The 144179-nt window shown below is 41.0% G+C and overlaps 1 long non-coding RNA gene across 1 annotated transcript; it reads right to left on the bottom strand.

The window, feature by feature from the left end:
- Positions 1–47813: 47813 nt before the first annotated feature.
- On the bottom strand, positions 47814–141935 carry LOC120406524. The gene is made up of 4 exons (XR_005599333.1): positions 141809–141935; positions 127607–127686; positions 92674–92832; positions 47814–49039 (listed from the first exon to the last, which is right to left on the bottom strand). It is a non-coding gene; the product is annotated as an uncharacterized LOC120406524 (long non-coding RNA).
- Positions 141936–144179: the final 2244 nt, after the last annotated feature.

Raw genomic sequence — 144179 nt, 5'->3', positions numbered from 1 at the left:
AATTGTCACTTACAAATTCGTATGTCCTTCTGCATCACTAAAAGTTAAACATCATTCAGCTTCTTCAATTAACTGAAGTGACACTAAGATCTTTGCAAACAAAATGGCAGTGATAGAAATAAATACATTAGAAAGGAAATGTATACAGTGACAGACCCAGACCAGTGGGGTACAGGAGTCGGTAGAGGGCAAATATACTGGTCACTGGATGAGTAGTTTTCTGTTCCCTGAGTGACCAGAGCAGGGGCTGAATTACAGTAATCGGGAACCTGCTAGAACCAATTAAGACAGGCAGGATAATTAAGACCCCTGGAGCCAATTAAGAAACTGTTAGAATCAATTAGGACAGGCTAGCTAATCAGGGCACCCGAGTTTAAAAAGGGCCTCACTTCAGTTTGTGGTGTGCATGCGAGAAGCTGGGAGCAAGAGGCACGAGGAGCTGAGAGTGAGAAGACATAGCGCTGGAAGACTGAGGAGTGCAAGCATTATCAGGCACCAGGAGAAAGGTCCTGTGGTGAGGATAAAGAAGGTGTTGGGAGGAGGCCATGGGGAAGTAGCCCAGGGAGTTGTAGCTGTCGTGCAGCTGTTCCAGGAGACACTCTAGACAGCTGCAGTCCACCAGGCTCTGGGCTGGAATCCGGAGTAGAGGGCGGGCCCGGGTTCCCCCCAAACCTCCCAACTCCTGATCAGACACAGGAGGAGTTGACCTGGACTGTGGTTTCTACCAGAGGGGAAGGTGTCTGGGCTGTTTACCAACCCACATGATGAATCTGTGAGGCGAGCAAATCCGCCAATAAGCGCAGGACCCACCAAGGTAGAGAAGGAACTTTGTCACAACACATACTGTAACATGTGGTTTCAGATGCACTGTAATTATAGTCATATGCTACAATTTCAGCACTAACAATGCAAAACAAAAACCTCCAGCACAATAAATACACAACAGGAAAGAATGAAGATAAATTACATTCTTAAACTGCATTTATTGCAAATGTATTTTGCAGCAGGTAAGTGCTTTGGTTCATGTCAGGAGCAAAAAGTATCAAGCCCTGATTTGAGGATGCTTTTTCCTGAGCCTATAACTGGATAATCCTTACCTATTAATATAGAACCTGATCCGGCAACCCTTAGTTCCACTGATTTCAATGAGATTGCTCAGAACAATGACTACTCTGGCGAGTAAGGATTGAAAAATTGGGCCCACTTTTTTGTACAGATTTGCACGATCATGTTGGGACAACTCCTGGAATCTTGACTTGGGAGTTTTGATTGAGGCCTGGAATTAGTTGTTTGTTTTGAAACTAATATCAAGGAGAAATGATGCTATATTGTATCCATTGTTGACCAGCCAGTTTGTGTGGATCCAAATAATGAATTTCATTGTGCAGAGGGAGATGTGCAATCTTTCTTTCTCCCCTCAACTCATAGGAGGATTCCAAGTTTATTCCAAATTAGGCAACTTCTGTTGAAATCCTTGAACCATGATTACAATGTACTATATAGCTGTTACTGGACAAATAATGCACAGTCTAGTTTTGAAACTTTTAATGGGCTGATTGTGAAAAGTCATCACTTAAATTTGTTTGCCCATTTTGCATACAGGCCTTTCCAACCATAAGAATTGAGAGCCTAATCCAAAATCACTGAAGCAGTGGGAATCTTTTCAAGAAGTTCTGGGGGCTTTGGCTGAGGTCCTACATGTGGTGCTCACTCATATCCATGAACGAGACAACAGTTACATTTGTATAAAGCACACTAACCGGTGCTGAATACACAACCTATTGGCCGGGAAGGGGGAACTGCAGCCAATGGAAGCTGCGAGGGCAATGCTTGCAGAGAGGGGCAGCACAGAAAGCCAGGAGCGGCGTGGGGCCGGGGTAGGCAGGGAGCCTGCCTTAGCAGCAGCAGCCACGCTGCATCACCAACCAGGAGCCACCGGAGGTAAGTGCTGCCTGGCGGGAGTCTGCACCCCAGCCCTGAGCCCCCTCCCACAGCCAGAACCACTTCCTGCACCCCAAACCCCATCCTGCACCCCAAGCCCCAGCCCTGATCCCCCTCCCAGAGTCAGCATCCCTCACCCCCTCCTGCACCCTGAACCCCCTCCTGCACCCCAAATCCCAGCTGACCCCCTCCCAGAACCAGCACCCCATACTCCCTCCTGCACCCCAACATTCTGCCCCAGCCTGGAGCCCCCTCCTTCACCCAAACTCTCTCCCACAGCTTGCACTCCTCCCCCCCCTCCGCACCCCAATCCCCTTCCCCAGGCTCAGCCCAGAGCCCCCTCCCACACTGCAAACCCCTTGGCTCCAGTCCAGAGCGCACACACCCTGAAACCCAACCCCAACCCCAGCCCCGTGACAGTGAGTGAGGGTGGAGGAGAGTGAGTGACGGGGTGGGGGATGGAGTGTGTGGGGCGGGGTAGATCCTGGGTTGCCCTTAAATTCAAAAAGTGAGCTTGGGCATAAAAAGGTTGGAGAGCACTGCTGTAAAGGAATCCTATGACTACGTTCATGCAGCTGAAAACAGTGCAGTTACCTTTGGAGATGTAAATCAAATTTATGGGTCTGATAACTGATCGTTTCAATATTATTTTTAAAGAGGCATGGTAAAGCAGAATACACCTTGCACAACAGTTGGCCATCTTGCTGTCATTTACATATGACACTGAGTATAACCAGGATGTAAAAACATTGCCACAGGTTGCTTCTCTGACTTATCCTTTTCCAATAATTGCTTGCAGCATGATGATGATATGATTGTATTGGAAAGAGAAACCTTAGAGCTGTGTCAGCAGATCAATTATCTGTGATATATCCTGTGATAGAGAAAGTATAAGATTACCTAAGAAGAAAACAGATAAACAGGGAAACAATGATCCAGATGTTTTTCAATTTATTTCACACATGTGACTTCAATGGAGTGATACCAACTTACACCTGCAAATTATATGGCCCAGTATATTTATGACATATGGTATTTGTAGTTTAATTATACCTCCGAAGAAACCATTCAAGTCACTTCAATTTTCTTTAAAAATGTCTTAACCAAACAAAGACTTGATTTTTACTAGACACATATGAAGGATTCAAAAGTTTAGTATACTATAAAATTCTGTGTTACTTGTCAGATGCACGATAAACAAGTGGTGCCATTATAGCCAGTTCCTTACCTGATTCTGCGTAGGCATAGATTGCTGTTGATACTTTTGAAATAACACAAGTGCCGATATACTATTACTGTAATCAATTACATCAATCAGCTTCTAGAGATGCCCCCTTTATTCCGAGGTTACCTCCAGAACGGTAATCATATTCTTGTTAATAATCTTCAGTCAGGAAGGAAATCTGAGGGGAAAGTCTCCAACAATGGACTTCGATTTATAACTGTGGGATCTGAAGAAGTTTTGAAGGAGAGAACTATTAAGCACAGACATTCTTCCAATTATCTTCTCCAGGTCAATGGGGATATAGATCATTTTAATTGAGTTTTGAACAACTGTTTGCAAACTGCTGACCAAGAAGAACCCTGGAAATCATTTGCCAGAGATTTCTTCAGAGCTACTGCATAAATTGTCAAGAAAACAAAAAACAAAATAAAACAAAAACAATAATTATCACATGGGAGGAATATGAGACAAGGTTAAATGTTGATGTTTTCCAGAAGGCTACATCTGATAAAAAAAGACATAAAACAGTTCAGCAAAGCAGCATGACAAAATCAAGATAAAAATAAGTGGGTACATGGGTGGCTACCATAATGCCAAATATCCAGAACTGCAGCCTGGCTCTTTCTAAGAAGAATATGAAAACCCAGACCATTCAAGAATAACCTCAGCACAGTCAAACTGTATTAACCCTCTTTAGGTGGTGGGGAGGGGTCTACTACATGACAGGTACCAGATGAGAAAATATGGAATGTTGCACATGTTGTTCTTTCATCTTAGAAAGGGTGAAACACACCCTTGTGCAGACTCCCAATCAAAACTGCTTATGCTGGACCTGTTCTGTGGCTAGGTCTTCAGTCTTTAAGGCTGTGAATCAGGCATTGTTCACAAACATAAATTTACTTTTTGCAGAAGAGGAAAGAGGGGGATAAGAAATAACCATGTCTTCTATCTGCAGACTGAGGAGCAGACATTTAGGTACAATTTTCAAAAGTGCCTAAGGGAATTAGGCACCCAACTTTCATTGGATCTTCTGAAAAGCTTACCCTTTATAAATACATCATTATTTTGTTATAATATGAAAACTTCTTTTCTTTGATATTGCAATTAAACTAGACCTTTTACAAAGAGGATGACAGCATTACATTTTTAAAAGCCTACTTAGTTCACACAACCTTAATTTGAAGCAATTTTCCAGTTAAAGGAGCCATTGCATATCTTTCATTTAGATCAAATAAATTGTCTAATTGTCCTTCTGGGTCATATTAGGCAATGCTTAAATAACCTATTCAGCATGAATTCCTACTGAATAAGCAAACTACTGATGCAAGGATTGATTTCTGCATTCAGATCCTGATACAGCTCAGTTGTTTGAGTACTGTTTCTTAAAATGCTCATTAAGGAAGCTGGTTTAATAATGTTAAATTTAATTCTTGAATGATTTATTCAAAATTAATGAAAATATATAACAATAGAACTGCTTGAATAAAGAAAACATTCACAAATGAATTTTTCAAAGTGACAAGATTGGCTAAATTGCAATGAATAGTTCTGCAAGCTCTACTGTTCATAAGGTAGAAAGCTGCATTTTAAAAAAGCAGTTAAGAAATTAAAAGGGATGTTAATGAGTATAATGTTGATCTAAAGAATATCATTTTAGCAATGACATGAAAGCAAGAGGATGAAATGGCTGTAACTAATCTCAGTGTAGGGACAAATTATGGTTGGTCAGTTACCCAGGGTTTTCAGAACCCACAGCAGGGGCAACTTCACTACTTCACTCCAGATGGTGTCAGGAATATATCAATAGGAATACAGCAATTCTGTTTGATCAAGAATTAAATACAAGTAAGCATCCTCTTGTCTAACATTGCAGTTTGTTAGATTTAAGAAAACAAGCATAAGCAATAGGTTTGGAACACCCCAGATATTTACCTACCATCTGTATGGTATTGAGCAATTAACAGCAGGTTCGCAGTGGCCAGTGCTCACCCATTGGAGAGAAAAGGTGTCAGGAAAAATGTCTCTCAAGATGGCTTCAGAGGACTGCTCCAAAGAACATTCTATTAGCTAATCTTTTATAGCTGACTTCTACAAAATGCATAGGTCATAATGACCCCTACTGGATCATCACTTTTCATAACTTTCAATAAACGTCTAACATCAGAGGTATCCAGACTCAAGGTTTTCCAACCACTAAAGTTTTCAGTCTCACTTGTTTACTAGTCTGTCCCCTCCACCCATTCTGATTAGCAGAAACTGCCAGCTAGATTTTGACCTTGCTTCTGAAAGCCTGTCTCCAAATTAACCCTTAACTATGTGGTGTTCTATTTCATTAATTCATAGGGTCTGCGTGCACATAATATGGCTGCAATTAACTTGATCATATTCTGGGGTATACACCCCAGGGCAATGGACCCTCTGAAAATGCACTGGTGGGGTGTGAGGATCCTTACCCATGTGCCTGTGCACCAATGCAAGAAGCAGTCATAATGCAGCTACTAACACTCCCTGAGAACAAGAGGATTCTGTTAGCACAGCCAAAAGTGCTGCATATCCCAAAAGAGGGGTGTGTCTGCAGTATGGAGCATTGGCAGGGAGCTGGTGTAATACTGACAGATCCCGGTCATCGTCGGGCAGGATCAAACCTGGGACCCCTGAAGCCTCTACTGCATGAGCTAAAAGCCAATTGGCTGTTAGCTAAGGCTGTAGAGAAAACTCATTAATCTCTCTCTCTCTCTCTAAGTGGTCTCAGTGCCACTAGATGGGACAGAACATCACACCCAGAAGGTGTGTGTTACATACTTCTCCCTAGCTGAGGAAGCACATCCTAAGCTTCAGAGACTTCCCAGTTGATATCCGGGACAAGCCCCCACTTGTAACACCGACAGACCCCGGTTGTTGGCAGGTGGAATCGGACCTGGGACCTCTGAAGCTAAATGCATAAGCCTCTACTGCATGAGCTAAAAGCCAACTCTCTGTTAGTTAAGGTTGTAGGGCAGACTCATTCTCTCTCTCTAAGTGGTCTCAGTGCTACTAGATGGGACAGAACACCACACCCAGGAGGTGTTTGGCACCTTCTCCACCCACTAGCATGGGAAAAGCAATACAGAGTGGAACTGATGCTACATCTTTTTATTCAGATGTAAAAAGTGCTGCTACCAAGCACTCTCACGTCTAGAGTTCCCAGAGGCTGTATACCTTAAATAAGCATACTGCCTCACTACATCACCTTTCAAGCTCTACTCACCATCCATCCAAATCAGGGCCGGCTCTACAGTTTTTGCCGCTCCAAGCAGCGCACTGAATTGCCACCATGGCTGGCGGGGGCAGTCCGTGTGCCCTTAGGCAGGCGCGTTTCTGTGGCGGCGGCAATTCAGCGGCAGCTTCTATGTTTAGCTGAAGCCGCCCCGGACAGCTAAACATAGAAGCTGTTGTCAGAGTGGTACCGGTATGGTGCTCTGCTCTCTCCAATGTTGATATCACTCGGCTGCGTGCGTGTGTTCCCGCTGTGTGCTGTCCCAGCTCTGCGCAGATAGCTGACACAGCAGACCCGACGAGAACCCCCAATAACCACAGAGTCCAGTAAGATGCAAAGCCACGTCGGCTAGGTTTATTGCGACCTCGGACACAATTGCAGTTCCCTGTAGGTTTCTTAGCCTAACTCAGGGCATACTACGAGAAAGTGCCTCTTGGCAATGGACCCGGCTCAGTCAGTGGCGGGACTTTCCACTGCCCCCTAGGCCGGACAAAGACACCGCCCCAGGAATGCATTCTTATACACAGATACAAACAAGTTACACATCACACCTGACGTATTGAGGGGCCACTCCTCTACGCAGCAAGGTTCAACCTTTCTACGTATTTAGGTGCCGCCTTCTAACTTGTACATGTTGGTTCGATCAAAACAACTCTATCCATCATTTTACCCTTTTGCCCCTGTCATTGGGATGGGCCAGCCTGTTCTTTATTATCTGTGTGGAATGTGCAAGTATGTGAATGTTCAGTACCTTTTAGGTACGTATCAGCTCTTTCCTTGCCAGCTTCTGTGAGCAGGGCCTGCCTCTGGCTCACAGCTTAACTTTGCTTTATGTTAGCAAAGTCTTGACCATTACTTTAGTTCAGGCCTCAGGCCTCATACCGGGCCTCTGATACCAAGGTTTATATCTTAGGGCCTCCTCTTACTACTGAAGCTGCCGCCGAATTGCCCTCACTGCGGAAATGCGCCTACTGCCCTAACGGCGCACAGACTGCCCCTGCTGTCCGCGGTAGCAATTCGGCACGCTGCTTGGGGGCAAAACAACAGAGACTGCCACCCCTTGCAGAGTGCTGCCCCAAGCACCAGCTTGGAATGCTGGTGCCTGGAGCCGGCCCTGATCCAAATACCTATAACTTATCCCTTAGTAAATAACAGTAACCTAAATAATTTCAGATATAAACAATTGCAGTCATTTAGGAAACAAAGGCCTGATTCAAAGTCCATTGAAGCAAGTGGAAAGACCCAATGATTCCAGTGGACTCTGGATCAGGGTCCAACAACATATTTTTAACAGGTGTCAGAAACACATTTTGCTTGATTTTTTCTGCCTATTCACTAAGACTTAGTGCTCATCTGATATATACTTCAGTTGTATCTTTTGTTGTTCACAGACATACTGCAGCTATATTTTTATTGTAAAATGTTGCTTTCAAGGTTACAGTAACTTTAAATACTTCAGAGAAAATCAAATGGCTATATCACCCTTGGAAAGAGTTTGTCATAGGAAAAATATGACGACATCCATTTTATAGCTGCTTTGTGCACCTGGATATCCTGCCCATACCACTGTTAACAATATCCCAGGACAAGTTCACAAAGAATAAACTCCATCTGACTTTATCGGTTGAAATTGACAGCTCACTTAATATCTTATGAACATGAGGTTTTTTTGAATAGGAAAAAGTTACTATTTCACATAGCTCCTATATATTCTGATTGTGATTAGAAAGTAAGTCATTTTTCAAAATGCCAGACAGTTTCTTATCAAAATGAGAATGACACAAGATGCACTCTGTCCTGTGTGACTTTACCCCTCAAACTAAGTCATTATATTCTGTAAATTAAAAAGTAAATTCTTGCAGGTACTTTGTACCAGATTTATTCCCTTGCTAATACCTGCACTGTCAGTTGTCTCAATACTCTAGTGATATAATGAACTATTCACAGAAAACAAGCCACATACAAATTAATATTTCTCTCCTTTTTTTGCTTTAACAACAATGATTTGACATTATCAATAAAATTGTCCATATAATACTACAGGGAGAATGTTGTACAGATTTAAAATTATTTGGTCCCAGAGGGTGAGTAATTATAGAATTCAGAGCAAGTGCTGTTTGTTGTAACCGCTTTCATTTGTAATACCATCTGTAAATCTTCCTAGATTCTCCTTGTCTGATTAATAGCACCATCCCCAAACAAAATGTCTTTCTGTCCCTGGGCCATTGATCCTTGCCTGGTCTCCCTTCCTGTGAAGACTGACAATATCCTCCCACTCAGGGGCTTTGCTCCCAAGCCCATGATTCCCCAAGAAAGCTGCCCAAATGAACCTTTGAGACCACAATTCTCAGTGTCTCCATTAGGGCGTGGCTGGGTCCCTCTAGTGCCTGCAGGAGGGCACCCCTACTACCTACACCCCAATTTCTGCCGCCACTGCTTCTGGGAGCAGGGGAAAAGGGATGGGGTGTTCTGCCTGGTCCTTCAGAGCAGCTCCTTACCTGCAGGCCTTACCCTTGGCTGAAGCCCCACAAACCTTTCCCCTCCCCACCACCAAAAGCTGGGGGTGCAGCCAGAAACAAGGCGCAGTATGTGCCTGCAGGGGCAGAGTTGGGGGGCCAAGGCAATAGATCCTTCTCCCACAGGGCTGCCTGGGACACAGCCCCCACCTCCAGCTGCTGTAGTGGCAGCACATGACCCTCATACCCCTCCATTCGAGCAGGGATGCGGGGGAGTGTGGCAACAAACCCGGCTCCAGCAGGTTCATTCCCAGCCATTGTAGTGGCATCATATGGCCCCTGGGCTCCCCCTACAATCAGGTGGGGAGAGGCCACAATTTCAGGCCTGAACAGGGCTGCACTGCTTCAGATCCCGGCAAGCCCAGCAGCCTCTGTATGCGGCTCCCAGCCTGCACCCCTCAAGAAAGGAAGGGGGTGGGGAGGCAGCATGGAATCCCTCCCTACTCTGCCCCCACCAGGGCAAACCCTCTGCCGCTGGGGAAAGAAGCCCCAGAATCCTTACCAGCTTTCCTCTGAGTCTTGACGACTGCTGTTGGTGCTGCTGGAATGGAGCCAGAAAGATGCTCTGCATGGCCCCTGCACTGGGCTAAATCCTGGGAGCTTGGAAATGCTGGCCAGTCAGCACCCGTTTCCACCAGCTGGCCGACGGATGCCAGAGACTCCCAGGGGGATGAGCTACCTATTATCTTTGGGGAGTGTCTCTTTCCCTTGCTACTGACATTATCCCCCTTTCACTGCTAGCCCCATCAAGTTTCCCCACCAGTTGAGGCATTTCACTGACTTGTGTCTGTGCAAAGAAGGTGTAAACCTCTACTAGTTTGATTAGATAGCATTTTGCACCCACCTTGTACTGGTTTAAATGATTCCACAAGGTGCAAGGCAGTAAAGAATTGAGCCCAGTAGGTATTGACCTTACTTTCTTTTTATCTCCTAAACGAAGTCCCATGGAAAATCCAGCAGCAGCAAATGTGTTAAAATTAAGGAATAAATAGTGACTTTCATCTAGCTGATTGCATAAATACAAAGTATTCTATACATTATGTCCAATGCACTGCATCAAGCATTGGGCCCTGGTGATTGAGTTTCTGAGATCCTAAAGGAACTTTGCCTAAGAACTGAGTAAGGATTTTGGAAGTGGACACAATGGACTAAATTCAGCTCTGGCCCATGAGCATATACCAGCGGTGAATTTGGCCCATTTTGTTTGAGTATTGGGGTTTTAAACAAAAAATCAACCCAACAAATGAAACTAAGTAGCATTTTCTTTTGGAAAGTGACAAACTTATAAAGGCAGGTTACATATAGATCTTAAACTTAAAAATTTATTACAGCCATGTGTCTAACTTTTCCTAGACATTTTCTGCCTTCTAGCAGCCAGCATTCAACCCTCTTTCTGAAAGAAACCATGAATAAAGATAATGTTACAAAAAGAAAAAAATATTACCTTGTCCACCACACTTGTTCCTTTTCTTTCTCTTATCTTAGCTCTCCTGTCTTCTCCTTATAGCCATTTATCATTTCTTTGTTTGAAACTCATCTAGTCTTCAATTTAACTTTTTTTACATTCAATGGACCAGTTAGGTATTTTGTAACAAATGTTTTTTGCTCATTGCATAACATAGGATAGATTAAGCTCTCTATTTTCTCCTAGAATCATGTGTTTTGAATTCCAACTTATCATGACCTGGTCTTTATGAAGAATATGCCTAGATCAGTTCTGTTTTTGCACTGAATCACAATAGTACCATGCTCAAGTTTTAGAGAAAGAAGACAGCCTACTGCCATTTCTTATACAGAATTAAAAATGACAGGAAACATCTTTTCAATCAGAGTAGCAAGTACTTGAGCATTATCCATGTCTGGATTTTTCGCATACACCTATTCAGTAGACTGGACTGGCTGTTTCAGCATGATAGTTCTGGGCAAATGTCATATCCATTCTGGATAAGTTTTAATCTCAATGCATTGCTGGGGTGACTGACAAAGCTTCAGGCTACTATCCTTGATTGGTACAACCAACTTGAATTGGAATCCACAGCTATCTTTTTCAGGCAATAAGTCTGTCCCACGCTGATGTGTCATTAGAAGAGGTTTTAGAAGAAACTAATAAATTAAACACTAGTAAGTCACCAGGACCAGATGGTATTAACTCCAGAGTTCTGAAGAAACTCAAATATGAAATAGCAGAATTACTAATTGTTATATGTAGCCTATTGCTGAAACAAGCCTCTGTACCAGATGACTGAAAGGTAGCTAATTTAACACTGAGCTTTGAAAAGGGCACCGGAGGTGATCCTGTCAATTACAGGCTGGACAAGGTCCCTCAACAAAGGCTCTTAAGGAAACTAAGTAGTCATGGGATAATAGCGAAAGTCCTATCGAGTAATAACTGCTTAAAAGATAGGAAACAAAGGGTAGGAATAAATGGTCAGTTTTCACAATGGAGAAAGGTAAAGAGTGGGTTTCCCCAAGAATCTGTATTGGGAACTACGCTGTTCAACATATTCATTAATGATCTGAAAAAGAGAGTGAACAGTGAAGTGGCAAAGTTTGCAGATGATAGAAAATTATTCAAGACAGTTAAGCCCAAAGCTGACTGTGAATAGTTACAGGAGAATCTCACAAAACTGGGTGACAAAATGAGAGATGAAATTCAACACTGATAAGTGCAAAGTGATGCACATTGAAAAAAGTAATCCCAACTATACATACAAAATGATGGATTCTAAATTATCTGTTACCACTCAAGAAAGATCTTGGAGTCACTCTAGATAGTTCTCTGTAAATTTCAGCTTAATAAATAGCAGCAGTCAAAAAGGCTAACAGAATATTTGGAACTATAAGGAGAGGGAGAGAAAATAAGACATGAAACATCACAATGCCATTATATAAATCCATGGTGAATTCTGTGTCCAGTTCTGGTCACCCCATCTCAAAAGGGATATATTGGAACAGGAAAAGATTCAGAGAAGGGCAACAAAAATAATCAAGTGTATGGAACTGCTTCCATAAAAGAAAAGACTAAAAAAAATAGGTCTTGTCATCTTAGAAAAGAGACAGCTAAGGGGGCATATGATAGAAGTTGAAAAAATTATGCATGGTGTGTAAGAAAAGCATTATTTACCCTTTTCCATAATACAAAAACCAGGGGTCACCCTATTAAACTAATACGCATGAGGTTTAATACAAATACATAATTTTTTTTTCTATAACACACAATTAACATGTGGAACTCATTGCAATGGGATGTTATAATGACCAAAAGTATAACTGGGTTCAAACAAGAATTAGATAAATTAATGGAGGATAATTCCATGAATGGCTAATAGCCAAAATGGTCAAGGATGCAACCCCATGCCTGGGGTGACCCTAAACTTCAGACTGCCAGAAACCAGGAAAGGAAGATTGGGTGGATCACACCAATTGCCCTGTGCTGTACACTCCTCCTGAAGCTCTAATACTGGGCAAAGTTGGGCTCAATGAATCATTGGTCTGACCCAGCATGGCTGTTTTTATATTCTCAACTATGGTTGGTGGAAATTGTTGTTACTTGTGTACAGGATAGCAGGGTATCTGCTTCTCTCAAAGATAGACCATTGCTCACAAAACTCTCTCAATATTGATGATCTTACAAACTATTGCCCATTTGTGAGTAAGGTTTTTGAAAAGGAGATGGTGAGGCAACTGTGATGTCCTCAGATTTTCTTAATCCCTTTCAAACTGATTTTAGACCTATGATCAAAGGAAGTATCCAACTGCCCTCACAGCCTGCATGCCAGAGGCCAGACTGAGGAGAAATGGCATGGACAGATGATATGTTCTAATGATCCTTGGCTACTGTTGCAACTGGGCACAATTTAGAGTAGGGCTGAGGCCATCCTAATTAGTGGAAGGGGCTGAATTTCAGCAAGGATCAGGAAAGCGCAAAGGCAACATACATCCATTTTTGCTTATCTCATTTAATACTGCACTTGTGCCACTTGGTCAGACACAATTCAGGCCAATGGATTTACACCAATCTAAAACCAGTATGAGTGAGAACAGAATCAATCCCATGGTTCATGTCCTCAAACACTTGCAATCAAAGGCCTCAATCCTAAATAGACTACTGAAGTAAACAGGCTGTTCAGTGAGCTAAATCCAGAGTGCATAAAGTTAAGGCTTTGCAGGATCAAGACCCAAAACCACACATTTTAAAGTTTACTTTTAACATACATGAAATATTATTTATGGAGCACATTTGCTTATAATTACTCCATTTTTAGCCTGAAAAGATAAAGTATTTGCTTTCCAAAAGGATGCATGTTAAAATGCTATTATGGAGATTTTTTAGAATTAAACATTCTGCACATTTCAAGTATTTTCCTCTTTGCCTGCTATGAATAATGGTATTCTTACCACTTAATTATCCTCCAAATTGCTGAACCTAACTCAAACATTTCAAGAAATTGTTGAAGAGTAGCATATTAAATTCAATATTACTCTCATGAAACTTTGCCTATATGGAGAACTTGGTATGAATTTAGACATAGACATAATGTAGACTTCATTTGAACTCTATGGTCCCTATATACAATATCAGTGGAATCGTGGAGGATTTTCTGGGTTAGTATTATTTTGTTATAGAGAGCAGAATCATGTCAGGAAAATCCCAAATATCTCTCATAATATGTTTTAGAAATGAGACAGCAACATTTTATTGACAAACAGCATATGGGCACAATTGTTTTTTTTTAATAATTCATGGGTGATATCCTTTTTCTGAAAAGAAACAAAATGTGTACGTCAAACCTACAAAAATAAGGAAATCATAGAGTAAGGTTGACTCTCCATTTTTCATTATTCTTGTTCTGTCTAAGCATGTTGCAGCATTTGCCATTTATAATATTGCATATGTGTTGAAAACTCTGCAGTACTGAGATAAAATGTGGTAAGTTAACATTTGAAGAAAGGGGCCTATTCTAGTGGCCTGAGCACAGGTGAAAGAGAGAGTGATTCTCAAGTTCTATTTTGTTTCTAAACTTGACCTAAATGGCAGTGAGTAGAATTGGGTGAAATATTTCAAATATGTTGGGAAGAAGTGCATTCTCTACCCTGTCAAAGGCTGCTGCAGCTGTACTCTCCCTGTGCTTCAGGAGGTGTGAAGCATCTTTGCACCATCACTACCACTGATCACAATTTAGCCCATTTATACCAGCTGAGAATTTGGCCCAGAAACAGTTAAATATTATTGTCATCTTTAATTTTTTTTTCTTGCTGATTGTTACTCTTATGTAATGCTTCAAATTTTGAATGTTTTAACATCCTGTACTTTTGATTAATTTTTGTTTTTAAGAAAGTAAAATCATATACACCTCTTTGGGGCAAATTATCAAAGCTAAATGGTGGCTTAGATGCTTGGTTCAAGTTAATGTCACTGGGAGTCTTTTGCATGAATCCCATAACACTACTTTGAAAATAATCCTCTATGAGGTTCAGATATATTGTAGTATATACTAGAGCTGTTGATTAACTCACACAATTAACTCAAAAAATTAATAGTGATTAAAAATATTAATCACAATTAATCACACTGTTAAACAATAGAATACCAATTGAAACGTATTACATATTTTTCAATGTTTTTCTACATTTTCATATATATTGATTTGAATTACAACACAGAATACAAAGTGTACAGTGCTCACTTTATATTTTTATTACAAATATTCACACTGTAAAAATGATAAAGAAACAGTACTTTTCAATTCACCTCATACAAGTACTGTAGTGCAATCTCTATCATAAAAGTGCAACTTACAAATGTAGTTTTGTGTGTTATATTACTGCATTCAAAAACAAAACAATGTAAAACTTTAGATCCTACAAGTCCACTCAGTCTTATTTCTTGTTCAGCCAATCACTAAGAGAAACAAGTTTGTTTACATTTATGGAAGATTATGCTGCCCACTTCTTAATTACAATGTCACCTGAGAAGGTGAGAACAGGCATTCACATGGCACTGTTGTAACTGGCATCACAAGATATTTATATGCCAGATGCGCTAAAGATTCATATGCTTCTTCATACATTAAACAAACTTGTGACTGAACTCATTGGGGGAGAATTATGTGTCTCCTGCTCCGTTTTACCCACATTTTGCCATAGATTTCAGATGATGACCCAGCATATGTTGTTCATTTTAAGAACACTTTCACTGCAAATTTGACAAAATGCAAAGACGATACTAATGTGCAATTTCTAAAGATAGCTATAATACTTGACCCAAGATTTAAGAATCTGTAGTGCCTTCAAAAATCTGAGAGGGACGAGGTGTGGAGCTTGCTTTCAGAAGTCTTAAAAGAGCAACACTCTGGTGTGGAAACTACAGAATGCAAACCACCAAAAAAGAAAATCAACCTTCTGCAGGTGGCATCTGACTCAGATGATGAAATGAACATGTGTTGGTCCACACTGCTGTTGGTTGTTATCGAGCATAACCCATCATCAGCCTGGATGCATGTCCTCTGGAATGGTGGTTGAAGCATGAAGGGACATATGACTCTTTAGCACATCTGGCATGTAAATATGTTGTGACACCAGCTACAACATTGCCATGCAAACACCTGTTCTAATTTTCAGGTGACATTGTAAACAAGAAGCAGGCAGCATTATCTTCTGCAAATGTAAACAAACTTGTTTGTCTGAGCGATTGGCTAAACAAGAAGTAGGACTGACTGGTTTTTATTGTTTTATTTTTGAATGTAGGGTTTTTTGTACATAATTGTACATTTGTAAGTTCAACTTCCATGATAAAAAGATTGCAGTACAGTACTTGTATTAGTGATTTGAAAAATACTATTTCTTTTGTTTTTTACAGTGCAAATATTTGTAATAAAAAATAAATATGAAATGAGCACTGTACACTTTGTATTGTGTTATAATTGAAATCAATATATTTGAAAATGTAGAAAACATCCAAAAAATTGAAATAAATGGTATTCTATTATTCTTTAATAGTGTGATTAATCGTGCTTAATTTTTAATCGCTTGATAGCCCTAGAATATACTAAACAAGGCCTCAATCCTACAAATACTTACATGAGTAATGTTAGGCATATGAGTAATGCCATTGAATTTAATGGGATTACTTGCGCGAATAAATGTTACTCATATGCCTACCTGGGACTAAATATCTCTATGCTTTTAAATACATAGCTGTAGATTTTCTTTTAAAATTCAAATTAATTTAAATGTTCCTTTGGAGCCATTACAGTTTACATTTCTGTGACTGGTAGTAACCAAAACCCACATTTCAAGCAGGCTGCAGTTCTGTCTTCAAAAGTACCGAACAACGAGACTGGATTTTTTGCAGTTTTTTCCAGAAGCCTGTACACCTGGCATTTGGGAGCATACAAGAGCTTTCAACACTCATTTGGATGATGAATGATATATTTAAGGTAGTGTATGGAATTTAGAGCCATGTTAATCTTTTATAAAGCTTATCTTTCTGCAATAAAGGCTGTCTTTTTAAAACTAAAATAATTTGTGTTCTGAGTGGTAACAAGCCCACACTGAGCACTGATTGAAAGCAGGCAAGTCGTGAATTATTTCTTTACCTCCAATGTATTCCGTTTTTAAATACCTCTTAAATTATCATCTTGGTTTCCTTACAAGAATACCTTGGGATGAGAGGTTGGCTTAATATTAAATGAAATAAAACAAAAGCTAGCAGGACTTCATAAATGAACTCAAGGAAGCACTTGAGGGGATAGATATTCCCTTTGTGAGCAGCCAGTCTCCCCTGGTTTCACAGCATTGGAGACTAGGAGAGCAAGTATTCTTTTAACAACCAGAAAGCTGATGGCAAGTAGTGCCCATCAGAGAGGAACCATTTCCCCCCCTCATAACAATCAAGATAGAAGCCTACTAGTCAGAGATGGAAAAGATTTAGGGTATGTCTACACTACGGGATTATTCTGATTTTACATAAACCGGTTTTGTAAAACAGATTGTATAAAGTCGAGTGCACACGGCCACACTAAGCACATTAATTCGGCGGTGTGCGTCCATGTACCGAGGCTAGTGTCGATTTCCAGAGCGTTGCACTGTGGGTAGCTATCCCATAGCTATCCCATAGTTCCCACAGTCTCCCCTGCCCATTGGAATTTTGGGTTGAGATCCCAATGCAAAAACAGTGTCGTGGGTGATTCTGGGTAAATGTTGTCACTCATACCTTCCTCCAGGAAAGCAACGGCAGACAATCATTTCACGCCCTTGTTCCCTGGATTGCCCTGGCAGACGCTAGCATGGCAATCATGGAGCCCGTTTTGCCTTTTGTCACTGTCACCATATGTGTACTGGATGCTGCTGACAGACGCGGTACTGCACTGCTACACAGCAGCATTCATTTGCCTTTGCAAGATAGCAGAGACGGTTACCAGTCATACTGCACCGTCTGCCATGCCATTGTAAATTGGCGATGAGATGACGGTTATCAGTCGTTCTGTACCGTCTGCTGCTATCATGGGTGCTCCTGGCTGGCCTCGCTGAGTTCGGCCGGGGGCGCATAGGCAAAAATGGGAATGACTCTCTGGGTCATTCCCTTCCTATGTTTTGTCTAAAAATAGAGTCAGTCCAGCCTAGAATATGGGGCAAGTGTACTAGAGAACCAGAGAGCACAGCCGCTCCGTGTCAGAGCCCCAGAGATCCCGCAGAAATGATGAGCTGCATGCCATTCTAGGGGGTGCCCCTGCAACAACCCCACCCGTTGCTTCCCTCCTCCCCCAACATTCCTGGGCTACCGTGGCAGTGTCCCCCCATTTGAGTGATGAAGTAATAAAGAATGCAGGAATAAGAAACACAGACTTTTTAGTGAGATAAAATGAGGGGGAGGAAGCCTCCAGCTGCTATGATAGTCCAGGCAGGACATTAAAGGGTAGTGGGGGAGAGGAGACCAGCCTTCCGCTGCTATGATAGTACAGGCAGTACAGAATCTTTTCTTTAGACATGACGGGGAGGAGGGGGGCTGATGGAGCTCAGCCCCCAGTTGCTATGATGAGGACGGTTACCAGCCGTTCTGTACCATCTGCTGGGAATGACCAGGAGTCATTCCTATTTTTACCCAGGCACCCCCAGCCGACCTCACCGAGGCCAGCCAGGAGCACTCACGGGCTGATGACGAGAACAGATACCAGTCCTTCTGTACTGTACCGTCTGCTACCAGGGAGGGGAGGGGAGAGGATGCTGCTGTTTAGCGCTCCAGCACCCCGTCTACCAGCAGCATGCAGTAGACATAGGGCGACATTAAAAATAGGTGAAAAACGATTTTTCCCTTTTCTTTTTGGGGGGGAAGGGTGTAAATTGACATCATACACCCTGAAACACCCGGGAAAATGTTTTTGACCCTTCAGGCACTTGGAGCCCAGCCAAGAATGCAAATGCTTTTCGGAGACTGTGGGGACTGTGGGATAGCTGGAGTCCTCAGTACCCCCTCCCTCCCTCCATGAGGGTCCATTTGATTCTTTGGCTTTCCGTTACACTTCTCATGCAGCACTGTGCTGAGTCCCTGCTGTGGCCTCTGTCTATCATAGCCTGGAGATTTTTTCAAATGTTTTGTCATTTCGTCTTCTGCAACAGAGCTCTGATAGAACAGATTTGTTTCCCCATACAGCGATCAGATCCAGTATCTCCCGTACGGTCCATGCTGGAGCTCTTTTTGGATTTGGGACTGCATCGCCACCCGTGCTGATCAGAGCTCCACGCTGGACAAACAGGAAATGAAATTCAAAAGTTCGCGGGGCTTTTCCTGTCTACCTGGCCAGTGCATCCGAGTTCATATGGCTTTCCAGAGCGGTCACAATGGTGCACTGTGGGATAGCTCCCGGAGGCCAATACAATCGATTTGCGACCACACTAACCCTAATCCAATATGGTAATACCAATTTCAGCGCTACTCCTCTCGTCGGGGAGGAGTACAGAAACTGGTTTAAAGAGCCCTTTATATCGATATAAAGGGTCTCATTGTGTGGACGGGTGCAGGGTTAAATTGGTTTAACGCTGCTAAATTCGGTTTAAACGCGTAGTGTAGACCAGGCCTTATTAGATCTATTGAGTGCATCCCTGTGCAAATCCCAATAGAGGACGTAACAGATATAAATAGATATTAAACTTAATAATAGCTAAAAGACCAAGAATCCCAATTTTTATATAACAGGAAAAAATTAAGATGATGGCTTTTAGATGAAGTTTATATCACAGTGGGATCTGAAGGTAAAGTCTTGTATTTGTCAGATGCACTAAATTGTTCATTCCCATTGAGATAGCAAAGGAAATTCAGTGCTATGGCTTCTCTCTTGCCCCTGCAATATAACACAGCAGCCACATCTACAGGTCTGAAATTTCTAAGACAATAGAATTTTTTTCCAGATATACATTATTTTGTTTTATGAAAAATTTTCTCCATGATTTCAATAATTAACAACAGTATTGTGCATTTTAGCGTCATTCAACTGTTTAGTATATAGATCTTTATAACTATTTCTTAAATCACAAACTGACCTAAAATGCTTCAATATTATTCAATACCTTGGCATATTCTATTTGGGTCAAAAGCATAAATGTGAAGGTAATTCCCTCATGTAATATCCTCTCCATTTAATTCACAGACACTAAAGTAACTGAAAAATTCTCCTATTTTTATTAAATATAGATTGTCAGACACTCAGCTGATGTAAATCAGCATAACTTGATTGACTGATTGATTTCAATACAGCTATGCTCATTTACACCAACTGCATACACCAAATGCTGTCATTACAATATAACTAACTGTAGGCCTGGCTTGACATCAGTAACTTGCCTCATTTCTTAGTGGGAAAGTGAATGGAAGTTTAAATTGTAAATAGGGACATGACAAACAGTATGCTGGAGTCAGGATGTCTGTGCTAACTAAAATAAGCAGCAACACCCTGATGTTAGGGACTATGGACAAGACAAACCTGGAAGGTAAAGATCAGGTTCCGTGTGAACAGCACATGGACAGAGCACGCTGTACAGGGACTGGCGGCTGCAAAATAACCACACCAATCCAAACATGTGTGATTTAATGTATAGCAAATGCTATGTAATGTATATAAGTATATAAAGGAAAAGGGTGGCTCTAACTTTGGATGTGATATACACCCTATATCCTCCACCTATGCTTGAGTTAGATCAATTCAGCTTAGCTTTGCTGTATGCCAAATAAAGGAACCCGAGTGACAAAATCCAGAGTCAACCTGCATTTTCTGGATCCCAGAGAACTGGATGAAGTGTTCTCCCAGAACTGGAAAAGGTGTTCTGGATAAGCCGAGTGGAAAAGGTCTCAGAAGGAATCCTAATCTTCTAGCCCCCCAATTGCGCAAACAAGCAAAAAGTGCAGCTTATATAAGTAAATCTATACACATACACATTTGCAGGACTAGGCCTAGGTGGGAAGACTACAGTGTGGATTTAAGACTAGAATTTTTAACTTGATGGGGCAAATTATTCAAGCATTCTCACAGGTGCAACCCCTTTACTGTACTGTGGTTATGTACCTGTAACTGAAAGCACAATTTGGCTCCAAGTCTTTAAATCTTTGTTTGATATTCTGTTGACAGACTTTGCTGTGCTCCTCTTTATCATTTCTGAGTTGGCAAACAGTCCTGGGCCTTTTTTCCTCAGATTTCTCAGGTACTGCTTCACTTCTTCATTCTGTTTTATTCACCTCAACAGGCATACCAGCTACCCCTTAAATAAAGCACAGATATGTATAGTTGAACTACGTCAAAACTTTCAAACTCCTCATCAGAAATAAGGGCCTCCAACTAGCCTGCTTACCTGCTAGCCTAATCCCCATCCTACCCACAGGCAGTCTAATGAGTGCAAGTGGGCTCCAGTTGAGTCTCCTGATTGGCCCAATCACCCCATTGCCTGAGGATCAGCAGACCTGCTCTTAAGACCAGCAGCAGCATGCTGGCTGTTCAAAGCATTTGTTTGTGACTGCGCTAGTTCCTGCCTTGTTCCAGCCCTGCTCTTGCCTTCCCTGACTCCTGCTCTGACCACTACACCTGATGGACCATGTCGTGGTCCCTAATACTTGCATACCTAAAACTAGATGCCTAAATATATATTTGGGCACCAAATAACAAGTGTCCTGAAATTCAAAATTGCTAAGATATGGATATGAAGTTAGGTCAGCCAAACAACCCTAGGTCTGCTCAACAGTGACACCATGAGGGAAAAAAAACTGTACCTTTACAAATCAGTTATCTTGTGGTACAGAACCACAAAACACTAAAATGCCTTAACCATAATCATATGATTATTGCTTAGTGTCACTATGAGCTGAGTTAAGGTTGTTTGGGCTCATTAACACATTTGACTCCTTTTTAGTTTATCCTTAACTCTGAATTACCTGCATTGATATTGTTTGTTTTGGGGATACTTACATCTCTGTAATACATTTTACCCTAAATTACTGATACACCCACCATTAACATATTTTTGTCTGGAAATATATGTAATGTGTGTGTGTGTGTGTGTGTGTGTGCCTGTACAAACAAACAATCTTTCCCCACATTTGGATAATGTGCACATTTTTAATGCAAATATCATATCTAGGCATTTATCTACTGTAACAATATATACATATATTAGATGCTATCATGACTGTGTATATTTCAAGTTAGTAATTTGAAAGCATGAGCATAACAGGAAGAAATTCTCACTTGAGCAACTCAGAAAAACTGATTTTTAATATTTATTTTCAATCCTCCTTTTAATTATACAGGTATTAAGTAAAGTACGTTTTAAGTTTTCAAATTCTATCTAGGTGCTTATGTTGGTGCCCATCACCTGTAGATAAAAGAAAATACTAGATTAGAGTTAATCCTTCTGTTTATTTGTTTTTAACTAAGCAAAAGCTAGGTCAAGGAGATAAATTTTTCAGTTAGCATGGAATGTGCTGAGATAAGTAACTTATCTTATCTCGTGTACCACAGAATTCCATCTCCTGTCACCATTTTCTTCTGCATTCATAAGCCTTCCTTTGTTGGTCATTGCACCAGTGGACTGCAGTTGTTACTGGAAGTCACAGATGAAGAGGCTATGTTTCAGGTAGCTAGGGCCACTTACCTGCAGGGCTTTGATATTAGGATCTGAACTATTTAGTTAGTGGAGAGCCCAGTGCAGACAGTGCAACACTAAGGTGAATGATTCATGATACCTGTGCTACCAAGAAGACAGGCTACTGCATTTTGAATGAGTTGGAGATTTTACAGCTTATGTGGCTTCATTCTTAGATATGAGCTGCAGTGATTAAGCCTGGAGATCACAAATGGGTGGATCATCCTAGCTAGGGCTAATGTCTGATTAAGCACAATCTTCTGGTCAGCACTGCATGCTACATTCAATTACAGTATGTTATTTAAAATAACATGCCTGTCAAAGTCAGTTTAATCTCTGCTCAAATGTATCAATGCTAGCCTGGGGAGTTGATCATTCTTTGGGAGTTAAGGCAGTTCAGCACCAGGCAGGATTAGGCTTCTATAAAACATTGATGCTGTGCAGCTAAATGAAGGAGGAACTGTGAAGGAATAACAACAAAATCCATCCTTAACTATTGTTTTTAACTTTTCATGTAACAGAGTGAAACTGTGTAACATTCAAATGGCACTAAATGGAAAAGAACACAAAGTATAAATTACTAGGAACAGATACAGGCACTCAGAAAGACAAAGATCAGAACTGACTGGCTGTTGACCAGGAGTTGAGCATCTGCTGCTACTACTATCTGTGTTCATTTGCTGCCTGAATTTTTAATGTTTATCAATTTTTTAACTTATCCACTTTTCTTCCTGCTGTTGTAAGCTTCATAAAAGATAGAAGAGCTAGAAAGGATTAATTTTCTTTGAATTACATTCAGCTGAGGAGTCACAGCAGTGTCAGTTTCTCACATCTTGCAAGATATTTACCTGACACTCACTCACTCACTCTCCCCCTCCCCGCCTTCTTCTTCAGGAGGTGTTGCACACAGCCATTGTGCTGAATATTTAAAGCAGAAAACTTTTTCGATAATTCAAGCATCATTACAGTCCTGTGAGCTGTGCTCTACAAGACATTTGAGTGTTTTGAGGTTTTTTAATTTACCTTTTTTCCCCCGAGGATTTTCAAGTCTTCTTAAAGGGAAGCCTCTCTTACTAGCCTGGATGATTACATCAACTCACTGCTCAGGTCTATTTCCAAACAAAAAAGACACAAGCTTCAGTTTGATAGAGTTGTTTTCTAATAGACTAAAGGAGTAAACCGCATATAAGCGAAAATACTTTGTTAAGAAAGTCTTTGGCTAAATTCCAGTAATAATACTTGAACTAATCTCAAATAAAATACAAGACCATGACCATGAAATTCAGAAGTGACTAGTCATTTGGGGGACCTCCATTTTTCAGTTCCTCCACTGAGACAGTTTAAAAGGCCTGATTTTCAGAGTACTGAGCACCTACCTTTGGATAACAAGGCCCCTTTAAAATGTCTCACATTGGGTACTCATAAACTGAGGTTCCCCAAATCACTTATTGATTTTGAAAAGCTTGCCCCCAAAAATCTGTTGGTTTCAGGATTCTTATATTTAATTTTCTAAATATTAACGGTGTCTCATAGACTTTACTCATAGACTTTAAGGTCAGAAGGGACCAAGCTCTTTGAGTCTCCTTTCATAAGACAGGTTTTCCATTCCTTGGATCATCCTAGTAGCCCTTCTCTGTACCTGTTCCAGTTTGAATTCATCCTTCTTCAACATGGGAGACCAGAACTGCACACAGTATTCCAGATGAGATCTCACCAGTGCCTTGTATAACGGTACTAACACCTCCTTATCGTTACTGGAAATACCTCACCTGATGCATCCAAAAACCGCATTAGCTTTTTTTCACAGCCATATCACATTGGTGGCTCATAGTCATCTTGTGATCAACCAATACTCCGAGGTCCTTCTCCTCCTCTGTTTCTTCAACTGATATGTCCCCAATTTATAACCAAAATTCTTGTTATCAATCCCTAAATGCATGACCTTGCACTTTTCACTATTAAATGTCATCCTATTACTTGAGTTTACAAGGTCATCCAGATCTTCCTGTATGATATCCCAGTCCTTCTCTGTGTTAGCAATACCTCCCAGCTTTGTGTCATCTGCAGACTTTATTAGCACATTCCCACTTTTTGTGCCAAGGTAGGTAATAAAAAGATTAAGTAAGATTAGTCCCCAAACTGATCCCTGAGAAACTCCACTAGTAACCTCCTTTCTGCCTGACAGTTCACCTTTCAGTATAACCCGTTGTAGTCTCCCCTTTAACCAGTTCCTTATCCACCTTTAAAATTTCATATTGATCCCCATCTTTTCCAATTTAACTAATAATTCCCCATGTGGAACCGTATCAAATGCCTTACTCAAATCAAGGTAAATTAGATTCACTGCATTTCCTTGGTCTAAAAAATCTGTTACCTTCTCAAAGGAGGAGATCAGGTTGATTTGGCACGATCTACCTTTTGTAAAACCATGTTGTATTTTGTTCCAATTAACATTGACCTCAATGTCCTTAACTACTTTCTCCTTCAAATTTTTTTCCAAGACCTTGCATACTACAGATGTCATACTAACAGGCCTATAGTTACTCAGATCACTTTTTTTTTCCTTTCTTAAAAATAGGAACTATGTTAGCAATTTTCCAGTCGTATGGTACAACCCCTGAGTTTACTGATTCATTAAAAATTCTTGCTAATGGGTTTGCAATTTCATGTGCCAGTTCCTTTAATATTCTTGGATGAAGATTATCTGGGCCCCCTGATTTAGTCCCATTAAGCTGTTCGAGTTTGGCTTCTACCTCGGATGTGGTAATATCTACCTTCATATCTCATTTGTCATCCTGCCATTATCACTAAGTTCCTCGTTAGCCTCATTAAAGACTGAAGCAAAGTATTTGTTTAGATATTGGGCCATGCCTAGATTATCCTTAACCTCCACTCCATCATCAGTGTTTAGCGGTCCCACTTCTTTCTTTGTTTTCTTCTTATTTATATGGCTATAGAATCTTTTACTATTGGTTTTAATTCCCTTTGCAAGGTCCAACTCTACATGGCTTTTGGCCTTTCTCACTTTATCCCTACATGTTCTGACCTCAATAAGGTAGCTTTCCTTGCTAATCCCTCCCATCCTCCACTCCTTGTAGGCTTTCTGCTTTTTCTTAATCACCTCTCTGAGATGCTTGCTTATCCAGCTTGGTCTACAACTCCTGCCTATTAATTTTTTCCCCTTTCTTGGGATGCAGGCTTCTGATAGTTTCTGCAACTTTGACTTGAAGTAATTCCAAGCCTCCTCTGCCTTTAGATCCATAAGTTCTTCAGTCCAATCCACTTCCCTAACTAATTTCCTTAATTCTTTAAAGTTAGCCCTTTTGAAATAAAAAACCCTAGTCACAGATCTATTTTTGTTTATCCTTCCATCTAGTTTGAACTGAATTAGCTCATGATCACTCGAACCAAGGTTGTCCCCTACAACCATTTCTTCTATGAGGTCCTCACTACTCACCAAAACCAAATCTAAAATGGCATCCCCTCTTGTTGGTTCTTCAACTACTTGGTGAAAGAATCCATCAGCTATCGCATCCAGGAAATACACTCAATATCTCTGTCCTATATTTACAGCTTTTCATTTGCTTGACAAAATATTTCTCTATCACAGTCATTGATGCTTTATTTAATGTTAAATTTAAAAACCCAGGATGGCAAAATGCATCTCCAAAAACATGGTGAAGAAAAATATTTTCTGCCACTACAAGTTTAATCATGTCTTCATTGCACATGACTGCAAAAGTGCATCTGATCAAAAAAAATCTTTATTCCCATCCATACTATATATGCTAAGTACTTCTGCACATCAGCAATGAAGTAAGGCAAGAAAATATCATGTATTCCTCATGTGCCATCAATTTCACTCACAGCATGGAATATTTCTGTTGACATTCAGAAAGAATTAAATTACACAACACCAGCTAGCAAAAATAAGAAATTAACCAGATTGAAATGCATTCCAATAGTTTGCTAGCAATTAAAAAATATCCATCCTGGAATGTACTAATGAGTAAGAAATATTGCTACCACTGACTAAACATTAAATGTAATAAGATATTCACTTTATTGTATTATTTGCATTAAAATTACACCATATATTCTTATGGCAGGGGGTCCTTTTACATTGTTATAAACTTGTATTTGTTGGATACAAAAAAAAATTTCACATCCAATTATTATTTGTATTACAATAGCCACCCAAAGGCTCCAATTGGGATTGAGGTCCCATTGCTTTAGGCACAGTAGCTATAAAAAGAAAAAGTCCCTGTTTGGAAGATCTGGCAAACTGATTTAAGACAAAACGCAATAAGGGGGTGTAACAAACTGATGGAAGCAATGGAGGAGGGAGGGCAAGAGTAACAGTGGCAGGTCCATGCTGGTTATATAGAATAGATATGTATGGGGTAGACAGTTCTGAATCAAGTTTGGGGGATTTTTTAGTTTAAGATATGAATAAACAAAATGTTAGTTAATCGCTATCAGGCTCTCACTCTATAGGGCTCTGTCTCCCCATAAACCCAGCTAACTCAGGCAACAGTTCACCTCACTAAGTGTTGCCCCATTTTCTAACTGAGAGAATCCCAGTTTCGAGCAGTTAGCTGATACATACAAGTTACACAGGCTCTGTAGCATCTAGGGTAACAAATGCTTTCCCCCAGCTCTTCCTCTAGGTCCATAAAACACACCAGGGTGACAAAACATTATCCTAATGGAGGGCTTTCCTGGTACATAAAGCTGGAATACCTCTGACCTGTATCCAGCATGGTACAGAGATTGAGACCCACCCCTCACAGCAGACATCTCTTCCCTAGTACATAAAGCTGGAATCTCTGACCTGTATCCAAAGTGGTACAGAAACTGAGACCCAACCCTCACAGCAGACACATCTCTTGGTCCATGTTACTGAGTCCACAAGGCTATCTTTACCTCATGTATTTATAACCCTTCTCCCCTTGCACTCTGATTGGCCCAGCTCTCAGAGGGTTACTAGGTGTCACCTGCCAGGTTGGTTGCCAACAATGAAAACTTCCTGTACAGCCTCAGAAAGCTATTTAGCATGTCTGATAATGGCCATACCCCTGTCCTGGATGTTTCTGGGTCCTTCTAGCTGAGTTGCTGTGCCCTGCTCTCTGCATGTGTGCAGAGACACAGAGTATACCACTAAGGCCTTGTCTACACTACAAGACTATTTCGAATCTACTTAAGTTGAATTTGTGGATTCGACCTTATGAAGTCGAATTTGTGTATCCACACTAAGGACACTAATTCGAATTTCTGAATCCACATTAACAGGGCCGGCATCGACTTTGGAAGCGGTGCACTGTGGGAAGCTATCCCACAGTTCCCGCAGTCCCCGCTGCCCATTGGAATGCTGGGTAGAGCTCCCAATGCCTGCTGGGGGAAAAAATGTGTCGAGGGTGGTTTTGGGTAACTGTCGTCATCGAACCGTCAATCATGCCCTCCCTCCCTGAAAGCGCCGGCGGGAAATCTGTTCGCGCACTTTTCTGGTCAGTGACAGCGCGGACGCCACAGCACTGCGATCATGGAGCCCGCTGCGATCATCGCTGCACTTATGGCCGTTGTCAACTCCTCGCACCTTATCGTCCACCTCTTCCACGGTCAGCTGCTGAGAAATCGGGCGAGGAGGCTCCGGCAGCGCGGTGAGGAGAGTGGCGCAGACGTCTCACAAAGCAGGGTACGCCGGGCAGTGGAGATCATGGTGGCAATGGGTCAAGTTCATGGTGTGGAACGGCGATTCTGGGCCCGGGAAACAAGCACGGACTGGTGGGACCGCATAGTGCTGCAGGTCTGGGATGAAACAGAGTGGCTGCGAAACTTCAGGATGCGTAAGGGCACTTTCCTTGAACTCTGTGACTTGCTGGCCCCTGCCCTGAAGCGGCAGGACACCTGGATGGAAGCAGCCCTGAGTGTGCAGAAGCAAGTGGCTATAGCCCTCTGGAAACTTGCCACGCCAGACAGCTACCGGTCAGTAGTGAACCACTTTGGCATGGGCAAATCTACCGTGGGGGTTGCTGTGATTCAAGTAGCCCACGCAATCGTTGAGCAACTGCTCTCAAAGGTAGTGACTCTCGGAAACGTCCAGGTCGTCAGAGATGGCTTCGCCGCGATGGGATTCCCAAACTGCGGTGGGGCTATAGATGGGACTCACATCCCTATCCTGGCACCAGCCCACCAGGCCAGCCAGTATATTAACCGAAAGGGCTACTTTTCAATGGTGCTGCAAGCACTGGTGGACCATAGGGGACGTTTTACCAACATCTTCGTCGGGTGGGCGGGCAAGGTTCATGACGCACGTGTGTTCAGGAACTCTGGTCTGTTTAGACGCCTCCAGGCAGGAACTTTCTTCCCGGACCACAAAATAACGGTTGGGGATGTGCAGATGCCTACAGTGATCCTCGGGGACCCAGCCTACCCGCTAATGCCCTGGCTCATGAAGCCCTATACAGGCGCCTTGGACAGTGAGAAGGAGCTCTTCAACTACCGGCTGAGCAAGTGCAGAATGGTGGTGGAGTGTGCTTTTGGACGTCTCAAGGGGAGGTGGCGGAGCTTACTGACTCGCTCGGACATCAGCGAAAAGAATATCCCCGTAGTTATTGCTGCTTGCTGTGTGCTCCACAATGTCTGTGAGAGCAAGGGCGACACCTTTTTGGCTGGATGGGAGGTTGAGGCAAATCGCCTGGCTGCTGTTTACGCTCAGCCAGACACCCGTGCCGAAAGAATATCCCAGCGGGAAGCGCTGTGTATCCGGGAGGCTTTGAAAGCAAGTTTCCTCGGAGAGCAGGCTAACCTATGACTCTCCACTTGATTTTAAGAGACGCTGATCCTGGGCCTGTGTCTCTATGTGTTGAGTGAGATCTGCAGTTACATACCCCGTTCTCCAAGTTTCCCCCACTTCCCAAACACGTTTTAAAACAAATTAAACGGAACAGTTATTGTTAATAAATCTTTCTTTTACTTTGCATTTCTGTTCTGGGTTTGAAACATGGACGCATACTGTGCTGGGTACGGTGTGCACTGATGTACAGACCGCTTGTACAATACAGGACGGACAGCCTCCTGCTCCTACATAGGTATCTGGGGTGGGGGACGGTTTCAAGTGGTTGTGCATGTAGGGGTGGGTTTGCTGGAAGGGGCGAGTGGTGCTGTCTTTGGATAGGGATTTGGATGCAGGCTCTGGGCTGTGGGTTTGGGCGTAGGAAGGGGTGATGGGTGTGGGGGAAGGGTGAGTATCTGTCCGTGGATGAGGGCTCTTGTTGGGGCTCAGGGCAGCGGAGAGGATCGCGCCTACGGTGGAAGTGCATGGTAAGGGCAGCATGCCTTAACATTAGGGGGTGGCAGGCGCTAGGACCGTGGACAAGCGTACACATCACAGAATGACCTGGGGCAGCATACACCACACAGAGTGACCCTGGTGACTACTGACTGCAGTCTGTGTGTGCCCTGCAGTTGATCCTGCCCCCGATAGTCTGTACCCTGCTAATGTAGGCTATCCCGTGCAATTATAAATCCCCTGCCCCCCCCCTACATACACACAGTCTTCGGACACGAAAGACGTGACGGAAAGAGTGAACAACAGCAAACAGCTTTTATTAATCTACTACATAGTGGGGTGATGAAACTTGGATTTGGGACTGGGTGATCCTGTAAGGGAAGCGCTTCTACACAGTTATAGCGTCAGAGGTGTGTGGTACATTAGTGCTCAGCTGTGGTGCAGTGACAGTTCTCACGGCCCCTACCGCCCCTCCGTCTTGTAATTTTTGGTGAGGGGGGGACAGGACTTCTTGGCGTTGGAGGGTGGTTGCAGATACAGTGCAGGGGGGCTCTCTCCTCCTGCCTGCGGTCCTGCAGAACATCAACAAGGCGCCGGAGCGTGTCCATTTGCTCCCTCAGTAGCCCAAGCAGCGTTTGAGTCGCCTGCTGGTCTTCCTGCCGCCACCTGTCCTCCCGTTCACTGTGTGAGCACTGCTGCTGAGAGAGGGTCTCCCTCCAGTGGCTCTGCTGGGCCGCCTCGGCTCTGGAGCAGGCCATCAGTTCCGCGAACATCTCGTCCCGAGTCTTTTTCTTTCGCCGCCTAATCTGAGCCAGCCTCTGCGAGGGGGATGTCGGGGCAGTCCGGGAAAGAGCAGAAGCTGTGTGATGGGAAACAGTAAGTGATTTCCTTGAACAGATACATGTTTGCGAACAGTGAACACAGTGTAGTCAGTTTCTCTGAACAAGACCATACAGGGCACCAAGTTCCACGAGATCTCAGGACAAGTTCGAGATTTCGGAATACGCTCTCATTGGCGGCGCCATTGCACAGGAGAGCGGACAAGCGGGGAGAGACAGCTGAGTCCGTCTTGCAGACAGTCCTGGTAAGCCTTAAAGTAGATAATGCTTATCATTTAGTGGATAGCTGTGCTCTCCTGCTAAAGGCAATCTGTAAAGCAGAAAGGCTGAGCCTTTTCCAGCCCCTCCCGCCAGTGCACGGGAAAGATCAATGTATGCTTGTTCTCTGTGGCCTCCAGCACGTGGCTGTTAAGCGAGGGTCGTTGTTATGCAACCTAATTTAAAACCATTAACAGTAGTAACAATACACTAATTGCCCTACTTAGATGCAGCCTGTCCAGAACGACATCACCCTGAGGCGGGTCACTCGGAGTCAGAGAGAGCGGATGCTAAGGGAAGCCCTGCACAGACCAGGACCTTATGCAGCAATGCTGGTGGAGGCGATGGTTCCTATGTACATTAGGATGTCCTGGCGCGGAAGAGTGTGCTTCCACGGAGCACCCAACAAGGCACCTCTCCCCAGGAACCTCCTGCGGAGGCTTTTCGAGCTGCTCTCTGAGACCTTTTTTGAACTGTCCCAAGAGGATTATTGCTCTATTCCTATATGTGTGGACCTACTTTTTGTATAGTTTGAGATTTTAAATTTTTTATATAGTATTTCTATTTTTTATATACCTGTTTTTTAAAAAATAAATGTTTCCCTGTTTGTAGCACTTACCGCCTGATCCTTCCCCTGATTCTGAGTCCGGGTTAACGGGCGGGGAGGGTTGGTAGGGGATCTCTGTGAGGGTGATGAAGAGATCCTGGCTGTCAGGGCAAGCGGTATTGTGTTCGCTGTCGCCTGCGCCGTCCTCCACAAACCCTTCCTCATCTTCCCCATCGGCGAACATTGCCGAGGAACTGTCCAGGTACACTATGCCATCGTCAGAGTCCACGGTCACTGGTGGGGCAGTGGTGGCAGACCCACCGAGAATGGCATGCAGTGCCTCGTAGAAGCGGCATGTCTGGGGCTGTGCTCCGGAGCGTCCGTTTGCCGCTCTGACTTTTTGGTAACCTTGTCTCAGGTCCTTGACTTTCACGCGGCACTGCATCGCATCCCGGCTGTATCCTTTGTCTATCATGGCTTTGGAGACCTTCTCGAAGGTCTTTGCATTCCGCTTGTTGGAGCGCAGCTCCGAGAGCACAGACTCCTCGCCCCACACAGCGATCAGATCCATGACTTCCCGGACAGTCCATGCTGGGGACCTCTTTCTATTCTTGGATTGCCCGGACTCCTCTGCTGGAGAGCTCTGCATCGTTGCAGGTGCTGCGGAGCTCGCCCCGATGTCCAACCAGGACGTCAGATTCAAAGTGCCCAGACAGGAAAAGGAATTCAAATTTTCCCGGGTCGTTTCCTGTGTGGCTGGTCAGAGCATCGAAGCTCGGACTGCTGTCCAGAGCGTCAACAGACTGGTGCAGTGTGGGATAGCTCCCGGAGCTACTAAGTTCGATTAGCATCCACACCTAGCCTAATTCGAGCTAGCCATGTCGAATTTAGCGTTACTCCACCTGTCGGGGTGGAGTACCAAATTCGAACTAAAGAGCCCTCTAGTTCGAATTAAATGGCTTCCTGGTGTGGACGGTTGAGCGGTTAGTTCGAATTAACGCTGCTAAATTCGAATTAAAGTCCTAGTGTAGACCAGGCCTAAGACCCATGCCTTCTCCCCAGGAGAAACTAAGACAAATGCTGCAGTATAAAGCAGGTGGCTTCCATAAACTGAAGTATTAATTACCTCACAGAGGTGTTAGTGTATAACCTCACAGAGAGGTTAAGGTTACCTGTTAGGGTTGCCAACCCTCCAGGATTGGCCTGCAGTCTCCAGGAATTAAAGATTATGTGATGTGATGAAATCTCCAGGAATACAGCCAACCAAAATTGGCAACCCTATATTAGTCTTTTTTTACAGACCACTGATGCCAATAGAAGCTCTCCCATGGTTGTCAGTGAGTTTTGGATCAGGCCCAATCTTAGTTTAAAAAGTGGGAATAAAATTCAGAAGTCCTGACTCCAAAGTCCATGAGATCACTCCTAGAACTCTCTGATTAAGGTAAATAACTGACAATTTTACATTACTTTTTTTTTTACTACCACATAGGAATATTTATCTTCTAACCTTGCAAAAAGTCTCTTCTCCCAGCCAATCCACTGTTAATTTTTTGGTTTTATGGTTGAGGACATTAAGTTTGTTCTGTCAAGAGTCTGTTCCTTGAATAATTCTTTTGAGTTCCACTATGGCTACATCTACACTGCCTACCATTTACAGCGATGTGTAGGGTATGTGTAACTAACTACATGCCACAGTGGAAAACAGCCTGCATCCACAATGCAGTGTGTAGCTACATGTCAGTGAATGGCTCTGGCACAAGGGAGGCAGCAGTGAAAGACTCAGCAGCAGGGAGGAAGCTATGGGATACTATACCACTGAAAATAGCAGCATAGACGGGGAAGGCACTGCTTGGGCAAGTAGAGAACAGTGTATAGCGTGCATAACCACAGGGTTCAGATTGGTCTTTACTTGCCTAAGCAGAGCATCACTGATTACAGTTCATTATACCCAGGCTTGGGAAGCATGTAGAGTATGTATTCTACACACCACCAAAAGGAGTGTGCAGTATAGACACACCTTATTGTTACTCCTCTGGTTGAGTTCCCCTTTTGTGGATGGTCAACCAACTGCAGTGGAATCCCCCTCACAAAAGACTGGTGTCCATTCACATAGTGTGACAAGAGCAGGTTGTGACAGTCATAGAACAACCACTAAAAAATTCTAACTATATTAGCAGTTCTTGTATACATTTAAATATAATTAAACTACAAACAATAGTCAGTTAAATTATGCTTAATGAAACCAGGGAACGTTTACCAGACTAAGTTCCAAGAACTAATGGATATCACTGCTTTTTGTGTAGGATTAAATCTAAGATGTAAATAAAATGGGTAGTTAAATCTATTTTAAAGTAATAAAATGTATCTAGAACTGGTATAGACAAAATTGCTCATTTACTTTTAATAGCTTCAGCAAAATCAGATTCTCTATAGTTAATGATTTTGTAGCATTCTAAATTGATTGGATGTTTTAAAATAGACAGAATAAATAGTAATAATTAAGAAGTAAAATGTGTTTCCATGTTAATATACACATTCTATTTCAGTCCCAATTCACTTGTACAGAAGGCCCACTCATGTGAGCTCCATGAGTTTGATTCTCCTTGTCTCTGCTCCCTCCCTGCTTACCCTAAAACTGCAGAGACTCATTCTTCCCAGTGGTTCTTCCCCAGGGGGAAGAACCACTGGGATTTTCCCCATAAGGACCTTGCCGCTTCACTGAGAAGAGTCCCTACATAGAAATTGCCCTCCCAGTCCTGAGGAAACAAAATTAGGGCAGAAAGCAGCAACCACTCCACCTTCCTTGGCAGAGTTTAGCCCAATAACACAATCAGCAGTTCTAAAAGTACAGGTGGGTAGCTGTGTCACATCATTAAACAGAGCCTTGCCACTGTTGGCTAGTAAAAGAACAGCAGCACTTGGCCTCAGACTTACTACTGACTACAATCATAAATGCAATCTGCAAGCTACCCTATAGCATGTAATAGTTCAGTAAATTGTCAAAAAAGAGTAACTTGAAGTCAATGATTGTGCCATCCTGTCATCAACTTTCCCTTCCCTGCCCATATTGTTGTGAAAGTGGTGGCTAGCAAATTCCAGCAACATCTGTTTTCACCCCATTTTGTATACCTTCCATAATCAGTTTCAGACAGAGAATTATATGATGGAGACAACTCTGGTGGCACTGGTAGATGTTTTCATGGACAGGGGCAGAAGACAAATATCTATGCTCATAAAGTACTTTTGGTTCTGTAACCATGCTTATACCGCTGGTTCTGTCAGCAACCTTCAACACTGTCAATGACAAGGGGATATTTACAGTACAGCAATAAGCTTGCTTTCCCCAATCCTTTCAAACATATGATGAAATATTATGCTAGGCTTCTGTTCTTCCTTTCAGAGAACCCTTAAATAGCCATAAGGATATTTCCAAACAGCATAATTACTGCTTTGGTATGAATTTTATCAATTTCACTTCACAGCAGTTCACATGCACATTTTGTTGGCATGTGAGAGAGAGTTTGCACATCTCATTTAAACTGTGTGTTGAACTGTGATTTTGGGGGTTTTTAAAGAAATCCAAAATCTCAATGAGGAACACAGTAAAAACCTTCGTTTCACCTGTTCATGTCAAAACTATGTCAAAATGTGCAATCATTGAAACCATAAAATCAGTCCAGATCATTCAGTTCTGTGTCTAGTTTCATTTGAAAGCTATGTATAGTAACTTTTATTCCAGCCATTACTGTTATGCTAGTGAACAGGAGCTAGAGGATCATGAAGTCACTCAGAACAAAATACCACAATTAGAAATATATACTTCAGCTTTCATCTGCTGACTAGAATTCCCTATCAACTGATGCTTCAAAACCAGTCAAAACTAACTTCATCCTCCCACCATTCTTGGATTTATGTATCCTGGGCTAGTGGAAGATATCCTAATTACATAAACAAAATTAGGGTATTTTATTTTGGAAACTATTCTTTTCCTAAATGTCTTGCTTTGTCTCATAAATGATTCGGGTTGTGCTCTCTTTTCTTTTGATCACATATAGTCTCACTTTTAGTTTTATTTAGAAAATTAATTTAGTGGTGAGAATTCATTGATCCATATCATCACAATTGAACAAATATGTCAATAATAGCACATTTACTGAAAAGCTAACCTCAATTGGATTTGAATCTGCATTCTTTTAAAGTCAGACACCTTATTGATTAGACTACAAAGAATCTTTAATTACCAAGTAACAAGAACTTTCAGGTATTCAGTTAGCCACCAGATGGAGTCCATGGAGTCCCTGAATACAATAGAAGCATATGGAAATTAACAGTGAAAATTATACAAATTTTATGGAAAGGCTACAGAATAGATTTCTGTAGACCATGCCAGGCTCCGTATGCAAATATAATTTCATAGAAATAAGATTACATTTGCTGAAGCTGAATAACATATGGTAAACAAAAGTCTTTTTCCACTTGCATGTGTGTATATTTCTGCATACATAGAATGCCGATTACAATTATTTTTGTTTGCAATGTGAGATTCTGTATAAAACGACAATAAATATTTGTAACATCCCAATCGTTTATACACAGATTTCCCCATATATAAATAGATTTCTTCTTCAGTTAAATGCCCATTTTTTTGTATAAGACATTAGAACAAACACTTCACCCTTACACAGGCCTTTAAATGTCTGATCACGTACTTTCACCCTGTAAGCATCACACCTCCACTGTAAGGTTTATATTCCAAGTGTTACTTTACCAAAAGCAAAACCCAGGCAGACAACATGTTTACAGCACATACCACAAGTCCACTGCAGAGCTGGGAGCTGAATTCAAGAGATCCTGACCCCAGTACTGTGCTCATTCCTCTAGACAACTAGTCACAGTTCAGGGCAACTGCACCTGTATTGCCCATGTGGTCTAACAAGGGCATCCGCTTTCAGGCTTCTGGCTCCCAGCTGTCACCTCCCTTTGGCAGAGACCTCCCTTCTAACCAGGGTTTTTCCAGGCTGCATAGTTCCCTGACCACACAGAGTTCCCCAGCAAGCCAGACTGCGTAACTGGGCCTTTGTCTGCATTTTGCTTTCTCCTCAGAGGCTATAAATGCCCCCAGTTATGACTTACCACACAGCTGTTTCTAAGCATGATTTATATTGTACCTTGGAGATAAAACACGTTTTTCCCCCTTGATAATAGAAGAGGCAAATGAGATGTCAAAATTGTCAATTGGGTTGGTTTCAGTCAAAGAATCCCAGAAATGAACAAATCCAAACTTTAAGGCATTTCAGATCACTCTGCTATTGGACTTTCTTTCTATAAGAAGAAGAACCAAAACCCTGGCTCTGAATATCCTCAAACTTTGGTTTGGCCCATCTCTTGTGTCAGTGCTCTGCCCCCTCCAAAGGGTTCCTAAACCCTTTTGGTCTAAGAATTTAAATGTGGAGTCTAAGATCCTGAGGACACTTGAAGTCAAGGAAGTAAGAAAGAGATTTAATAAAACCTTCAGAGTTTCTTAAAGAGAAACGTTCTAAACATATTTGATTCAATGGGCTTATGGTCAGGTCCTAAGCGAGAACATTCCAGCTGCACGCACTGCGTAAAGAGCACTTACAAGTGGAAGAGTCAAAAGCATCTATGGAAGACAATCATGGAGAAACAAAGCAGCCCAGTACAAGGCAGCCATAGGCTGCAGCTATACAGAGAAGTAGGGATTTTGTTACCTCATTTCTGTATATAGTTCCTGTTCATAATAAAGGGTTTATCTTAATTCTGGCCTGCTCATCACAAAGATACTGGTCTTCAACTAAAACTTAGGTTGAGATAGCTGTGGCTCTCAGGGTTGTGAAAATTAGGGTGACCAGGTGTCCCAATTTATAGAGACAGTCCCAATACTTACGGCTTTGTCTTATACAGGCGCCCATTACCCCCACCCTGTTCCAATTTTTCACACTTGCTTTCTGGTTACCCTATGAAAAATCCACTTCTCTGAATGCAGTAGCTATTCCAGCTTACCCCCAGTATTGACTCCGCTAGGTTGACAGAAGAATGCTGCCATCAACCTAGCTAGTATCACTTGGAGAGGTGGCGTAACCATGGCAATAGAAAAAAACCCTTCATTTGCTGTTGGCTACAGTGGTGGGCAACCTGTGGCCTGCAGGCCGCACGTGACCCATCAGGGTAATCCGCTGGCGGGCTGCGAGATAGCTTGTTTACATTGACAGTCCACAGGCACAGGTGCCTGCAGCTCCCAGTGGTCTTCACTATGGGGTTATTCTGGTGTAGCTATGGTGCCATTATCTAGGCCACTATAGCCACCATAGTGTAGACAAGGCTTTAGTGAACAGAAGATAATATGGGGAAGCAATCAGAAAATCTTTCATTTTTCTCCTTTTAATCAGATTCATCTCTATAGATTCTGCTAACAAGATTGTGACTATAAACAGATTTTACAGCCAAATATTATTAAAGTGTTGCAATTAGTGTCTTTTAATGCACACAGTTTCATTTGTGAAAAAGGATTTTAAGTAATACACCATCTGTTCTCCTTTCTAATTGTTGCACTGATTATGTATTTTTAATGGTGATCCTAATTTAGATCACACTCTATCATGAGAAAACAGATATGGGGACAATTTGTTTTTATCATAATTTTACTTAATAAGTATGCAATATTTTCTAGCTGTTGTGTGTTCTTGTACTTATAAGGGCTCTGTACTGGTATAATTCTATATAAACAGGGTGGAGGCAAAGCTAAATCATTTTAACAACTTTATTTTGAAAATGAGGAAAAATCTTTGGGCCTCCAATTCTAATGTCCTCACATACTCGTACACTAAAAGCGTCTATGTCTGGAAAGGACACTAGAGATGGTATATCAGCTGTTGATGACATTTGCCCAGATTATCCTTTTTTTTTTTTTAAACAGGTGATCGGTCACTACAGTGGCACACAGGACCTGTAATCCAGCCTCAAATACCCAGCAAAGCATTCCCCTGGTGCAAGAAAAATCCCTACCTACAGGCATATGCCATATTTGGGTCTGCACCTATGTGTGCATTTACACATTGAAAAGGGCATGATGCAGCTATACTATGCTACACCTGTCCTCTACTGGCATGGGGTTGCTTAAGGAACAGTGCTGATCAAATAATGGGGACGCTGATCAGGAAAAATACTTACATGTTTTCATCAGAATTTTTTAAAATTTGAAATTTTTCGGTCAGCCCTATTAAGGTCCTTATGTCAGTGGCATGGCTTAGAACTGCTGTCATGCCTGGAGTCAGTCCTCAGAATCAGAGAGTAATAGCCATGTCTTCTGTGGCCAAAATATACCCTTCTCCTGCACTGAGCAGAACTCTGTTACAGGAGAGAATCTGGCCTGCTATATTCGGGCTAGATTAATAACAGCTTTAAGCCAGGTGCAAGGCTCAGTGCCTGAAAGTCCACCAGAATTGACAACAGTGGTCATGGAAAGTAGGTGTAATCTCTCCTTCTCGGAGAACATTGCTTAGCTCAATAAGGGTGCTGCACTGGCTGAGAAAAGATGTGCTGACTCAGTGCATACACTCAGTCACCTTTGCTGATGAGGTTTGTTCAGTGTCATGTTGGAAATTAAAGCTGTATGACCTTCTACAGAAAATGCTAAGGAATCTGAAAGAGTGTAATAATGTTAAGGTACTTCTTACTTATGGGAAGTTACCAAAGGGGTGTATCTTGTGTGTAGTAGAGATAAGTAATCTCAATGTTCAGATCTTTAAAGAAACTTTCCCAGAGTTTTTGGGGAAAGGGGTTGTTTCGGTCTGTCCCTCAGGGTCCACCTGCAAAGCTGGAGTGTGCACCAAAATCCAAACTCTGTCACCATATGGGCCTGTCTACATCCAACATGTGGCAGTAAGACAATCAAGGGGTACAGGTATTTTTCCAATAATTATACACTATACTTCAGGCTGAACCAACACCAGAACACTCAGATATCAGTGAAACACATACCATTTTCCCCATATAAACTAGGAAATACTGAAAATAGCATCAGCTCAAATATACACTAAGGGTTCACAAAATATTTACAGCAGATAATAAATGGAAGTCACCTTCTAACATATGGCTAAAATGAAATGGACATAGGATGCTAGGACTATATTATTTTTTCCAGTTGGATGAGACAGCATAGATAAAATACAACTGATATCTCTGCAAAACTACCTGAAAATTACCTTTATTGAGCATGGTTGTCTTTCTTGATCACATGAATCGTCTGAGCCAGTCAGAAAGAGGAAAAATACCAAGTGACTTTCATATGCGTTACCTTTACAGGTGAACTCTAGTGTCACCATTGAAAGTTTTAATGTACTTGCACTCAAGAGCTTTCTGAGGTAAGCATAAGGAAACTCACAGGTTTCTCATTTATCATTGTATGGTAACTGTGGGTAAATGTTAAGTTTTAATGTCAGCTCAGTAAGCTCAAACTTAAAATTCATTATAAACAGCAGCATGCCAAATTAATTGATATCCAGACACTGGAAACAATTTGCATAAAACTCCATAGGGAGTTTATTGGCACAAAATTTAATACAATCAAACTCAACCTCAAACCCATGTTGATTCTGAGTACATTTGTCATTCTAGTTGAGCATTTGTAACCAAGCTAAAAGTATTACTTTTATTTTAAAAAAAGAGAGAGAGAGAGAGAGAGAGAGAGAGAGAGAGATAAATAAACAAGATAAATATATTGGGAGGGGGGTCTAGGACTGATTTTTTTAATCTGTTTTATAATAACCTAATAATTTTTTGTATTCCTTAATGTGTTGAACCCTTTTATATGGACTTTATCCAAGCAAAAAAAGTAGAGGAATGTTTACAAAAAATAAATATGAAATGAAACACTTGGCTTTCAGGATGCCACTATAATTTGACTCCTTTAGCATTGCAGTTTCAGCGTAACTGTACCCGCAGTCCACCAAGGGCACCCACCCTAGAGTCCTGGCTCCTCAAGCATTAACTCTCACCAGCCATGTCTGCCTCCAGCCTGACCAAGTGTTTTCCAGGCTGCACAGTTCCCTGACCACACTGTGATATTCCCAGCAAGTCAGACTAACTAAAAGGCCAGCGTCTGTACTTTGTTTTCTCTCTGGAGGTTATGCCCTGTGTATTGCCAGAAGTTTTAAGTTGCCACACAGCTCCTATTAGCAAGCACATTTATTCTTAAGGTGAAAGCATTACAGAGAAAACATTTCAGAACAAAAGAACCTACACACATGCAAAAAAGATTACCAGAGGTCACCCCAGCTCCAACCATGGGCTTGGATAGAGGTCAGGCCTCAATTAGATTTCCTCTGCTGTTACTAGTTCAGTAGTGCCTCAGATTCAGAACCAGAACCCAGACTTGGTAGTTCAGCCTATTTCTTTATAGAGCTCGGGCCTTGATCTTCTCTCCAGGGAGAGGTAATCAGCAGACAATGACCCACTCAGGGAGTGGCTTCAAAGGGATGGGTTTTTGCATAACCATGGGTAAGGGAATTTGTATTAACCACTCCCTAGTTATCCCCCAGGAAATCCACTTAACATTTATTCTCCCAAAAGTCCATTATTGTCTGCCACTTTTTCAATGCAGTTCCAGGTCTTTCCCCTCCCCGAGAGGTTACATGAAGTCCCAGCCCATAATGTATGAACGTTGCATTTAATACAAAGACACCAAAGATACTTAAAAATTATGCAGGGAATTGCCATAGCTGTCACATATAATACCTGTACTTTTCTTCAAGTTTCTAGTTTTACTTTCCTATTCTAAATTACTGTTATTAATTATTTGTATTACGGTTATGCCTTGAAGCCCTGACCAAGACTGAGGCTCAATTATGCTTAGCCTGGTAAAAACACATCTTTCAGTCCCATTATATCCCAGAGATTCATCTGAAAAAAATGTCACATGAAAATATTAAGAGGGAGGGTCCTCAGTACAGAATACAGGACTTTCACAAGAGCTGGGTCTGGACTATGGAATTCATTGCATTGTGGGAGATGAATATCACAAAAGGCATAGTTGTGATCCTGGCTATGGGAAGCAAGACGTGTTAGTTCCCTGTGTGGGCTACCCATAATGCCACAAGATATAAAAATATGGAAATAGCATACACAGGGCACCTACTCTGCCTCACATGCAGGGAGTGGGCAAGCCGGAGGTGAAAAATAGGAAAGGGCTTTGGCTTCCTCCCTCCACCCAAAGCACCAGTCAGCAGAACCGGCTTGGAGGGAAAAATAATCTGAGCCATGTATAGAGTGGGTGTTTATTACTGCCCCCCACAACACAGTTTTGTCTATGGTCTGCCACTGGGACACTGCAATTATACACTTCTTCAGGATTTGTGGTGAAGTTTGAGCCCTAAGGAAGCCTGAGATTACTTCAGTGGAACTATTCACCCAAGGAAGGTGAGCAAGATTAGGTCCTAAAAGGGTTCCCTGTTATTTCATTAACTACTTCTCCATCTCTCATTTCTATAGCTGCATTTTATTTCCTATTTCTTCAGGCAAGTTGTCTTGAAAAGCTCTTACCCATACACTTGTGGATGTATCCCAACATAGCTAAAAATAGGTCAGTTATATCTACAAATGAATAACAGTGTGTGAGTTGCTATTACTTGTATATTTAGGTAATCAGTCATCCTTGAATTTTCTTAGATTAATCTCAACTTCATATGGTGTCACTTTAAATGAGCTCAGACCATAAGCTTTTATTTCTGTGACAAAAGTTACATTATTTGCTTTTTACAAAACAAAAATGACACCTGAAGTATATACTCACAGAGCTAAATGGCATTTTAGCCATTGTTTGCCTGTTTCATGTAATGTCTTAAAGAGAGACCTTTTCCTACACATTCACAAAAAAAAGAATTAAATGTACAGTCATATTGAGGAAGTTACATGATCTAAAAGGGAAACCAACTTGGAGACTTATAGGGATGTTCCTGTTGAAATTTTAGGAGTTTCTTTTACCTTTTATCTCATTTAAATGTGTCAAACCTTACAATTAAGCTATAAAGTAGCATTTTCAAAAGCACCTAAGTGATGTAGGAGCCCATGCCTCATTTTCAAATGTGATTTAGGCACTTAACAGTCTAAGACTTATTGAAAGTCAGTGAGACTTAAGACCCTATGTCACTTCTGAAAATGGGACTCAGGTCTTGCAATGCTGAGTGGAACATGTTTAAATAACTTTAAAAATCTGGGCCTAAGTTACTTTTCAAAATAGGTTTTCGGTTCCTAACTTTCTTAGATGCTTTTGAAAATTTCACTCATATTGTTTATATATTCAGTGCAGGAAAAAGAATCAGGAGAGCTGTGTGTTGATGTGTGAAGGGAGCTGGGATGTGAGGTGATGTTTATGATTATGACAATGATTATTACTTTTAAATATTTCAGAGATGCTCAGATGGTATGCTGCTGATCATCATATAAAGATAGATGAAGAAATAGAGAGAGATCTACATGGGAGCTATAGAAAGAGGAAAACTCAGTCTTCTACAAGTTGATACTAATTAAATAGACATAGCCGCTACTATCTACATAGAGAACATATGCATCAGTTTCTATTGAAAAGTTATCATTTGCCAACAGTTACCACCAGTGGTATCTGCAGTACTACAGTTGCCCTTTGTATGTAAAATATGAAAAAATAATGTTAACACCAACACTAATGTGAAAGGAATAGCTTATATGGGAATACAGAACCTATATGAAATTTAAAATTTTAGTTTAGGTTTCACCTTGATAGGCTTTAAAATATGAACCCTACTAGTTAGAAGTGATGTGCCAGCAGAACATCTGCCTGCTTGACTGCAGTTCCAGTTCACAGAAGACAGTGAAAACGGAAGAGCTTGAAAACCCTAGGGTAATAGTAATAATTTACCCTAACTGTGAGTTCAACTGTCAAATGTGTGTAAGTTCATAAGATATTGAAATAACCTATAACAACAATTGTTGACCGAAAAAGGTACAAAAGGGAGACTGAATTAGTCCAAACAAAAAGTTACTGCTATAACTGAAAGACTATGGTAAAATCATGCTTGATAAACAAGAAAAGCATGGAACCAGAAATCAGTGAACCAAAATTGGCATATCAGAAACAAGGCCTAATTGGTAGACAAAATAAAGAGGGGATGGGAACAAGACTTTGGTGAGAAAAATTGGCTACTGGAGCGATCTTTGCCATCATGGCTGACACCCCAATGGTCTCCTGGAACCCCAGGCCTTTGTCATCCTGACCCTGAGAAATGTCCTGACCAGACCGGACCTGAGAGAGGGACCCAGATGACATCACTATCTCCAGCTGAAGCCCAACCACCACCTGGAAAATGGGATTGTATTTAAACAGCAGCAGCAGCATCTCAACTCAGCTAACATCTTCTCTTTTCCTCAAAAAGGACAATTACCATCTTAGATACCATCTCAGAGGCTGTCAAACAATGAGGTTTTTTCTCTAAACACTCTCTCCAGCTGAAGGGAAAGGAACATGGGATGCTGTTAAAGTGAAAGCCTTATTTAATGTTATATTTCAAATACTTTCTCCTTCTTTTCTTTATCTTTAATAAAAGGTTAAAATAATTTTAATGGTGTGCTAGCCATGGTACTTAAGCAGGCTGAGGTCTCTGTATACCAAACTCTGAACCTTGTTTAAAACTGTTTAATGTTGGGTCATGACTGGTTTATATTAACATCTTTGGCATCTAAGTTCTAGCTATATTAATACAACAATGCTGTTATCTTAAGTATCTGATTGTTCTTGTCTTTCTATTTTGTCTTTTTCTCTGTATTTATAATGGAAGATTCTAGCCTCCATTATTTTTAGCATGTGGAAGTGAAAGTGTGTGCATGTGTGTGAGTACACATACAGTCCACATAGGAAAGGCAATTGATAGAAAAGTACCCCACATTTAAACAGTCCTAAATATTATCTCAAAGGTATTAATTAAAATTTGTTCTATGTCTAAAAGTCACAAGTGACTTCAGATTGTCATCTGTAATTTCTGGTCAATAAGAGTTGTTATATTTCTGCTGATCAAGAGTGTTCTATTAAGGTCTGTATTATAGTATCTCTGTGGGAGAGAGGGGAAAGGGTTAGCCATCACATAAGGATTGAATTCTAAGAAGGAAGCTTTATAATTGGCTCCGAGGTTATGGTTCAGACATTATATAGTAATTTGACTTTGGTATTAAGATAGTTAACCATTCAGATTATAGATTTGATTGACTTCAATCAAATTCTTCAGTTGATATTTATAACCAAACAGCCAGCCACTTTCCTAGAAATTGTATAAGATTTATTACTTTTCACATTACCTTGATGATTTAACTAATATGATGATTTAATAATGAATCTAACTTGTCTGATTTGTTCTTGATTTGGTTTTGAGTTGACAGTTGTAATGGTTTGTTAGTTTAGTTTAATATTATAGTAAATTGGCTTTGGTACTATGTTTTCTTGATTTTATTTTTTGTCTGTGTTTTAATAAAAAAACTTATAAAAAGAGACTAAGTCGCATTTATTTCAATAAGCAATGGGGAACCAGAACCTTTGAGGATCTGGGCGGATACCAGCCAGTCAAATAAAGCCCAGACTAGCAACACCTAATTAATCTTTGATTCTTACATTAAGATGTAGCAATTGTGGATACATGTTTTTTCAACAGCAGACATTGCAGATGAAGGAAGGAGAAGCAAACATAGGACTGAGAATTGAGGTTGAGTATGTGCCTTGTTAGCTCCAGGAAAAAAAGAGATCTTTGTTCCCTTTCTTTTTAAGGAATTCTTATATTTAACTCCCTCCACCTCCTCCCTAGAAGAAATGTGTTTTCAGGAAGAATTTGAACGAGGAGGACGCAAAAGCAGAGTAGGTCACGTCAGTGAGATGGTTCAAGAAGGAAGGGGGCTCCAGAATGAAGGTCTGCAGACAAGCGCATATGAAGGAAATGAAGGGTGCAGTTAACTGTGTGGGTTGTGCATGAAAGACGTTTTTATCTTTTAAGATGTGCCTGTCAGTTTTAATTAAAAAGCATCACAGATTCATGAATAATTAGGTGAATCCTGTGAATTTGTTAGTCTTCAAACCTTTGGTGACGTGAAGGAAAAGTTAAAGAGTGAAGCATAAATAAAAGAAACGTGTTTTTGCTAACTACTAACCAACTACAAAAATGATTCCCTGCCTTCCCACACTTTAGATATGCAGCCTACTCCATCTCCTAAATCCTCTAAAATTATATTTTATGACATGTGACAAAATGCTAAGTCTGAAGATTGAACACATTTAGCAAGTCTCATTAAATAAATTATGAATTTTCTGGTGGTCCTCACCTCAAAGTGAATCTCTTCATTTGCATCCTGAGCAGGAAACTTCAATGGAAAAGGTAGGAATGTATTCTTGCTGGTGACAGATGAAATGTGAATAATACCACAGTACTAGATAATCCTGCAAACAATACAGCTTTCAACAATATAGAAAGACAGCAATAGTTACAGATGCATCAGATGTTATCTTTGTTCTCCCTGGTTAGCTTGGCTTCCACAATAAACAAGACATCTCTGATTGATTCTGCATTCTGAAACTACTTAAAGAATAAAAAAAAATCCAGCTTCAAGGATCATAAATTTACAGGAAACATAACAAAAGGAGGTTACACCTCCAGGATTTCATACTGCTGAATTTTAAACCCATAAGTCTGTGTTTCATTATGGATTTTTTTTGGGGGGAGGGGGCATCCTAAGATCTAGTTTAGTGATGTAAAAATATTTCCATATTTATTCAAATTAAGAGGTAGCTTTTTTGGTTTCCAAAATCGAGACAGTCAATATATTAAATAGAAAATCACAAACTATATGAATATTTATCAATATTCAAGATGTAAACAGTAAATTATTGTTATCTCAAAATGAAGTGGTCAAACTCTAGATTTGTTTTTTGACCATATATTTCCACAATAATTCAAAAGGTATTTAGTGAGATCAATATTGCTGTTGCTTCTGAAAATGTTCACTAATTAAAGGGCCAGATTATGCCACCTGTTCTCACAATGAATAGCACCTTATGCCTCAAGCATCCTAAAGTATGCCAATGGGCCTGCTCATAGAATAAAATGACTTACTGTAAGTAAGGTTATCAGAATCTGGCCCAGAGTACTCAGTTTATTGATGTTCATATTATGGTGTGTTTTGCCACTAGACAACCATCTTAATGAAGATCTATTTCTCGGTGAGAAATTCCCTCTTCCTAAAAAGTTTGTCTTAGATAAATTGTGTCTCCTTTACCTCTCTCAATAGCATGTCTCAGGATTAACTTCATTGTAATACCAGTGTAAATGACACAAACACAGAAAAGTTTCGGCAATGGGGAGTAGGTAGTATCCATTTAGTGTCCGGTGTGCATGTCTGGCATGCTGAAGTATTTACTCACCTCCAGAAATAGGACTCATGCAAGATTATTCTCTCCATCATTGGAGCAGGATGGGAACTGGGAGGTAGACTGTGACTCTCTGAAACATCTACTCCTAAGGTCTGGTCTACACTACGGCGGGGGGGGCGGTCAAACTAAGGTATGCCGAACTACCTTAGTTCGACTGACTTACCCATCCAGACACGGCGGGGTCGAACTCCGCGGCTCCAAGGTCGACTCCGCCACCGCCATTCGTGGTGGTGGAGTTTCGGAGTCGACCGGAGCGCGTGGGGAGTTCGAACTCCGAGAAGTCAAACTCACCGCGTTGACCCGTGCGGTAAGTATGGACCTACCCTAAGACTGCACAGGAAATCAGTGGCAGAGAAAGGATTAGTATTCAGGAGAACTAGTCCTTTTGTTCACAACATGGCAACACATCTCTCAAGGTTTCCCCTTCCTGAGATATTATAAGCAGAGAAGCTAATACCACAAGTTACACATAACTGATGCTTCTCTGGTTATTCTCAGTTGCAATGCCATTTTTCAAGCATCATCATTTATATAAATAGGTAATTAATCAAACTAGATGGCAAACAAAATAAATCCCCCACACCCCACTTCTTCCTTGAATCTCCTGGATTCCTGAAAATGTAACATTCATTCTTGAATTCATGTGTTCAAAAACTAAGTGTGCAAGGCTGAAATTCAAAAGTTTATTTAAAATAATGCTTCAATGCAACCTACCATTTAACGGGCCAGAAGTCATACTTTAATAACCCCTAAATTGCACAGGATCAACGACCTAGTTTTTGTACTGCTCTTTTTGTCAATACAGTTGACATTATTATATACCATTTGTAAGGCTCATCTCCTTTTACAAATCAATATCAGCAGCCAATTTAAACTTGTCAATGCAACAGCCTTTGTAGTGGTTCATTGATTGCTCTAGTAATACTGTGTCAGTGTGTGTTCTTCAGAAGTAGCAGACATTTGCTATATCCTCTTGATGTTATAAACAAAACTCAACTATTTTTCCTCAACTCTGAAGAGGAAAAAAATGAGGTACCCTTTTCAATATAAAGCTAGTCTGCTTTCAAAGTGTGATTTTCATTGTAAAAAAGAATTATTGCATTTTACATGTCTCTTTTTTTATAAAAAGACCATTTGCAAAGGCTAGACTAAGAGAGACTTTTCTGAAACTCCAGTTGATCCAAAATCATTGCAATGTTTCTGATTCTAATGATTTTCCACCAAGGAAATTGCTTATAGGGTTAGAAAATTTGCTTTTAAAGTGTCTTAGCTGCTTTTCTGAGAAAAAGATATATTATTTGGTTGTCAAAGCACTTGAAAAGCTGGACAATACCATTAGATGTGGCATTGAAAATGATGGTTGGATTATCCTCACCTGCTGCTTTGTTATTTGGGAAAGATACTTTAGTAATACTTCCCTCTTCCATCATTTTTAATGAATTGCCAGTATGAGATCTGCAACAGTATTTAACCAAAAAAGCAGCACAAATTACAGCAACTAATGTAAATACAAAGATACACTGCACATTCACTTTATTGGTAAACAATTCTATTTCACCTAAGTTCAACACCACCTTTCGAATATGAGACATACCTCCTTATTAAGGGGATGATGAACAGCCACAATTCATAGACCATTTCTGACTAACTATTAATATTCCTATTGTTATTCATTTCTTTTCCTGCCTGCTGCTTCTTTCCTGTTCACTTCTCCTCTTCTATTCTTAGCCATGAGCAATTAACATTTCACGATTTTCATGCACTCTCAGAACTTCATGTATTTTATTCTCCTGATTTCTTACCTGTTGATACTAGTTTTTTTCTTTCTTTCTCTTACAAAATCTGTACTTTTAACATCCTGTTTTTCTTATTTCATGTAGTGGGTCTAGTCTCCCACTATGTTTCATCTTACCCTTTCATCCATCCCTTCAGTTACATACATGTTTGGTATGGTACTGGATAAATGTTAAACTTAATTGGAATCATGAAAGAAAAAATATATAATTTATTAATTTGGCTTACATTAAATCTCGATGTCATCAGGGATGAAGAATTATCCCATGAAAAATAGTTATAAATATTAATTACTAATTATTTGCATGTATCCAGGCCCATTTTTCATGGCACTTTATGATTTACTGAGCTATGTTAGAGAAGAATAAACTAACACCCAGAGAAGTTATGGCTCAAATTTTCAAAAGTGGCCTCTAAGTTTGAGTGCCTCCATTTTGTGTGCCTATCTTTACATCATTGGAATCTCCTGTTTATCACCAATTAATCTCCCAAGAACTGGCCTCTCTCTCAAAGGCTTTGAAGCAGTTCATCCAGTTGGAGGAATATTCATGGTTGGGTTCCATATCCTACTCTCTTCTTCCAATAGGAGGAATCTTGGGTGTGGTGGAGGAAGTTACTCACACATGTAGCAGAAGTGTCATTGCCAGACTCATGGCTTCTTTTTTTTCATTTAGTCATGCTTTGAACCATTCTTGATGATGCCCCAGAATGCACAGCATACTTGGGAAATTCTAAAATCTGCTAATTTTGGAGATACCCAGGTATTGGATATCTCTACAAGGGGCACCTACCAAAGGAAACAAGAGATAGGGTTTGTGATCACAGTTAACATTTCAAGGAGATAAGACAACTGCTTATTTTCATGAACATCACCCCACAAAGTTCTATCTGTGATACAAAATCAAACATGTTTACCCTTTGCATGATTAGTGATGAAACGCAAGACAAAGTGTGTCCTATATTAAAAAATATCCCTTAAAATTAGGGACAGCTAGTCACTCTAGATGTTAAGGGAGTTGAGACTCAACTCAAAGTTTGATTCAAAAGCTGAATAAAGATCTGAGTCAGTTCCTATTTTAACTGATTCTTGGATTCTCTGCTCTTTACACAACTGACTGTATGGCTCCACTAGTGAGGACATGGTCTACTGGGTCAAAGAAGGCTTTGTAATGGAACAATTATTGTATCTACATCATCAACCCAAAAGACAGTAATGGGTCTTTTGATGTCATATCTATAATGAAAATCTGGCTGCTAAGTAGCCTTATGAACTCTTTAAAATAGATTTGTGCATAATTCTTTGTCCTCCCCCAGTTACCAAAGGCAGACGTGTACATTAGAGACTAGTGGCCTGTAAAGTATTATTCTTAAAAGATACTGAGTTGAAATACAGTATTATAGAAAAGTGAATTTTTGCCCAGCAGAACCAATTTAAAGTATATTTAGTGTAAAACATACTTGGGAGCTAAGGGACTGTTTCTTCCTAGATAGCAACATATAACTATCACCTTCCCTACAAAACCAGAGCTTGTAATGATAGCATGGGCCTAATCCTTAAGAACAATGTAGAATCCCTGGTAGGCACTGCTGCTATAATTCTCCTACAATTTCTCCGTAAGCTACAGTATACTTTTACAGTATATTCATACAGAATACACATTGGCTTTGTGATATTAACCAGGCACATACATCAACAAACAAGAAGTTTTATGTCCTAATTCTAGGCCATATTCCACTTGTCATACTCATACGAGTAGTGCCTTCACTTAGTGGCACTACTTGCATGAGTAGAGCAAGCAGGGCTTTTGACTCTTTATTGCTGCTTTGAATCTGTCTTGTGAGCCAGGGGCTTCAGAGAGTTTGAAATCAAGGGAAATATACTGGACAATAGGGCATATTTATGACAGCACGTTTTCATATTTGTCCCTTCAGACTCAGATTGAATTCCCATTTGTGTCATTGAGAACTGCAGGAGAATATATTCTTTATGGAATATCCTGTAAACTGCTAGCAATATTTAATCATTCTGAGCATCTTTAGCTCCCCTGAACATGCTGTTGAGATGGCGCTACTCAGCACATTGCAGAAGGTGCTCAGCATCTGAAAGGATCAGACCCTCAGTTAATTAGAGCAAGACATTTATATTTTACCTTCATGGGGAAGTTTCTTATATGAGGAGGAATTCAGTGTATAATTTAAAAGGACTGATTTGAGCAATTTGATTCAGAGGAACTGAGTGAACTTTTGTCAGCATTTCCATTAGTTAAAGAAATATTTATTCTGAGGTACAGCAACATTAGGCAGTTACTAAAATGTGCAAAAAAAATTAAGGAATGCTTTCATCTAGTAATGTTCTTCCATGAGAAACCAAGTGATTGTTCTCACATCATTACTGGTAATGATAGGAATATATTCATTGCAAAGACAGAGTTCTTCCCTGGCATATTAAATAATCAAGGCAGCGTTACTGTGCTGCAGTTATTTCAGAGATTTCTCTCTTGCTCAAAGACATAAAAGACAATGTTTTGGAAAAGAGGCACTTCCACAGAGTTGTTTAAATAAACATGAGAAAAACAGTATTATATTATTATTGAGAACAAAACCATGGGAGATGGAGTGTTGGGAGGTGAAATGGCCCATCAGAGGATCTTGTTCTTACATAAATGGTTCACAAAAGGAAGCACTTTGAGAACAACTGCCTAAGGCCCCGAACCAGAGAAGTACTTAAAAACATTCCTTTGAAGCCAGTGAGAATACTATTATTTATATTACAGTAATGCCAATGCAAGTTTGAAGCCCCATTGTGCTAGACACTGTACAAACAACAGTTAGGCTTTGTCTACACTGGAAAGTGAACAACAAAACTTTTGTCATTCAGGGGTGTGAAAAAACAAAGTTTTGTCAACAAAAAGTGAACAGCACTTTGTCGGCAGGAGCGCTAATGCCTCCTGGGGGTGGAAGTGGGTTTTTTTGGGTCGGCGGGAGAGCTCTCTCCTGCCACCAAACAGCAGCTTCACTGTGCGCCTTTTAGTGGCATGGCTGTAGCAGCATAGCTATGTCACTAACAGGTGCGTAGTATAAACAAAGCTTTAAAGAGCTGCACCAAAGAGCTTGCATTCTTAAGAGACCAGGTGAAGCAGAGACACAGAAATGTGAAGAGACCTAACCAAGATGATACATTAATGGTAGAGCCAGGATTAGATCCTGATACTCTGTTTATTGTCCTATCCTTTAGCCAAGCACGCATTGACGTGCTTTGCTAGATCAGGGCCTAAAATGAATAAAATTGTGCTTCAGTAATGCATTTCATATATGAGGGAAGATCCTCAGCTTATGTAAACTGTCATAGCACCACAGACTTCAAATAATAGCATCACTGATTGAAGTCAATAGAGCTGTGACAGTTTACTGCAGCTGAGAACCTGCTCTGTGAACTTTGTGTGTAAATACATATTTATGCAGTCTGTTTTACATTTAAAAATACATAATCTTCCTGATGTCTGCTAAGCACTATTGTTGTTTTTGAGTGGATTGGACTGAGAAGAGGTTAAGAAAGAAACACCACTGTGTTTGACTTTAAAATTTTCTAACCAAAGTCACCATCTCTCAGTAAGGTGAATAGTCATCATTCGGATTGCTGTACATTTAAATGGTTTTGAGGGCTGTGCTGAGTTTAGTTACAAGAGTGTGGAGAAAAGCTCTTTTCATTCAGGATTCAAAAAAATGAGGTCAGGAGAGAAACGGTGATTAGCCTGGATTTTGAATGATGTCAAAGCTAAAAGCAGAAATTCAACTATTTTTTTAATTGGTAACCTCATCAGTATGCGTCATTGTTAGTAGCACAAGTAACAGGATTTATAAAAGCATTGCAGATCATTGTTGTGGTATAAGTAGGAGAGATCCAAAATGGTTATGGAATTCACCTGGTTGGTAGTTTCAATGTCATTGGCTCTGCTTTAGTGCTGTCTTGATGTTTTTGGACAGCAAGTTTTTTTTCTTTTCTTTTGTTTTTTTAAAGATCCAAAGCTCCCTGGGCAAGGATAGTCTATTTTTTCCCAGTGCTGTTCTGTACAGTCCAGAGCACATAGTCAGTGCTTAACAAATAGTAAATAGAAAGTTATTAATTTTAATCAATGATACTTCATCTAACCTTTCAAAAGGGAAATAGGAAAGCTCTTAAAGATAAAAATGGACCTGCCTTGACACAAAAATCTTAAAACTACATTTTGCACTAAAAATAGCATAGAATGTGGTAACCAGAGTTCCTTTTCAGACCCTGATTCTGAACTCACTGACGATGCTTTGTGTACATGTTAATTAATACAGAGTGTTCTCCAAGAGTAACATTGGTGCATCAGTCTTTTCTAATGTTGTGAATCTAGAAACAAGTCCAAATAACTTCACCTAAGGACTTTGTTGTGAGGTTTCTGGTGGTAACTTCAGGGAATGGAGACTGGGAGGGGGAAATTGACTTTAAATTAGAGTTGAAATATCACAAACAAGAGTCTTCAATATCTAGCAGTTACAGTCCTATTCCAAAACAGATTGCTGAAGAGATAAGCAAAGAACTTCTTAATTAAAATCTTATTGATGTACTATATCTACAGAGATAATTAAATACAACATCAAGTTTTGCATACAAAAACATATTTATCTTGCCAAGGAAATAATTGAGAAAAAGTACTCTGTGGTTCAGCCTTAATGTAAACATTTTTGTCAACTGGGTTTCTATCATCAAAATGAAGTGCCAAATAGCTGTGAAGCCTGCAGAACTTTTTTTTTAAATGACCATGCTACATATTATAGTACAGTAAAATAAATGTGCCTATCCCTCAATCAATTAATTCTAACAAAGAAGAGAAACAAAGTTGAATTATGACATGGTGTGGTCTCTGACATTTTATTTACTACTCATATTTATCAGCAGAAATTGCTTTGTTTCTCACCATAGTTTAAGCAACCAGTGAACCACTAAATGTATGGTTCTATTTTTAACATACATTTATCACACAAGCACACATTCCAGCAATCATAGTTCTGCAAGGAGTAGCTTCCACAACAAAGCTATTCCATATTTATAATAACTCAATATTGGCAATATCTGCATCATTACTTGGGCTTTCACTTGCAACACTGGACCACAAAAAGGAAAGAGAAATATTATGGAACTCATCCATGTTCTGCAAGTTAATTTAGAAAATAGTAGAAAAGAAGAAAAAGTGTGATTCAATGGAAAATTGGAAAAATGTTAAATCCTCATAGTATTCAAAGATTGTGAGAATACAATGATTTTAGGAAACCTTGAACAGAATTACAATTCTATTGACTTCACGGGGTTTGCAGTTGCTCCATTTTAGCTGGATGAACATCAACACGCAATGCACAAAACATCTTAATATGTCTATGTGATGGGGTGTTCACCCCATACCAGCCTAGAAGGGTGTAATGAGACTGAGAGGCCAATTAATTGGATAGGCCACAGCTGAGGGCAATTAGCTGGCCTAAGTAAACCCTGAATAAGGATAGAACTCAACTGGGAAGGAACAGGAACCTGGCAGTAGAATGGGGTTTTAGTGAAGGATCTTGTAGCCACTTACTGGACAGTAGAGAGGGAAAGAAGGGAAACTAGATAGAGGGTGTTGGAAAAGGCTCAGGAAAAAGGTGGCAAGGTTTAAGAGCTAGAACCCATAGTAGAGTGCTGGACCAGGTTCCCCCTACCTCTCACTGTGGAAGAGACATGGTTTGGGCAGTGAAAGAAGAAGAGACTTTGATATCCCAGAAGGGGAACACACATTGACCTGGCCAGAGGACAAAGCCAGGAAGACAGAGCACCCTGAGTCACAGAGAGTTAGAGAGAGAGAGCAGCAGCAGGGCATACAGGAAGCAGCAGGAAGGGGTGACAGACCTGGAAAAAGCTAATCCCCAGAGCAGACAGGAGGAGGTGCTCCAGTGGTGAGTGGAGCACCTTGTGGCAGCCTGTAACATATATAAGACTGGTAACTTAAACCTGGTGTAAAAGTACCTAGCTGGGGAGAATATTTCTGATAAACAATAGACAAAGGTATAACAAGATCCAATGGCTGGAAGCTGAAGCTTAACAAGTTCATGTTAAAAGGAATTATATATTTTACAGTGGTGGTATTTATCCATTGGAATAACTTACGAAGGAATGTGGATTCTCCATCCCTTGAAGTCCCAATTAAGCCTGGATGTCTTGCTAAAAAATATGTTCTAGCTCACATGGCCCATCGGGGTAATCTGATTGCAGGCCGTGAGACATTTTGCTGATGTTGACCATCCACAAGCCTGGGCCCCCCCGCAGCTCCCAGTGGCCATGGTTCACCGTTCCCAGCCAATGGGAGCTGTGGGAATGTAGAAACCACTTAGTGAAATTCTGTGGCTCTGTGGCAAGAGATCAGACTAGATGATCATAATGGTCTCACCTCACCTTAGAATCTATGAATCCAAAACTAAGTGATTACACAGTCAAATTCATTTTACCATGTGTGATTGTATGCACTACATATACTTTTTTAAAATCCAGGGCCTCTTCTGCTCTGAGAATAACTTCTCCATTGAAGTCAATGGTGATATTCCAGGTTTACAATGGTGCAACTGAGAGCAGAATTTGGCTTCTTGCCTTTAATCTCAATAAAACACTGCACTAGCCTGAAATCACTTTTCTAATAAGGGAAGAAATCAACAAGATAATGATATAATTAATTATAATAAACTTACTTGTTGTCTAATAGCTGTTTGTCAGCATTATTCAATATACAGACTTTGATAAGATCAAGAATAACTTATTTTGTCAAGTATCAGAGGGGTAGCCATGTTAGTCTGGATCTGTAAAAAGCAACAAAAAGTCCTGTGGCACCTTATAGACTTTGTCAGACACAAGGGGGCATTCACCCAAGAAAGCTTATGCTCCAATACTTCTGTTAGTCTATAAGGTGCCACAGGACTCTGTCGCTTTTTATTTTGTCAAGACACTCAATGGGTGCATAGCCTGCATGGTATTAAGTCTCTCTAATGTTAAAAATGTATGATAGTATGTAGGCAGATTTAGTTTAGCATGTATTTTACGGCCTGATTTACAGATGTCAAAGGGAAATCAAATACTGCTACTTTTAATTTTAGTGATCACTAGGGCTTCATAGATCACAATTACTTTTGATATGTTAACGGCCATGCTTTATAATAAGAAATGCTGGATGCTTGATAGAAAGCAATTTGCTTATTTAAATTTACAGCTGGTAATTTAATTACAAAATAATTTTCAAGATGAAAGAGAAGACAGAGAGAACTTTTAAGAATGAGTTAGGGAATCAAAGCAAAAACATCATTAACTAATTTCTTAAACAAGGAGCTCCTGTCCAATATTGCACTCTGATCAAAGCAATTCCACAACATTCAGGATTTAAGAATATCTACAAATATACTGTATGTCAAGCTAATGCTTAATGGTAAACTTTGAAAGTCTCTGCTTTTAATTAGTTTCATTTTCCTGTCCTTTATTTTTTATTTAAAGGACTTTTTTTATAATCTTTGTTTCAAGAGCTTTTTTCATCTGTTTCTGTTGCTTATTCTACACTTGAAGTTATATCAAACCTCTGTTTGACATCAAAATCAGCTGTGACATCATAAACCATCTCTTAAGCACTATTTAGGACAAACAAAAGATTATTATGCTGGGTGCAGAATAAGCCTTAGGAAATACTGAACTCTTAATAGACAAAACTTTAAAATAATTTGTCATATTGTAGATGGTTATCAACATCAGAAAAAATACATATTCACACATGTAGCTATATTTATTGTCAACATTATGTTAGAATTGGCAAATAAGCTGATGACTGAATCAGTATGGCAAAAGATTTACCTTCACACAGTCTTTAGATGTGGTAGGCCAAATCCAGAGACAAATCTAAGCATAAGTAATTCTAGAGAATCTAAAGTAGTGTAATTTACAACATATTACAGCCCCCAACCAGGGCCGCCCGGGGGGGGGGCAAGAGGGGCAATTTGCCCCAGGCCCCGAGCCCCACAGGGGCCCCCACGAGAGTTTTTCGGGGCCCCTGGAGCGGGGTCCCTCACTCGCTCCGGGGGGCCCGGAAAACTCTTGCGGGGCCGGGCGCAGGAGCTTCTTCGCTCCCGGTCCTCGCCGGCGGGGGGGGTCCTTCCGCTTCGGGGCGGAAGGACCCCCCGCTGGCGAATTACCGCCGAAGACGGAGCGGGACCCGCCGCCGAAGTTCAGCTCGGTCTTCGGCGGTAATTCGGCGGCGGGGGGCCCTTCCGTTCCGGGACCCGCCACCGAAGTGCCCCGAAGACCCGCGGCGGGGACCCCCCGCCACCGAATTACCGCCGAAGACCGGGCTGCGCTTCGGCGGCGGGTCCCGCTCTGGCGGTAATTCGGCGGCAGGGGGGCTCCCGCCACGGGTCTTCGGGGCACTTCAGCGGCGGGTCCCGGAACGGAAGGGCCCCTCGCTGCCGAAGACCCCGGGCTCCCGGAATCCTCTGGGCGGCCCTGCCCCCAACATGTATATTACACCAACTCTTATGCACACACAATCCTCCTTACTTTTACTCAATCCTCCTTACACATCATCTCTGAATTTGGCCTACTGCATCTGGATGTTTGTATAAACTATACCCCTGAGAGAGGAGAGTAGCAAGTAACAGAAGGGTATACTGAGATATAAGTGACACCAGTGCAAACTCCCTTATGTAATGGTATTGGGGATCACATGATATTACAGATAGCCTTTCAAGATCTGGTTAACTGATTGTATCCATTGTTAGATATTCTAGAAGTGCTATTGTCAGTTGTAATGTGGTTCTTATTAGAATCTGAGCAGATCATCTATAAAATATCTGTTCCTTACCCCAGTCTTTGACTTAGTCATTTCTTCATGGCAAAATTGCCATAGATTGAACTCAGACAAGCAAACAAAGCCATTACAAAGCCGCCTCAGGGCAAAAAATTATTGGCAAGGTTTATGGAGTTTGCTGGAATCCAGCAGCCTATTATGAACTGGAAAAGGATAAACCTTCTGAGGAGAGGAAGAATTTCAAACTAATTTTCAAGGATGCCCTGAAATCCAAAGACAAAAAGAAAAATCCTGAAACCTGCTAATTCCTGGTTGGATTATAACACTTCTAATATAAATATAAATATTTATAATACTGGGGTAGAAATGACAGCTCAAGAGACAGAGCTGGGGTGTATTATAAGAGATTTGAATGTGTCATTCTCAAAGGTAACCCACTGTTCACTGCTATATATTTTACAACAAAGCAGAAGGTCTAACAGGACCCATAAAACAGTGTGTGGCCAAATTAAAATTGCAGGCTGGAGACTAATATGGTTTAAATGATTTGGGGAAGATAGCACTGGAAACCAACTCTTCCAAAGTCCATGATAATTTTATAACTCAAGTAAGAAAGCTTCCCAAATAAAGCAGTAGACATTGCTTGAACACATGGATCGTCACAACTTCACCTAAAAATTGTCTAAAGGGGACAGAGAACACAGAGTTGCAAAGCTTCACAATTCTTTCAGGCAAATACAATCACACAGTCTGGAGCATGCAGGCAGGCTATAAACCTAGATGGTAGGTGTGAAAAGGAGAGTCTGGGGCACATATGGGAAAAATGGATATAGGTAAGTATCCAGCAAAAAGCTAGATATGCCATAAACAGGGAAAGGGGACAACTCAGGAATAGCAGCAGCACCTACTACAGCCCAACCCAACCATGTGTTCACACAAGTTATCACTGGAGCGTAATGGCACAGGTTTAATTTAAATTACATAATGACATACAAGTCAACGCAATAACCTCAAAAGTGTATAAACAGTTAATGGTCTCAAAACCCTGTATAGATACCAACTAAAAACTATTTGGGTTTGAAGGTGATAGTTAGGATATGCAAGATACTTGCACTGCAAAGTACAAGCACAAAGAGAATTCAAAAGGTTTACAAGTTTTATCCTATAAGCAGAGAGGCACCAATAGCGCTTGGTCTCAGAGCAATCCTGGATCTTAAATTGATTAAACTATAATGACAATCAGCGATATCCCAGTTCTAATGCCTCTAATACACACTAAAGTGCATGGCCTATTGGAAAAAATATAGAGATGTATTTCATGAATTAGGGTGGCTTCCTAGTGAATACAAGATTTAAATTGGATTCTACAATAAGCTTATAGTTCATGATCCATGGAAAATCCTAGTTACACTTTAGACCAATTGGCTGAAGTGATTTTCAGATTGAAAAACTAGAGCATGATTTGGGCAACAAAATGGCAAATGAAATGTAATGTGGATAAATGTAAAGTAATGCACAGTGGAAAAAATAACCCCAACTATACATACAACATGATGGGGGCTAATTCAGCTACAACAAGTCAGGAAAAAGATGTTGGAGTCATCATGGATAGTTCTCTGAAGATGTCCACGCAGTGTGCAGAGGCGGTCAAAAAAGCAAACAGGATGTTAGGAATCATTAAAAAGGGGATAGAGAATAAGACTGAGAATATATTATTGCCCTTATATAAATCCATGGTACACCCACATCTCGAATACTGCGTACAGATGTGGTCTCCTCATCTCAAAAAAGATATACTAGCATTAGAAAAGGTTCAGAAAAGGGCAACTAAAATGTTTAGGGGTTTGGAACGGGTCCCATATGAGGAAAGATTAAAGAGGCTAGGACTCTTCAGCTTGGAAAAGAGGAGACTAAGGGAGGATATGATAGAGGTATATAAAATCATGAGTGATGTGGAGAAAGTGGATAAGGAAAAGTTATTTACTTATTCCCATAATACAAGAACTATGGGTCACCAAATGAAATTAATAGGCAGCAAGTTTAAAACGAATAAAAGGAAGTTCTTCTTCACTCAGCGCACAATCAACTTATGGAATGCTCCTATAACAGCATTTAAAGGGGAACTGAATAAATTCATGGTGGTTAAGTCCATAAATGGCTATTAGCCAGGATGAGTAAGAAATGGTGTCCCTAGCCTCTGTTTGTCAGAGGATGGAGATGGATGGCAGGAGAGAGATCACTTGATCATTGCCTGTTAGGTTCACTCCCTCTGGGGCACCTGGCATTGGCCACTGTCAGTAGACAAGTATCAGAGGGGTAGCCGTGTTAGTCTGGTTCTGTAAAAGCAGCAAAGAATCCTGTGGCACCTTATAGACTAACAGACGTTTTGCAGCATGAGCTTTCGTGGGTGAATACCCACTTCTTCGGATGCAAGACAGGATACTGTCTTCGGATGTCAGTAGACAGGATACTGGGCTAGATGGACCTTTGGTCTGACCCAGTATGGCTGTTCTTATTAAAAGTGAATGATCCAAGAAATGGCTAATGTCCATAGAAGAAACATAGGGCAGAGTCTTTGCTGAGATCTATAAGTGTTTAACAAGGTAATTGAGGGAAACCATTATAAGATGCTTCTCTTTGAGGATCTAATGAGTAAGTAAGTTGACTTCAGCATATTGGATGCCAGAAATGGGTTCTGGTAGACATAATTTAGCGAAGAAAGATCACGATTAACCACTCAATACCTCACAAGGAAGATTCACTATTTTTCTGTAACAAATGTTTCAAATGAAAGTGGACATGGCATCTGCTAGTCTTCATAATGTAGAAGCAATTGTAAATGAGATATTGGTGTCTAATCATGTTCTTCTATGGAAGCTCAAATGCTCAAGCTATGCTCCAGAGACCTAGAGGGAAAAAGGGTAGTGTTAAAAGTGTCCAAAGGCATTGTCAGAACTATTGCTCTTAGTGACATTGTTTTTAGTAGAACAGAGAAAGGAGAAGCTAGATTGAAGTGGACTGAGGAAAAAGAACTAGAGGACAAGAATTTAAGAAATCAGGAATAGATAGTTTGCTCAAGGAGCTAGGAGGTAAATATAAGGAGGGATTAATATAGTAGTATGCAAGTCAAACAGGTTCAAGTGAGGGTCTCTGAGATTGTGAGCATGTGTGTACTTGAATGCTGAGAGAAAGGACTGAAGATGAGGGACAGAGTAAAAGATCAAAGAGCTGAGATGGGACAAAATAGGGTCAAGGTAGAAGAGCTAAGTAAAGGCAAAGAGTCAGTATGACTTGAAGATTAAATCACCCTCACTCTCCTATTAGTTATTTCAGGAAATGTTGAGGGTATGTTGGCAGGGTAATGATAGAACTGGTTGAAAAATGGGAATTGTTTTCAATAAAATATTCATTTGTCAAATTTTCAATCAGTTCTACTATTTATAGAAGGCTTTTACTCATGAAGAGATAGCTTTACTATCACCACCTAGTTCTGACATGCAGAACTCCCATTTACTCTAGACTTGGACCACTCTATAGCAGACCATGTCAATGGTATTCAACTGTATAATGATTTTGTGGTGCCAATGAAATGTCTATTGGTGGCTCTGATGAGACTATCATAGTCACTTTTAATTCTGACCTAAAACAAGTTTGAGCTATAAGGTTAACTTATATATTCAGTAGTTTAAAACTTTAGATATTTCTGTTAACATAAAAGTATTACATATATTTGCTATGTACTTATTCAGGCCATATGGGCTAATATGTGATGTTTCACTATGTTCCCCCAGCCCCATGATCCTCTGATAGCTTCCCATATCCTCTGATATCTGATATCCTTCTCTTTCAACTTTTATTTGATTGGCTATTTATGAACAAATAAAGTAAAGCTAGAGATAAAAAATTCAGATTAAGTCCATACATTTCGTCATCTGTACCAGCAAAGCATTGTCACTGCAAATTTTGTGTGTGCATGTGTGAGAGAGATCCTAGTTACCTATCATCTCCTCTGCCATGGATTACCAACATGAAACAAATCTCACAAATATAACTATTTTTTGTTTATATTTAATGGCTTCTTCTGTTTTCTTTTTCAGGGTCAGTCCTTACTGAAGCTATTGCCTTAGCTGTGTTAGTCGGTATCAGCAAAAACAATGAGGAGTCCTTGTGGCACCTTAGAGACTAACATATTTATTTGGGCATAAGCTTTTGTGAGCTAAATAAATTTGTTAGTCTCGAAGGTTCCACAAGGACCCCTTGTTGTTTATACTCCATATGAGAACTCAGAAGCATACATGACTAGTCTTTTTACCATTTTCTAAAATATTTTATACCTATTTTTAGTTCTGTTAAGAAGATTAGGTCCTTAATAATGGTTTTACTTGTTGTATGTTGTTAAGACCTGAGTGTCCAAAGTCACTTTCATGTCTTAAAGGAGGAATTAATATAGTATGAGAAATGAACCAAATTCAAAAGGCAAAGATTTAAAAAAATGAAATGGACCTTGTATTAAGTACTTCTTGCAGATAATATAAAGGGTGGCAACTATAAACCTAGCTAGATATACCAAAGGTAAGGAAGGCTCATTTTTGGAGACAAGGAGACCAGTATTGGCTAAAAACATGGACAAGTGGTCCCATATGGATGGCATGACATTTTGTCCAGCCATTTCCAGTTAGAAACAAATCAATGTATGAAACAGAAGAAAGAGTGGATATTTTTCATGTCATTCATCTTAAGTAGGGTAGCCTTTCTGGTTTGCCTAATGGTACTAAAGAACTAATAACAAATAATCATTGTTATAAAATCAACGTGACTTGACTTCTTTTCTCAGAAAGTTCTTGAATGCCTGGCAGCAATTTGTGCATAATAGACTAAAGATGCCCATTTCTGTAAATGAGTTCTTTAATGAGCCTTTGTTTCACAATTGACTAACACTTTTACTTTCATCTCCAAAACTCTGCAGTAGTTTGTGTACAACCTGGTATGGGCCAAAGGAGAGACCTAGTGTACATATGCATTTTGATGGTGTAAGCCCCCAGAACTGATAAATAGAAATGATATTTGTTTTGTAAAATTACTTTCCAAAATACCAGACTCAGTAAAGCAAGGCTTTCCAACATGCAGTAATAATGCTGAAATTTGTTTTCAAGAAAAGGCTTATCCTGTTGAGTGCTCAGTTTATTCTGCTCTTGCAATTTCCTTTACTGTCTCTGGAAAACAATGAGTGCAATAGTAATCCTTTGTTACTTTCCCTCAGTAATGGCTCTACAGATTTATTTTTTTTAAATGCCAACTCTAAATTACACTTAGAAAATATTGGTAGTTTTACACTATACAGATTTAGAGAGATGTTAGTCCTTGGTAGTCCAAAAGAGAAGAGCATGATAGCATTCTTCAGTGGAAGGATTTATATTCTTTGCTGTTCTATTTGGAGTGGATGGTGGGAGATAAAGACCTTCAGCAGAAAACAGCTCATTGAATAATTGCTTCAGGCAGCATTTTAAATAAAATCAATTCAGAGAATAATGTCCTGTGCCATTTTTGTAATCCAGCTGAAACTGGGTTTCATGTATTTGTATTAGGCAGTCATTTCCACCTGTCAAAACTAATTGAGCTATTGTTCCCCTCATTAAGTATCTCTTTTGAACTTTTCAATTTTGAAAAACATTTATTCTCTAAATCAGTAAAGCAAGAGATAAGGAGTCCTGCCAAGTTATTACTAGAAGTGTGCGCTATATCTATGATTTATATTTGTCTCCCTGGTTTTAGGGTTTGTTTTTAATTCTGGATGTTTGGAATGTCATGGGGAGTTAGTGGAGATATACAAAAGAGAGAAGATCAGGTAAGCACAGCGGTTAGAGATGATGATAGGTAGCTTGTTTAAACTGCTGTGCTCTTGGGCTTCCCACATCCTTTTGAATTCACAAGAGGCATTATCTAGATCAGAAACAGCATTTTCAGCAGTCATTTAGCCCTTCCCAGGATTCTGTTTGGACCCAATGGTTATCTCCCACAGTTAGGGCATATTTCCTTATCTTAGGCATTTGTGATATTTAGAGACACCAACTTCTTACCCATTCGGAGCCTCCAGCTAAACACAAACATAGTATTTTTATAAAAATTACCTGCTAGTTCTCTGTATTAATTCTGAGATTGATCAAATATTAATAGTAAAATGCCAACTCTAGCTTCTGCACATTTCTTTCTTAATCCTCTGAGGTTTTTCTTTTAATCATAGCTTCTCAACTGTTTAATACGCTCAGTTCTTTTAAGATAAGTGAATGCAAAAACAATAGCATACGATGAAAACTGGGAAATAAAGCAGAGATACCACCATTCCAAAATGTTAAGAGTCCAGATCCTAGTCTAATTTGAGTCAAGGACAGAACTCCTATTGACATTGTGTCAGAAACCTTCCAACAATAACTCAACCAAGTTTCAAACATCCTAGATCTCTGAAGGCACTAATGAAGTAACATTCATGTAGAAAAACTACATATGTGAAATGTGGCCAAACTGATGTTTTGGAACTGCTTGATTTCTAAGGGTACGTCTACACTACGGGATTATTCCGAATTTACATAAACCGGTTTAACAAAACAGATTTTATAAAATCGAGTGTGCGCGGCCACACTAAACACATTAAATCGGTGGTGTGCGTCCACGGTCCGAGGCTAGCGTCGATTTCTGGAGGATTGCACTGTGGATAGCTACTCCGTAGCTATCCCATAGCTCCCGCAGCCTCCCCCGCCCCTTTGAATTTCCGGGTTGAGATCCCAGTGCCTGATGCGGCAAAAATCATTGTCGCGGGTGGTTCTGGGTAAATGTCGTCAGTCACTCCTTCCGCTGGGAAAGCAACGGCAGACAAGCATTTCATGCCTTTTTTTACCTGGATTGCCCTGGAATATGCCATAGCATGGCAATCATGGAGCCTGTTTCGCCTTTTGTGACTGTCACCGTATGTGTACTAGATGCCGCTGACAGAGGCGATTCAGCAGCGCTACACAGCAGCATGCTTTTGCTTTTGCATGATAGCAGAGATGGTTATCAGCCATATTGTACCATCTACCATACCATAAATTGGTAATAAGATGATCGTGGCTACCAGTCCTTTTGCACTGTTCCATTTGCTGCTGTCATAAGTGCCCCTGGCTGCTCTTAGCCAGGGTGCAAAGTTAAAATTGGGAATGACTCCCTGAGTCAATCCCTCCTTTTTGGTATCTAAAAATAGAATCAGTCCTGCCTAGAATATGGGCAAGTGTACTAGAGAACCACTGTATCAGAGAGCACAGCTGCTCTGTGTCAGATCCTGCAGAAATGATGAGCTGTATGCTATTCACAGGGGGTGCTCCTGCAATAACCCCACCTGTTGATTCCGTTCTTCCCTCAGCCTTCCTGGGCTACCGTAGCATTCTCCCCCCACTTGTGTGATGAAGTAATAAAGAATGCAGGAATAAGACACAGTGACTTTAGTGAGATATGAGTGGAAGGCAGCCTCCAACTGCTATGATAGTCCAGACAGGACAGTAAGGAGTGTGTAGGAGAGGAGCCCAGCATCCCCCTGCTAGTTCAGGGGCACTTGAATCTTTTCTTTACACATGAAGGGTGGGGGCTGATGGAGCTCAGCCCCCTGTTGCTATGACGATGATGGTTATCAGCCATATTGCACCATCTACCAGGAAAAATTAGGACCAGGCACCCCTTGATTGACCTAACAGATGCTGGTCATCATGGTTGCCAGTCCTTTTGCACTGCCCCATGTGCCAATAGGCTGATGACGAGGACAGATACCAGTCATTTTGTACCATCAGCCAGCCATAGCGTGGGGGGAGCAAGGATGTTGGTGTTGAGTGCTGCACCATCGCGTCTATCTGCAGCATTCAGTAAAGATAGGGTGACATGTAAAAGAGTCAAGAGAGGATTGTTTTCCCTTTCACTTCTGGGGGTGGGGGGCGTAAATTGCCGAGCTATGCCCTGACCCACCGCGGACACTGTTTTTGACCCTAGAAGCATTTGGAGCTCAGCCAAGAATGCAAATGCTTTTCAGAGACTGCAGGAACTGTGGGATAGCTTGAGTCCTCCAGTCCATGAGCGTCCATTTGATTCTTTGGCTTTCCGTTACGCTTGTCACGCAGCAGTGCGCTGAGTCCCTGCTATGGCATCTGTCTGGAGATATTTAAAAAATGATTTTGAATGTCGTCTTCTGTACCGGAGCGCTGATAGAACAGATTTGCCTGCCCTTACAGCGATCACGTCCTCATCATCCATGCGGGAGCTCTTTCTTTATTTTGATTTTTAACTGCATCACCACCCGTGCTGATCAGAGCTCCACGCTGGGCAAACAGGAAATATTCAAAAGTTCGCGGGGCTTTTCCTGTCTACCTGGCCACTGCATCCGAGTTCAGAATGCTGTCCAGAGCGGTCACTGGTGCACTGTGGGATACCGCCCGGAGGCCAATACCGTCGATCAGCGGCCACACTAACCCTAATCCGATATGGTAATACCGATACTAGCGTTACTCCTCTCGTTAGGGAGGAGTACAGAAACCGGTTTAAGTAGCCATTAAAATCGATATAAGGTGCCTCCTAGTGTGGACGGTTGTGGCATTAAATCGGTTTTACGCTCCTAAAACCGGTTTAAACGCGTAGTGTAGACCAGGCCTAAGTGTTTATGTCTCAGATTTAATGTTGTCCTGCTTCAACATTAGTTTTGAATTCACTTTCCCTTGTATTTTTATGTTATGAGATAAAAAACAAAACAGGAAAATAGCTACTAAATCACATTAAGATTGGATTGTGCCCTATGTTTGGGAAGGCATGGAGCTACCCCAGTCAGTAGGAAGATCCAGGAGATATTGTGTACATTGGCCATTAGATATCTCAAATGCATGAGGGCTGTTTGACTGTCACACTGCCTTTCACAGAATCAGAGAAATGAAGGGCTGGGAAGGACCTCAAACTCACCAACTCCAGCTCCATGCACAGTGGCAAGTCCAAGTAAACCCAGGCCATCCCTGACAGGTGGTTCTCCAACCTGTTTTAAAATCTTCAAATGATGGGGATTCCACAGCATCTCTATTCCAGAGCTTAACTTCCCAGATAGTTAGAAAGTGTTTCCTAATATTTAACCTAAATCTGCCTTGCTGCAGATTGAGCCCATTACTTGTCCTACCTTCAGCAGGCATACAGAACAACTGATCACAGTCCTCCCTACAACAGCCTGATTATATCTGAAGACTGTTATTAGGCCCCTCTCAGCCCAATTTTTTTAACCTTTCCTCATAGGACAGGTTTTCTAAATCTTTATCATTTTTGTTGCTTTCCTCTAAACTCTCTCCAATTTGTCCACATCTTTCCTAAAGTGTGGTGCCCAGAGACAGACACACTAATCCAGCTGAGGCCTCCCCCCAGTGCCCAGGAGAGCAGGACAATTACCTCCTGTCTTACATACAACACTCCTGTTAATATATCCCAGAATATTAGCCTTTTTTGCAGTTGCATCACAATGTTGGATCACAAATTGAATTGGTCACTATAACCCCAGATCCTTTTCAGCAGCACCACCACCTAGCCAGTTATTCCCAATTTTGTGGTTATATAGTACTTTACACTTGTCTTTATTGAATTTCATCTTGTTGAATTCATACCAATTTTCCAATTTGTCAAAGTCATTTTGAATTCTAATCCTGTCCTCCAAAGTACTTGCAAACCCTCCCAGTTTGGTGTCAGCTAACAATTTCCATTATCCAAGTCATTAATGAAAATATGTAATGGTACTGGACCCAGGACTAACCCCTGCAAAAACCCACTAGATATGTCTCCCAGTTTGACACCAAACTACTGATACCTAGGCATTGTAGATATTGGTATTAGGCTGTACAAATTGTCCACACAGGAGGGAATGTCACAGCTATCTACCTGTCTCCTATGTAAATGATGGAATGATAAACAATAGAAGCCTAATTTACATAGAAATCATACAGGGGGATGGGAAGCCCACAGGAAAGGGAAAATAGCCTGCGGTTATCATGCCTCTTGAAATAAGTTCATTGAATTTTGGAAGATATAAGTAAAAACAGAAGCCATCTTTGTCATCCACCACTAGACAGACACAAGAGGCCAGAGCAAGCTGAAAAATGTGTGTCCTTCAACCAAGGGAGAGTTGAAGTCTCTGGAACTGAATATAGCTGAGAAACCTGCTTAGGCAAAGATCTTTCACCTAGGAAAACAAGAAAGCCAGCACTTTGTACTTTTGTGGAAGGTCCTGATGGAGGGAAAGTCAGTCATGATTGGGAAGAAGAGTGACTGGTGTCAGAAACCATATTGAATAAAGCCTGTATCTTGCTAGAGTAAACTTTAGACTTTTAGAAGAGTGTTTTTTGTTTTGTTTTACATGTAATTATTTTCATTCTCTATACTTGATCTCACTTACTATATATATTTTGTTAACAAATTTATTTCATTTTTTACCATAAACCAACTCAGTGCTGTATTTAAAGGGAAAGATGTATTTACCCACCAGTTAGCTTAATAAGCTGTGATGAGTTTTTAAAGGAACAAATGAACCTTATTACTTCTCTGAGTAGTCCAAGGCAGGGCTGGACACTTCAGGGCACATGGGTTTGTGGAAATTTGGGACTGAGAGTGTGTTGGGGTCACTTTGCAAGTAGTAACCAAGGCTGCCAGAGTGGTGCTGCTGGGATCAGAGCTGCTGCATCATGCTTGTTTAGCACTTGTGCTGGTAAGTTGATTGTGAGTGACCCAGATTGGGAGCTACAGCAGCAAAGCACAGAGGCAGCTAGGGTTACAGGGCAGGCAGTGACGATTCCTCACTGGTCTGAATTGCACCGCAACCAGAATGTAACAGACTCATAAGATCTATTCTATGTTTTGGTCATTCTTATGCTTGACAGATAATGGTTTTATTATTCCGTTTGACTGCAGGGGAAGTGTTGACATAATAGCTGTGCTAATACAAGCCAGATGGTTGATGTTTGAGTCCAGCTTGCAAGGATCTACTAAATAAGGCTGTGTGGGCTCAGAACAATGAGCCAAATTTATCTATTTATTTTCCTAGTAAAGCCATTGAAGTCACTCAAGCACTTTTAACTGTGGAGAATGCCCACAATAAATACTCAGCCATACTCCTTTGTTCAAAAAAGAAACTGAGCTCTGTCTGGTGGTGATGTTTTCTAAAGACTTGCCAGACTTTTGTCCCTTCTCTAGTCAGTGCATACCAATCGGGAGAAAGGGGTAAACAGGGAGGTAGTAAAGTTTGCAAATGATACTAAACTGCTCAAGATACTTAAGACCAAAGCAGACTGTGAAGAACTTGAAAAAGATCTCACAAAACTAAGTGATTGGGCAACAAAATGGCAAATGAGATTTAATGTGGATAAATGTAAAATAAGGCACAGTGGAAAAAATAATCCCAACAATACATACAATATGATGGGGTCTAATTTAGCTACAACTAATCAGGAAAGAAATCTTGGAGTCATCATGGATAGTTCTCTGAAGACGTCCACACAGTGTGCAACGGAAGTCAAAAAAGCGAACAGGATGTTAGGAATCATTAAAAAGGGATAGAGAATAAGACGAAGAATATCTTATTGTCCTTATATAAATCCATGGTACGCCCACATCTTGAATACTGCATACAGATGTGATCTCCTCATCTCAAAAAAGATATACTGGCATTAGAAAAGGTTCAGAGAAGGGCAACTAAAATCATTAGGGGTTTGGAACGGGTCCCATATGAGGAGAGATTAAAGAGGTTAGGATTTTTCAGCTTGAAAAAGAGGAGACTAAGGGGGGATATGATAGAGCCATATACAATCATGAGTGGTGTGGAGAAAGTGAATAAGGAAAAGTTATTTACTTTTTTCCATAATATAAGAACTAGGGATCACCAAATGAAATTAATAGACAGCAGGTTTAAAACAAAAACAAAAAAGAAGTTCTTCACACAGTGCACAGTCAATCTGTGGAACTCCTTGCCTGAGGATCTGTGAAGGCTAGAACTATACAGGGTTTAAAAGAGAACTAGATAAATTCATGGAGGTTAAGTCTATTAATGGCTATTAGCCCGGGTGGGTAAGGAATGGTGTCCCTAGCCTCTGTTTGTCAGAAGGTGGAGATAGATAGCAGGAGAGAGGAGAGAGATCACTTGATCATTGCCTGTTAGGTTCACTCTCTCTGGGGCACCTAGCATTGGGCACTGTCAGTAGACAGGATACTGGGCTGGATGGACCTTTGGTCTGACTCAGTCTGGCCATTCTTATGTTCTTATGTTCAATCAGTGCCACTCCCACCATATTCTGAACTCTGCCTTGGCAATGGATATACAGACACAAATCACCTTGACTACTTAATAGTCAGTCCCATGTAAAGAAGGGTGTTTGATTTTTCTCATGGATATATAAACTAAAGCCACATTAGTGTGACAATTGTCAAAGTAAAAAAAAGAGGTTCCAGGCCCAACAACTTTGACAGTGTCCCATTAATCAATTGCTTGGAAAAGGCAGAATAAAGTAAAATAAAGCTTCAGATTAGGAGGTCTGAATAACTGATGAATGATGCCATGAAGTATGGCTACTTCCTAAAACCTCACCACTTCATATTCATTTAGGAGTAATTTTCCTGGGTAAGTGAATATGAACCAATTTGCCTAATGAGGAAAATACCTTTGAAGCAAATGGTACCAGGGAAGGGAGGTTTAAAATTATACTGCTGGCTGCCCAAATGACAGCTAATAGGACAGCTGGCCCCACTAAAGAGACTGAGAGCCTCGCCAGCACAGCATAGTTTTTACTTCTAGAACTTCCTTTCTGTCAAGCATATGAATGTTGATTACCAAGTATATATGAATGTTGATTACTGATATATACTTGGTAATCACTCTCTACAGTTAGATGGGCATCTTCCTGCTGTACCACAGCTACTGCTACCTGTTTTCCTTTCCTTCCAATAAACGAAATGTCTTTTTGGGTGGAATCTATTTCCCACAAGTCTACTTATCTGCAACTTTAATACTGAAACCAAAAACAAATGAAAATAAGATTGTATATTAATTGGCTTGGTTATATGTATGCTGTAAGATCACTTACTCCACTCCCACTACCACAGAATATTTTGGGCTGGATGAGGCCCCACTGGAATACCAGCTAGTTCATTCCCCAGCAATATGGCAGGATTCTAATGAACTACAGCACATATTTCAGTAGGATTGCAGCATTGTAGCTGAGAGGAAAAATTGGCTCTGATATCTCCAGTAAATCATTTTGATAGTTATATTTTTAACTGTAGGCAAATTTCTGCCTGTTAGTGTGTGTGGACTGCAGTTGTGGAAGCAGCATGTCAATCTTCTGGCATAGTCTGGTCTTCAATAATTAAAGAGTAATTGTTTGCTTAATTTCTCATAGACTGCTCCAGAAATTACCCCTATAGCTAGTTTAAATTTGAGCAACGAAGATGACAATTTTAGAATAACTTCATACTATTTATTTTTACTACTGCAGCAACTCAGGACTTCAATCACAGAACAGGAGCCTACGTACTAGGCACAGAACAAATAATACAAAGATAGTCTCTCTCCCAGATAACTCACAATTCAGGATTCAGACAATATGCAAAAAGGTGACTGAACAATAAAATGAGAGAAGGGAAATGGGAACATAATGGCAGAGGTAGGTGCATTTTCATAAATTAGTAATCACAGCAATCTAACTTTTTGTAGATGATTACAAGACTAGCCAATGTTTTAAAGTCTATATAACCAAAATCGTAGCCTTTTATCCACATGTGATAGTTTCAAGGTAGTGTTTTCTGAAGTACTCAGCATTGGTATAACTCTGGTCCCTCTGAAGTCAATGCTTAAATCCCCAGCAACTTCAATTAGAAGGGAGCTAAGCCAACACCGAGCTCTTTTGAAAATCTAATGCTTGGAGAATTCTGTTTCATCATTAGCTTTATAATCTTTCAAAAGGCAAAAATTAACAGAGATGAGCTTGCTTCATTAGAATATTTTGCCAAAGGATGGTTTCAGGCCCGGTTAGGCTATTCTGCCTACAGGGGCAGCTCTAGACATTTTGTCGCCCCAAGCACGGCAGGCAGGCTGCCTTCGGTGGCTTGCCTGCGGAGGGTCTGCTGGTCCCGCAGCTTCGGTGGACAGCGGGAGGTCCGCCGAAGCTGCGGGACCAGCGGACCCTCCGCAGGCAAGCCGCCAAAGGCAGCCTGCCTACCACCCTCGTGGCGACCGGCAGAGCGCCCCCAGTGGCTTGCTGCCCCAAGCACGCGCTTGGCGTGCTGGTGCCTGGAGCCTCCCCTGTCTGCATAACCAGTCCATTTAAAAGAAATGAAAAATAAAACCTGACTTCAGAGTTATGAAATGTCTTCACTTACTGTGAAAAACATTTAATAAAATCAGGTGAAAAGATGGATTAGTGAATCACTATCTCGGGAGGAAGCAAAGCATGAGGCAGACAACAAGGACAGTGAAAATGTAGAAAGATAAGGGAAAATGTTGAAAGCCTGGGTCTCTTTGTATGAGTCAGATGGGTTAATTGTTTCCTTCAAAAATAATCACTTGATTTAATCGATAAACTCAATAAAATATATTTAATATATAAATCTAATTTAATGTTAACACACAGCACAGGAAAAATGTGCAACTACAGGGCTATTTCAAATGCATTGCATGTATAACCAAGTGTATAATAAAGAGGCTTTTATCAAGACTAAATGGAGATATTCTAGGACAAAATATCTGGCTTTTTTTTTTAAATGTATTGAATGATAGCTAAAACTGGCCTGCCTTTCATGTATACCCTGAGGCACACAAAGGATTAAGAAGAGTCAAGCTGGCCTGGGTTGACAGCATGAAAATTATTTTCTACCCCAAAGTAAAAATATTCAATATGTTACTTTTGTCTATTATACAACCTCATTTAGAGAAAATAAATCACTGAGGCTTGGGTATTACAAAGGTGTGGTAATCCTGAGTTTAGATGACTACAATATAATAGCCTACCACTCTAGCTGTGAAAATGTACTAGCAGTTGACAAAGTACAACCAGAGGAATAGGAGCCACAGTGACTAAGAAACTATTTTCTGCTCTCTAAAGAGTGTTATTTAATAATAAATAAGGCAAACAAAGGAACTTCCACAAAGGAAACATCACTGTCTATGAAAATCTTGACTGTATACTATGGATTTAGCTCTTATTTTTGTTGTATAAACACTAAGCAGGGAAAAAAATCAAAGAAAATCAGCCTGCAAGAGAACAGCAGCAGTTCACGCACTGTGGTACAGGAATCATGAGGAGTTCAAGGTAAAGAGAAGGTCTCAGCAGTATCTCCTGTCATGGAGGATAACACAGTTGGCCTCTGACAAAACAGGACAATGGCAGGGCAAAGGGAACAATGGGATGAGACTCAGAATTCAGCCTGTGACTGGTATTTGCATCTGTGCAGTCAGTGTGAGGAGGAAATATGCCAGCCAGCCAGCCTGAGGTGACCTGTCAGCAGCACAAGGATGAAGTTTACAGAAATGTGAGATGTTTACTTCAGGATAGAATAGGTATAAGTGCTCTCCCCTTAAAAGAGAAGTGGGGTGGGGGGGAAATGCCACTTTGCAATAAAGGGAAATAATATGCATGTTAATAGTATCAATGCCATTACAAAGAGATGACAAGATAGACTTAGGTCAGGGGTCTCAAACTCCCAGCCCGTGGGCCATCTGCGGCCCGAGAACCTGCACAATGTGGGCCGGGTTTCCCCCTTGGCCCACCCTGCCGACCCCTGGTGCAATGGCCCGGGGCCCTCCCACCACCTGCAGCGCAGCAGAGCTGAGCAGTGTCTGCCTGCTCGCTCCACGTGTCTGCCGCCCCCCCCTGCAGCCCCGGGGCGGGGCTGTGCCTCCATATGCTGCCCCTGCTCTGAGCACCCCTGCGGCCAATGAAAACCTGTGGGGGTGGTGCGAGGAGGCCCCTCCTGGCCCGCCCTGCCTTGGAGCCCCAGGTAAGTGCCAACTCCCTCCCAGAGCATGCACCCCCTCCCCACACTCTCCCAGCCCGCAAACTCTCTCCTGCTTCCCACACACCTCCTCCTGCCCCCAAACTCCCTCCCAGAGACTACACCCCCTCTCCCTGCACCCCCACTCATTGCCCCAGCCCAGAGCCTGCACCCAGCACCCAAACTCCATCCCAGAGCCTGCACCCCAAACCTCCTCCCTGACCCAAACTCCTTCACAGAGCCTGCACCCCAATCCTCTACCCCAGACCTCCTCCCCACTCAAACTCCCTCCCACAGCCTTAGGCAGGTGGGGGGGGGTGGAGTTTGTGGGGGCAGAGTTTTGCGGGGGGCAGGTTCTGGGCAGCATGAGTGACACTATTGGCCCGCTGGGAGGATTTGAGGACTGGTACTGGTCCTCAGGGCCGGCGCTTCCATTCGGGGGATGGCATTTTGTGCGCTCCCCACGGGGCGCATGGGAGCTTCCGGTTCCACTCCCGAACCTTCTGCCAACGTGCCGCGGAAAACAGCAGCAGGCAATTGAGCAGCTCAGTGAGAATCAGGCTCATTGCTATTATTAAGTCAGAAGCATAAACAAGATTAAATAAAAAGGTGGAGAGACCAGTTAATCTCGAATTAGGGGAAACTGCCAGAATTGCAGGACCTTGGCAACTGTTTTTAAAAGTAATGTACAGTAACTCCTCACTTAAAGTCATCCCGGTTAACCTTGTTTCATTGTTACATTGCTGATCAATTAGGGAACATGCTCGTTTAAAGTTGTGCAATGCTCCTTTCTAACATCGTTTGGCAGCCGCCTGCTTTGTCCACTGCTTGCAAGAACAGCAGCCCATTGCAGCTAGCTGGTGGGGCTTGGAACCAGGGTGGACCGGTAGCCCCCCTATCAGCTCCCCCAAATTCCCTGTGCAGCAGCTACCCAGCAGGCTAGCAATTGCAGCTATCCCTCCCCCGCATTGCCATGTGCTGCTCCTGCCCTCTGCCTTGGAGCTGCTCCCTGAGACTCCTGCTTGCTGTGGTTGGGAGGAGAGGAAGAGAGGGGCTAATGTCAGGGTGTCCCCCTCCCACTTGCTCCTGCACCCCATTTACCCCATCTTCCATAGAGCAGGGGAGACACATGACAGGGCTCAGGACAGAGGGAGCTTGCTGGCAGCAGCAGCTGGGGTCTCAGCAAGCTGATCTAATTAACAAGGCAGTGTACTTAAAGGGGAAATGCAAATCTCTCTCTCACACACACACAGTGTGTCTCTGTCCCTGGAAAATATCCCACCCTCTGACTCTTCCACCTTAACCAAGCTTCACAATCATCATCACTGTGTACCAGCATTAAATTATTTGTTTAAAACTTATAGTGTGTGGGGGGAGGGGGTATGTGTGTGTATATATAATTGTTTGTCTAGTGAAAAAAATTCCATGGAACCTAACCCCCTCATTTATATTAATTCTTATGGGGATATTGGATTCACATAACATTGTTTCACTTAAAGTCACATTTTTCAGGAACATAACTACAACATTACAAGGAGTTACTGTATAGAATTAGAAGTAGCCTTCAAGAAAGTATTTGTCTGGGACAGACGGATGTTAGATACCCAAGGGTGCATAAGGCAGCACAAGTTAAAAATGTAGTGTTGTGACAAGGAGAAATCTAGCACTAAAAATCTAATGAGAAACTGAAAAATTGTCACTTTAAATGGCTTGGTTTTATGTCAGAGCTGATAAACAAGGTGAGGAGGTGAACCAGCAAAATATCTAGACAAAAGCAGGGGTGCTGGAACAATTTTTATAGTGGGAGTGCTGAGAACCATTGGCTCAAACCCTATATAACGGAAACCACTTCAAGCCAGCAGGTGCAACAGCATATCTAGTTCCAGCACCTATGGATAAAAGTGGGGAAATAATCATTTGTCACAATTTTCTATGGAAGAATCCTATTTTGTCAAATATTTCAATCCAAAAAATTTTATTTGAGAGTAAAATATTTTGATGTTTGGACATTCAATTTTCCAATTAAATATGGAAATTTTCAATTGAACTTCAAAAAAGATTGTTAGAATCATTTTTTCTTTGTTTGACAAACAGTTGCAATAAATAAATGTTGACCAGCCTTGGTTTATAGCTTACTTCGTACCTGGTAGGCAATAAAGCAGGCACCAAGCTAGAAAATCTCATTCTATCACTTCCAGACTGAGCGTGGGACACACCTCTGTACTAAAAAAAGCAGAAGACAGAAGTGTGAAGGAAACAGAGGTCAAGAGAGTGATACATGAGTGATCACAATAGCATAAAGTCAGCTTTATGTTTTCAGAGCACTTTATAAACATAATTAGGCCTCACAATTTGAGGTAGGTAAATTAGTTTATCTGTTTTACAGAAGTGAATTGGTTTTCTCAAAATCACACAGGACATCCATGACAGACTAGCAAGAGTTTCTACCCCCATGTCTCTTCTTTCATCCAATACAATAAGGTGCTTCAGACTAACAGAGGAAACAGAATAATCAATCAAGAAATCCCTAGACATCCTGAGAAATTACTTCAGTCAAGAAATAGAAGTTGTCCATAAACTACAAGAAACTCCAGCAAATTTGCCAGAAATTACAATGCTAGATCCAACAAATTTTGCAGTATGGTGGAATGCAATAACACCTCTCACCGCACTAGACAGCTGAAGCAGTGATATATTAACACATGAGTCACATGGGACAACACACAAAGACAACAGTGAATGAGGGTAAGTATCAGGAGATGGGAAGCTGAAAAAGGATGCTTTATTTTCATTTGGTTGTCTCAGTCATTCATTTGTGGACCTCAAAACTGAGTGACGGGGCAACAAAATGGCAGGTGAAATTCAATGTTGATAGATGCAAACATAATCCCAACTATACATATGAAATGATGGGGTCTAAATTAGCTGTTACCACTCAAGAGAGAGATCTTGGAGTCACTGTAGATAGTTCTCTGTAAACTTCAGTTCAATAAATAGCAGCAGTCAAAAAGGCTAACAGAATATTTGGAACTATAAGGAAAGGGAGAGAAAATAAGACAAATCATCATATTGCCTCTATATAAATCCATGATACTCCCACATCTTGAATACTGTGTGCAGATGTGGTCATTCCATCTCAAAAAAGATATATTGGAATTGGAAAAGGTTCAGAAAAGGGCAACAAAAATTATTAGGGTATGGAACAGCTGCCATCTGAGGAGAGATTAAGAAGACTGGGACTTTTCAGCTTGGAAAAGAGACATCTAAGGGGGGATATGATAGAGGTCTATAAAATCAGGACTGGTGTGGAGAAAGTAAATAAGGAAGTGTTATTTACTTCTTCTCATAACACAAGATCTAGGGGCCACCAAATGAAATTAAAAGACAGCAGATTTAAAACAAACAAAAGTAAGAATCTTTTCACATAACACACAGTCAACTTGTGGAACTCCTTGCCAGAGAATGTTGTGAAGGCCAAGACTATAACAGGGTTCAAAAAAGAACTAGATAAATTCATGGAGGACAGGTCCATCAATGACTATTAGCCAGATTGGACAGGGATGGTGTCCCTAGCCTCTGTATGCCAAAAGTTAGGAATGGGCGACAGGGGTTGGATTACTTGATGATTACCTGTTCTGTTCATTCCCTCTGGGGCACCTGGCATTGGCCCACTGCTGGAAGACAGGATACTGGGCTAGATGGATCTTTGATCTGACCCAGTATGGCCATTCTTATGAGCCACTGGATGATTCCGTGATTACCAGGACGGAAGATTTGCCTGTTTACCCCCTTCAGACCCAGTATAATAAGTAGGATTGAGGGAGACAGATTTTTACTTCTTGTCCTTGGAGGAAACAGGATGCCAAGAAAAGGGGAGGAGCAACACATATCGTGTCAGCCCAAAAATGAAAATCATAATCCATCATTGAGCTGGAACAGAATGCAGCCTACCAATTAAAGAAAGATTTTAGCTAAACTGAAATTAATTGGAATTTAAGGATGAAGGATCAGTCAAGTTTAGTTAAAGATTATGTGCCAAATTCTCTTCTCCACTACCCCAGTGAAAATACATTGATGTCACTGGGTTACAATAGTGTAGCTGAGAACAGAATTTGGGCCATTATTTTGTATCATCAAAATGTAGATTCGTCAAATTATGAAAGGCTTTAGTCTCTTCTCAATGCATATTACAATGCCCATAAAAATGTAAAGGATTTATGTGGGATAAAAAGTATCTCTGGGTATACAAATATTTTAAACTCTTGACCTTGAAGGTCCTTTGAAAAGTAATTGTTTGTTTTAGCCATAATTAGAGAGCATAGATAAGCCCAAACTGTCTAACAGGATCTTAAAAATAATGTATAGCCAGAAAGCCTTTTTACTATAAAGGTAGGAAAGATTTGTTTTATTTTATCAGGTATTATTTATTTTCTGTGTTTGTTTACTTGCTTGTAAAAGTTCAAACTCAATATGGGTGTTAAAAAGCTTAATTGTAGGGGCTGTGAAATGTTTTCTAATAGATTTTCTTACTTAAAAATAACATTAATGAGAGCATTTTCTTTAGGCCCTGATCTTCCATTATAATGCATGGGGGGGGCACCTTGTGTTCATGCAGAGCCCTTTTGATTTCTGAGGAAGTCCAAATGGGTGCAGAGATCCAGCCTTGCACATCACATTGCAGGACCAAAACCTTCACTGACACAGGGCCCAATCCAGCTCCCATTGATGTATTTAGAATGTTTGTGGGATTGAGTCTTAAATATATGACAGTAGTTCTTCCAGGAAGCAGGAGTGGGGGTTGTGTGTTTTGCAGAGCAGAGCTGCCTCCTAACAAATGTGATTATAGAAACTCAAAATGATTGTTTTAAAATTATTTTTAAAATATTTTTTCTTTATGAAAGCAAGGAATACTATAACCAGAAAGAGAGGTTTTGATCACTTAGATTTGATTATACAACATGTCTGTGTTACAGAATCTTTCCCTAAGGAAGTAATGATCATTCAGAAATAATCAAAGGTAGGTTTGCCTAGATCAGTCCTTATAACAGTGTAAATCACTGTCCTTAGAGTCAATAAAATGTGTTAATTACACCTCAGGTTAACATTACATAAATTACAGTTTGACAGCTAAACCACATATAACATTAGTCTCTGTCAAATAAGATAACCCCTCTTAGCAATACAGGAGCTATCCAACTTATTGTAAAGTCAATGAGATTTCTGTCTGATAAGGTGAGTACAGCTATCTATAATGTTGGTTTTGAACTAACCCTCCAGTAATAGTCAACTGTATAGCTACATTTCCAGTTACTACGATCATTTATTGCATTTTATTTTGCTGTATTAACTGCATCTTGCATGTATAAATGATTAGCTGTATATTTCTATGATTCAGATTTCAGTGGTTGTCTGAAGGCCAAAAGAGAGGAGCTTGGGAAAGATTTCTTTCAGGATGTGGCCCCCATCAAGTATGGGTTGTAAATGTTTGATGATGTCCCATACAGGTTTTAGTGTGGGGTGGTAGGTGACAGCTAAGGGTGTGTGATCAATAGGGTTTCCCCGTATTGAAGCAAGTGCTCCTGGAAATTTGGGTGGCCCATTCCATGATGTGATCTACTTCTCTGGTGGAGTGTCCTTGTTAAGCGAAAGTGGTTTTAAGTATATTTATGTCTCCCTCCAGGACTTTCTCTTCAGAGAAAATTTTGTGGTATCGGACTACCTAGCTGTAGGTAACAGATTTCTTGGTGCATCTGGGGTGGTTGCTGGATCTGTGGAGGTAAGTGGGGAGATCTGTGGGGGAGGGGGGTTTCTAGATAATAGTTTATAGGGTTCAATTTCTGAAGCTGATCCCTGTGTCTGGGAAGTTGATGCTGGTGCAGGAGGGTTCTAGAGAGTGTCTGATGGATGGGTGATGGGACTTGCAGCAGAGCCAGTCTTAGGCCAGCTGCATTTGTTAGGCTGCCCAGAAGTACCGGTAGGCTCTCTGATTGGTACCACTGCCTGATTTGTTGGAAGAATCAATAGATCGGTTCTTAAGCCCAGCAGCTGCAGCACCAATTCAGTGACTGTTCAAATCATTTGCCTTTGGTTCTGATAGCTCCTGTGCTTGCTTGTTCCCAGCCTTGCTCTTGCCCTTGCCCTATTCCTGCTTTGGACTGAGACTTGCCCTGCCTTACTGCAGGTAACCTGGACCTGAGCCTCGGATCCAATTCTTGATTTCTGACTTCAACTCTGATCCTGGGCTCTGGCATCTGGCCTCAGACTCCTGTTCTGACCGTGGACTCTGATTCCCAACTACCAATTCCTGCTTTAGACCTGATTTCCACTAACCATTGGGCATGAGCCCCCCATGGCCGGGTCACTGACAGTAACAGGGGAATTGCAAACTTTTCAGCTCTTGCAGTCTTCTGAACTGTTGTAGTGTAGGAGTTGGCATTGCAGTCAGTGAACCAGATGGTGATGTTCTGCTGGCACACCATTTCATAGTAGTAGTCATTGTTCAGGTGCAAGAAGATTGGTCAAAAGCAGAAAAAGCCTGTTCTTTGATGTTGTGACTTCCTTTCCCTAAGGTGATCAGTCTTGGAGACCCTGGAATGTCTGTCTTCCCTCAGGTGGATTGTTGATCCGAAAAGAGAAGCTTTTCAGCTTTACCCTTGATTCTTATGGTTTATGAATTTCACCTATTCTACCTTGTCCAAAGGCCTTGGAGGAAGGTGTAAATCAGGCATGAGGACTATCTGGGAGCCACATAACTCAGTCAATCAATTAGGTCATCATTAGCGAGTATCAGTTTGGAAAACTAGATCATTAGTGAGTTGAAAAAGTGTTATTTAAATAATCAATTTTAATATATTCGGTATTTTCCAATTGACAGTGACTGGGGGCCTAACTCCCGCCCCCAAATAAAAAATCCAGACACATAAGGCCCACTTCTGAAGTACCAGCATAGTCTTATCTGTCCTATGTGCCTATTACAGGAGTGGGTCGATGAGGTTCTGTCACCTGCAATTTGCCAGGGGTCAGACTATATGATCATGATGGTCCCTTCTTAATGTCTAAGTGTTTTAAAAGACATTATGTCACCAGTTAATGGGAAAATCAATATAAAACCACCTATAAAAATAACTAATGGGAAAACCCTAGCACAACAAAGCCAGTAGCTCAAACACTTATCCATCAGCAAAATAAAAATTCAGACTTATGATACATTTAATTATCTCTACCGTCTCCTCTGCCAATCTAAAGACAAATGAGTTTATTCTTGCAAACAAGGCAATTACAGGAACATTCCTCTTTTGCAACAGGCAATAGGTCAGATAATTATCTTCTGAAATCTAAGCCTTGACAGAGGAAAGTTACTTTAAAGCTCACCAAGAGGAAACCAATTTGAAATATAAAATTTTAAATATTAGAAAAAGCCGGTATGCTAATATGAGCAGTTATCGCAAGGGGAGGGCAAAAGTGTTTCATTTCACCTTTTGCTTAGCCTTGAGCAAAAAACCCATAATTTAATCAATACTCTTGTGTTGTCTGTTAGTTCTCTTACATTGTCTTTAGTTTAAAACCAATCTAATATTGTAACTCAAGCCAGGGCCGCCCAGAGGATTCCGGGGGCCCGGGGTCTTCGGCAGCGGGGGGCCCTTCCGTTCCGGGACCCGCCGCCGAAGTGCCCCGAAGACCCGCGGCGGGGGCCCCCCCGCCGCCGAATTACCGCCGAAGACCGGGCTGCGCTTCAGCGGCGGGTCCCGCTCCGGCGGTAATTCGGCGGCGGGGGGGCTCCCGCCGCGGGTCTTCGGGGCACTTCGGCGGCGGGTCCCGGAACGGAAGGGCCCCCCACCGCCGAATTACCGCCAAAGACCAAGCTGAACTTCAGCGGCGGGTCCCGCTCCGTCTTCGGCGGTAATTCGCCAGCGGGGGGTCCTTCCGCCCCGAAGCGGAAAGACCCCCCGCCGGCGAGGACCGGGAGCGAAGAAGCTCCTGCGCCCAGCCCCGCAAGAGTTTTCTGGGCCCCCCGGAGCGGGTGAGGGACCCCGCTCCAGGGGCCCCGAAAAACTCTCGTGGGGGCCCCTGTGGGGCTCGGGGCCTGGGGCAAATTGCCCCTCTTGCCCCCCCCCTCTGGGTGGCCCTGACTCAAGCAGCTCTGGCTCCTTTTCCCAATTTCCCTCCTCAATGCCCAATCCTGGAAATTCCCCCTTCTGAATCCATCTTCCTACCCTGAGGGATTGTCTCAATTCTGAACAATTTGAGGGTGAAGTTCATATCCAAGCACAGAGGGACTGGAGCAAGGCAGCACGAGCCCTTCAGTAGGACTCTGCTGGCGGGGAAGCCACATTTGAGGTCTCTGCACTCCCTGCATGTCAATTTTGAAAAGGCCAAGAAAGAGACACAGACTGGAAACACTGAGTCCACAATTGTGTAGATTCAATGGTCCAAATCCTCTGCATAGGTCTGTAAAGTGGCAGTGGCTATTTCTCTAATCCATTAAATAAAAAATTGACCAGCTCTAGACTGAAATAGCATGTGTGCCAGGGCTGTACTGAAGCCACTATCCCTTGCCTTTGTAGGGATAAATTCCATCCTCTTACCCACACCACCCTATGACTGTCCCTGCACAAGAAACAAATCCATACAATAATTAGTGCAACAGTAACTAATATATGAAAAGAGCCCACTGTCAGAGATTTCTCATAATGACCTATTTGTTCTCAGGGAGACATTTCTTGGAAAATATTCTTGTATGTACATAGTCCAAAGAACCAGCTTATAACATAAGGCATTAAGTCTCATTTTACTTTTATCTATTATCTGATATAAATTGCTGATTGACTATCATCTGTGTCTTGCTCTAGTCTTGTCAAATGCATAAAATTAGATTTTTGTGGTGAGCAGATCTCAGGGTATTCTAGGTTTTGTTTTTATTTTTTGAACTCCATATTTACTTCTGTTTCATATTCCCATTGTCTGATGCCATGCTAGCTGTTTTCAAATGTCTGTTACCTGTTCCCTGGTTTGTCTTGTCATGCCGTCATTTATCTGTTGCCCAAACACCAATAGTTCTCAAAGATAATTTCTAATGGGTCAGTGATCTCTTCAGCCAGTTTCTTAAATATTCTAAGATCTATTTAGTCAGGCCCTGCCAATTTGAAGACATCCAACATGTCTAAGTAATTCCTAACTTCTTCTTTCCCTATTTTAACCTCAGACCTTACCCCATTTACACTGATGTTCACTATGTTAGTTGTCGGATCACTGCTAACATTTTAGTGAAAACTGAAACAGAAAAGGCATTTAACATTTTGGCCAGTTCTCTGTGTTGTTTTCTTTCCCTCCTCATTGAGTAACAGGTCTACCCTGTCCTTGGTCTTCCTATTATTTCTACTACATTACCCTTTATGTCCCTAGGGTAGTTTAGTCTCATTTTGTGCCTTGGCCGTTCTAATTTTGTCCTTACATACTTGAGGTTTGTGGTTTTGGTGGGGGGGGGGGGGGTTTATTCATCCTTAATAATTTGACCTAGTTTACTCCCTTTGTATGAGTTTCAGATAATTGAAGATCCCCTGGTTAAGCTACATTACCATACTTCCTATCTGTACTATGTGTTGGGCTAGCTTGCTTTTAATAATGTCTATCTTAATTTAAAAATAAAAATAAAATTTAAAAAAAAAAACCCTCTCCTGAACCATTTTTCCCCTTAGACTTCCTTCCCAGGGTTCTTGCCTCTGATTCTGAGTTTTCCATAATTTACCTTCTTGAAGTCCACTGACTGTATTCTACTGTTTTCCTTCCTGCCATTCCTTAGTATCATGAATTAATCATTACACGATCACTTTCACCCAAGCTAACTTCTACCTTCACATTCCCAACCAGTTCCTCAAAGTTGTCTTCATGTATTCCAAGAACTTGGATAATCTGTGTCCTGTTGTATTATTTTCCCCAGCAGATGTCTGGGAAGTTGAAGTCCCACATCACCACCAAGTCCTGTGCTTTGGATGATTTTGTTAGGTTTAAAAAAAGCCTCATCCACCTCTTTTTCCTGGTTAGGTGGTCTACAGAAGGCCACCACCTATCATGACATAACCCTTGTTTTTTACCTCTTTTATCATTACCTAGAGACTTTCAACATGTCTGACTCCCACTTCTATTGCAACCTCAGTGCAACTGTATACATCTTGGATATACAAGGCAACACCTTTTACCGTTTTTCCCCCTGCCTATCCTTCCTGAACCAGCACTATGCTTCTACACCAATATAATATATTACATGCCATATTTTGGGTATATCTCATGACAGTGTGTTAGGTAAAATGAGTATGTCAGGCCTGACAAGAGTTGTTCACGCAGAATAGTGAACCACCAATGGGCCCTTGTGTCACATCGGTCTCCCTGAATTGATCCCATTAAGGTATTTGAGTTTTGCTTTCCCCTCAGATGTGGTAATTTCCATTTCTATAAATTCATTCTCATTAGCCATCCTGCCTTGTTTCCCCATGTTCTACATCATCTTTATTGAAAACAGAGGCAAAGTATTCATTTAATTTTGAGCCATACTTAAATTATCCTTAATCTCTAAAATATCCTCACTGTATAGCGACCCCACTTCTTTTCCTGTTCTCTCTATTTATATGGCTAAAGAATATTTTACAACTTGTTTTAATTTCCTTTGTAAAATCTAACTCGTCTTAACTTTTTTTGGCAAGTCTCACTTTATCACTTCATCTTCTGAATTCCACAATGTAACTGTCTTTGCTGATCAGTCCCTTCTTCCATTCCATTTGTTTTCAATCTATATCAGAGAAGTTAAAGTCTCCCATAATGATACAATTCCCAGTACAATTTCTCTCTAATAATAAAAAGAGCTCTAGTCAAATCAAAATCCAACTGTGGAAGCCTATAGCAGATCCTAAATGCTACTCCATTAGAACCTCTTTTACAATCCTTCCCCAGCATGATTTTGACCCAAACCAACTCTGTTTTATCCATGTTAGAGTGTAAATAAATAGAAAATATCAAATTATTGATGTAGAACACTATCTCACCACCTTTACCTTTATTTCTATTTCTCCTGAACAATGCATGCCCTTCAATACCTGTGTTCAAGTCCTGATTGCTATGCCACCATATTTCTGTTATCCCTGTAATACCCAGTTTCATATCCTGCACCATTAGTTCTAGCTCCTCCATATTTAGTATACAAATAGCTCAGCTACTTCTCTCTGACCTCACCCAGTTTCCTAGCTAGATTAGGTATATTGCTTTGGCTGTCAATAATCCTACCGTCTGGTGTTCCTTCCTCCCTTATTATATCCTCTTACCTGATTTTCCTCCTACTACGTATTAAAACTAGGTGTGGAGATTACACAAATATATCCCAACCTTTTCCTAATGTAAAGTGAACAGGAGTACTTGTGGCACCTTAGAGACTAACAAATTTATTTCAGCATAAGCTTTCGTGGGCTACAGCTCACTTCTTCGGACACATAGAATGGAACACACAGACAGAAGATATTTATCCATACAGAGAACATGAAAAGGTGGAAGTACGCATACCAACTGGAAGAGGTCAATCAATTGAGATGAGCTATCATCAGCAGGAGAAAAAAAACCATTGAAGTGATAATTGAGATGACCCATAGAAGGTGTGAGGAGAACTTAACATAGGGAAATAGATTCAATTAGTGTAATGACCTAACCATTCCCAGTCTCTGTTTAAACCTAAGTTAATTGTATCTAATTTGCATATTAATTCGAGTTCAGCAGTCTGTTTTTTTGTTGCAAAATTGCCACCTTCAAGTCTGTCACTGAGTGGTTAGAGAGGTTGAAGTGTTCTCCCACTGGTTTTTGAATGTTATGATTCCTGATGTCAGATTTGGGTCCATTTATTCTTTTGCATAGAGACTGTCCGGTTTGGCCAATGTACATGGCAGAGGGGCATTGCTGGCACATGATGGCATATATCACCTTGGTAGATGTAAAGTGTTTCTTATCAATCATGTCTGTCTTAATCCCAGAACGTTAATACCCCAGGTACTCCGATGGAGTCTATCAGTTGAGAAGAGTCTTCTTTCTGTGAATGCATCCCAAAAACTTTCCTTGTACCACCAATTCTTGATTCATATGTTGCTCTTCATCACTGTGTCACACCTTCACCCTCATTCTCTAGAGGTCAGAAGAATTCCGTTGAAGAGGTACTCCACTCAATAGTTGTTTGTAGAGCTACCAAGTATAGAAACACTAGTTATCTTGTAGTTTGAGCTGTATCCTTTTTTTTTCCTGTACATATTGGTGCCCCTTATTCTGAAACTGGTATCTAACTTTGACAGCAGCATCATCCCTCTGCCAGGCAACAGCAGATGGACAGGGCCTTGCAGGTCTGCTTCCCACTAGATGAGAAATCAATGTGTAGTTTGGTTACATACTAAGTAATTTATTTTATTTACGTATAAGCCAGTCCTGAAATAAAGGTGGCCAATCAGCATGCAGGCAATCCCTGTTTTCAGACATCACAATTCAACTCCACTAAACAGTTTCTAGAGAGCAACTTAGCCCAGAGTATTATCTCAGGCACTTGGCTTGCCCACCTCTGGAACCATCCCTGAACACAGCACTAGATTTCAGTGGCTGTTGCTTCAGAATGTTAAATTCACATAGTTCCCTATTGCATGTCTTTAGCTGCCCACATACAGAGATTAATTGCAAAGTTCTCTCTCTCTCTCCTTCCCCCTCTGGACAAACAGCCTGAGTGCTTAATGAGCAGAAGGATATAATTCCAAAATCCTACCTCACTTTCTGCTAGGCTGCAGAGAGTCTTTAGAGTCCATTGTGAAAAATGTTCTGATGTTTAGTGCAAGAAAGTTTTCCAGTACTATGGATATCCAATAGTCTTCCCATTACATCCTAGTTTATGCACTATCCATTTCATCTAAAAAAGCAGTCAACGGTCACAGAAAATCATGACAATTTCACATTTGAGTCTCTTATTGACCCTCTGCCCCAGAGTGATGTAAATATCTACTGCATATATTACATGAACTGCTGCAACTCACACTTGTATAGTAGCATTACGTTTACAAAAGAGACATTTTCATTGGTGTTTCTGTAATATTACAACACAGAAAATAAGATTATTAAATTTGTCAAATCAAGAATTCTAAAATTAGGAAATGCTGGAATTATTACCCATGCAACCTTAATTCCTAGATTTTAGTTGGAACTTTCAGTCTGCACACATGGAGAGGGCAGGACAATTGAGTTAAAAGGGCCTAGAAACATTCAGAAGTAGGGTGTGGAAGTTGCTGGACATGCTCAGTAAGTGTTTAAGCTGTATAGGAAGTTTTCATTGTGGGCAATCAACCTAGCAGGTCACCCTCCAAAAGCTGAGCCAATCAGTGCTCAGAATGGGGGAGGAGATGGTTATAAATACTGGAACTACAGACAGGTCTGTGGACTTAGTAGCTGATTGACACAGGGTCCAGAAACGTCTGCCATGAGGGATGGGTCCCAATCCCTGTATCACTTTGGATACAGGTGAGTGCTATTCCAGCTTTACTTAGGGGGAAGCTCATCATTAGGAAAATACTTGGTCTACCACAGTGTGTTTTATGGGCCTAGAGGAATAGTATTTGTCACCTGTAGAGGCTACAGAGTATATGAACTTTCAGTTAGCTATCGGCTAATTGTTCTGAACTGGGATTCTGTTTGTTAGAATGGGGCAGCACTTAGTAAGGGCAGGGTTTGTGAACTCTTGCTTGACTTAGCTGAATTTATGGGGGAACTGTAGAGCAAGAGCCTTGTAGAAATCCAGGGAATTGATATTTTAAATGCTTATCCCAATCCCTGTACCACTTTGGATACAGGCTACAAATTTCTCTTTCACCACCAACTAAGACTAGTCAGCTATTTACCCAAGGGCAAAAATGCCGCAAGCTGTGGAAATTCCCAGACTGTTTGCTGACAGGTCTCTGAAATGTTTGGAAAAGAATGGAGAGGCTGCTATTCTTCTCAAGCTCTACAGAGTCCAAGTGACACACAGTACATGTTATGATCACTCTATAAAGACTGAGAAGTCATCTCTACGAGAAGATCAGAGGATGATATGTTTGTGTGCACACTAAAGTATAGAAGTGTAGATATGATGGTGAAACTTCTCTGTGAATATATGTAACAGCAACACTGATGGTGAGGGGAGTCAGTATAAGGACCTTGTAACCAGTCAGACTCACCCCTGTGGCGCCTCCTGCTGGTGACTCCGGGGAATTAGCTTGGTTTCCAGCACGGCGCGCCCTCTGCAGGCCAGTGATCCGCCTGTTCTCTGGCCCCGAGTCCCTCCCTGGACCCCGGTGCCCTTTTACATGGGGTGCTGCCCCCTGGCAGTAACCCCTTTTTCTCAGGGTCTCCCCTCCCCGGAGAACCCCCACCCTCTAGCCCCACCTTGCCTCAGTATATGGCTACTGCCAGTCATTGTCTAGCCCCACGCCCTGGGGCAGACTGCAGTATCAGCCTATTCATCACTGGCAAGGAGGGTTTGGACCTGCTGCTTTGGCCTACCCCTGGGCTGCCCTCTGCAACCCCCAGTACCTGTTAGCCCAATGTTAAGCCGCAGCCTGGGGCTTTCCAGGCTGGAGCTCCCCAGCTCCTCAGCCTGTCCCCAGCCCTGCTCCCCTCAGGTACTTTGTCTGTAGCTCCCTGCAGCCAGGCCCTTCTCCCTCTTCAGGCAGAGGAAGACTGTCTTTTTGGGCTTCTGGCTCACAGCCTCTTTTATAGGGGCCAGCTGGGCCTGATTGGGGCGTGGCCCAGCTGCAGCCACTTCCCAATCAGCCCAGCTTAAAAGCTGCTTTCTCCAACCACATCCCTCTCCCAGGGCTGTTTTTAACCCTTCAGGGCAGGAGCAGGGGTTCACCCTGCTACAGACCTCCAGTAGAGTTACTGCCTAACAGCTGTTGTAAAGCTGTAAAGAATATTTGCAATACTATGAATAATGTTTTATACCATTTACAATATTTGTGTGCATTAAAAATGTTTGTTTGTACTAAAACTCTTTGGTTCTCTCCGTCTTTGAAGTTGACTGACATCTATTGATTTTACATCCAATAGCCCTGCGGTTTAACTCTGTCTGACACTATCTGAAAGACAATACCGGCCTACGCTTCCACAAAGAGTGAAGTTGAGTTGCAGGAAGAGGGAGTGTAATAATTTATACTATTATATTTTATAAAATTTTATAACAACATTATTGCCTCAGCATTCTCCTGCCCAGCTACACTCGTTGAACTACCTTAAATTCATCAATGTTTGTGAAGAATTATCTTCACAACACCCTGATGAAGTGAGGTGATATTATCTTCATCGTTCATATGGGGAACTGAGGCACAAAATTAAAGTAAATTGTCAAAAGTATCAACACATTTTGGGTGCCCAATTTAAGACACTCTGATTTTTCAGAGTAGGTAGCATTTTATAGCACTTTATAAGCTCAGAGCATAGTTTGAAGTTGAGAATGGTCAGCACCTGCAAATGAGAACACAAGTGACTTACATTGGGCAACCAGAAAATGGGGTATACACGGGGGCCACCTGTGAAAAGTTTGATTTAAGTGATTTGCCCATCATGACATAGGAACTCTGTGGCAAGGGAGGGATAGATGCAATTCCCCAGGGTAGAATTCAACTGCCTTAACCATGAAACCATCCTCTCTTTCTGCAGTTCACTGCCTCATTCATCACACACCCTCCAACTTCTGCAACAAATGAGGCAAAGGTCCTACAAACAACCCTCCTTCATTACACAGCCCCAATTCATTCCCAGAGCACAGTCTGCCCTGTGCACTGAATGAGGCAAGGGTCCTATGGAAAAAAAATATGAAATCATGTAATTTAAGAATGTTTCATAATGCATATATGCAAGGGGGGCAAATTAAGGTTGACTTAAGTGCTTGATTTAGCGGACTTAACATTCTTTTACTGTAGTGGGGGGGTTTCATGAAATTTCCTACTTTAAAAAAATTGAAAAATCCAAAAAAAAAACCCACCTTTCATTATGGGGAACCAAACTGACTCCTCATATGGGACATCAGCAGAGCTGGACGCTCTAGATCTATGGACCTCTACCATGTAACCTTAACAGAATATGTGGTAGCAATAGAAAGCTGTTATTTTCTAAGGGGTGGAGATCCGTTGACAATATGTTTCACAGCTATTTGCTGACAGTAAAGGAATGTTGAGACAGCAGTGCTGGGTTCAGTTCCAGGTCTGTAGGTGAGTGTGCTCTGGTGGTTACAGAATCTTCTGTCTCTGGCCCTCCATCCTTGCTTCTCCCCGTCCTCTTCCACTGCCCATGTGTCAGTGTTTCTGAAATTAAATCTGTTCATAATTTCTGATTCATGGAACAATTTTAAAAATTAATTTTGTTCCAAATTTGAATGAAATCAAATTTCAAAATATCAATTTCCCATTTATTAAAAATTCTGAGTTTCACCTAGCTCTAAGCAGGTTATTTCTCTTTTACCTCCATGCCTCCTCTTTACCTCCTTACCCGCTGGTGAGACAGACTCCGGCAACCAGGAGCAGTAAGCGAAGGGGTAAAACTTATGCAGCCCGTGGCTGAAGCATGGTCAGTTGCTCTGTGGGCATGGCCTGTGTGCAGTCCAGTCAGCACATAGGAGCTGTGAGGTGCTGCAGCATGCTCAGTACAATTGAAATCTTTGGAGAATTTAACTGCTAAACTCTAACAGGTCTCTATTGAGCATGTGCAAATTGAGATGATTCAAAACCTCACAAGTTGGCCACATTTGGAAGACTTTTCACAGGGAAAGCAAGAGACACATTCCTGATATAAGGGCAACCCCTGCTTCCAAATTTAAAGTGCCAGCTCCAAAGCACGGAAGTGCTAACACTTGTCAATGAAACAACTGTAGGGTTGGTTTTTTGTTTTTATAATAATATGTGCAAAACATTTTTTCCAAATCTGTCTTGGATATGACTGAACCTTTTTAGTTGAAAAAACACATATATAGCATGGAACATTTCAGCCCAAATGGATTAAGTTTGGCAGAGCTATAAGCAACTGAAAACAGGGTCTTATCTGGGAAAAGTGTAAGGCAACCTTAACTACAGGCATCACTACCTGCAGCAGTTATGTCTTACTTTTATCATATAGCGTTTAGTGCAGCTGCTTCTCATTTAGAGCTGGGCAAATACCTTAAAAATATAAAGGCTGTTTTTTTCGGTAGCAGCACACACAGCTCTAACTGAAGTCAATAGGAAGTGTGAATGCTTAGCACCTTCAGGGAAAAAATCAGCTGTTTATTCACTTCAATTGCATATGTGCCTCTTCTGTTCTCTTAAAGTGAATATTCTAGCAAATGTATTAAGTAGCATAGATGTTTGCAGAAACAGAGTATTTTAATATGCAGAACAAATTTTGATTTCAAATATGAGGTTTTCTACCCAAAAACTAACTTCAAGCCTTATAGTTATCCAGTCAGGGAACAAAAAATACCACATAGCCTCTGTATCTAACCAAAACTAACTCTCACTGCTTAAATATTGAACCCTTGCAATTAACTGTTCACATAAAGACCTGCAGACCAAGTGTGATCCCAGGAATAATTTTCAGTGAGGAATAAACTTCAGAAAAATCATAAGATATTCACAGAGAATTCAAGAGAGAGGCTAAATATGTTAAATACATTTTTCACTACACGTTATTTGCACAGCAGTTACAACAATGGAATTTTACAATGAGAACATATGAGAGGGGACCTGAGAGCATGAAGAGCTGTTAATAAAGTGCCTGTATGGGGAGCTGGCAGACAGTTTTGCTAACTATAAGCAAACTGGGCGCTGAGCCACATTTCAGAATCGGAGAGGAAATCACAGACACCGACAGACAGCTCCAGAGAGCTGGTGTGACAGCAGCAAAATCAACCACGTCTGAGAGAGATGAGGAAGAAGAGCAATGAAAAGGGACTATGGGCCTGAACCAACTCCCATTAAACTCAATGGAGAGAGACTGTTGTTGGGACCTGGATTGTGCCCCAGACTACCTAAGTGAAACCAGCACATGTAATTTGTAATTTCCTAAGGATAACCCTTTCCAGAATCCTGACCAGGACACTGGACCAACTAAAGACATAAAAATCCATCCCAACTTTTACACTGAGAACAGTGCATACTGGGACTCTGAAATTAGTCAGTGCTGCTAGTCTAAGGTATGGTCCCCAATACCATAGTATATGAGCATCTCACAATATTTAATGGGTTTCTCCTAACACACATCCCTGTGAGGTAGAGATGCATTATTATCCCCATTTTACAGATGGTACAGAGAGAGTAAGTGCTATATGAAAGGTCACACAAAGTCTGTGGCCAAGCAGGGAACTGAATCCCCATTTCAAACCCCTGGTTAACACCCTACCACTGGACCATCCTTCCTCTCATACTGTGTAAATGCCCATATAAAGCAGACATGATCAAAGCTCAAAATGTGTGTGTCTCAGTGTTAAATGTAGCTACCTCAATTTAAGGAGCTCCCCATTAACCTGGGACACAGTATGTGTATGGGAATTTCTTTATAGGCAGCAATGCATCCTTTTGTTCATGCTGATTAGCTCAGTGCTATCAAACACCCTGAAAATAATAAAAATGATGTTGGCATAAGCACAGGGAGTTTTGTTTAATGGGCATTTTGTCCAGAAAGCTATAAAATACCTAAAATGAGGTCCAGGGAAAGAACAAACCTCCCCAGCCATTACTATCAAGGAAGTATAAGTGGCGCTGAAATGTGTTTATTGCACAGAAGAAATAATGGGAATACCAGGCAACGTGCATACTCAGTGCTAGCTAAAAAAATAAAAAGTCTTTCAGATTACTTTAAATACCAAAAAAGGTCTTCCCTCTTTATTGCTATCAGTTTTCAAAACAATTTGTATTGTAATTAAGCTATTTTTGGCCAACAGGTTATCAACATATCTTTGAAACTTTGAGAACTGCATGTTTTCCTCAAGCTCTAATGCAAACCAACCTGAACCAATTTATCTAGAATTCTGGAAAGAAAATAATTTTAAAAATAAATATCTAGATTCATAGCCTCTGAATTCAGCTTATTATAATGTTAAAAGACCAAACGCCAGATCCCTGAATGGATGACTTGGTGGAGCTACACCTGTGGAGGACTTGGCCAAGACTCTAAAATAGAGTAGAACATAATGGAATCACAAAAAACCTGAGATGCAAAAGACCTACTTGGTACATCAAGTTTACATTTCCATCCCTATTCCTGTACAGTATTGTTCTCTACAGCATATTTTCTAGTGCTTGTAAAAATACTGTGCATACTTTCAATATAGCAGTAGTAATCAATACTTTTATAATCTTTAATCATGTTCTTTTAATTTTTGTATAGGAATACCGATGAAGGAGAGAACTTCACATAAAAGGCAAAATTAACACAGAAGTGTGTTGCAGAGAATGAAAACAAAACTGCCTATTTGCTCCATATTACAGTTTACATGCAAATACTTTGCATTTCCAAAGATAAAATCATACTGAAATTAAATACAGTTAAGGAAACAAGTTACCTCTCTACTATAAATGCAGAGGAAGAAAACGTAAAAGCATTCTGACTCCCTCTGCTGGAACAGATTTTTTTTTACGGTGTAAAAGGACTGTTATAATTATAAGGCTCTCTTCTCACCAGATTCTCAGTTAGATTGGAGAAGATCACTCTCTACTTTGCCCTAATAAAAGAAAATATGAAAACAAGTTTTATTAGAGGGACATCTACTGGCCAACTTGTCAGAAGAACGCCTTAAAAATAAAGAAGAGTTAAACAGTAAAACCAGAAATGTTGAAAACTACTGTATATGAGACAAATAGCTACATATTACAGTGAAAAAACAGTACACGAGAAAAATTATCAGTAGTTTATAGAAGATACTGTATGCCATTTGTACTGCTTTCATTGTCAAACCTATATGGCTTTTGCAACTTGTAACTGTCAGGTAAGAAGCCGTGAAGGTAAAAAAATGAAAACTCAGTAACAGAGTTATAAGAATTTTTAAAAATACCAGACGTTTAAACTGACAAAACAGAAAGTACTATTATCACAATTAAGAAATTGATTTATATAAAACAAAGTGAGTAGCCCTTTTTCATCTTACTTGAGAAACCTGTTCCTTCCCCTGATTAGCAAACTCGGTGATAAAAGTTGGGAAGTTCCTTTCTCTTCTTCCCTCAGATGCAAATACCCATTTCCACCCATCTGAGTATATTTCATAAAAAAAAGTTTAAAAAGAGCTGTGCTCTCCTAGTGCTTTTCCAAGCTGACTGCAACTATTAGACAATTTTCTCTGGGTGAATGCTTATCTCCAAACCACTGGAATGGTGATGTTGATCTCTGCAAGCTGCAATTATCAAATATGAATTTATGTAATTCTTGCTAGCAAAATAATGTGAGGTATTTAGGAATCTGGCAAAGACCCATGGATATACTGAAATTATTGACTGTATACAAATCTCTTTAGGTAAGATTCTCCCCTCTTACCTCTGTTCAGTGCTTTACTTGGTGTGCAGTCCTACTTATTATTACAATGAGATTTCTTTCATATTAAAGGTACTACGGTGAAAGAATCTGGCCCTTAGAACATTAAAGTCCTTGAAAGTACAAAGCGACTTCAAGTGAGGAATAAATAGCAGGGAAAGATGAACTCTTAATAATGAAGATCTTGCTTTCATGCAAATGTCTCTAGCAACAAACGAGAAAAAGAAACAGAAAATTACAGATAAACATAATGGACTTTAAAGAGCATAGTTTTTCAAGTTTTTCATGATACGTGAGTGAGTCTTTTAAGCGCTTCTTTTCCCTGTGATGACCATCTTGCGTCTTATTAGGCCTTATTGGACGAGCAAGCAAGCAAGCAAGCAAAACACAGAAATTCATTAAAAAATAAATTAACAAATCAATATACCAATCCGCAATAAGATAGAAACACAGGCATAGGATTAAAAGGGATCTCCTGAAACACCAAGTCCCATCCTCTGCTGTCACAGAGAATCCTGTCATATCCTCTTCAGAAATTTATCAGGCTCCATCTAAAAAAATAGTTAGGTTGTTTGCCCCTGTTACTCAGATTACAAGACTGTTCTAGTACTTAACTTCTCTTCTAATTTCCAGCCTAAAATTATTCATGACCAATTTATACCCATTTGTTCTTGTGCCAAAATTGTCCTTTAACTTAAATAGCTCTTCTCCCTCCCTGGAGTCTCCTGCCATGATGCATTAATAGAAAGTAATCATATCTTCTCTCAGCTTTCATTTGGCTAGACTAAACAAGCCAAACTCTTAATCTCCTCTTATAAGAAAGGCTCTTCATTTCTCATATGATCCTAGAAACCCTTCTGTGTACCTGTACTAGTTTGAATTCCTCTTTCTTGGGTAACCAGAATTCTGTGCAGTATTTCAAACAAGGGCTTATCAGTGCCTTGTACAAAAGCATTAGTACAGCATTATCTAGTGGAAATACCTCACTTGATACATCGGCCTTTTTCATAGCCACATCATGTTGGTGGTTCAGACATTCTACAAATCAACTAATACCCCCCAGGTATTTCTGCTCCTCCTCCAACAGATGCACCCTCAGCATATAGTAGGAATTCTTGTTATTAGTTTCTAAGTCCATGACCTTGCATTTTGTACTATTAAATTTCATCTCATTTCTATTACTCCAATCCTCAAAGTTATCACACTCTTCCTGTATAATATTCCGATCCTCCTGTGTATTGACGATGCCTCCCAACTTTGTCCCATCAGCAGATTTCATTAGCACACTCCTACTTTTTGTACCAAAGTAATTAATGACAATATTAAAATTAGATCAGTCCCAAGACTGAGCCCTCAGGAATTCCAGTAGGAACCTCCCTCCAGCCTGATCATTCTCTTTTTTCCCCTTAGCCAGTTCCTAACACACCTTACAATTCTTGTAATAATCTCCATCTTTTCCAGCTCAGCTAATAATTTCCCATGTGGTACCATGACAAATACTTGACTGAAGTCCAGATAGAATAACTCTACCACATATCCCTTGTCTGATAAATCAATTATCTTATCGAAGAAAGATATCAGGTTAGTCTGGCATGATCTACAGTTGGTAAACCCAGGTTGCATTTTATCCCATTTTCTATATCTTTTTTCTCTTCAAAATTTGTTCTAAATCCCTACATACTACTGATGGATCTGTAGTCATCTGGATCACTTTTTCCCCCTTTCTTAAATATAGGTACTACTGTAGGACTGAAGAATAGAAAATATATCACTGCTGATTTAATAAATATCCTTGCTACCAGATCTTCAATTTCATGAGACAGTTCTTTCATTACTCTTGGGAGGAAACAATCTCATCCCCCTGACTTGAGCTCATTAAATTCTGTGCTTCACTTTCACCTCAAATGCGGTAACTTCCATTTCTATACTTATTCCCATTAGCCATCCTGCATGGTCCTCCACGTTATGGTATCATTCTTATTGAAAATTGAAGAAAAGTATTCATTTAGTTTTGGGGACATACTTAAATTATTCTTAATCCCTATCCCATCATCACTGGATAGTTACCCTCACTTCTTTTCTTATTCTCTTTTTATTTGTATGTCTAAAGAACGTATTTGTTTTACTTTCCTTTGGAAAGTCTAATTCAACTGGACTTTTTTTGCAAATCTTATTTTATCCTTTCATTTTCCCACCTTCTTTCATTCCTTGTAGGCTCTCTGCTTGCCCTTAATATCCTTTTTAAAGTGGTTAGTCATCTAGTTAGGTATGGAGCCCTTCCCTAAAAGTTTTTTCCCCTTCCAGGGATGCAAATTCCAGATTGTTTATGCACCTTTAAGTTAAAGAAATTCCAAGCCTTCTCCACATTCGAGTCCCTGAGCTCCTCAGTCCAGTGATCTTCACTAACTAGTTCCCTTAGGGCTTGGCTACACTTACGGTTTGCAGCGCTGGTAGTTTGCAGCGCTGGTCGTCCAGCTGTGTAGGAGCAGCGCTGGTGTGTGGCCACACTCACAGCTACCAGCGCTGGTGTGTGGCCACATTTGCAGCATTTCCAGCGCTGTTGGGAGTGATGCATTATGGGCAGCTATCCCAGCATTCAAGTGGCCACAACGTGCTTTTCAAAAGAGGGGGGTGGAGTGGGGTCTAGTGTGACAGGGAGCGGGGGGAAAGAGAGAGGGGATTTTTGGAGCCAACACTGTGTGTTTAGCTTCCTGACTTGAAAAATCAGAACATTTTTCTGACCCCTTAGTCTTAACTCTTAATTGCAAACAGCCTGCACGACTCCCCGCTGTTTCCCTGCCTGCCTCTCATTTGATTGTTTACAGCCAGGTACAGATGATCACAGCAAACAGGAGCTATGTTTGTTTTTTAGATAGCAGCAGCGGCAACGGAGGAGCTCCACAGAGCTGTTCACAACAGGGAGGAGGATCTCATTTGATTGTTCACAGATTGATCACAGCAAACAGGAGCTGATAAGCAGCTCCGGTAGAAACGGAGCTCTCCGGAGGTTCACAACAAAACAAAGACAGGCTGCATAACAAAACAAAGGGAGTAATTTTAGTTAAAAGCATTCTGGGATATCTCCTTATTCCCCGGAGGCCAATAAAAGCGCTGGTGTGTGTCCACACTTGATGAGCAGCGCTGGATCACCAGCGCTGCAATCGCTACACCCCAACCTGGCCAGGTGTACAGCCAGCGCTGCAGCCAGGGAGTTGCAGCGCTGGTTGTGCCCTGCAGGTGTGGACGGGGTGTAATTGCAGCGCTGGAAAGCCTCTACCAGCGCTGCAACTTGCAAGTGTAGCCAAGCCCTTAGTTTCTCAAAGTCTGTCCTTTTGAAATCAGAAATCTTAGTTACTGACCTGTTTTTGATTATTTTTCCACTTAAACTGAACCAACTCATGATCTCTCAATCCAACGTTATTTTCTACAACCATCTCTTCTGTTGGAAAGATTGGTAATCTTTCACAGTGAGTAAATGGACAGGCAAAAATATCATTATGGTATAGGAAAAGATAAAATGATTTTCCTGATTTTGTGGGTCAGTTCTTTAGATGACATTCCTATAATCAGATATATATGTATGCATGATGCTGAAAAGGTCCAATTATCTAGTCAGACACAAGCTGCTGCGGTTGTAAGTGCACTACTGAAGAGAGGTGTACTGCAAAGTGCAAATTAACTCACATTTTAAGAAAAACCACCCTTTAAATCTGCAATTATTTTGGTATCTAGTATGAATGATAATACTTTATTGAGAGAACAAGTTAGCACTAGGAATTTGTGTAATCAGAGGATCAATCAGATACTAAATGGCACGAGACAGAGACTGCAAAAGAAAGCCGTTACACTGCATTTTTTTGTTCCAAACAAACCTGTTAAACTGAGGAAGGAATCATATGTCACAATCTTGAAGCTTATCTGAGTTTGAATAGACTCATGCAAGAGTAGAGCTACAGAAATATTTTACTAGCTTGGTCTAAACAAACAGTGTGCTGATATGGATTTGATACATTCAGTGTATCAAATGTATAGACCAAAACAGTCATAAAAACAATTGGAGCCTCAAATACCAGAAAAAGTCTGGCGAATCACATCAACCAATCTTTCTTAATTATTTTTATTCGAGTTGGTTGATTTTTTTTTCCAAAGTTTGATGTTTTATAATTTGGGGGGGGAGGAAGGTGATGACCATTTTTATGATCTTCCACAACCCCAAAACTTTTGTTGATTTTCTCTGTTTTTTGACCAGTTAGGTATGTGCACACAGCACTTTGGAGTGAGCCTCCCAGCCCAGCTCAACAGACTTCGGTGAGTGAGGCTCACGACAGTGCTCTAAAAATAGTTGTATAAACAGTGCTTTGAAGTTGCAGCTCAGGCTGGACCTTGGGCTCTAAAGCCCATCCTCCTCCCAAGCTACAACTTCAAAGTGCTGTCGATGCATCTAATTTTAGAGCACTAGTGGAAGAACCCTACAACCGGTGACTGCAGGGTCTGAGGCAGGTGACACTTCCTCATCATCACCGGGGGCCCAAGGAGGGCTGCCACCAAGTAGTACTGAGAGGCTAAGCCTTGCAGGAAGTCTCAGCCTGAGGGGCATAAGCAACAGCCCTCTGTGGTTCCCAGATTGGCTGGTACTCTCCATATAAACCAGGAAGCTACTTCTGGGAGATGTCTGGGCAATACAGACTTCTGGAGTGCGTCTGCCTCAGACTCTGCTCATCGCAACTCACCTGGATCCCATACCCTCAAACCTCAACCTAGCTCCCGACTCTGATTTCATTTGCTGTTTTTGGCTTAGGACAAATTGCTGACCCTATTGCAAGACTCCAGCCCAGTATGACTCAGATTCTTACCTCGTTCTCAATTTGGCAACAGACACTGACTCTGCAGTTTTGACTAGTCATCAACTCTTCGGGCCAGGTACTGAGCACCTCACCTGATACCCACAGGCTGCCCACAACTCAGCCCAGACAACTAGCATAACCCCACTAGCTCAAGTCTGTCAACCCAGGCTGGGAGGCTCACTCCAAAATGCTGCATAGACAAACCTTTATAGAGTTGGTTGGAATTCCCCTCTGCCCCCACCCTCCCCAAAATGTTCACATTTCAAAAAGCCAGTCAAAATTTGCAGAAAAAACAGCTCTAATTATTTATCATTTATATTCTGAGATAGCCTGAAGCCCTATATCAGGCTGAGGTCCCATTATGCAAGGCATTCACAAATGTAGCAAAGGACACTTCCTTCCCCAGACAACTTACAATCTTAAAAAAAAAAAAAGACACATGGATGAAACAAACCAGGTGGTGTACGGGAAGCAGGAGTACAGCGCAATAGAAATAGGATGTTGCACAGAGTATTTGTTTGCACTTTTTTGAGGTAAGATTCATGTAAAAACTGCCTCTGAATTGTAAGTACCAAGAACAAGAACCATCTTTCCTCCTAGGATATAGAATTCCTGATCAACTATGTTCATGTATAGCCTGTAATACAAACTAATACAGAATACAAAGCTTTTCTAAAGCATAGGGGCTATGAGCATGTTAAACTGTGTCCAAAGTATGCGAGCTCAAATAGACTTTTCAAGTATGCTGTAAGGAAGGAACCCAATCATCACTGAATTCCAAACAGAATATAAAGGTGCTTTACACCTCTAAGCTTTTTTGAAAATCCCAAACTAGAAGAAAGAAAATGGCATAAAGGGAATGCCACGATTGCTGGTCATAAATATTTCAAGATTTCTCAGACGCCACAACTCTCTCATGGATGTTGGAAGCAACTGGAAGATGTCTTAAAGGAGTCCAGTAGAGTCCATTTACAATGGGCTATAACTATAGGGATACTACATCATATGAAAATGTAGCATTTGATGTAAAAGGTGAAAAGATAAACCAGGTCCTCTGTGATACACTTAAAGCAGTTCCTTCAGTAACTATCAAACAACAAGACCTTTCCAACAGAAACAGGACATCCCCTTGTTGTGTTTCTTCCCGTAGAGTTTGTAATCTCTTGTTGACTTTGCAGTCTTAACCAGTGGCTCTGTGTGCAAACAGATTTACACTGTAAGATGCACAATACACAATGATTAGCAGGGAGATTTGTGTCTCCTACCTAACCTGAACAGAACCTATTTATTACATTCTGGTGACCTGCCTTAACTGACATACCTTAAGATCATAATTTTTAGTGTAAATACCTAGCTCCTTAATTTTCTCTGTACATACATCTCAAAATAATTAGGAGCGCCTGTGTGTTACTGGCTGTTGTTGGTAGAGCTCTCACATGCCACCTTTTGGTTTGCTATTACGTAGACATCAGATCTAGGGGATCCCTGTAAGCCCCTACAAACCCCACCCAGATCATGCCTGTTGCTGTTTTACATTATATGGTATTGCTTTCTGCAGCACATGGGCCTCCAATTGAGGTCCTGTCATGGAGTTCACGCACTGCTGGGGCACCTCCTTATGGCTGCATCAATAGATCAGCTCCATTCAGGATCAATGCCCCTTTCTTCATCCATGGTCTCTCTCTCTCTCTGGGACTCGGGGTACTCCTTCATGATTCAGTCCTCTGGCCAGGTCACTATAGTCCTCCCCTTTCAAGGTATTAAAGTCCCCCTGGACAACCATCCTAGGCAGTCTTTTGTTCCTCTGTCTGGTCTGTGCCACTTCTCCAGTGCCTGGTAGGGGAACCTGAGCCTGCCCACTGCTCTGGGTTCCAACCCAGGAACCCCACAATCAGCAGCCAAGGTCTGCACTGACCCCAAACCTAGCTGCTGTTTCCTTAAGCTGCTCCTATTTCATCTCTCTCAAGCTCTCTCTTCACCCTCCTCTGGGTATGCCCTTCCCTCAGGGCCAGGCCTTCTATTCCTCTCTTTCCCTCTCTACAGCTGGAGAATAGCTGCACGACCCATTCTGCAGCCACCTTCTGCTGCCAACTTGCTGGCTTTATCGTAGCCCGCCTGTTCCTTCTCAGCTGGGCTCTGTTTCCAATCAGGGGTTGCTTATCCAGCCTATCAAGTTAACTGCCCCCTTCTCAGACTCATTAACCCTTTTAAGGCAGGTATGGGGTGAACACAGGTCCCATATTCAAATACTGACTAGACCAAACCTTGCATAGTAATGGGTCACAGTACAAGTCGATGTGACTGTAAATGAACAAGATTTACATAAAGTATTTAAAGGGTGCCTACCATCAGGCACAAATCAGTTTCATTCAAAGCCACTCAGATCATGTAATCATCAGTTTTTATATCAGTAAAAGCAGCCAGAAACCCCTAAAAAAGCCACAAAACATAAAGAAAACAAAAAATTCTTTCTAAGCTATAATGATCCTCTCAGTCTGACTGTTCTTGAATTATCCGTTTAGGGCCCAACCCTGCAAACACTCAAGTGTGAGTAGTCCCATTGAAAATAGGACTTCATGGGGACTACTCAGTTAAGCATGTGTATAAGTGTTCACAGGTGTGGGGCCTTAGGTTTTGACTGAACTTCAAAGGGCATCTCTTGCTTTATGTTCCATGCAGAAATGCAGAGTTTAAGCCCCCACAACGATTGGCAAAGCAAGAAATGTCCAGTTTATAAATCATTAAGTCATCTATAATAAATATGTTTAAAAAATATAGATTACTACAATAACATACCTACCAAAATGTATATTTAAATTGTAAAGAAATACTTCTTTACATTCCATTCCAATTAAGAGTGATGGTTTATTTAGATGTTCATTTTTCACATTCAAATCAAGTTGTAATCAATTTAACCTTGTTTTGTTTTCTACATGCACTTTGCAAAGACAACTCCCACATAAAATTCATGCTTTTATTTGATTTCTTTAAAAAAAAATTCTGATCTTTCAATGATCCTTTCAAATGCATCTTCTACTACTTCCTGACAAAACCTTTACACACACAGACTCCCAGTAGTTTGTCCCTGAATAGATTTTAGCTGTTAACTTGTGAAGAAGGCATGTCTCTAAAAATGGGATCAAGAGTGAGAAATTTCAGAAAGGGCCAGGCTTGTCTCTACCTTGGCCATTCATGATTTATTGAATTTCTGAATAAGCTGTATGAGTTTGAAGACAGCTGCTGCATTTAACTCACTCCGCATGAGACCAAGTCAGTTACACTGGACAGGGCTTTAACAAGGAAAGAGAAAATTGGCACAACCTCAAGTTTAAAAAAATGCTACCATTATAAAAAGCAAAAGTATCCAAGACAACTCATTGTGAGCAGATTTCTTCACTTCTACATGAATAAAGATTACCAACTGTTGGAAAGTAAGATAGTGTTTTTGAAAGTGCATGAAACTGAAATAGCCTGATTTAAACAAATTATACACTCTGTCAACTTACAAACTTGTAAACAGGTGAACACAAAGACAGCACTATCATGCTCTCTGGAGTGGCTTACAAGCGAGAATACCAACCTGAGGGCAGACTGATAAGCAGCAGGGCACAAACCCCAAACTGGTTGTGAGTACTATACTTCAATTTCATCAGCCAAGTAACAAGTATAAACTCTTCAGGCATTATAAACAGTCATGGAGTTACAGACAATCCTCTCGGGCATTCAAACTCTCTTGCTATCTAGGCAACTTGACTTTATGATAAATGGTCACTTTACACCAAAGATCACAAAATATCCCAAAGGACCAGTTATTTACCCCAGGCCTTCGTCACTGTTCAGTGAGGCCTGGGACCTTGGCTTGAACTGGCACCGGGTCTGCCAGCATCACAAGCAAAGCTATTCTTCAGGTTTGGGAAGCCTCTCAGCACCTTTGAGGCATTTGATGCTTCATAGGATTGGACACATAGAAACCCTTCACCCACTACTTAAGTATAACTGGATATTGCAACTATTTAAGAGTATATAGTAATACATATGCATACACTCCACTCCCTTTGACTTCAGTTGAGCTGAAAGCACATACTCTATCAGAGGGAAGAATCTGGCCACAAGACAGGAAGCAGAGAACCCTGTGAAACACTTCAAAAAAAAATAAGTGAAAGCCAGGGGGTATTAGGTAAGCAAAAAATAGTTTATTCGTACTAGAATTTGGCCAATGCTGGGGCTAAAACCATTCCAGTTTGAAAAATGTCATGTGATATTTAAAAAAGACAAGGTAGGTGAGGTAATATCTTTTATTGAACCAACTTTCTGTTGGTAGAATGGACAACCTTTTGAGCTTTACAGAGCCCTTCTTCAGCATATATTACATCTACAGCTTTTGTCCTATCTAGACTAGTAACCCTGTCAAAGAAGGAAATTGGGTTGGGTTGGCATGATTTGCTCTTGATAAACCCATGCTGACTATTCCTTATAAACCTATTATCTTCCAGGTGATTACAAATGATTGTTTAATAAATTGCTCCAGTATCTTTCCAGGGAATGAAGTTAGGCTGACTGGCCTAATTCCCCAGGTCCTCTTCGTTCTGATTTTTAAAGATAAGTACTATGTTTGCTCCAGTCTTCTAGCATCTCATGCATCCTCCATGAGTTCTCTATGATAATTGCTAACAGTTCCTTAAGTACCCTAAGGTTAATTTCCTGAGGCCCTGCTGACTATATCTAACTTCTCTACATATTCTTTAACCTGTTCTTCCCAATTGCTGTTAATATTGTGCTGAGTATCTGGTATGAACCTTTTCAGTTATTACTAAAACAAAATAGGCATTAAACACCTCAGCTTTCTTGATGTAATTAGTTATTAGCTCTCCTTTACCACTAAATAGAGGACCTACTCTTTCCTGCATCTGTCTCTTGTTCCTAATGTATTTAAAGAATCTTTTGTTATTGCCTTATGTTCTTTATAGGTGTATTTCATTTTGTGTATTAACCTGATTTCGTTCTTACATGCTTGTGCTACTCTTTTGTACTCAGCCTTAGCAGTTTGTCCATGTTTCCATTTTTTGTAGGATTCCTTTTGATTTTTAGGTCAGTAAAGAGCTCCCGATGGAGCCATAACTGTTCTTCCTATCTTTCTTTCCCATTGGGAAAGTTGTGCCTTTAATATTGTCTGAGAAACTGACAGCTCTCCTGAACTCTTTTTTGCCTTAGATTTTTTCCCCATAAGACCTTACCTACCAGTCCTCTGAGTTTGCTAAAGCCTGCTTCTTTGAATTCTATTGTCCTTATTCTGCTGCTCTCACTCCTTCCTTTTCTTAGAAACATGAAATCTGTCATTTCATGATCACTTTCACCCAAATTGCCTTCTGCTTGCAGATTTGCTTCCAATTCCTCTCTTTTAAATCAGAATCAAGTCTAAAATGGCTGTCCCCCGGTTACTTCCTCCACTTTCTGAAACAAGAAGTTTGTCCTCAATACATTCCCAAAACTTGTTGGAAATTGTGTTTTTCCGTATTACTTTTCCAACAGATGTCTGGGTAGTTAACATCCCGCATTATGAACAGGTCCTATGTTTTGGATATTTCTGTTATTTGTTCTAGAACTGCTTCATCCACCTCCTCATCCTGATTTGGTGCTTTATGGTAGACCTCTACCACGAAATCACCCCTATTATTTACCTCTTTTTTCTTTACCCAGAGGCTCTCAACTGGTCTTCCTCTCACCTCCTTCTAGCCCTCAGAACAAGTGTATATATTCTTGATGTATAATGCAACACCTCCTCCCTTGTTACACTGCTTGTCATTCCTGAACAAGCCATACTCCTCTATATCAGTATTCAAGTAATGAGATTTAGCCTACCATGTAGCTTCTGTACTAATACTTTCAGTTCTTCCTGTTTATTCCCCCAATCATTTCCCTCTTGTTGCTATGACCCTACTATAATTTTTCATATCCCCCCAAATCTAACCCTCTCTTAAGGTCGCCTTTTTAATACTTATCTGTGGGCTGTCACCTGCTGCCTCTGAACCTAATTTAAAGCCCTTCTTGCTAAGTTGGTGAGCAAGTGTGCAAAGGTGCTCTTCCCCTTCTTGTTCAAGTAGACCACACCTCTTCCCAACAGACCTTCTTCCCAGAACAGCATCCCATGGTCAAGGAAGCCAAAGCCCTCCCGTTGACCCCATCTGCAGTGTCATGCATTCATCTTCAGGATGCATGTGTCCCTTTCTGGGCCCTTACCCTCAACTGGAAGGATGGACGAGAACACAACCTGAGCCCCTGAGCCTTTCACTCTCACTCCGAGTGCCCTATAATCACAGCTGACCTGCTCACAGTGAGACGTTGCAGTATCATTAGTGCCTACATGGATGAGCAGCATAGGGTAGTAGTCAGAAGTACAGATGAGCCTTGGCAACCTTTCCATAATGTCTCAGATGCCAGATCCAGGCAGACGCACAGCTCCTGGCAGGCAGCACAGCTCCCGACATCATGTCAGTTCAGCAGATGGATGCCTCTGTTCCCCTCAGAAGGAAGTCCCTGGCCACCAGCACTCTACATCTCCTCCTCTCATGTGAGGTGACCATGTGCCTCCCAGTTTTGGGGGCAAATGGCTCCTCCTCCTCAGCCATTGGGGTCTGCTCCTCACCTCCTGCTGCCAATACAGTGTACTGGGTATTCACCTTGATAGACAAGGGACCTAGACCTAGACCTTGATAGACAGGGGAGCATAATCTACTGCCCAAGCTGATCAGCAGCCAATATCCTGCTTGCAGAGCGGACAGTTCTCCTTCCTCCTCTGGTGCTGGTGTAGACATGTGCAATCGGCTTGCATCCTCCATCCCAGACGTTTCCATGTGGGTCCTGTCCATGAAGTCCTCACACCCCTGAATGCTACACAGATGAGCCACCTCCTCCAGCAGCTCTCTTACCTATTTTCTGAGGGATTCCACCAATAGACACCTCTCTCACCTGGGGGTTCCCCATGCCTAGATTTCATCAGCAGGGATATGCAGGTAACATTTCCTGCAAATCAAGACCAGGGCCTGGGTGGAAGGCTTCAGGGTCAGGGAGCCTGTCTGGCATGGGATCTCACAAAACTGGGTGACTGGGCAACAAAATGGCAGATTAAATTCAATGTTGATAAATGCAAAGTAATGCACACTGGAAAATATAATCCCAACTATACATATGAAATGATGAGGTCTAAATTAGCTATTACCACTCAAGAGATAAATCTTGGAGTCATTGTGGATAGTACTCTGAAAACATCCACTCAATGTGTAGTGGCAGTCAAAAAAGTGAACAGAATGGTGGGAATCATTAAGAAAGGGATAGAGAATAAGACAAAAAATATCATATTGCCTCTATATAAATCCATGGTAAGCCCACATCTTGAATACTGCGTGCAGATGTGTTCGCCCTATCTCAAAAAGATAGATATATTGGAATTGGAAAAGGTTCAGAAAAGGGCAACAAAGATTATTAGGGGTAGGGAATGGCTTCTGTACGAGGAGCGATTAAAAAGATTGGGACTTTTCAACTTGGAAAAGATGACTAAGGGGGATATGATAGAGGTCAATAAAATCATGACTGGCGTGGAGAAAGTAAATAAGGACGTGTTATTTACTCCTCATAACACAAGAACTAGGGGTCACCAAATGAAATTAATAGGCAGCAGGTTTAAAACAAACAAAGGGATGTATTTCTTCACACAACACAGTCAACCTCTGGAATTCTTTGCTAGAGAATGTTGTGAAGGACAAGACTATAATAGGGTTCAAAGAAAAAGAAATTCATGGAGGCTAGGTCCATCAATGGCTATTAGCCAGGATGGGCAGGGATGGTGTCCCTAGCACCTCTGTTTGCCAGAAGCTGAGAATGGGCAACAGGGGATGGATCACTTGATGATTACCTGTTCTGTTCATTCCCTCTGGAGCACCTGGCATTGGCCACTGTTGGAACACAGGATGCTGGGCTAGATGGACCTTTGGTCTGACCCACTATGGCCATTCTTATGTTCCTTTGTCTCACCAGCCACAAGCCTTACCAGCCAATGAAAGCCTGTGTGCTTTTTAAAATCCACACCCTACACACAGCTGGAATGGATGACTCAACCCTCTCACTCAGCGACTTCTCTTCAATCACAAGCTGCACTACTCTCACTTTAAAAGGACCCCCTGCTAGAAAGCAGGCACTAACGCATCTAACTGCAGGACAACCTAGCCCAGACAGCCAGCAACCAAGCCCAGATTCCAAAACACAGCAACCAGCCCAGAGCCTTAGCAAACTTGATGGCAAATAAAGTGCTCCTCTTTTGCCACAGAAGTTAATCAATAGCAAGAAGACAGATCTGCCCCAGATAGACACATCAGCTGCCTAACTCCCTTAGTCTTTCAGTTGCCTTTGACTCACCAGCCACTGGAAGCCTGCATGCTTTTTGAAACCTGGGTCCCACACCCAGGGAGATCGCCTACAAAATTATTATTAAGGCTACAATTTAGTCACTGGTATTTTTAGTAAAAGTCATTGACAGGTCACAGGCAGGAAAAAAAAATTCACAGACTGTGACCTGTCCATGACTATAAATAGCCCGGATTAAATATTGGGGAGGGGCTTCCGGGGGTGGGAGGTGCAACTAGGGCTGGCCGCACTGGGGACTGCTGCCAGGGTCCACCCGAGAAGTGACCGGTGCGGCAGGCTCCAGGGCCTCTCTGGCAACAGCCAGTGTGGCAGTCCACAGGGCCAGCTGAGCAGCTGGCCCTGGAGCCAGCTGCTTGTGTGGCTCTGAGCTTGCTGCTGCAGAAGTCACAGAGGTCATGGAAAGTCATGGAATCCGTGACTTCTGCAACCTCTGTGACAGACATGGAGCCCTAGTTATTAACAAATCCCATTGCTTAGTTTCTGAGATCAGATGCGATCACAACCTTCACAGTCTTGGAGACTAGTCAGTATACATTATATATGGACATTAGGTTCACACTAAAACTAATTTTAATAATAGAAATGGCTGTTTATGTAAATGCACAGGATTCACTATCTAAAACTAATAATATTTCTATTTCAGGTATGTGAACTATGCCTTTTGCCATTGGCAGGGCTTTTGAAAAAACTTTCCTGTTGGTTAGGGTTCATGCACAAAGTACATTTACAGTGCTTAGAAACAAACCACAGACATGTTGCACAGTATGTTTCAGAGAAACAGACACTGGAAGGAGCATAAGAAGTTCCCTGAGCAGAAGTCTCTAACAGAAATTAGGCAGATTTTCAGTATTTGGTTGTTGTTTAGGGCACTGATTCAGCAAAGCACAAGAGCAGGGGCTGGAACAGGGATGGGTTTAAGCACATGCTTACGGTTAATTAGAATTTATACAATGTTAGGGGTGATATTAGAAATGTGCAAAAAATATTTGAAATTAAAGTTGAACTTCTCAAAAAAAAAATCAAGATTCTCATTTTGTTTTTAAAATGGTCTAATTTTGGAGGGGAAAACCAAAATTTCAAGACTTTTATTTAAAGTCAAAAACAGGTCCAATTTTGAGTGAAAACAGCTGCAACTTTTAAAATTTAAAATATCTTTCAGATGAAAAATCAGCTTGCCTGGAAAGCAATTTTGCAGAAATATGAAAAAAATAAGTTTCCAGACTATGAAACAGATGAGAATATAAATTAAAATAATTGTGGCATTCACAATTGCGCACTACCTGCACCACACTGACATTATTGCCTGATGCCAACAAACACAGAACAGAAAAAGGAACTGATCAGCTACAGTATTTTCACTCAAGTCTCCCCCCAACCCCGCACACAGATTAACTGCACTGCATGAATTATTGAAAACACCCACACAGAGCGTTGAATGCTGCCAGACATAGTTGCTACCTCTGTGCAAGTTGCCTCCCAATACAGTTTGAGCAGCTGCCACTCACCTATATTTTAGTCAGTAGACTCCTATGTATCTGAAGCAAAGTGAACTGTTGTAACTTCACAGCTGGCCAAAACATGCAAGATGGCATCCCCTGAGCTACTGAGAAATGCAGGGACAACTTCAGTCTCAATAAAAAGAAAAATTTCCATCTAGCACCGTAATTCTCTATGAGTCATCTCCTTTCACATGTGAAAGCAGAATTAGCAAGAGCATTGAAATTCTTATCCGACTTCATCCCCTCCCTCTCACCTTTACTCAGACTCTGTGGCAGCATTCTCATCACCTCCAAGAGCTGAGGACAAAGAATCATCCCCTTCAGAATCAAGAGCAACAGCAGGATCCTCTGTGAGCCTGAGCCTGTCTCAGAAATCTATTTTCTGATTGCTTTTCCTCCCTGTTAGATACGGTAAATTATTAAAAATACAATTGTTGGCAGCAGTTGTCTGAAGTTTGCAAATAGAACTGCTTGCATGAAAGGTGGTCAGTTGTAAGAAGGTTGCTCTCCTAGCTTCCACCTACTTCCCTGTTTTATTACTATGTTTAAAGAGGCTAACGGCTGCCAGCAAGTGAATCTTGGATTCAAAAAACATCACAGACCTGATTATAGGCAATGGTTGCATTAAGAACTCTCTTAGTCTCACAGACGCAGGAATCAACCCCCTTTATGTAGTAAAAGCAACTGCAGACAGTGGTGAGACAGTCCAAGGCACTAGGCCACATGGTAAGTCAGAGCTAAGCTGTGTGGACTGAGAAGTTTCATTAGTTGCAAATTCAGAGGCTAGTAGAATGGTTACAGGCTGAGAGAGTTGGTGAGAGAAAGCCAGAAGGAGTTATGAACACAACTCAGGGGTAGTACAGAGAGAGCGCTTCTTAAGCACACAGCTTGCTGGAGTGGCAGATTTGGGGATTTCTATGCAAACAAACTGCCTGCTGTTTCATTCTAATGTGTTCAGGGAAACAGAACTTTGTGCACATTTTTGTAATTAAACAATGTTAAACCAAAAATATACCTGATTCACATCACTGATTTCTCATCCTATTAAAACAACCCTGCAAGTCCCTGAATTTTGGCTGTTTGGACCAAAGGGGCATAATTATTTATTTGTATTACAGTACTGCCTATAGAAACCAATTGAGATTGTGGCCCTATTGGGCCAGGTATTGAGCATACAGCGAAAGGGTCTTCTCTACAAAGAAATTACACTCTAAATAGAGATGACAGATCTGGTCAGCAAACAAACTTCTAGGCCCATGAAAAACGGAGTTTTTCAAAATAAATTTCATCCCACATTGGGACAAAAATCCAAATTTTTCATGGGCCTGCACATCTGCAATATTTTGTTTCACAATCTTCAAAATGCTCTTGCTGCCAAAACAATGCAGCAGGGATACCAAGGGGCCAGGAACTGGGGAGGCAGGTAGGTGGGCAAGAAGTCTGCCTGGTTTTCATTTAAATTTGGTCAAAATAGATACCTCATTGCAGAATGTTATTATTTAGATGAATTGGCATTTCCTGACAGAAAAGGCACCCACTACAAGATAGGCAAGGACCATTTTACAGATTGGGAATTGAGGCCCAGAGTGAATTAGTGCCCAAAGTCACAGAGCAAGTTGTGAGGGAGCTGAACCCAGATTTCCTGAATCTTAGTCCTAAGTCCAGTGCCTTAACCGGAAAAACATCCTCTCTCCTTGATAATGGTTCCTATTTAGGAATAATACCTTGGTTTGTTTTTTTTTCATAGACATTGTGACAATCTGTACCCTTATGTTCATCCCTTTTACAAGACTATGATAAATTTTCTACAAAGTATGTCTTGTGACGTATCATTTGAAAATTCACTTTGCTGATCATTATTGTCCTGCCAAAATATGTGGGGCAACATTGTATAAAAATCTACTATATAACATTACTGAGATGTTCCAAGTTTAGAAAAGCAGCCACAAACCAGTTCCTCAGAGATAAAAGGCAAACTGACACCTCAGCCAGGTGTCAAAGAAATCAGATGGACCATTGCCTGGTTAAGTGGCCATTCTTTGGTAGGAAAAAGGGCGGAGTGAGAAATTTACATATTGGCCAGGAAACAGCTGGAGGTTCTCATCCCCACAGTGTCTCCTGAACCCCAGCTGGAGATGATTCTCAAAGAGGAGGAAAAGGTATAAAAATGGGAGACAGCTTCCCAAGTTATTCCTCCTTTTCTCTCTACCCACAGCAGCCACAACATCTGAAGAACAAAGAAACAGCTTAGGACTGAGGGAGGGATCCTATCTGAAAAAAGTTCAGACAGTAAGACTGCTGAAGCATGTGGTGAGAGACTTTTGCTTTGAATTCACTTAGCTTGTTAAGTTAGGTATTAGTTGCATATTACTTTTTATTTCTTTTTAACCAATTCTGATTTTATTCCTCATTATTTGTAATTACTTAAAATCCATCTTTTTATAGTTAAAGTTGTTTTATTGTTTTATCTAAACCAGTGTGCGTAGATTGAAGTGTTTGGGAAACTCCATTTGAGATAACAGGATTTGTGCATATCAATAAAATGACAAACTTTATATGAGCTTGTGTTGTGCAGGAGCATGCTGGGCAGTACAAGATGCCCATTACTTGGTGAAAGTCAGGGACTTGGAATTTGCTGGTGTTGCTCTGCAGTGTAAATCAAGAGTGGCTGGCCATAGCACTCATACCAGTTAGCTGGGAGTAATTTCCATGCCGGAGGCTGTGTGGGAGCAGACCAGGAATGGTTGCTCTCACAGCAAAGCAGTGTAAAAGTTACCCTAAGTTGGAGATCTGGGGGGACACAGCTGGTCAACAGTCCAGACTGTACCCTGGGTAACGTCACAGACATCTGTACTCCATTGTCATTTGTTCCAGGTAACAGCAAATGCACGACTTGACATTGTGATCCCAAATACAAAATAAGATTTCCCAATAACAAAGATAACAGAGTATATACAAGCCTCTATTAGGAATACATGGACAATATAGATCTCAAACCAGATGACACCAGAGGAAACCAACTTTCCCCCTTGTAAAACTATGATGTCACACAAATATAAAATGATAAAACAATTCCTAGTAACTAGGAGAACTACAGAATGCAGTTGTTATAATAAATTATTTGTATTAACACAGCACCTAGGAGCCCTAGCAAAGAACCAGAATCCCATTGCCAAGTGCTGTACAAACAAAAAACAAAAAGGTGATTGCTCCCCTATTATATTCTAGCAGCCCCCTGCTGGTGAGAATCATTCAGGAAGGTAATTAGTAGGAGAAATTGTGAGGGATTTCCTCATATTTCCAGATGCTCAATAGAAATGCAACCTCTCTGAATAGCCAAATATTTCTTGTACCATGTGACTGTTCTAAATAAAAACAACTTGAATTCCACATATATCTGAAATGGTAGCCTCCAAGGGATTCCTGGAATCTAGGCAGAGCTGTCCAACAAAATAAGGGCCAGGGATCCATGGAGGTGTGGTGGAAGAAGACAGAGAGGGACCATCACCACAGGGAGCCAGGGAAAGTCAGTGAAACACTAGCATAGAAGAGAGGCTCTTTCACATTTTGTCCTGTGCCCTTTTAAGTCCTGATTGTGACCGGGTCCCAGTGACATAGGGAAGTGAAAGCAAATTGTCCTGGAAGCTAGATTTAGATTGTTGGCGCGGGCAGGGGGGAGATTGGGTGCTGAAGTTCAATGGTAGCTTCCTCTGCAAGGGATCTAGTTACTGCAGTGCCAGTGAGACCAGGAATTCAGTGACTAGATGGAAAGATGGGGTGGGGGGGAGGAAAGAAGAGTTACATTTATATGTACTGGAGAACTTTTTGGAGGAAAGGGAACATATACAAAAGGAATGTCTCCATTTCAACCAAAGTGGAACCAGACTACTAGCATAGTGATGTTACAAAGATTTGCTGAGTGTTATTTAAACTTGGAGCCTGGTGAAATTCAACAGGTACAGAGGAACATTCAAGTTAGATACAGAGAGTTGATAAATAAAATAATGATAAAATGTATTGCTGTATCCAGTGAAAGATAGCACCAGAATTATGGCAGAACCGGAGAAGAGACAGGGTGAGATCCTAGAATTAAATTCTATAAAAACAGAACAGGGTGTTTGAATATATTTGTATTTATTTATATCTAGTAATGTAGACACTTAAAAGCAAAAATAGGTGAATTAGAATGTCTGGCAATGGAATTGGAAGTTAGCATGATAGATATTACTAAGGGCTTCTCTACACTACCAGCCAGATCAACAGGCAGCGATCCATCCAGCGGGGGGTTGATTTATCTATACTAGACACGATAAATTGACTGCCGATTACTCTAGCATCGACTCCGGTACTCCACCTCAATGAGAAGCGCAAGGGTAATCAATGGGAAAGCATCTCCCATTGACACACCGCAGTGAAGACACCGCGGTAAGTAGATCTAAGTACGTCAACTTCAGCTACGTTATTCACATAGCTGAAACTGCATAACTTAGATTGATTGCCTCTCCCTCCCCCGCCTCCCCGTAGTGTAGACCAGCACTAAAACATGAGGGAATGGAAAATAATGGAATAATGTATTCACTGGGTATAAGCTATATGAGATGGAAAGACTAGGTTGCAGAAGTGAGGGAGAAGGCATTATGTTTTTTAAGGTCAGGCTTGACAAAGCCCTGGCTGGGATAATTTAGTTGGGAATTGGACTAGATGACATCCTGAGGTCCCTTCCAACCCTGATATTCTATGATTCTTAGTAATCAAGAAGAGAACAATAAATACATATTGTTGAGGGAAGTCAAAGAGGCAACTAAATCTAATAAACCAGTAATAATGAGTAGCTTCTAAGCTATCTACACTTGAACTGTTCAAATGACAAAAATGGCACAAAGTTTAAAGAAGCAATTTATCTGCTACTTAAACAATTGTGCCTTGGAACAGCTAGTTCTAGAAGAGGCAATTCTCAACTTAATTCTGAGTAACAGAGGAATTGTTTTAAGAAGTAACTATAGTTAAGCCAGTAAATGAGAGCACCAGAGCCAGCATTTTTAGCCCTGCAGAAGACAGGCTTCCATGTTTTTGTAGTCCCTCCTTTGAATTTGGACCATCTGTAGCACAAGCTTCTGTCAGCCAGAACCAAGTGGGTGATGTTTCATTAGCAAAGACTGCAGCTGAATGCAGATTGTTTTTCATAGATTCATAGACCAGACTAGGAGATCACTATGATCTCTTCTGACCTCCTGTGTGACACAGGCAATATAACTTCCCCCAAATAATTCCTAGAGCAGATCTTTTTAGATAATTTTTAAATTAAGATTGGATGCTTGTCAGTGATGATGGAGAATCCACCACAACCCTTGGCAGGCTATTGAGGGGTGGATTTCTGCATTCATTCCCAGCCAGTAAACACACTTTAGCCCATGTAAAGGCAGCTATCAATGCCCAGGTGCAAGACGTCCTTTTTGTGTGACAGTTATGTATTATGCATTTAATGAGGCAGGACAACAGCTTTCCATCCTCAAAATATGATTCTATCCTGCACACACATTTTATGTCAGGGTCCCACTGAAAAATATCATTAAGCCCCATTCCTCTGCTTATATATTGGGAAATGGAGCAGCTCTGTCATAAAGTGCTTAAATGCAAGAGTCAATTTAGTTCCCATCCATGGTTCCCATTAAATTGAATTGTCTCCTGTCTTCCTTGATGGTTTGGTTCATATAGTTTAGGACAACAGGAGTCAGTCTGGATTAATTAGCATTCCAACGGTTTCACTGTTCAGCTGAGTTCAGTGAGACTATTCACATGTTTTAAAAGGCCATAATATTTCCAGAAAAACAATTTTGGGAAAACTAAAGCACAATCATACCTGCAAAAAAAGGTAGATTTCTAAACCTTTCAATTTTAGTGAAAGAACCCAAATCTGACATAAGCAACTATCCTGCTATTTCCAAAGAGTTAGTAATCACCATATATTAAGAGCTTTGAGAGCTTAGGTGAAGGAGATCTAAGCCTCATATGAGGCGGATGTTCAAGCTTGGCTTTCAGATTTACACGCATCCTGTCTCGAAGTTTGCTGTAATGTATCAAACTCAAAATCTGGCACAAAACACTGCTCCAGCTAGTTTCAGTTGGATACATTATTCTTCTTCCCTTAATGTCCTTAACTGTCGCACAGAGTAGCTGTGTTGTGTTAAACTGGTGCCCAGTTCCATTAAGGAAGTGACTATTTCACTAAAGAAAAGTTTTCTCAGTCTCTGTTTTGTGAGGCTTAAGTGCTTTGTAATTTTTAGAGAAATGGGACTATAGAAATGCACATTAATTATTTGATGATTTGTGCTTAGAAAATGGCATCACTAACCAGTAGAGTAGTGTCAAGAATAAGTGTATACTGAAGTTTGCTTTCCTTGATGTAAATATTTTCACAGTGCATATGTGAGCCTTTTTATAACATCGTTCTTTGTTGGCCATGTTTAGAATCCTTCCGATTATTTTGATTATCCTTGAAAAGAACATAATCCCATTACAAAATTATATTAAGCGAGGTTTATTGACAAATGTTTTTTAGTGCTGCCATGAAAATAGGTCATATCTTAATGGAACAAAAATTAAGTTATATTTTCATGACAGCACAAGGATTGAATACTTGCCAACAGCCGTCCCGATTTCTATACTCTTTCTATGCTGTTCATTCAACTAAGAACTTATTTTAACAAGAAAGCTGGTTTTCATACAATTCCACTCTGTTTGAGTATTGCAGAACAGAATGAAGAGAAGGAGAACAGAAGGAAGATCAACTTTTTAAATATGCTTGAATAAATTAAAAAATAAGCAATTATCAATGATGTGAACACTATGGGCCAAATTCAGCTGTGATGTAAGAGAGTTGCACCTACTTACACTACAGCAGAATTTGGCCTTTTGTGATCAACACAATTAAATCTGTTTTTCAGATAATTACCTCATTTACTTTGAGCCTCCTGTATCTTTAATATATCCTGTCAGTTCCCAACTTTAGAACTGTGACCTTTTTCAACTATGTACTGAAATTCTAGTTAGATATTAACAATTAAATGTAGTGGCAGTTAAACCACATTAAACCTTTCGAAATGAATCAGGTGAAATGCATGTATTAGATCAGTGTATTTAATCTCTTGGATTCCACATTCTGACCAAGTACTCCAGTGTAGCATAAGAATCTCCAGTCAAGTCAACCAAATACATGAAAAAAGAGTATATATTTGGAAGAGAAAAATCAGTTCATCATTAATAAAATGCAATGATGTCTACTGTGGAACGCATACTTAATTTGATGACATTATTATGCAGCAGCCAGGGTCAAATCTTGCTGATTTTATTAATGTAAGTAATCCCATTTACTTCAGCAAGATTTGTAATGTCCTATATGGGGAAAATCCACACATTTCCCATATATTTTTTCCAAATATATTGTACATGACCTCTTTTGGGAGGAACTCATTTACCTCCATGGTTTATAAAGTATCTGGCTCATTATCAGTTCTAAACAACTAAAACATACATGAAACAAACTATGAAGCGGATACTAATCTTAGGCCACACTGCATTAATTGCTAAGTGATTATTAATGTATAAAATATGCTGCAAACATATTAAGAGACCTACACTAAAAGTCACACACACACATAGTATTTGCTTTCACTCCTTCCTTAACCTTGTACCTTGGTATTACAGAGTTTTGAAATCAGTGTACTATAGTATTTGCTTCTATGAGGGGGTTGCCTATGTAAAGACAGCAAGAACAGGCCCCATATGAGCTATCCTTATTAAGGTCAGAACATGTAGGGATAAAGTTAGAAAGGCCAAAAGCCATGTAGAGTTGGACCTTGCAAAGGGAATTAAAACCGATAGTAAAAGGTTCTATAGCCACAGAAATAAGAAGAAAACAAAGAAAGAAGAAGTGGGACCGCTAAACATTGAGGATGGAATGGAGGTTAAGGATAATCTAGGCATGGCCTAGATAATCTAAACAACTACTATGCCTCAGCCTTTAATGAGGCTAATGAGGAGTTTAGGAATAATGGTAGGATGACAAATAGGAATGAGGATATGGAGGTAGATATTACCACATCCAAGGTAGAAGCCAAACTCAAACAGCTTAATGGGACGAAATCAGGGGGCCCAGATAATCTTCATCCAAGAATATTAAAGGAACTGGCACATGAAATTGCAAGCCCATTAGCAAGAATTTTAATTAATCAGTAAACTCAGGGGTTGTACCTTATGACTGGAGAATTGCTAACATAGTTCCTATCTTTAAGAAAGGGAAAAGAACTGATCCGGGCAACTGAAGGCCTGTCAGTTTGACATCTGTAGTATGCAAGGTCTTGGAAAAAAATGTGAAGGAAAAAGTAGTCAAGGACATTGAGGTCAATGGTAACTGGGACAAAATACAACATGGTTTTACAAAAGGTAGATCGTACCAAACCAACCTGATCTCCTTCTTTGAGAAGGTAACAGATTTTTTTTAGACAAAGGAAATGCAGTGGATCTAATTTACCTTGATTTCAGTAAGGCAGTTGATACGGTTCCACATGGGGAATTATTAGCTAAATTGGAAAAGATGGGGATCAATATGAAAATTGAAAGGTGAATAAGCAACTGGTTAAAGGGGAGACTACAACGGGTTGTACTGAAAGGTGAACTGTGAGGGAGGCTGGAGGGAGGTTACTAGTGGAGTTCCTCAGGGATTGGTTTTGGGACCAATCTTATTACTGACCTTGGCACAAAAAGTGGGAGTGTGCTAATAAAGTTTGTGGATGACACAAAGCTGGGAGGTATTGCCAATACAGAGAAGGACCGGGATACCATACAGAAAGATCTAGATGACCTTGTAAACTGGAGTAATAGTATTAGGATGAAATTTAATAGTGAAAACTGCAAGGTCATGCATTTAGGGATTAATAACAAGAATTTTGGTTATAAATTGGGGACATATCAGTTGGAAGTAACAGAGGAGGAGAAGGACCTCGGAGTATTGGTTGATCACAAGATGACTATGAGCCACCAATGTGATATGGCTGTGAGAAAAGCTAATGCAGTCTTGGGATGCATCGGGCAAGGTATTTCCAGTAGAGATAAAGAGGTTACAAGGCACTGGTGAGACCTCATTTGGAATACTGTGTGCAGTTCTGGTCTCCCATGTTTAAGAAGGATGAATTGAAACTGGAACAGGTTCACAGAAGGGCTACTAGAATGATCCAAGGAATGGAAAACTTGTCATATGAAAGGAGACTCAAAGAGCTTTGCTTGTTTAGCCTAACCAAAAGAAGGCTGAGGGGAGATATGATTGCTCTCTATAAATATATCAGAGGAATAAATACCAGGGAGGGAGAGGAATTATTTAAGCTCAATACCAATGTGGACACAAGAACAAATGGATATTAGACGAAGGTTTCTAGCCATCAGAGGAGTGAAGTTCTGGAATAGCCTTCAAAGGGGAGTAGTGGGGCAAAAGACATATCTGGCTTCAAGACAAAGCTTGATAAGTTTATGGAGGGGATGGTATAATGGATAGCCTAATTTTGGCAATTAATTCGTCTTTGACTACTAGCGGTAAATATGCTCAATGGCTTGTGATGGGTTACTACAGAGAATTCTTTCCTGGGTGTCTGGCTGGTGAGTCTTGCCCACATGCTCAGGGTTTAGCTGATCGCCATATTTGGGGTCTGGAAGGAATTTTCCTCCAGGGCAGATTGGCAGAGGCCCTGGGGAGGGGGTTGCCTTCCCCTACAGCATGGGACATGGGTCACTTGCTGGAAGATTGTCTGCACCTTTAAGTCTTTAAACCATGATTTGAGTACTTCAATGACTCAGATACAGGTTTGATACAGGAGTGGGTGGGTGAGATTCTGTGGCCTGCATTGTGCAGGAGGTCAGACTAGATGATCATAATGGTCCCTTCTGACCTTAAAGTCTATGATTCTTTGATTCTAGGAGTATAATTTAAGCATTAAAATCAGCATATGCTTCCATTCACACACACAGAGCCCCCAAAGGTTCTGCAGCTGGATCTTATATGTACCAGTCCTTAGCACTGCTCTGTCAGTAGTGGCCAGCTGAAACTACACATGAGAGAGAGGGAGCTGGTGCCTCTTCCCTTGGGCAGAGACCTGCAAGTCTCTCCCTCCTGACCAGGGCTTTTTCTGTAACTGTACAATTCCCTGCCTATACTGTGATATCCCCAGCAAACCAGACTTCTTTCTCTCAGAAGGCTATACTCAGCATAATTGCCTGGAGTTGTAAGTTACCACACAGTTCTTTATAATCAAGCACCATCTTTTCTTAAGGTGAAAGTGTTACAGAGAAAGTGCAATAAAAATAATAAAAACCTACATTCATGCTAAAAGCTTACAGAGGTCACCCCCAACTCCAAACTAGACTCTGGTAGGTGTCAGTCCTCCAAAATCCACAACTGTTTCTTCTCTGTGGTATAACTCTCTCAAATTCAGAACAGCCATGAATAATTCAGTCTTTTCTTTACACAGCTTGGGCCTTTGATCTTGGCCTCATGTAACAGGTAATCCTCAGACAATGGGTCATTCCTCAATGCTTAGCTGCACAAGTTGGGTTTTCGCATAATCTGAGATAAGGGGAGGTGAACACAAATTCTCCCTAGGTATTCCTCAGGAAAAACCACTTAGCACATTTTGTTCCAAGAGTCCATTCTTGTCTACCATATTGTTCCATATGTGACCACCTTGTTCCATATGTGACCCTGGTCACATCTTCCGCCCTTTAGGTGTTACCTACAATCTTGGCTCACAATAATACATGAACCTTTCATAGAATATAATGAACCCCAAAGATATTGAATTAAGTTTAAGTAAGGTTTCACAAGGATACTGCAGGAAATTGCCATATCTGCCACAACAGCTATAAAACAAGTGCATAAATGAAGATGAACCAAAATATAATTGCTAACAATTTGTATGCAACCAGGAATCCTTTCAGTGCAAAATAGCGATATTTGGTTTCATTGCCCCAAAAACTTTTTTAGGGTCAGGGAAAAGTGAGGCAAAGATAGGGTGACCAGATGGCAACTGTGGAAAAAATGGAACAGGGGGTGGGGGGTAATAGGTACCTATATAAGAAAAAATCCCCCAAAATGGGACTGTCCCTATAAAAATGGGACATCTGGTCATGCTAAGCAAAGAACAAAGATTTCTAAATCTAACAAGTGATCCCATCTGACCATGTTCTTTCTCTTTTCTATTCATTAGTAAGATGGGGATGGAAGATCTCCATAATCTACAGAATTACTACCAATGTCATCACCTGCAACTGCCCAACCTACAGCACAGCCCTTCTCTGGAGGCCTCTCAATGCCCTGCCTTGAGGCAGAGGGACAGGAAGTGAAGAAAAAGCCAGCAGGCATTACCCTCTCCTCCACAGCTAGGGAAGAAGAGTAGTAATAGATAGATTTATATGGAAGGGGAAGGAAGGGTAAAATATTCAGTTAAACTGAATGCTAGACAAATACCCAGGACAGATGGAGCTTAATTTTCAGATATCAACCAAATATAGAAGGGAATTGAGTTTGTCCCCTCAAAGATGCTTAATAAAGATTTACTAATCTGGTCATGAACAACGGGTGAATGGAAAGAAATTAAAAAGTTTGAGAAAATGAAATTTAGTTCATATCCTATGGAAAGAAATTGTGGATTTCCTCAAAACAGTGGAAGAAAAGAAGTTCTAGGAAACAAAAGAGTTTATTCACATCTAAATTCACTGTTGCCTGAAGTGTATCGTTCTATTGTTGCTTGGAGTGTCTCAATTAGATTTTCTACATATGCTCAAATATAAATAGACATGAAAACAGAAGAATATTTGACCCAATGAAAAAAAGAGTCTCCAGGCAAGTCGGCCTAGGCTATAAAAAAAAATAAGTATCTGTATGCTGACTTTCCAAACAAAATCAGTAACTCTCTGTAAGCCACATTTTTCAGAGGCTACAAAGAAACATGCCACGGTAGAGGTCTATGGTTCAAGTGAATTATTTGGTATACATTATGAAAGATATGTATGGTTCTCTTTCTTGATGTTTTGGGCCTCTCGGGAATCAAGGAAGTTCCACTATAAATATAGCGATGTTCAGATGCTCATGTGAATTAAAGATGTACTTCATTGCTTCCAATAGTCAGAACACCATTCTATGTTGTATGTTCCCTTTCTGCAAAAATAGCACATCTTCTAGATAGGAAAAAGGAGCTCTGTTGTGATCAGGAAATTGCTATTTGGTCATTCTTATTATGTAGCATTAAGGTTACATAATAAGTAAAGGAACATTGTGACTAGCAGAGGCAGCTTTTGTACTAACATAATAGAAAATTGTTTTATAATGCTTAACACATCTTTCCCTGTAAAATCAGACTACATTAACTAGAACTACATTAATTTCTGGAATGGCATTATTACTTAACTACATTATGTGATTATGATTTATGTATAATGAGAGCTGGTTACATAGTAAAAAGCAAAACAAAATAACCCTGATTTATGAATATTTTCATAAATAAAATACCAAGTCTGATAAGTAGACTGAAAATTTGTCAAAAGTTTGCTTTTCAGTATTTGCTACTCCCTTCACTTTTCTTCACTTCCTGTTCAAAAGTTTCTCCTCAGTGAAAGAATGAGTGATATAATAGCACGTGACTCAGGTATCCAGTCACAACACAGATAATCAACGGTAAAATCAAACAGTTCATGAACAACCCATAGGCAGAAAATTATTCTTCTAAATTGTTCAGATGCAAATACATGCACTGGAATCAGGATCAGTTCAATCATTAAAAAGGGGTACATTTGTAGTCAACATTATTCATAGCAAATTGAACCACAACCTCCTCTAATATTACCTGTAACAAATTACGGGTGTATGTCTGTGTGCACATGTGTATACACACATACATATACATAAACATTTTGAACACTACACTTTTGTATTATTAAATGTTTACTGATTTTCCTAAAGAAACAATGAAAAGTTCAAAAAAAGGAAAGGGCTCGCAACATGTGTGTTTCCAAAAAAACCACACACCTCACAGGATCTCCTAAAGAATTATGAAATTATGCCATTTTACAACTTGTCAAAGCTGCAAGACCAGAAAATACAAAACCAGACAATACTACCTAGACATAACACGCTATGGTGGTGGTAAGAGCAATAAAATAGGAGAAGACGTGCATGAATAGGAAGAGGAAGCAAGGAGAGGACCAGGAGGAGTGGAGCAGGGGCTAGGTGGAATGGAGGTCTGGCATTCCTTGAGCCATCTCAACATTTTTATCCAAATGTTTCTAGAAATGGGATCCAAATTTCTTCAAATTCTGCAAATATCTGCTCTTTACGATGAGAAGCTATTTTAAACTTGTCTGCTAACTCAGACAGCTCCAAGTACCACTGCTCTATTCTGAGCATAAGCCTACTCTTCCATTTTTGTAAAATCATGTGTTTGGTTTGTATTAGACACCACAGAGGTTGCACAATGTAAAGCCCTTATCCTCTGATGTTTGTTAGCACTGTAACGTGCTACAGGACTGTCCAACAGCCAGGCAGCTATGGAAAGAGGTGGACACAAGTTAAAATAGCGCTCTGTTGTTTACCTGCTGAGCTGGGGTTAAATCCACCACAAAGACTGTCTCTTAGGGTTGCAGTGATCACCAAACTCTACACTTTTACAAACATCAGGCCAGATTTGATACCTTTACTGACATTGTTTTATGACTTATTCAGCAAATAGACCACTGAAACCAATGGGACAACTTGTGGAGCAGGATGCTACTTTGCATCAGGAATGGTGTCAGCATTATAAGCCAATAGGAAACCAATTGTATAAAACCAAAAGGCAGTGATCTTTCTATGTTGCACTCATTAACACAATAAAAATCACTATATTTAAAAAGGTCTTTACTTGACTGTTGCTGCTGATTACAATGAGTACTTGCTTGGTCTTTTCATCTTCCACACCAGCTGTCTTTTTCTTATTGTGCAGTAACCTTATCAGTTGCTAATGGTATTATTTATTGTATGTGGCGATATTCAGCTGAGTGCTTCTCATTTTTCTGGAATCAAGATAATTATCCTGTTCCTTCCAAAAACATGTCCACTATGTAGTTGTGTTACATGGGAGCATTCTTCTCTTTGATTAGCATTTGGTTTTCCTTTTTTCTGCCTTGGCACACACAGAGAGGAAAGCTTCATTGTTACTTTATAACAGCTTTCCTGTCATCTTTATTAACAGAGACAATTGTTTCATTTAAATAATCCAGTTGAAAATGACAATATTGTTTTCATATATCTACCTATTAATGGATTATCTATTCCAGATTAGCCTCTCAGGTAATTTTCTGCCTGCAGATATAGTCAAAGAAGGATCCTGTTTATCTTCTGCTTTCTTGAACATATCTGACATTTTGAACAGAACATTCTGCTAACCCTTTTGACATGAGATATTTTGGCATCCATGTATCATGCTCAAACTGCAAGTGTTTTGGGTAAAGCTTTAAATTTTGGACCATTGTCTGAAAACACTTTGTCAGGGTTTCCAAGTTTTGCAAAGAGATTTCAGATAATAAATCACTGTCTCAGTCAGTCCCGTAGAAGACAACTCAAAATCGCCACACTCAACTACCACAACGTAAAAAGTATTTACCTCCTAATAGAAATGGTCAATCTGTCCATTTTGTGAAGGTCTTTCTGTAACTTATTGAGGACTCTGGTTCCTTCGGCTATCGTGACCAACATATTTGACACCTTGAACTGACCCCAGCTGTGTCAGCAGACTGTGCTTATACAAGGCTAGTAAAGGATTCTTCAAACTGTTTTTGCATTATTGCATACTAGGATCTTCTTTATGAAAGTGACAAAACATTTCCTCTTTCCTCATCACCTGGATCGATGGGTCTTCAGCTGTTAAGACTGCACCAATCACAACACATCCGCCATTCTTCTCACATTCTTGCCTTTCTTCTCCACGTTCATCCAAAACATTTTACAGTGTCATCTTCCCATCTTCTTGGAGGCCGACCAGGTGGTCTTTTCTGTTCTCGCAGGTACCACTCAGTAATGATTGCGGTCCACCTATTGTTCGTGAATTGTGCTATGTGGCCCACCCATCGTATCTTATTATATCTGCTTTCCACAATAATGTCTTTCACACGGCTGTGTTCTCTAATCATTTCATTTGGGATACGATCCAGAAGGGAAATTCCCAACATAACTCGTTCCACTGCCCTTTCAGCTACCGACAGCCGCTGTTCTTCTCTCTTCTTCAGTGCCCACATTTCACTGCCATACAGCATGGCTGGCAGCACTGTTGAATTGAAGATATTTGTACATGTGGTCTTGTTGATTTTTCCTTTGAGGATGTCCTTGATGGAATTAAACCATCCTGCCCGAATCCTTCGTGAAAGTTCTCCATTCATAACTTGGTGCATATTCACTTCTTGGCCCAAATACATGTCCTGTTCCACTTCTTCAATTTCTTCTCCTGTTACCATTATTCAGGCTTTTCATAAGACGTCTGTTCGCATGTATTTCGTTTTGCAACGGTTCCTTTTCAAACCAACCTGACTGCTTTTCTTGTTGAGTCTTCATAGCATGCTCTGCAGTTGGTTGGTGCTTTCGGCAATTAGTACAATGTCGTCTGTGAATCTGAGGTGAGATAATCGTTGTCCATTTATATTAACACCACTCCTCCAATTGATCTTGTTCATAGCCATTTCAAAGCAGACAGTAAATAGTTTCGGTGAAATCGTTTCTCCTTGCTTTACGCCTTTCTCGATTGGTACAAACTGATGTACTGTGTGTTAATGCCCTGCTCTGCGAGCGCCTTTAATATTGCATTGAACTCGACACTATTGAAGGCCTATTCATAGTCTCTTACCGCATATTGTCTGGAAACACTAATTTTCCATTTTAACCAACAACAAATGTTAATTCATCATGAAGATACCAATGATGAATTAGGGATAAAACACCTTCCTTTGTCTTTGGTCATCCCCCTAGTATCCTCCCTTGTACTTCTGCATCCTCAGAAGGTTTCTGTATCAACTTCTATATTTAGTCAGTAGAGAACGTTCGATTTTCATTAACCACCTACACTTATGCCTCTATGTCATATTCCATACTAGCCTCTTTGTCTACTAAACATGTCCTATGTCCTGCATATGTGACAAATACAGCTGGAAGATAGCTGTACATTTTCAGTGATTTATTGCTCAAAGTAAAAGCAATTGGTACACCATCCAACAATAAAGCAGTACCCCGTCTAGCTTGCAGCATCAGGTTTACTAGTTTGTTTTGATCAAAATAATGCATCAGATTACCCCACAGCCATTCAGCCTGCAATAACTCCTTAAGAGCCTGATTCTGCATTTCTTATCCATCCAAACCTTCAGCTGATTTTAGTTTGAATTTTGGGAGGGCAAGTAAATCAGGATCGGTTTATGCAGTTACTGTGGGCATTTGTGTCAAGACTTTGTAAATCTGTGTCATAAACAGTTAGTTAAGGGTTAAGGTCTCTTTTACCTGTAAAGGGTTAACAAGCAGTACCTGAGGAACACCTGACCAGAGGACCAATCAGGGACAAGATAATTTCAAATCTCTCTGGAGGGAAGTTTTTTTTCTGTGTTCTTTGTTTTGAGTTGAGTCTCCCTTGTAAGCTAGGGGAGTCCAGTCATCTTAATCAAGTCCTCCCAGGTTTCTGCAGTACTTTTCATCTATTCAGTCTAGTGAGTATTAGAAAGGCGTACTAGTATTATAAGTTTATTTCTACATTTGCAGTTGTGTGTTTTGCTGAAGGAATCTCTTTATTTCTATTGCTGTTACTTTGCTTTTACTGAGAAAGAAAGGGGGAGGGGGAATTCTCTCCAGGTTTATAGGTTAGACTCTGTGTATTGTTCCATCCTGGTATTACAGAGATAGTGTACTTTCTTTTTGTTCTTTTAATAAATCCTTTTCTTTTTTCTTTGGACTTGGTTAATTCCTTCTCTTGTGGAAATTCAGGGGAAGGGGAGGGGGGAAGAGTGAGTTCCTCCTGGGTTTGATTCACGGAGTTGAATCGGTGTGTACCTCTCCGGAGTAGGCTAGGAGAAAGAGGGAGGGGGGAAGTGGGCTGCTTCCCTTTGTGTTGAGATTCAGGAAGATTGAAGCTGTGTTCCCCAGGGAGAGTTTTGGGGGAACAGGCAGTGTGTTATCCACTTTAAACGTAACTGGTGGCAGCAGGACCAGATCTAGACTAGGATTAGTTTAGAGGAGCTCATGCAGGTCCCCATCTTGGAACCCAAAAGCTCCAAGTGGGGGAGAAAAACCTATGACAATCTGTATAACCATTCCTGTGAATTTTTGAGATTTCACACCAATCTGTAATTGAGTATTTTCCACCGATTTTAAAAACCATATTAATTTCCCAGATATTTTAGTTCTAATGTTGCTGTATGTCATTTTCCAATTTTTTTTAACTCTCTAGCTTTCTCCCAAACCAGAATAAGTATTAAAAAAACCAATTTCCTTTAAACATCTCAATTACCTTCATGGGAAACAATTCTGGTACACTAGAGATGGAAAAAGATAAACCAGAGAAAACAATTTCTGCCAAACAGGGGCCTGCACAAGGGGGGCAAGCAGGTGCTTAGTCTCCCCCTCACCCCCTCAAACAGCAGAGGCACAGAGCCCCTCCAAAAGCAGTGAAATTTAAATTCCTGCACATGCCCCTGCTGCCAAATGAGATGTACAGTGAACTGTTCTTGCCCAGGGATTTTTGACAAAGTTTACTGGATGTGTCCAGAACAGCGGCTCTAAATATTTCACTAAGTCTGCTACTTTTCCTTCCAGAACAAAGAGCTGAAAATGCTCTCTTGTAATTTTAAGTTCTAGGATCTAAACAAATTCAGAGAATTATTTGATTTTTCTACTCCCACCAGTTATACAGCCATGTGGTCCACTGTGTTTTTCCACTGTTAAATTCATAATACATACAAGATCATACAGTGAAAATTATTTTACCTACTATATTATCCTTATTTCTGGTCACCCAAAAGACAGTTTTGGGGGTGGAGGGGAAGGAGAGGGAAGTATGTGTAGACTCAGGATATTCTTTCCTAGTCTATTTTACTCACAATATGTTATCGTTCCCATTCTGACCTGAAAAAATATAGCAAAATCTGCAGCAAAGATTTTGAGATTGTACCAGGTTTAGTGTTCCAGGTCCAGCATAACGATATCAGCATTTTTAGCCAGCAGCAGCTCCCATTTACCAAGAACATAATAGTCCTGATTCTCTTCTCACAGAATGGTAAATCAGGAGTAATTCCATTGAAATCAATGGAGTTACACTGCAGGCATAAGTGGCAGGAAAATCAGGCCTACTCCCTCTTGCTGCTGAACAAGTTCCAAGAACACCAACAGCAGGGACAGAATGGGAAGACAGGGGGCACAGAAGCAGAACAAAGAAGGAAAAGAACAATAATGGGAGCTAAACAGAGGGGAAGCAGAGACCAGTAGAAACAGTGAGAAGGAAATAGGGATGAGAGACAAAGGTGTGTGTTTAAAAACGGGGGGATGGGGGCAAATTATACCTATGGGTTGGAGCAGGGGGTCAAAGACAAGGTGAGAAATGTCAAGTTCTTTGGGTGACTGGGATTGCTGGGGCTGCAGGATGTGTGTCATCCCAGGACAAGGTAGAGCCATGAAAATCCTGGCTACTGCCCTGCCTGTCAATATAATATATCTAATACTGGAGTTATAAACTTATATTTTAAAAGGCTATGTTATCTAATGTATGCTTTCTTTTATTCAGATGCTATATTTAGTGTGGTTCTATTGATCTATTCCAGCCTGGTCAGAATTTAGATGTGTAAGAATCATTTTAGTCCACAGCTAAAATACAGGAGTCAAAGGCTGAAGTCTTTACTCTGTTTTAACTCACTCCTTACTCAGGCAAAACTCTCATTGTTTTCAACTGATGTTAAATTCTATCCCCATAAACAAACACCTTCACTATACAGTCTAACTAAAAATGAATCATAATTGGGATCAACCTGCAGCTTGATACCTTTCAGAAACATCGACCAAAAAAATTTAAAAAAAAAAAATCAAAAGCAGCAACTCCTCTGTCAAAAATAAATCAAGAGAACCGTTTTACTTGTTGATATAAACCAAAGATTAATTTTTGTTTTTTACCTTCAACTGATACATACTGCAAAATATTATTCTGTACAGATCCTCCAATAAAGCTGCATCAGATCCAGATTTGACATATTCTGTTGGTGGCAAGGACAATAGTAAACTGTTTTATCACCTTGAGCAGCCAGCACTACATATTGCTGTGACATGCTCTCATGCTTTTTCATATTCAGATACTGTATATCTATCCTTTGAAGTACATTATTCAATTCATCATCCAACTTCACATTCACAGTTTTAAAGACACTTCAGGCAAAGGGTGTCCTTTCAGTTGATCTATTTATTGTGGCAGTACCAGGACATTTTCTATGCATAATCCATTACTTTAGGGCTAAGAAAATAGTACAAAGAAAAAAGTTTGTACAACATTCAGTGAGATACTCATAAACCCATTGAACTGCATCACAAGCAACCTTTATGTGTTTCAAAGACAACTCCACATTCTCCAAAGCCTCAGCACTGTTGCACATTTTTAAATGACTTATTTCATGAAGTGAGAGGAATGTTACCTCTAACATCACTGAGCAGCATCCGAAGAGTAGCTGCTGAGCACACAGTCACAACTATTTTGTGCAGATAGTTGGTTTAACTAATATGCTGACTAAAGCTATTCTTTTTTTATGTACTAGCTTAATAATTATATACAGCAAGTATTCTAGTATATAAAGTATGCCTATGGTTTATCTTTCATTACACAAACCAAGATGAAAGAAAAAGGAAATTGGGACAAACTGATTTCTGGACTTCCTAGACTCTTACTTTAAATAAAGTAAACAATACCTTGAAAAATATTGTCTTGGGATGTCAAAAATTTAGAGGGAGGGGGTTATATACTTAATTAAAAGTTAAAGCTGCACATGAACTGTGAAGTCAATCATGAATGTTTTTGTCAATGAACTGCTTTTCTGAAAGACAGCAGCAAAGATTCCTGCAAAAATCCAGAAAGGGCTTTATAGTCCAATACATACTCAAATACTAACCATAAAAACAATTTCAAATTGTCCCTCAAAACAATTTTTCTTGATTGCTCAGTAAGATTTTGGGGTCAGAGTTGTTCTTGTGAATGACTATTCTGTTTCTTATAATTATCGCTAACCCAGCTAGTCTGCATTTAGCATCAGTCCTTTAGTAAGTGCTCTAAACGTGCAAAATACACAATGATTATCTGAAGCAGTTGCAGTTTTTCACATTAGGAGTAGCGCTGGGCAAAATACTCAAACATTTTTCATCAAAACAGAAGCACTGATCCAAACATTCTACATTTTTCAATAAACGTTTGAGCAAATGCCCCTTGTCTTCACACTACAATCTGAAATATTGTGATCAATTCACATATGAATTGACAAACCTGCTTTTGGAGCTCTCCCAAAGAGATTGGGTGGTCTAGTGGACCAAGTACAGAGACAGGAGCCAGCCAGCAGCTCTTGTCCCAATTGCCACTGTAAGAATAAGGCTTTTGGGGAGCATCACTTCTTTCTCCAAAGAAGACTGAGCACCCAGGAGCACCTAGGAGTACCCAGGCTAAGAAGTAACTGTGACAGAAGCCCAGAGACCTTGTGGGGTTCTGACCCCACCAAACTTACAGCTGCCCCACCCAGAAGAACCTGGAAGCCCAACAGGATGCCACCCAAGGTCCATGACAGGGCGCTACTAGACATGAACCAACACAGTTGGACTAAAAGGGCCATGCTCCTAACTGGAGATACAGCAGTAGAAAGCAGCCCAGGGCAGTATAAATAGACTCCCTGCTGAGAAGTCCTCTAACCAGGCATTGACTTACACCCGGACCTGGGCTGGGACCCAGTAGAGGGGAGGGCCTGCGTCCCCCTATCACCTCCCTTAAAGACTAAGGCACCTTGACTAAGTGGGGCAGGGGGCTGGCAATCATGCTCCAACCACTAGGCCATCTGGCCCTCTAAGCTCCCTGTTACAATACTAGATGAAAGAGACAGAATAAGAGAGAATACATATGTACTCATTGTACAGTGCTCAGAATACATTTCTAGCTACCAAAAAACTTGGCTGCAAGGAGCAGAGACACAAAATACAGACTAGTATTATATTTCCACCTGTTCTGTAGTTAACACCTCTTCAGTCCTCATTGGCAACCTCTGAATCATATTCAGAGTTTATTGATAAACGGCTCCCAATCTAGTCCACTTATAATACAAATATCCTTATAAGGATATTCAAGAAATGTAGAGTATTTCCTTTTTATGATAGGAAAATGTAAAATTATACTATAGTGATGGGATATTAGAAATACCAGGTGAGATTATTTTGTAATTATAATCTAAAGGAAGCAGATAGTTGAAGACAGCCTTATTTAAAGGTCAATCCAAATCCCACAGAGGTCACTGGGAGTCTTTCTTCAATCCTTTGATTTTATTAAAGAACTTCCATTATAAAAATTTCTGTTTGGAGTATGTATTGTGTTTAAAAGCAGAGCACATGGTAGGAAGAGCTGGTTGGAAGCAGTCTAGAGAGTCAGCTTCACCAGATACACAGCTAGGAGCACAAGGCTCTCCTTTGTGTTATGTTTTATTTCTAACAAAGTCTTACCTCTAAGAGTCCATACTGAGCCTCCTTCTTATCAATCCACAAGACAACACATGGTATCAGAAGTGGAGTAAAAGTGAGGACAGAGAAAAGAGGACTGTGGTGAATAAGTCATCTTGGAGATGGAGCAACTAAAAGCCCCAAGGAGAGAGTGAGAGTGTGAGTGTGAGTGTGAGTGTATGCGCGCGCACGTGCGCACACACACACACACACACACACACAGAGCTGGCTTTGGTGAGAGAAAAAAAGGCCAGCAGATTATAACAATTTTCTAAAATGTTGCAGAGGACTTATTTAATAGAATGCAAATAAAGGAAATTATGAAACAATTTTGCAGAAATTTGGAGTATTGCTCTTCTACTTTAAATAGGTATTTGAAAAAGAGTACATTTGAATGGTATAAATTTCACCTTACAAGACAAAAGGAAGGAGAATCCTTTGAAAAATTCCTAACAGAGCCAAAGCTAAATAAAACAAACCTGCAACCATAGACAGTTAACAGAGTCAATCATAAGAGATCAAAATTGTAATTGAAATCAGAGATCGAAAGAGACAAAAAAGACAATTGAAAGATATGGATCTCATTTTGGATAAAACAGTAAGACTGGCAGCAGAAATCACTCTGAACAGAATAAAAATAATGGAAGGAAAACAAGACACTGCCACTTTCTACAGAGTGACAAAAAAGAGAAAAATGGCAAGCAGTAAATCCATACAAAACAAAAACCACAGACAAGCATGAAAAAAGCAAAGCACAACTTCAAAGTTTGCACAAGATTTTGACACAAACACAGACCTTTTCAATGTCCAGTTCTGGTAAGCACGGCAATATTTGTAAGAAATACAATCATTTTGCCAACATCTGCAACCAGGATCAACTACAGAACAAGAAGCAAAGCATGCATGCTAATTCAATAATCCAGGTAGACAGCACAGAGCAACACAGAAGAGGAGTTCTATCTAGGAGCTGTATCTGAAGAGGAGGGGACAGATGAATGGACAATTTCTTTAGAGACTAATTGGATTCCTATAACCTACTAATTAGACACTGGTGCTCAGATACATGTTTCAGATATTAGTATCAAAAGATTTAAGAAAAAACAGGGGAAATGGTGAGCAAACAGGTTAAACTGAAAGCTTATAATGGAGAATTCATTTCCACAGAGGTACATGTGTACTAGAAGTGAAGGTAAACGATCAAAAAGAATTGATAAATTATGCAATATTTAAAGAAAATAAAGCACCTATATTGGGTTAAAAACCATGCCAAGACCTTGGGCTCATCCAAAGAGTGCACATGGTACAAGGGATAAGGGACACAGACATAGAGAAACAGTATCAGAACATTTTTGAGAGTACAGGAAAACTAGCAACTGAATATGGAATTCAACTAACAGAGTCAAATTGTCCTGTCATTCATGTCCCTAGAAATATTCCTCTAAGTATGAGGAATAAAAGCTCAAATAACTGGATGGTTTAGTAAAAGACATTAGAAGAAGAACCTACAGAATGGGTGAACTTGATAATAGTAGAAAAATAGGATGGAACACTGAGATTACACCTAGATTCTAAGGAGTTTAACAAATATATCTAAAGGGAACACTTTCAGTTACCTAACAGGGAAGACATTTTGGGAGATATGGCTGGAGCAATTATTTTACTACTTTAAATGCATCATCTGGATTCTGGCAGAATGCCTTAGTAGAGAGGAGCTCCAAATTATGTACTTTTATTACACCATATGGAAGATATTGCTTTCTCAGATTACCATTTGGTCTAAAGTCTTCCCTAGAACTGTGCAGTAAATTATTTGAGGGAATTGAAGGCACAAAACTGCATATAGATGATACTCTCATCTGGGGCAGCATAATAGAGGAACATAATTACAGGTTAAAAACAGCATTGGAAAGGCCTACAGCTGTAGGTCTGAACCTAAAAAAAATAATAAATAAATATGTAAATTTGGGCTCAGAGAAATTACTTACATAGGAGAAAGGTTAACTGAGGGGTATGTATTGATCCTAGCAGAACACAAGCTATAACTGTGAGGCTGGAAAAGGAGCTAATCTGTGTATGACCCATAACAACTTAACAAAAAGTACTGTAATCATAATCAGGACATTTCACTTGTGTGTGAATATCAAAAAGGTGTAGGTACACCAGCAATCACTAACCCATTCATTTGTAGTAATAGGAGTTAAGGGAGATGCTAAATGTGTTTGGTAAATTTCTAACAGGATATATGTATACAATGTAACCAAATTAGCTTGTAGAAGCTAAGTTCCTTTCATGATCAGGCCTGATTCTGCCATCTCTAGTTTGCTGAACTTTAAACAGGGAAAGTTTAAGACATGTGACTAGGGTGACCAGATCGGACTGTCCCTATAAAATCAGGACAGTCCCAATTTCTGGGTCTTTTTCTTATATAGGCTCCTATTACCCCCACCCTGTCCCGATTTTTCACATTTGCTGTCTGGTCACCCTACGTGTAACAGATTTTCCAAGTAGTTACTTGGAATAGTCTTTCCATGCATTTTTACAGGGTAACAAACCTATATCTAAGGTACCCTTTGGATTCTGACCTGTTGGCATGATTCCAGAGAGACTTTTGTTTAAACCAGCAAACTCACCATCAATGCTACAAATCTGATCTAAGGACTTTGCAATTATTTGTAATGTGTATGGTCTTTTAACTAGTCAATAACTTTTTCTGTTTACTATTAATAAAAAAAATTATTAATAAAAACAATGGACTCAGAAAACCCGTCCTAAGGTATTTTGACAGCAGAAGACAGACCAAATTGTCCACAGATGCCTCCAAAGAAGGCATAGGGTCAACATTCCTACAAAAACTTGAACATTGGAGATAGATGGCATTAACATCCAGGGTTCTTACAAAAGCAGAATGCTACTATGCCCAAATTGAAAACAAAACCTTAGCCCTGGAGCATGGTTGTAAAAAATGTCCATGTGTTCATTTATGGAAGACCAATTGTTGCAGAAACAGACCGTAAGTTTCTGATATCAATTGCAAAGAAGGGACTAACTGACATGCCACCCAGAATACAATTCTTTTCTCAGTTCCAATTCTATGATTTAAACAATAGTTTTTAAACCAGGAAAAGAGCATTTGGTAGTGGATGCTTTTGTTAAAACTGTAGTAGAAACAGAGGTGGAATCAGACATAGTGCATGTCAATCTGATAAAGAATTGGCGTGTCTCACAAAGGAAGTGAATTTGCAGAGGCTGCAATTAATGATGAGATTTTAAAGAGGGTAATTAAGACTGTTACCACCAAGTGGCCAGGATATTGCATACCAAGTCCATATTTCCAGTTCAAAGCAAAACTGTCTGTTACTGGTGGCAGACATCAAAACCATCTGTTATTGATGGTAGAGGAAATAGAATACTAGTGCCTAAGATGTTACAAATTGACATGCTCACAAGAATACATGAAGGACACTTGGGCATGGAGAAATGTAAATGCAATGCCAGAGAGATACTGTATTGGCTGCAACTGAGATAGGGAAAACTATTAAAATGTGTGAAACATGTCAAAAATACAATCTAAACAGAAAAAAGAACCTGTGCTGATAAACAAAGAACAGTTAAGATCATGGTCTCAAGTTGGTATAGATTTATTTATATATGCAGGTAAAGACTATGTTTTGATTTTGGATTATTATTCTCAATATCCAGAAGTTGTTTTAGAAAATATCACATTGAAACAAGCGATAATACACATGAAATCCATATTTTCCATGCAGGAATCCCTGAAGTTATCACTTCTGATAATGGTCCGCAGTTTGAAAATTTGTTAGAGAGTGTGGGTTTAAGCATGTAACTTCGAGTCTCAGGTATCCTCAATCATAGAATCATAGAAGATTAGGGTTAGAAGAATCATAGGAGGTCATCTAGTCCAACCCCCGTTCAAAGAAGTACCAACACCAACTAAATCATCACAGCCAGGGCTTTGTCAAGCCAGGCCTCAACAACCTTCAAGGAAAAATTCCACCACCTCCCTAGGTAACCCATTCCAGTGCTTCACCACCCTCCTAGTGAAATAATTTTTCATAATATCCAACCTAAACCTCCCCCGCTGCAACTTGAGACCATTGCTCCTTGTTCTGTCATCTGCCACCACTGAGAAACAGCCTAGTTCCATCCTCTTTGGGACCCCCCCTTCAGGTAGTTGAAGTCTGCTATCAAATCCCCCCTCACTCTTCTCTTCTGCAGACTAAATAACCCAGTTCCCTCAGCCTCTCCTCATAAATCATGTGCCCCAGCCTCCTAATCATTTTCATTGCCCTCTGCTGGACTCTTTCCAATTTGTCCACATCCTTTCTGTAGTGAGGGTCCCAAAACTGGACACAATACTCCAGGTGTGGCCTCACCAGTGCCAAATAGAGGGGAATAATCACTTCCCTCAATCTGCTGGCAAAGCTTCTACTAATGCAGCCCGATATGCCATTAGCCTTCTTGGCAACAAGGGCACATTGTTGACTCAAACAGCTTTTCATCCACTGTAATCCCTAGGTCCTTTCCTGCAGAACTGCCACTTAGCCAGTCGGTCCCCAACCTGTAGCAGTCCATGAGATTCTTTTGTCCTAAGTGGAGGACTCTGCACTTTTCCATACTGAACCTCATCAGATTTCTTTTGGCCCAATCCCCCAATTTGTCTAGGTCACTCTGGACCCTATCCCTACCCTACAACATATGTACCTCTCCCCCCAGTTTAGTGTAATCCACGAACTTGCAAGGGTGCAATCCATCCCATCGTTCAGATCATTAATGAAGATGTTGAACAAAACCAGCCCTAGGACTGACCCCGGGGCACTCCACTTGATACCAGCTGCCAAGAAGACATAGAGCTTTTGATCACTACCCATTGAGCCCAATGATCTAGTCAGCTTTCTATCCAGCTTATAGTCTAGTGGTTTGAGTATTTACTTGCTAACCCCAGACTTCTGAGTTCAATCCTTTAGGGGGCCACTTATGGATCTGGGGCAAAATTAGTACTTAGTCCTGCTAGTGAAGGCAGGGGGCTGGACTTGATGACCTTTCAGGGTCCCTTCCAGTTCTATGAGATAGGTATATCTCCATATATTTTCCTATGACAGACTTGGCAGGAGGGATAGCTCATTGGTTTGAGCATTGGCCTGCTAAACCCACAGTTGAGAATTCAATCCTTGAGGGGGCCAACTGGGGGTAACAATCTGTCTGGAGATTGGTCCTGCTTTGAGCAGGGGGGTGGACTAGATGACCTTCTGAGGTCCCTGATATACTATAATACTATAACTTGCTGGCAAGAATACTGTGGGAGACCATATCAAAAGCTTTGCTAAAGTCAAGGTATATCACATCCACTGCATTCCCCCTACCCACAGAAACAGGTTTGTCAGGCATGACTTGCCCTTGGTGAATCCATATTGACTGTTCCTCTCTTACAAGTGCTTCAGAATGGATTTCCTGAGAAACTGCTCCATGATTTTTCCAGGGACTGAGGTGAGGCTCAGTAGCTGGTACAGTTCCCCAGATTCCCATTCTTCCCTTTTTTAAAAAAGATGGGCACTATATTTGCCTTTTTCCAATCATGCGGGACCTCCCCCAATCACCACGAGTTTTCAAAGATAATGGTCAATGGCTCTGCAATCATATCAGCCAATTCCCTTAGCACCCTTGGATACATTAGATCTGGACTCAGAGTTGTGCATGTCCAGCTTTTCTAAATAGTCCTTAACCTGTTCTTTCACCACTGAGGGCTGCTCGCCTCCTCCCCATACTGTGCTGCCCAGTGCAGCTGTCTGGGAACTGACCTTGTCTGTGAAGAGCGAGGCAAAAAAAGCATTGAGTAGTTCAGCTTTTTCCATATCATCTGTCACTAGGTTGCCTCCCCCATTCAGTAAGGGTTCCACACTTCCCTGACCATCTTCTTGTTGCTAACATGCCTGTAGAAACCCTTCTTGTTACCCTTCATATCCCTTGGTAGCTGCAACTCTAATTGTGCTTTGACCTTCCTGATTACACCCCTGCATGCTCGAGCAATATTTTTATACTCCTAGTCATCTGTCCAAGTTTCCACTTCTTGTAAACTTCCTTTTTGTGTTTAAGCTCACCAAAGATTTCACTGTTAAGCCAAGCTGGTCGCCTGCCATATTTATTATTCTTTCTGCACATCAGGATGGTTTCTTCCTGCGCTCTCAATAGGGCTTTTTAAAAATACAGCCAGCAGTCCTGGACTCCTCCCCCCGGCTCATATTAGCCTCCCAGGGGATCCTGCCCATCAGTTCCTTGAGGGAGTCAATCCAACAGTGCTGTCAAGTATCATGTGAAAATTGTTAAACAATTTTTGAAAAAGGCCACTGACTCAGTTACAGATCCGTATTTGGCTATATTGAACTACAGAGCATCAGCAATGAATCATGGACTGTCACCTGCAGAGAGATTCTTTGGCAGGAAGTTGTGGCCAAGACTCCCTAATTTAGTAGCAATTCCTAATGGCCATACTGACTTTGATGTGTATAAGCAACATGATAAGAGTAAACAAAAGTAGGATTATGACAGAGAGTATATGTGTTTGAGCCTTTGAAGCCCAGAGATGCTGTACAGATTCATGATGGTATTTGCTGGGCACAGAGGGCAGTAGTGACTCATGAGTTTAGCCCACAATCTGATGAAATACAGACTCTTGCAGGATGTACAATTCAGAGGAACAGTAGTTGTCTGCAGCATATTCCTTAAGGAGAGGGAGATAGGGAAGCAGAAACTTCACTGACAGCTACAGGACAAGACAGTGAGAAAACAAATGAGGATCCTTCCGATCAGTCAGCAGAACAGTTTACTGCTTCAGCTAGTGCAGCGGTTCTCAAACTGTGGGTCACGACCCCAAAGTGGGGCTTGGACTTTGGCACCCCTACCCAGGGTGATATGGATCAGGCTTTGGCTTTGGCCCCATGACCCAGGGCAGCAGTGCACTGGTGGGCTCTGGCTTCAGTCCCGTCCTGGGATCATGTAGTAATTTTTGTTGTCAGTAGGGGGTCACAGTGCAGTGAAGTTTGAGAACCCCTGAACTAGTGCAAGGACTGAAGTAGTGCCTTGTAGACCTAATAGACTGCACAGAGCACCTGAAAGCTAACGAAGCAGTGTATGTTATGGTATGTGTAGAGAAACATTTGGTATATATATTAAATTGTTAAGGACCCCTTTCACTGGAAAGGGGAGATATTTGGAGTATGTACTGTGCCTTTATGAGCAGACCACATGCTAAGAAGAACCAGTTGGAAGCAGTCTAAATTCATATTCACCAGATACACAGCTAAGAGCACATGGCTCACCTTTGTCTTATGTAACTATTATAGTTCTAATTAAGCCTTACTTCCAAGACTCCAGATTGTGCCTCCTTCCCGTGGATCCACAAGAACACAATTCCCACTTTTTCCTTTTTATTTTAGTTTAAACTTATAACTTGATTAAGAAAATAATTTAAGTGGAATTTCAGAATCCTCCTTACTGAAATCTCAGTGTTTGAGGAAAGTGACAAATCTCCTTCCTATGAAAATGTCTAGTGCTGATGGATTTAGAAGTCTTACATGTTTCTGATAGTATAGGGAATTATTTTTCCTGTGGGGAATAATGTTATACTACAAACTACTCTTCTGTGTCATACAGTACATGAAATTGGAAATAAGTGTGAACTTACTAAAGTAGTGATATACCTTGTTGTCTAACAGTGTGATTCATAAAGCTGCACTCCAAAATCCTCTGGTTTAAACCTAGCAACCCTATAATCAGTTTATGAGCAACCTGCAATCAGGTTTTCTGCCTTGTATCAGATCTTTGTGACACTTTCTATGTTTTTCATCAAATATTTTAGTTTTACTGACAGCATGAGCACCACAGAAAAAGTTTCACCTACTTTCTGAAGCTTTGGCTGTGTGCGCCTTGGCAGTACATTTTTACCTACAAGTTATACACTAAATCCCACAATATTTTAATATAACTTAGTCTATACAAAGGGTTTATAGTGTGAAAGAATCAATGTTATATTAAAAATGTTGAGGAAAATTCATTAATTTGTACCTTGAGTTCTTATTACTGCATCATCAATTTTCAAGTGTTGCTATCCAAAGTGGGAATGCATAAATAATTTACTAAGATGAAATTCTGAACCATCGTTACTTTCACTTTGAAAAACAGAGGCAAGCTTTAGGTGCAATAAGCTGTATGCCCAACACAGAGGTGGTAAAGGAGTAAAATGATGGGGAAATGGCTCAAGGAGCATTAGTATCGAGATCTCTTTTCCTATTATTCTCTGTCATTGCTTGATTTTAAGCTGTCTGCCAAGGGAGATTTACACTAGAGGAGCTTAATGCATCTATTTACTATTAGTTAGCAAAAACAATTTATATTTCTGGTTAACAAGTCTGTTTGCAGGAGCTGTTTCCCCCAGTATATTCTGTTTACAAGAGTCAGTTCCACAAACCTCAATAAAGTCCATTCCTTATCCATTCCTACAGCATTTGCTAATGTATATATGATAAATACTGATGGAAGTAAATTGGTTTCAGATAATCTATCCAGGTAAGAACAAGTATTTGGTGAAAAATTATTACACACAAGTATATGCATACATATTTAGTGCAATATTACACACTGATAGCTCCATAAGTGGTTACGACTTTATACATAGTGTGACGGGTTCAGTCACAGAGATCCCCTTGGGACTGGCACCTGATGTGCTGAAATTATCTCTGAGCCTGTTTTCCCTGCCAGCTTGGGACTCCAGAACCCTGCCTTGTTGAGCCAGACATGCTAGCCTGCTGCAACACAGACTCAGGGTCTGGGCCATGCCCCCAAAGATGCAGACTTTAACCCAAAACAGCTCAGCAGATTACCTTTCCAGGACCCGACACCCAGTTCCCAATGGGATCCAAACCCCAAATAAATCCGTTTTACTCTGTATAAAGTTTATACAGGGTAAACTCATAAATTGTCCGCCCTCTATAAACACTGATAGAGAGATATGCACAACTGTTTGCTCTCCCAGATATTAATCACTTACTCTGGATTTACTAATAAACCAAAGTGATTTTATTAAGTACAAAAAGTAGGATTTAAGTGGTTCCAAGTAATAACAGAAAGAACAAAGTAAGTTACCAAGCAAAAACACGCAAATCTAAGCCTAATAGATCAAGAAACTGATTACAGGTAATCTCACCCTTAGAGATGTTCCAATAAGCTTCTTTCACAGACTAGACTCCTTCCTTGTCTGGGCTCAATCCTTTCCCCTGGAATAGTCCTTGTGAGTTCCAGCTTAGGTGATAACTAGGGGATTTCTCACGACTGGCCACCCTTTGTCCTAATCCCCTTGTATAGCTTTGGCACAAAGTGGGAATCTTGTCTGAGTCCCCACCCCTCCTTCTAAATGGAAAAGTATCAGGTTTAAGATGGATTCCAGCATCATGTGACATGGTCACATGTCCTGAGACCCTAGCCTCCATTCTTACTGGGCTGGCCCACATGTACACAGGAAGGTTTGCAAAATAAACAGAGCCATTTACAGTTCATTGATTCTGAAGCACCCTTTATGGCTTCCACTTAATATGTTTAGTATAAAGCATATTCCAGTTATGTCAATTGTACTCAGGTCCATAAGCAAATGTTATTTTATATAAGTGAAATTCTCAAAAGCAGTACATGACCCATGTAGCTGAATCATATTGCGTTTGCATATAGGCCTGAACAGGAGAAACCTCATCTGCAATCTGCAGAAACTGATGGGCTATTACTGCATAGGTAATAGTGCAGGGGATGGGGATATTGGTGATCACGAATTGCTATGTTCCGTGCATGAGGGAGGAAGAACAGTGAATCCACAGAGTTCACAGACCCACCTGCCACGACTGAAATGCCTCCATGGTCCCACTAAGTGGGCTACTGCAGAGCTGAGCAGTGTAGCACACAAGTAGCTTCAGAGTTCTCCTGTGCAACCCTTTGACAGTTATTTCACTGGATTATGCCTTTTCCATCCACTCCAGCATTTCACCTTATTATGAAGCCACCACAGTTCCCTAATTGAGCTTGCTATCAGAGGTCCACTATAAGTCCTGTTTGGGACAGGAAAATGGGTGTGGCCTGTAAACTACCAAAGTTTCTCTGATTCAGAGGAGAATTCTTCAAACTATTTCAGAAACAAACTGGTCAGAATTCTGGAGAGCAATGTGTTATCAATTCTAACTTTTCTTTGAGTCCCTCTGAATAATATTTCTTCACATGCACTTTGTTACATTTAGCTGTAAACTAATTCATGGGCTAGACTTGAAAAGGAAATAGGTTGTAATTAAGCAAAATTAATATATTGTATCCAAATTTAATAGATACTTAATAATGACAATTAGTCATAAGGTTATTTTCTCTTTTGTAGGGGCAAGTCTCTTCAGAGGACTGTCACTATCCCCCACACACCTCCACGAGATCTTTGAGGCGGTATTAGGCTAGGATTGCCGTTTCTTACGGCAGGTATAGTGTTGCATAATAGTTCCTTTTCTACCAGCCTAGGTTGTCAGTTTCCTTGCCTTGTTATTTGTTTAGATGTAAAACCTGATGTCTCAGGCTACACAAAATGGTAAAATGCTTTTAACGGCACTTTTTAATCTTTCAGTGCTTCTGCAGATAATGCCTATACATTGTTTCTTTTTCTGTATTGTTGACACTACTCCCCCCACCCCATGGCAGGACTGTGGCAGGTCCTGCTATAATAAATGTTGCAAAACAGTTTTCATGCCCAATTAGGCTGAATTTTTCCATACTTAGAGACAAATCCTCAGCTGGTGTAAATCAACATAGCTCCATAAAAGTAAGTGGAGATATGCTGAATTACAACAGCTGAGAATCTGGTGGATGGCTGTTTTTGAATAAAAATGTTCAAAGTCCCTTCAGCCCATTAATTCAGCAAGAGATGAAAGGAACATGTTTTCCCATTTTAAATTATAACTACACATTTCACAGAGCTACAGCAAAAAAACAAAAAAACCCAGCTGCCGTTTGAAATTTAGCATGGCTATTGCATCTCATGCAGCCTCAAATGCAAATTTGTCTGAACTGGTGGGTAAAAGGGGTAGTCGTTCCTTCAGGTTACTCCTTCTTATCCCCCCCAGGTTTGCAGAGGAAGCATCACTTGCAGGGGCGGCTCTAGACATTTCGCCGCCCCAAGCATGGCGTCATGCAGCGGGAGGCGCTCTGCCGGTCCCACGGCTCCAGTGGACCTCTGAGCCGCGGGACCAGCGGACCCTCCGCAGGCAAGCCGCCGAAGGCAACCTGCCTGCTGCCCTCCCGGCGGCCAGCAGAGCGCCCCCCGCAGCTTGCTGCCCCAAGCACGCGCTTGGCATGCTGGGGCCTGGAGCCGCCCCTGATCACTTGACCAGATGGGCCATTCAGTGGGGCTCAGATAAGATACTGGCCCTTGCGTACCATGTGGAGATGTACATAAACCCTGTTTCTCCATCAGAAGCCCGCTTTTATGCTTGGATTAGCAGCTTTACCCTTCCAGCCTTGCGATTAGAATAGAACTGAGATTTTTGGTCTGCAGTGGGCATTGTGCTAATTGCCTTTTTTGGGCTTGAGAGAGAAATTTTCCCTCACCAGGTTGAGCAGTGTAGTCCATAGGGCTAGCTTGCCTTCATTAGATTCACTGCCTTGCCTTCATTATACTCTGCCTTAATTATATTCAGCAGCAATGCAAGGAACCTAGGCCTGTATCCTGTAAGACATTAGCTTCAGCAGTTAGCATAAGGCTTGAGGCATATGAACTTTGGCACAGATAAATGACCCAGTCACCCCTAAGTTCCAGGGAACTGAAAATAGAGTGTGCAAGGTGGAATTTTGACCATGACAACACCTAGCAACCACAGGAATAAGAGTCAACATACACAGCCGACTAACCACAAGAGTGCCATGGCAACAAATTGATGTATATGACAATAAGTTGCTCTAACGGAAACTGCAGTTACCTCTTGTGGGCGGCCCCCTTTGGTTGGTTGAGTGTGAGCCTGTTTTTCTTTCTGGCACCCACATCTTGCAAGCACCCCTGCCCGCCCCAGATGATGGTCTTTGGGTGGGTTTTCAGCAGATCAGCCCTCTGGCCGAGCCACATATACTGTCCCCCCCTTCTAGAATATACAGTCCAAGTTCTTATCCTGGCCCTAGTATGGGACCATAGCTCTAAGGCTTCTTCCCGGAGGCACTGCCTTCTTCAGCCACGGCCCCTCTCGGTACTCTCATCTGGTGTCCTTTTCAGAAGCCCTTCCCCACAACAACTCAGAGACTCTGATAGGTCAGGAAATTAGGTTTAAATTATTGCAACTTAGCAAGTGTCCAGAGCAAGTATTCATTCCATAGAGGGTCCCGTTCCCTGATAAAAACTGGATTAGAAGTGCAGTTGGGGAAGGCATCCCCTACAGATGCTGAGCAGGGGCGGCTCTACAAAGTAGGCTGCCTCAAGCAGCGCCGCTGCGCCCGCCTCCCTTCCCCCCCGCGGGCGCCCCCCTTCCCGGCGGCGGCATCCTGGGAGGGGGGCGGCGGCATTCTTCCGGGCGGCATCGCATGGCATGCAGCAGGCAGGTCGGCGAGGGACGATGCCGGCCCTGCGCGCCTGCGCGGAGCTCAGCCAGCCCGCGCCGGGGGGAAGCGCCGCCCGCGCCAGTCGAGGTCGCGGCAGGTCCTCCCGTCCCGGCCCGGACCCCCCGCCCGGGCAGGCTGCCGCCGAGCCAAATGACGCCCCAATGACGCCCTCCCAGGATGCGCGGGCGGGCGCGCTGGCCGCCCCCCCGCCTGGGAATGGGATAGAAACTCCTAATGTCTGGTACAGCAAGGAGGGACCAGCTGGGTAGGGTTGACCAGGTGGAAACAATTAAGGAAGGAATCATGACCTGCACTTAATGAATTATTGCTTGATAGATCACCTATGAGTTAAGATAATAAAGTTGCAACCTCATTCAATCACATCCCTTGCATCTTTTCTTCTTCCCTGGTGTGTCCAGGACAAAGAACTCACCAGGGGTAGTGCCTTTGCTTGCTATGAAAGTGCTGTACCTAATACAGTTTTTGCTAGGTCTACCAATGAGCACTTTACTGGGTCTGCACACATGCACAGAGCATCTTCAGGTTGCAGCAGATAACTTTCACACTTGCTGGCTCAAAGAACTGACACTTGATAAGCCAGCCATCACCTCTAGTTTGCAAGGGGATTCATCTACATGGCAGGCTTTCATTCCTGCAAATTGTCTATTGGCTTTAAATTAAACGTGTGCATGTGCAGATCCCTTTGCATGACTGAGGCCCAAGTTTGTAAGATGTATAAGACAAACATCTACAGAAAAAGGAACTTAAAAGCGCTTGTGGAAAAGTCAAAGAATGTTGTAATTTGTGCAAGCCAATTATCTCTTGTTTTCTTCATAAAAGAATACACGAAATTAAATGCAAACAACTTGTGTAGTGGAAAGGCTGTGAAAGGAAGCGCTCAAAAAGTCCAGACTCCCATGGACTTCAGTGCACTGAGAATCAGGCCTATATTAACCAGCAAGAATTTCAGGTTGGCAGTGATTGAGTGCATTATGCCAGCATGAATTCCTGAAATGCTAACACCTAGTGGTGTTCTATTTTAATGCAAATACAGCTAAATACTTTCAACTCCTGAAGAGTTCATGGCTTCATTCCAACTTGCATTCAATCCACTATGCCCATGGTGACACATCGCATGCACACACTGCACAAGTCTTGTTCACATTTCTTCCAAATATGAAAAAAAATAAATGCAACTATTTCAAAGGAACCTTTAAAAATCAGGCATATCTTCCGCCTTTGTTTTTGCACCCAGTTATACTCATTAATTCCTTTTAGAACTTTTCATGGAAAAGAATGGGCAACTTGACAACGGAGGGAGTCACTTTTACAGCAAACACCATTTTCATAGAATATAGCAACATCATAAAGGTTATTGAGGAGAAATAGTCTA

Source organism: Mauremys reevesii, linkage group 5, assembly GCF_016161935.1.
Source record: "Mauremys reevesii isolate NIE-2019 linkage group 5, ASM1616193v1, whole genome shotgun sequence".
NCBI classification, from domain to species: Eukaryota; Metazoa; Chordata; order Testudines; family Geoemydidae; genus Mauremys; species Mauremys reevesii.
The sequence above is the reverse complement of the archived record's forward strand: the minus strand, read 5'-3'. Positions and strand labels throughout refer to the sequence as shown.